The sequence below is a fragment of the Rhopalosiphum maidis genome, chromosome 1 (assembly GCF_003676215.2).
Source record: "Rhopalosiphum maidis isolate BTI-1 chromosome 1, ASM367621v3, whole genome shotgun sequence".
In the NCBI taxonomy this organism is placed as follows: domain Eukaryota; kingdom Metazoa; phylum Arthropoda; class Insecta; order Hemiptera; family Aphididae; genus Rhopalosiphum; species Rhopalosiphum maidis.
The window spans coordinates 87065276-87209454 of NC_040877.1; the positions used below are offsets into that span (position 1 = coordinate 87065276).

Sequence of the window (144179 nt, forward strand, 5' to 3'; positions counted from 1 at the left end):
GAGGTATTGTAATAATATTAGACCTACAGTAAATGTTGGATTTAATAATTAGATTTTATGAAAATATTCAATGGTTAATTTTTATTAGTTTATTACTTGTTATAAAAACAGAATATATAGAATACTAGTAAAGTAGTATTTAAAAATTAGTGCTGTAAATAGGTTGTGTATTTGTATTTATTTTTAATTTTACTCAGGGATGGTTCGTTGTATCTTAATTTCCAGGTGTATCTTAGGTGTATCAACCACTTATCATCATAAAGTTCCATTTTCCATTATTGTCCAATTGAATGATTTTTTTGAATTTCTTCATTAAAAATTCTTGACAAGGTGGTATAGGTACTCAATATTGTCACTAGAGTGCTTATTGTAAAATAATTATTAATAGATTATTTAATATGATAAAAGAAAACAAAATTTTAAGTGCTTTTTCGTGTTATTATTATTATAAATATATTAAATATCGATAATAAATCGTACGTTTGTCCTTTTTTTAGTGAGGAAAATATCAATTTGACGAGATATAACAATTATTTCGATTTTTCCTTTACTGTTTTTTGATATAACAAGAAAAGAAATATATGTTTTTTTATTGTTGACTTTTAATTGTTATTTTATTACGCCATATGAAATTACAATTATAAAATAAAATAGGTTATTGTTTACTTTATGATTATCCATTATTTTAATTGGTGTTATGCTGTTAATATGATTTGATTGATTTGAATTATGACTGTCAGGAATCAAACCGTTTTAATATTTTATTAAGTGTACTCAGTGTAGTAATACTATTTTTCCTGTGTACTGCTGTGGTTCGGTTCCGCTACCATCTGCTACTCTGCTAGTATGTTGACCGAAGGTGAATGAGATTGATAGATAATATTGTCTAAATGCACTTACTGGTATGTTATCTGAGTCGAGCTGTTGAGTTCCTGCTTTTAATTCCTTTCATAATGAAATATAATGTTCGTTTTATTTTTATCCTCCTTTAGTCCTTTTTCACTCCAAATATTTGCTTAGCCACTCCCATATGGCCATATCAAATTACGAAGTTGACCAATGAAGACATAACAATTATTACTCGGTACAGTTATGTACTTTGTTCCTATCTAACCTTTAGTTAATTATAATAGTATTAATGATTTTCCATCCCTGTGTTGAAATTATTAGATTGGTCTGTTCACTGTTGTCTATATTTCTAAATTAACAAACAATTAATAATTTAAATTACAATAAGTATTGTAACAAATAATAATATTATAAATGAGTTAATTAATTTCGCAGTCTGCTAGGTTATGAATTTCAGAGTTAAATACTTAATTAATGGTCTAGAAATTGGACATTTAACGTTTTTTTTTTTTAAATTTACATTTATAGTATAAACTATAACTTCATTATCAATTATCAAACTATTATATATCAAACTTCATATATGTTTTATTTGCGTTTATAGTGATGTAAATGGACAAATGGTAGATTCCTATCTACATAATAAAGTTAACATAGGTGTTAAAATTTTTAATTGTTTTCATGTAAAATTATCAACATCTATGAGGAAGAAAAAGTGTTTTTACAAAAAAATAAAATAATGTAAAATTGTATTAATTAATCTGTAATTGTAGATGTTATATAACCAAAATATAATTTGGTTAGTTCGCAGATTACGATAAAAATTTAATAGTTTTTTTTATACATTTTTGGCATATTTGCTATAAAATATAGATAATTATGATTTTACAGCTTAATATAGGGTGACCATATTTATGCATAAAAATCGGAACAAACAATTATGGCTATACTCAATATCCAAAAATTATAATGATTTTTAATTTTTATATTTTTAATGATATTTTTGAGATAATATTTTACTTTTATATGTGGTTAAGGTAATCCTTGTTGTGGTAGTTCGTGGTATTATACACTGAGCAATAAACCAAAAAAGAACTTGTCTCATGCTTATTACTGACAATTACCTACTGTTTATCATCATTCCGCATTTGTTATACAAACATTGCGCTGTTTATAAATACAGTGAAAACTCTTTATAACAAAATTCTTTACAACGAAAAACTCTATACAACGTAATTATTACATAATAATAGTTAGTTTGCTTAAATCTTTGTTTGTTTTTTTAAACTCTTTCTATGACTAAAATTTTCTATAACGAAACAAATCTCTTGGTCCCTTTAGATTCGTTTTTCACTGTATTATAGCTATTAATTTTGGTTCAAATATAATTTAATATAAAGCGAGAAAAATATTTTTTTTATTTTATGTACCAAAAGATTTTTTTTTATGCATATATCTAATAATAATAATGATAAAACGGAATTAAAACAGGATAAAAAGAACAGAGAGACAATTTCAATGTAAACGGGATATTAAGGTATGGTCACCCTAAGTCCTAAAAGAAACTGTACGTATATTATTTAAATCATTTAGGTCTTGGGCATACTTATATTAAATTAATTGATTTGTGGCAGTGTGGCGTACGAGACATAAATACATAACGATAAGTTAACTTCATATAAATAATAATTTATTATCGAATATTATAGATTGCATTAGCATTTGAACTTTTGATTTTATAATACAAACAATTATTTCAATAATCGAAACACTTTTTTTATAAACTATTATAATAAATTAATGTAAAAATTCAAAAAGAATTATTTTTTTATTTATGATTTACTTTAAAGTTTAAATCGTTAAATTGTCGATGATAATAATTTTTATTGTGGTGCACAGCAGAATACGAATATACATAGTGACGTAGTTTTATTTTGTTTTCATTTTAATAATTATTATTTATTATCTACTAACGAATTATTATCATATTTAAATTCATAAAAATATTATAATCATGTCTTAGTATTTTAGACCATAACAGTAGGTATCTATAATTATGCCGTTGTTTTCCTTTATTAAATTTATTAAGACATTACGTATTTGGTCAAATATTTTTTTTGTGAAACGGTCTCATGGTAAAGGCATTTAGGCATCTGGTATACCATAAACATTTTAATCTAGTCATAAGTAAATTATTTTTGTACTTAATTTCGTCTTTGTACCTAAATATTATCATAATATTGTAGTTCTAATTGTATAAACAATTGTAGTAATGCTGCTAATTTCATAAGTTGTAAATAGCACATTGTATATACATATAACATTATAACAAACTCATATACTTTTATAATAGGCAATCATTATTTAAAAAAGCCAAGTTAAAATAGCATTATTTATAGCATAATCACGGGTTCATATGACCTTGAATAATTAGAAATTGTTAACATTTAAACCAAATTATCGATTGAGAAAAAATATTATGAAATTTATTGATAATTAAAAAAAAAAACAATTAATTTATGCATAATTTCTTAAACATCCGCAATTCGTTATCAATTTATCATTATTGTTTTGACTTTAACCTTTCCAATAGAATTTTCCATATATTTACATATCTACATAAATATTTTGTTATTTTAAATTGGATCTTATAAAATAATTTTACTATCATATAATAATATAATTAATATTATAATAACTAATTATATAATTACACGCGGTCGTATCTACCGACTTGGAGACTTACACGAATGCACATTATTCGTACACACAATTGTCACATCAATCTCCTATAATGTAGAACCTAAACACTTATATATAAAATATGTATAGTATTGGAGGAGTGACGGTTGTTCAAGGCGTAAAGATTTTATATTTCTAAGTGTTCGAATTTACTTACAACGAATTGTTTTTATATTATATTGCGTATCGTGTCTGTTATAACACAGTGTTAAGTTTGTTCTCTAGATTATAGTTCAAAAAATATTTACCATTATTCTAGTATTCTCCAAAAATAACAAACGTCAGTACGTCACTTATTAATACTGAATGGTCAAATTTTAGTAAATTTTAAAATTATTATGTCAGTTTTTTTAAAAATTAACTTTACATTTTTACTCTAAAACCAAATAATTTAGTAAATAAAGAAATTTAACCATGTGGTATGCCAACTACGACAATAAAAATGTCAATCAAAAACATTCAACTTTTCTCATTTTGCATTTGATTCGACCCAGTGTCTACACCGATTTCTTTTAATTTAATTCATACATTATATAAAGTATTTAAACTTGACATTTAAATATAAGCGGTTACCCTTGTATTAATCAAATACTCATAGATTATGCAATCAATATAAATGTTTAAAACGTTATTATTTTTATACCTTAAAATAATGAAACTGTCCTCATAGACCAGCAGCGAAAACTAACTCAAATATAAAAGTATACTTAGGAAACATGGCTTCGATCAGAATTTTTCTTTCGCACGCCCAATTTATCCGGTGTCAATATCCTTTATGTCTAACTATATATGTAAAAAAAAACATCGATCAGCTTAAAAGCTTTACTATACTACTACCATCACTGTCCACTATATACAATTTACAAGGGCAGACCTCTTTGACGAGGAGTTCCCTGCATGACTCTCACGAGTCACGACTCGTATAATGTATAGTCGTATGCCGTCAAATTCGATCTGCAGACACTGCAGCCCATTTTAATATTTCAAATTCTCGCGCGTTTATTCAATCTATTCACACATCAGTTTGTCCTGCGGCGCCGGCAATACTGCGCATATTAAAAAAAAAAAAAAACGAACGGTAATTCGCATTCCAAACTCCCCCGATCGTTAATGCGTCAACTATATACCTACCTTGGGCTATAAATGATACATACCTATGTATCGTTTATGTACCACGAGCTTGTTCAACTAGTTCTACATAGACTATATTGATATGCATATAAATCGGTCGCTATATAAATAGTCAATAGACCATTGTCCCTTTCGTCGACGATCGTTTTATAGAGTTTTAAATCGAGAAAACGGTTTTTTCCTCGTCGAACATAATATAATAGGTAACGTAATAATAATTTTTAATAATAATAACAAAGCGTGTATAGGTACGTGAGTCATGCGGCGACGCGATGTTGCGAAAACCCCGTCGGTGCCGACGGGAGACGATTGTGGTCGGGCAAACGCGAGCGCCGCCGCCGCCCCACCATCGACATCAACCCCCCACCAAGGGTCCCGCTGGTTTGACTCGTTCCGCGCTCAAGGAACGATTCACCGACCGAGTCCGAAATCATTATCCACTATCCAGCCACCAGTTGTCGTGTGTCCCTCTGCGGTGGTCGTAGTCGCCAACATCAACAACAACCGTCGCACCAGCACTTGGGTGCGAACGTTTCGTTTATGAATTTATAGTCGATAACAATACACATAAAAAGGGGTATAAGTCGCGCGAGTGTTAAATACCGATCTCTAACTCGAACCGGTCCACGTCGATCCGATATTTTCACCATCGCCCGAGTCGTCAAACCGTTTTTTTTTTTTACTGGGGTAAGTCTATACTGTTGTACATGTGCACGCACGAAATTTACTATATATTATATTTTAATATTTATAACACCTAATGTATGATGTGCGGCCGTGCATACCTCTGTACATTATTACGTTGTAATGCCATCACCACAGATTACCGATATCACACGCGTGTCGAACAAACCTCTGTCGGTTCGGATAAGTCCGATTCACATTCGGACAACCGGTGTATACCCACTTGCTTGCGATCTGCGTCCGGAATAACTGCGGACCGGCCAGGTGTAGTGGCGTGCCGAACGGGCGCGGGACATGTACCCGCGGCATCGCGATAATCGCGCGAACGGCCACTGCACGGGAAAAACGAATAATCGATACACGTTTGAAAAGCCCTTGACACTTCTACGCACTCCCCTTCGTCGTGTTTGAACATATTCGGTGGCGCCGCGAGGTTTATGTTTTTCGAATCCGGCGGTCGGTCTCTTCTCCGGCGTTCGCTTAATACATTGTATTTGCCATCAACTGGCACCGTTTTAAATAGAATAATCATCACCGTTTATATACCCAAACGACGACTACTGACGTTATGTCGAGTGAGTCCGGCGCGCGTGGCGATCATTATATTCGAGACGATTTACTACCAGTCGTACGTATGACGACTACGGTGGTGATAATGATAATAACAATAATAATCGTGTGCGCGTGCGATGTCCTCCAGATCACGGGCGCCTAACACGTCTAATAATAATAATATGTGTAGTTTGTACGTGCGGTGCGACCTGGTACGATCTGTTATATTAATATTTTAAAGTAAAACGTATTATACGCGCCGCTGACGGAGCACACCCACCGCCGTAGTAGAGAAAGGTCAACCGCGTCGCGGGGCGAACGAACTAAAATCCAATAGTATATAATATATTATTTATCAATACGTATTCGGATGCACCCGAATGGGTTTCGGTTTGTTTATCGTGGTTTTTTATAATACGCACGTCATCCACGACGTATGTAATATATTTACGTCGTACGACAAACACGATTTTTTACGAGTTTATATAATGTTTTGCCGCAACCGCACGCGCGCCGTCCGCGTCGTGTACGAATACATCGAAACGTTATTATTATGTTTTGCTGTATGCACCTACTTACTATACCTAAACACATAACATATACGACGATCGCGATGCAAGTCGACGGTGGCAGCGGCGGCGGCGACCTCGTCCGATTTAATTAGCCATAAAACAAAAATAATAAGTACAAATGAAAAATAAAAAACAATTGTGTGCGTACGTGCCACGGCGATCCACGTGAAATCGAAAATGTTATTTTATGCACGCTGGTTTTCGGAATTCACGTATATAACCCACCTATTACTACCTATATCATATTGATATCTATATATATATATGTATATGCTGCCACCACCTCGCGGTTGACGTAACCCGCCGCCGCCATCACCTGCAGAACGCCGCTTATATGTCGTACCTACCTACCTACCTATAATACGACATAATAATATTATTACGTGTGCCTATATAGATAATATTATTATTATGGCTGTTATACATATAGTGACGGTCGAGATTGTTTTTTATTTTTTTTACCTCGGAAAAAATTGAACATCGCGATATACGACACGCACACACACACGCCCGCGAACGTGACGTCGTGTGTCGGGAAATTTATTCGCCAACTAGAAAATTTTTTTTATTATTATTATTATATAGGTATACGTATACGCGTACATGAGTTATATATACGTGTGCGTGCTTGTATGTGTGTGTTTATGTGTGCTTATATATACATAATATCGTGTATGTACATGTAGATATACTTGTTGCGCGAGTTTTTTTTTTTTATTATTATTATTATTTCAAACGGATGTAATTTAATTTCGCCAAGGTCCACGAGATCAGACTACAATAACAAGTTTAAAAATGTGTAGGTACATATTATTATATTTGCGGACCGCGGACTTGTAGGATGCGTTTTTCTATAATACGTACGTATATTAAATATCAAAACGACTGAAACGGACTGTTTTATTTCCGTAAATGAATTAAATGTATTATTAAAACGTGATGGTTAGAGGTACGCTCGCTATACCTGCAGATTTTCGACGTAATATAGTATACCACGTCCATAACGTGCGTGTAAGCATTACATCGGCATGGTATACTCATAATTCATAAATAATATAATATAAGTTTTATTCAAATATTCATCCTTAAACTCTGCTCCGACAACATTCGGGAGAATATTTTTCAACCAACCTTACCGTCATCCAACACATCATAAAATAAATCAGTATTTAATTTTATTCACACAATACTTACAAATACTCTACTACAGCTTATAAGTAAATATAGCAGCCACTAATCAATGATTGGTGACAGTAAATTATTGTAATCATATTTCCATTCCCCCGTACTAAGCCACTAGTAGAATAATAGTATAATACGACAAGGGGTATATAATATTATAATTTATAACTGGTCGATACATATATATATATATTTTAAATCGAACTTTAACAATTAGTATAGTAGACATACGTGACTTTTATTTTACGTATTAATACACCTTATATAAGTATATGCATAATATTATAACTATTAAATATCATTTTGTACGCCTGGAAAATAAATATTTACGAAATAGTCAACTGTGCCTACGTTTACGTTTATGACGATCGCATCTGAAACGAATTGCGCGTTTTATATAGTCGAAAAACAATGTCACTAAAATTATAACATTATTTATACCTATACGCATGAGATAATTGTGTTGGAATGTATTTTCGATTTAAGAATATATTGTAAACAAAAACTCGGAAAATTTAAACCTGAAATCCGTATAAAAATATTGTACTTTATTTTACTCGTCTACAATTCCTATCGTAATTGATTTTGTATGTATTCGACGCACGTCTTATTGTCTATTGACGGTAGACGAATGCACGCACGTCGAATCGTATAAGAATATTAACGAACTAATTAATGCGTGCGTAAATAAATTGTAACTTAAGGATGTTTAGGCATACTATAATTTAACTGGTTTAAAATTTGTCAGTCTAATCTTTTGCGTTTATTCGAGTTATTAGGTCGTAGGTAGAAGGTTTCATCGAAATCACACGTAAACTACATATATATAAAAAAAATACACTTACGGTTATTAATTTAAAATATTTTATCTTAATAAAATAAGATAAGTATTATTTTGGATAAAAAATATTGCACGCAGGTATTTATGACAAAGATCCAAGAACAAAAATCGTAGCTATATATAGACATGGCGCAGTGCATGTTTAAAAATTATAACTTTTGCAGCAAACGATTTTGACGGTGTAATAATAATATTTTCCGTACATCATAATCTCGTAAATTCTTTACCAAAATTTATTTAGATAATATTAAAATTTATCTTTTTAATACATTATATCTATATTAATATATAATATATGTTATGTTTTCATTTTAGTTGTCTTACCCATAACATTTCTTGATTGATTTTCTGAATGTCGAGAAGTTATGATGCTTATTATAATATTATACACGATGTCACGATAACACGATGTGGGTAAAAAGCTATGAAAGGATAGATAGACTCATTTGCAAAAATATTTAACTCCGAGTTTTTCTTTATGAATAATATAATTATTGGAGCGGTTTAATTGCAGATCATAAGTTGAGATTTTAAAGAATTATTGGCCCGAAGCGGGGTTTTGGGTCTGTTTACTCAAATAATATATTACCAAAATATTAGGCATCAAAAAAATTAACATGAACAATAGTTAGTAATATGTATAATTCGGTAAATATTAAATAATACAAAAAATATTTTTAGTTTAAATTATATAATTTTTTAGATGGAAATATATATATAATTTTTTTTGATATAAATTACTTAATCTTTTTTCATATAATATAGTGATAACGAATAATTAAATCTGTTTTTAGCCACGTACATTTATATTTTAGCTGTTTTCTTTAAACACCACAATTTTTTTTTATTTTCTACGGTTTTTGGTTGTATAATACTTTTTTTGACTATGGTCATGTATGATTGAATATTGATTTTAGACAGATTAATTTAGTCCTAAAAGTTAATTAAAATAAATATGTCACTTGATTTATATAAATATTTCAATACTGCAGTGATATGATATAATGATACCACTAAGAGGTTAATTTCACAGTATATGTAATTATAATGTCCACTATGTAAAAATATATATTTATTGAATGAGAATTTGAATTGTTTATATTATTCATAACTCAAACAAATAATTAAAATAATTCATACTATGAAAAAAAGGTTTTTTGTTACGCTTCAAGATCTTGGCAATTAATGTAGGTAAGATAAATATTTTTTACTGTGTGTAGTGGATAGTATCCAATAATTTTGTGCTCTAAGCCCTAAGCCCTCTAGAGCATCATTCGAACTCCTTTATGTTTAAGATATTTATTTTGGATATTTATATCATGGTGTATTAGAGTAATTTATTCATCACAATAGCGATAATATCATAGAATAATATTATAGTAGGATTATAACCTCTATAAAGATACATAATTTGCTATCAGCAAGTTGTAATTATTATAATACAAGAAAAGCTATAACTTTGTTTTTCATTTCAGTTTCGTATTAAATTCAATGACCACACCCTCTCAAATATTATATGAAACCGATTTACACTTCTGCCGTTACCAAAGTAATTTATATTAGAACTCAAATAATATTTGTATAATAATATAATGTTTATAGGTAAACTATACTGAGTAACTTAGTAGGTTCTGCCAGTACTGAGTATTGATGGTTTAATTTTAATTTGGCGAGACGTTATAATATGTTTTAAATGTTTTCTATAATCTGTCAGGGACTATATTACTTTCACTTCATTACTTCAGTGGCAATTGTCTTATATGCTCGATCATAATTCATAGGTATATTTTAATTTCTCTTGTAAATCATGCAATTTACTGTTGTACACATGTCGTTAATAATTAATCAATTAGAAACGTGAGATGGAAAGGGGGGTATATCAAGGACGTTAAAGTGACTGTTATGCGGACTCGTGTTCATGCATAGGTAGATATCCATACCATGTTACATCGATGACAATGTTTCGTCAAAGTTCAAAAACAAAATAAATATGCCATTCGTATTTTGATTTGGTCCATTTTATGATACTCCTATTGTTATTTTATGTTTAAAATACTTAACTAAAAAAAAAGTTATAATTAGGAAGGTTATCACTTTTACCACTTTTTTTTGTATAGTGATGATACATAATTCTTATAGTAATTTAATACTGTTGGATGACCAGATAGTGACTACAATAATAATAACACTTAAAAATCTGTATTTTCGATCTAGTCCATTATTTCACAAGCATATTATTTTAATACCTATAAACAATATTTATTGCTTTAAACAGTATAATAATGTCTTTTATTATTATAAATAGACATTCATAAAATGATAATCGTATAGTCATTATGATTTTAATATAAGAATCTATAGTATGAACATTATTTTCATTATATAGTAGACAATTATGTGTTCCATACGACTATACAATATATTAATCTAAACCGTATTATTATAATACTATCTAAAGATTTTAAAACTTAAATTTTAAATTCAGATAGTGTCGGACAACTGTTCAATGTTCACACGGGGCGTGCCAGATTTAATTAAATCAATACTAATATTGTCGTTCGTATGATAGGGCGTGCCTATAGGGCCATTCAATTGTTAGTAGAATGATGTTCTGTAAAAATTTGAAGAGCGTAATATGAATGATGAATTTTTACTTGTTTTGAGACCTGCGCCAAGTCCTTGCAGACAATGCCTTGACACCAAACAAAAACGTTTGACGAATCGATAACATCAACAAACTCCATAAACTATTTTTTATAATTTGATATGGTTATTTACAATAATTGGCAAAATTTACTAGATTAGGATTTCTAATATTACTTATATAGTTACATATTAATGTTTAATCAATTATTTAAATGTCAGGTTTTTAATTTAAACGATTAATTTTTCAGAGTTTGAATTGAGAAATCCGCCGCGACATGGCGACACGTATATCCATTATAGTGTTTGTAACACTATTGGCTTACGTATGCAATACAAGTGCCATTCTATCTGAACAACTTGACTGTCCAGAAGATTGCGATTGCCATTTCTTCAGAATTAACTGGGTGACAGACTGTTCGGAAAGTAACTTGACATCCATGCCATATGAAGGACTCGACAGCAATGTCTACGTACTTAATATGAACGGAAATCTCCTAAAAGAAATCGAACCGTTCCCAGCCGATATCAAACTTAGGACATTGCAGTTGTCCGAAAACTTTTTAACGAAAATTCAAAAAACAACGTTTGCTGGACTTCATTACCTACTGGATATAGACTTGTCGTCTAACTTGATCAATTATATTGATCCTGAAGCATTTGTGTAAGTTTATTTAGATATCTAGCCGTTTATTTAATACATATAGGTATCAAGTATTTCGTGTGTATACGTTTCTATAAAAGATATTTAGTCTATAAAACGACACGAGCTCCTCTTACTTCAACGTTTAACTTCAATCGTATTTAAATTAAACAAATTAAGTCACAGTTTCCATGTTTGCTTATTCAAGGTCGATTCTATTGTTGGGTGACGTATACTAACATTAAACGTACATTACATTTTTAAACGGATACACTAAACAAAAAAATATTATTATAAATGTTTTAATTATCTATTTAAATCAATCTTATCTTAAAATAGAATATTAAAAATATTTTAATCATTTCATTCTTAATGTTCATTGTATGATTATTTTTGTATTGTTTAATAGCTTTTAATTTATTTAAACAAAAAGTGAAATTATTATTACCAGCTGTACGAAAACTGTTGGTTTATTTTATAATTATACATTTAATCTTTCAATAAAGATATACTTGTATTTTTATTTTTATTGAAAGATTAAATAGGTTTATTCCGATGTATAAATAATAAAGAATTAAAACTATGTATACTTTACCTATTAAAACAGTTTTATTGTTTGTTTTAAAATGAGAATGTATTTAAATATTAAAATATAAATTTTAATTTAAAACTTATTCGATATTTGTTATATTTGTTACAGGGATAGCGCTGGATTAATTACGTTAGAATTACAAGGAAATCCATTGGAACAAGTCGAAGGTCCATTCTTATACTCCAAGTCTTTACTGTATCTATACCTGGCGAACAGTCATCTAACAAAATTATCACCGCAGTTTTTCGCCAATATCAGTGGTCTAGACAAACTTGATATTTCTGGAAACCCTCTTCATATCATTGAACCAGGCATATTTGATCCTCTTACAAGTTTAAAACATTTAATTCTAAATAACTGCAATCTTACACACATATCGAGCGTAGCTTTTAGTAGTCTCGGCCACCTGACTGTATTGGAACTGGCTGGAAACAGTCTCAAAAGTCATGTTGACTGGACCTTAATACTGGGTAATCTAGGCAGATTGGAACATCTCGACTTAAGGCAATCAGGTGTATCAAATTTACCAGAAAATGTATTTTTCAATAATACTTGGCTAAGAGGTTTAGTGTTGGCTGAAAATGAATTATCTGATCTTGACGTGGCTACTACTTTGGGTCACAATTTAGTTCATTTAGATTTTCTGGACCTCAGTTATTGTCATTTAAAAGGACCTTTATCTGAAGATGCATTCGCTAATGCAACGAAATTACGTACCCTCATATTATCTGGAAACCATTTATCTGCAGCAGATTTAGCAGTAGCTTTATCGCCTTTATTAAAACTAGTGAAACTTTCATTAAGAGACTGTGGATTGACAAGGTTGCCTGCTAACACTTTCCATAAATTTACTAGTTTACAAGAATTGGACATATCAAGAAATCCTTTAAACAATGCCTTTACAGCACTTTTATCTCCGTTGGAATCATTGGAACATTTAGATATGGGTTACAGTAATTTGCAAAGAATATCCAGAACGACTTTCTTAAAAATGTCTGCTCTAAAAACGCTTATTTTGTCTGGAAATAAACTTAAAAGCCTCGAATCAGGTTTATTCCAAAATCTTACGCGTTTGGAAGTATTAGAGTTGAATAATTGTGGTCTTAGTCGTCTAAATGATACAGTGTTCTACGATAACTTTACATATCCAGACTTGGAAGAGTTAAGACTTTCAGGAAATCCTCTCCAAGTTCCCGAAGAAGGACCAATACTGCCACCTCAATTATCAGGTTTAAAGAATTTGGACATGAGTAAATGTAATTTGAGTTATTTACCCGTTGACGCTTTCACTACAACGCCTAACATTAGTCAGTTGTTGTTGAACGATAATAAATTAAAGAGTGACGAAGAAGGGTCTATGAAGTTTTTGGAATCGCTGACTGGGCTGGAACAGTTGGACTTGAGTTTCAATAATATCACGGCAATCAAACCTGATAAATTCGGGTATAACCATCAACTTATGTCGTTACGACTGGTTGGTAACCCTTGGAAATGCGATTGTTATGTTGTGGATATGTGGGAATGGGCTGCGTCGTCCAAAGGAAACATAGGCGTGTTAGTGGGTTCTACGAAATCAATCGCTTCTAATGTAAACAATAAAAAGACCAAAGGATTGGTGTGCAATTTCGATCCCAAGAGCACGCCTATTAAGGAAGCCAAACTGAGAAGACCCGGAAGAGAACTCACAACTAGTGTACAACGTACGTGGGCCAGGTATGTGCGCGAGGCGAATTGTCCACACAGCCCAGTGGCAGCAAGACCAGCCAGGATCGTTACCAGAGAAGTTCACGAGTATCAGCCGATGTTGTCAGAAATCGAAACCGAAACGCAAAACAAATGGTTACCACTAATAAGTTTCTGCGCTGTTTTGTTATTGGTTTCAGTAGTGATGATGAGTGTATTAATAAAACGTAAAGAAAACCCAACAAAGAAAGACAAAGACATCTCGTGCGATTATTCGCAAGAAGACAATGATGTGGTGCAATTTAAAGGAACTAAAAATGTATCCCGTAGAACCATCAAATGACAAACTTGTATTAGATAAACTAAATTCCAGTTATTTCAGTTTGTAAGTCTTAAGCAAATATTTTCATTATTATTAAATATATTTATACATTTTTTTTTTTTTTTTTTTAGTAACCCATCACATTTTACCACTTTCTACATACCAAACAAACATTATAAAAATCAATAAATGTATACTTGGAATTTTGGAACTTTATCATTCTTTGTATTATGTTTAGATTATTATCCAATATTTGTTTTCCTAGCAGAAAAGTTCCTAATGGTAGTTGGTTGTCAGTGGTGTTGGATACAGTCAATCAAAAGCAATGTTTCTCACTTTTATATTTTCATTCCTAATGCAAGGTCATTCAGTGCAGGGTAATAGTTAACTTGCACATTTTTAAATGAACAATAGACTAGGTACTAGTCGAGTTTCACTGTTTATGTTATTTTTATTATTATTCGGATTGACTGATCAAATATGTATTGTATATTCTAGTTATTAAGCTTTTTATGTATTATTTATGCACGCTCTCTGTAAAGCAATGTCAGGTCATAGATTGTGATGTTAGTCTTCGACCGTATATTATTATAATCACGGCTTAGGATTATATATACACCTATATTACTGTTTATTAAATTTAATAATTATAATATAGATTACCAACCTAATATAATTGGCTAAGATTATTTAGATGTAGAAAAATAAATATTCTTTATTCTTGTTATGCTAAATGTATCTATTAAATGAAATGTATATCTTATTATAGTATAATAATTTTTAACTATATTTCATACCATGTTTTTTTGTCCTATTGTGATTTTCCTAATGATCTATATCATTTTAACAGAACAAATAAACATTTAAGTTTAAAAACAGTTAGATATTTACATTTTAATTATTGTTTACTATTATTATTTACTATACTTAATGAATATTGATCATATAAGAAGAATGTGCATCAGTTTTTAAATTTATTTTTGAACTCGTACAATTTTTTTCTAATTTTTATGATGAAATATTATTTTAAAGAAAAAACATATTTGACATACATATTACAATAATAGGAAATCATATACTTTTTTAAGTGGCATTATATGTATGACTAAAATAAACAGTATGTTAAATATATATAAAATGTAAACATCCATTCAAGGCTCAAGAATCTAAACAAAAGAAAAAATAAATTGTTTTTATGAAATATTAAACTGTACAATGGAAATGATGGAATCAAATTGTGTCACATAGGTAATTATTAATTTAGATATTTAATCAAAATATAAATCAACACAACATTTTATTATACTACAGTAATTAAAAAATAAAAAACAAGACTGTTATACTATAACATTAAACATTTAGTGTTTTTAAACGTTTTTTTATCTCTTCCACTATATTCATATTAAATTTTTCATTTAATAAGTTGCTTAAACATACATTACAGGTTGTAGCAACATTTTCAATAATACCATTTTTTACAGATAAAATAACAGATTGTTCATTACATTTAACAGTTATATTAAACTTTGGCGTTCGTCCATATCTCCATTCCCAGCTCTCCATTTCATTTTTTATTTCGTTGAAACCTGTTTCAAAAAATAAAAAAAAAAGGTGTCAACAAATATAATTCAAAGTATTTATGAGCATTTTATATAACTTGTTAGATATAAACACAGTGATATTATATTCTTTTATGTATTAATCTTTAATCAGTATAAAAAAAAAAAAATTACCAGGGAATGTTTGCTCATTTGGTGTTACATAATTAAATCCTTGATCTGTTGTAGTTTTATTGCCTACTGTTTTTAGGTATTGTAAACCAACAGCAGTCATTAATCTATTGATACACACTTTGTTATTAATTTGTGTCAAATTCAATACATCAGATGATACACTGACTGTGGCATTGGTTTCAATATTTTTCTAGAATACATTACAATGTTAGAAGTTACATAATATTTATTCATTTTTATTACGCAATTTACTTCACGTTTTCTCAATAGATTTGACATTAATTCTCGATTGCAATTAACTAATAAAGTACAATGGTGGTATGAATTAGGTCTTCCCAACTTTGAAGCTGTGCCAGATATCTATATATAAATTAAACACCTAAATACATTAAAGCTGTAAAACAATGATTTCATTACGAGGAAATCATATTAATTTAAATCCTTAACTTTGTACTTATTATCTATAACAATATCTTCTCGTTTATTAATTTCTGTTACAACATTCCATTCATTTTTTAATGTTTGGACGATTAATTCTAAATTTGTTCTCCTATTATAAATATCCCTGCTTGTGAAAAATGTCATATTGAGATTTTCATTATCGTGAAATACTGTTCCACCGCCACTATTCCTTCTTGCTATCCGTACATCAATAGCTGAATCAAAATTTACTTCTAACCAAGGATTCTGATGTCGACCAATCACAACACAATTACTGTTTACCCACAATAGCAACATAGATTTATTAGTAAAGTCTGAATGTCGGTAGAACCAGTGTTCCAGGGCAAGATTTTCAAATACATCTGTTGATTTGGAAATCATAACAGTCTTTTCAACAACTGATGTATAAAATCTTCGAAAAATTAAAGCCATAACAAACTTGAATCTGAAAGTATATTTAAGATTTAAGTTGTTGGTACATCATATAAAAATTAATTGATTGTTTTGATATTATTTGTTCAATATTATTTAATTAATAGCAAAATAATATACCTATCATGTGGGCATGATTTAATAATAATACAATTTTTAAGATAACAAATTGTTGGTAGATAATAATTTATTTATAGTATTTTTTAAATAGTTTTTAAATTTATTTAACATAGATACTGAAGCAACAAGCGATTTACGCGTTCAGCGTGAATTGACCCCAAATGGCGTCAATTAACATTTTTTGAATATGTTGAATGATGAATTGATGCCAATTGGCATATGTACTAGGTATGTAGTATGTACTTTGTTATTAAATACACTACTACAATTTGGTCAGTATAACAATTAAATATTGGGTTTTTTGTTAACCTTATATTGATATTATCATTTTAAGGATTTTTTTTTTTAAAACCACAATTTTCAGTGTCACAATAAATATATTCAAATATGAAACACAGCTAACATAATTTAATTTCAACTAAGATTACTTAATAAGTATTAATATTATTTTTATTGGTAAATAGTTAAAATTTAATATATGGAGAATTGAAAATTTCATATTAAATCACAAATAATTAAAATTATAGGTAACAATAACAATAAAATAATTTTTAGTACAAATTTCGTGAATAAGATAATGTTAACAAAAAAAAAAAAAAACTGAATTTAATAATTAGCTAATAAATTTTGAATTAAGCATTTAGATACAATATATGAACTATAAATCATAAAAAAAAGTCAAAAACCTTGAAATATAAAAAAATAAATACATTAAAATTGTGCAGTTCATTTATTTAATTGAGTTACTTATTTATTTATATTAACTAGCGTTAAATCTGATTCATTAAGATTTAAATAGAAAATGAAAATGCCTGTATTAATGACTAATTTTATGGTATTAATAAGAATAATCACCAACTACATTTAATTAAATGTTGAATGTCATAGGCTACAAAAATTCCATTCTAAAAAAAAATATATTGTTGATGTATACAATACATAATGAGTCATTTAATAATAATAATAATAATAAAAATAGGTATTTGATAGATTAATTATTGTATTTAAAATTTAAATACCCAAGTTAATAGGTACATAATATTTAAATCAGATATGTTCATTGATTTGCAAAAGAAAAATATACTATTATAGTAAATTGTATAAAACACAGTTAATATAATTGTTTACATTAATATATCATAATTTTACAGGAAACTATAAAAAATACTATAGGTATGATCTTTTTGCTATAAGTATGATAGTTACACCTCACACATACCTATGGTTTGACAATTGTAAGAATGGAATTTTATGATGCTATTTTACCAAATTTACAATAACATATAGATAATAAATAATAATCATTAAATGAAAGTAATTGACCTTTTTACTGAACAGTGAACATATAAAATTGTCCCAACAAAACTATAATTATAAAAAAGAATTGTATAGGTATAAAAATCTATAATCTTGAAATGATTAGTCGCAATAAAATTAAAAATAATAAAAATGGTCCAAGTTCATACAAATTATTTTGTACAATAATAACAGATACACGGCTAACAACTATAGATAATATTATGGCCAAGGTAAAAATAAAATATGTATATATAATTTAAATCAAATATAAGTATTATTGCTATACTAAAAAGTAAAAATTTTAGTCATAAGATTAGCCTTAATTGGATCAGTATAATGTAAAATATATTAAATATTTATTTTAATGATCATTGTTAGTAGACAAATTATTTACAAAACTTTAATCATATTTTAATAAAAACATAGAGACAAGCATAGATAGTATACAGACATTAAACATACCGGGTAAGCTGTGTAGTAGGTATTGAAATTTAAGTAATAGGAATTGTCGGTATCAATACTTTTGCCACGGTACTGTAAAATTTGAAAAATTTTAATCTATGCTTTTATCATGCTACAGTCGATTTTTGATAACCAATAATCACATAAAATATAAAAATATGTTTTTTATGTTTTTATCATCAACTTTTGTATACTTTCGTCCACAATGTAGATAAAATCTATATCATGATTTTGTCTAGACAATAAATTAAATTATACATTATTTTATAGAATTTAATCGTTATACATTTATAATTGACTACATTCACAAAAAATATCATAGATAATATCTGTATTTTCCTCTATCACATCTATAATCACGATATATATTTTATCAGTTGTCAAAGCTTATCAGATGATAATTATTTTACAGAATAGTATGTTATTTCAATAAATAATATTTGACTTTAAACAATAAAATTATTAGACATCAAAATGATTATTTCTTACAGAACAGAAAGTCAGCATGGGTCACATGCCAATAGGTTGTTATAATCTCTGACAGATGTTCGTCAGAGGTTAAGCATTTAAGTAAACAAGTGGTATCCAATGATCTGTGAATTGTGTTTATTTGAACTATTTATTTTAATGTTTAAAAATTTTTTTTAAATAAAACAGTCATACAACTGTTTTTTTTTTCAGATTTTCAATCATATACACCACAAGTATAGTATATCACTTGTAGCACAGATAGATAATAGCCAAATTACAAATTCTAATTAACAAAGTATTAAAGAATTGTACTATTTCTTTCTCAGGATTTTATTTTAAAGCTGTTTCCACTTATTGGATGGTACTAGCTTCGTGAAAACTTAACATTAAACATAATATTCTTCAATATATTCTAATAAAATAATTGTATCAGAAATATGGTATTAAATTATATTGATGATATTGTACATTATAATCAAACCAAATAATTAAAATTCATTATCTTGTTATTCACATGCTACCTTAGTTGACAAGTTTAACAAAATAAACTTTATAATAAAAACTAATAAAAAAAAACTCAAATTTAATTATTCAAAAATATATATTTTTTTTTATAATTATTTCAATAAAATTAAATGTTACTTATTCTAATCATCAGTTTTGTTGCAATACATTATATTCATTAAGAAAAACATGATGACTAGAATTTTCATTCAATACAATAGTCAGATCTGTGACAGCAATTTTGTGTCAAGGTTCTTAATTAGACAAAGGGTTAGATCATCGTTTTATATCAAAAAGAGTATACATTAAATAATAATAAAAAACAACAACTGTGAACTATACACAAATTAAAAAAAAAAAATTTTTAAAGTCAATACAGAATAGGAAATATAAAAATTTATTATAATCTTCTCAATAATTTGAAACTATTATCCATAAGTACTTAATAATTTTTTTAATGAATTTATCAATGGCCCATTAAGATGATATAAATTTAGTTTATACTTAAGATTTTATTGTAGACTACTTGTTTATGAATATTTTGAATTATAATGGGTTAATAATATTTGATATTTTGTGTTCTTAATGGAGATGACCCAATATTTGCGTTAGTTCTAAGGCGATGAGTATTTAAGTTGGCAACAGATGTTGATGATGTTGGTTGATTACGATTAATACGTTGGCTAACTATAGATATTGGAGAAGTGTGTTGTAAACGATTAACACGTGGACTAAATACAGATGTTGAAGAAGTAGACTGCAAACGATTAACATGTGAACTAAGCACATATGTCGAAGATGTTGGTTGAATGCGATTAGAACGTGGGCTAGCAACAGATGCTATGGATGATTGAGGAAAAGGTAATAATTGGACTGTGTTAGGATGAGGTGTATTAGGGCTAACTATTGGTTGTCTTGAATTCTCTCTAGATACAGGTGTTTGAGGAAAAGGTATTAAACGAACCATATTTGGATGTGACATTGTTGGAATAGTATCGTTTTGGCTAATAAATGTATCAACTTCAATCGACTGATCAATATTGAAATCATTAATTAGTTCATCAATTGTAACATCAACATTAGTTTCTTTATTATCATCTGAAATTAAATATATTATAATAAAATAAATAATAAATATATAATATTTATTTTATACCTATACGAGCATTCATTATTGATTCTCTGCGTTCCTTAGTAAAACCACCAAATAAATGACACAGGTTTGTGATAAAATTATCCACTGCTATAGAAGTTGAAGTATATTGAATTGGTGTACGGCAAACTGGACATGTTTTTTTTATTTTTAACCATTTTTTTATGCATGATTCACAAAATGTATGATTGCAATTTGCAGAAGTTGCCTACAAAATAATTATATTTTACTAATTTACCAAGAGTAAGTCACTATTTTTTTCTCTTTGATACATACAACAAAGCAAATTTGTATTTAGCAGAACCAACCTATATTGTTCACTTTAGAGTTAGAGTGAATTTGTCTATTATAAAAATTAAAATTAAGAATCTTAATTGTGTTCTTAAGATGGCTTTTTTACAATATTTTAATTTTAAAGCGAGATATAAGCATCTTTAAATAAAAAATTTGTAAACATTTTACATACCTATAATTTGTATAAAAATTTAAGTATCACAAAAAAGCCATCTGGAAAACACAGATAAAATTCTTGATTTTAAGTTTAATTTAAGCTCACTATACTTTAATAATATAAATAATACAAGATTCTGCTAAATATGACTTTACTATGTTGTACTTGGGCTTAAGAGAAAAAACAAATTGTATGCTGATATCCTCATAAAATTATTTTCTTTTTGAATTAAATTATATGGTTAAGCATTAAGTATTTAATATTCACAAAAATCTATATGACAGTTAGCTATTTCATAATTTTAAAATTAAATTTCAAATTTCACCAATATATTAAAAAATTGAGTTTTTAAATTATAATGAATAATCAAAACATAAAATTACTTTAAATAGCCATTCATTGCAAATTGGACATTGGAGATCACTATTCATCATCTTGATAACATCATTCTTTGGTAATAATTCTTGGTTTCCATTTTGTTGTTTTAAAGTTGGCTGAAAAATTATCTTGGTAAATTAAAATAGTTCAATATTAATTTATCATCATTTACATCACTTGGTTTAATAATGTTTTTTCCATCTGATAATGAATCAGGATGACATCGAGCAAGTAATGAGACAAATCTCATAAAACTGTCCATCAAACTTATTAGCAGATCATTATCAATAATATTACATATTGATAGAAGTGTTTGTCGTCCATTTGCTATTAATTCAGCACACCATTTAGCATGAATATTTTCATACTCTTCAAGTATGTTTAAATTATTAAAAAACTTTTGTGACATACTACCTAAAAAAATTAAATATAAGTTTGATAAATTAATGTTAACTATATTGTGTGATTATTTTATTAAACAACACTCATAATTCTAAAATCTACTAAGGTTTTTTAAAAAGATTATTTTTACATAATTTTTAGTTGGAATAAAACATTTAAAAAAGAATATATATTTTTTAAGTTTTTACATTTTTGAATGACAACATATATTTTTAAATTCATATTCTGAAAAGTATTTTGAGGTATAACTATTTAAAGTTTAGGTTAGCACAGTGGTGATATGAGGATCCCCACAAAATTATAGTCTACTATTCAACAACTATGCTCACCTAAACATTAAATGATTATACCTTAAAAGATTTTTATGTAACTATCAAAATAATCCATAAAATACTGTTTCAGAATATGAGAATAGGTAGTGAATGAAAATATAAAAACAATAAAATAGTCAAAATGGACACACTAAGAAATTAAATAAGTACTTTTAAAATTCCTACATTGAAATTTAACTAGAATATAATACATTAGGGTAGTGTTAATCTATTCTGTGGTGTTACTCAGCATATTGTGTTGTCGCTATCTTACAATATATACATAATTTTGTATTCATGTAAGATGGAAACAGTACATATGTGGGAGTAGTGTTTTCTTAATAGATAATTATATATTATTTAGTTACATTTTAATTACCTGTTAGTCAGAGTTGGATAATAATTTATAAGTTATAATAAAAAATGTGAAAACTGGTGCCTGCTTTGATTTATATCTGTAATTGTTGATAATTATTGATTAATAATTGAAGAAATATAAATAATAAGTAATGTATTTAAAGGAGAGGTAAGTATTGGTAAATGGTAGTCTTAAATTTAGTAATGTGGTTTTATTTTATTATTATTATTATTACGAAGTTTAAAATATAAAATATTACATTTATCTGTGTCAGTGTGCCTTATGAAAGTAATGCAAAATAATAAATTATGAATAAATTAAACGTTCATTCAACTATGTAACATTTCAAGAACTAAGAAAGTAAGAAAATAAGAAAAAGAAACTAAGAACACTAAAGAAGATTAGATATTCAGATGTACAATAAATTAATAACGGTCAAAAAATCAAAACATTCATAACCATATAAGTATACAACCAATAGGAATGTTTGATTTCGTTTCTTTATTCTTATCAGTTTTACTGTGAATCATAAACAGATAACAATTCACTAGATAAAATTCAAATTTCAGATAAGTCATGAGATCTCAGATATACCGTAAATCGTAATGTCCATAATCAAACCACATTTTCCGTCATTTCGTGTTTAAATTACGATTAAGATATAATAAAGTGAGTGAATAAAGAAAATACTGAAAATATAATGAGTAATAATAGTGACATAATAGATACTACTGGTTATATTATGATGGCAATCGTCAATCAAAATAGTAAAATAAAGGCACACAATACACTAACTATACACCTATTAACCTTGACAAAATATATTTTGTCGTGCTATTAACTATAATATAACTAATAGGAAAGTTAATAGGTCCGAGTGGTCCAACACAAACCGATAAACATAAAATACAATTATATTAAATTTATATAGTTTTAAAGTAAAATAAGTCATGACAAAAAATTGTTTTATAGTGTAAAAAATATAACATAAATAATCGAGTGATACAAACAAGTCATTTTTGGACATTTAAAATGTAAATATGATTACTTTCTCCTAGAAAAAGTTTGTCTTTATTAAACAAATAATTTTTAAATGTTGAATTAGATGGAGTCAATCACATGAAAGATTTAGTTATTTATTTTGACTCCTTTCTTTTATTCAATAACTATTAAATCTAAATTCAAAATAGAGCATCTTCAATGTTAGGCATTATAAATAAAGCTATAATAATTTTGGTAATCTACTAGCATTTAAATCACTCTACTAGTCTACTATGCCTTTGTTAGATCAACTTTAGATTTCAATTCAATAATTTATTCTTCTTACACTTCTGGTTCAATACATTTTCCTGGGACTATACAAAACTGCTTTATAAGACTTGTAAATGATAAATGTAATATTATTCAGCATTGGCCAAACTTTGTATACATTTTTACAATTATGTTTGAAACTTTTCACTACAAGGTAGAAGGATAAAACCTTTAATATCAAAATTATTGAATGGTAATATTTATTATTCAGATTTGTTATCAAATTTAACATTTATAGTGTTTGGTCTTATGAGTTAAGGCTAGACAGATCGATACTTTTTATGTGTCATTCCAATGTATTTTATAATTAATATGGTAAAACTTTATTTTAATTTATATTTTAATAATTTAATCAGTTAAAACATATTTGTACATCTTACAACATTTTATTCTGTATATTTTTATTATGTTCCTATATACCATTAAGATTGGGCTTGCCTGTTTAATCAGAATAAATACATAAATGGTTAAAGACATAATACTGCAGAAGAAAATTTAATAACAATTAGTGACAAAAGTAGATTTACTTACTGGAATAAAAAGAACGGACAAAGTTTTTATTCATGTATCTGTCATGAGTTTAATTTTAAAAATAATCTTCAAAACTATACACTGATATTAGTTAATGAATACTAGAATTTAGACAATGGTATTTATTTTTCATTTATAATTACTTAGTACTTAATTAATAATAATTAATTTATAAATAAATTTCAATATTCAACTGAGAAAAATACCTACATCTTGCATTTTATTCATAAAAAGTTTCTCTTATTTGTTGGATAGTAATGACTTCAGGTGGCATTTTAATGCTATTGGATTATGCAAGGTATTTTCTTTCTGGTTTACCTAGAAAAAACAAATTATTTAAAAAGGAATATTATTTTAATTATTTATACTAAAAATATTTTTCTTACTTTAATTACAAAAAAGTTTAACTTTGACTCAAGACGAAATTTGAGTTTCATCATACCATTTGGAATTGATGTATCATAAAGACAATTACTATTATCCAAAACTTCTAGATAAATGATATCACTGAAAAGCAAACATATATAAAAATTTATCATTCTAGATTTTGAGCAAAGCAAAAGATGTATCGACTTTATAATGTTTTTTTTCTTCATTTTTTGGGGCAGTAAAATTCTTTTGATTTTTAATTAAGGGGTGGTTTAGCAAATTGGATTTAATTTGTATTTTGGGAGGTCATAAGTAAAAAAGTCAAAGTATTTTTTCAAAATCACAGGAAAAAAAATTATAGAAAAACAAATTTTTAGGTAAAACTAGTATTTGGTTCTAAAACAAAAAAAACTTAGATACTTTAGACTTTCATCAAATATTTATACAAGCTTTGTCTATACATGATAAAATTTTTAATATTGTATAACTCATTTTTTGAGCTATAAATAAATAGCTCAATATTTTCAATTTTTTTTCTATAAACCTATGACAATTCTATTTGATAAAAATGAACTAAAAAAAATCAAAATACATAGTCATATTTTTTTTATTAGCCTTTGAAGTTCAAACTTTGAAAAAATTCACAAAAGTTTGTTAATTATTTTATTGTTAATTTTCTATAGCTAAGGCTTGAAATTTTAACAAACATATCATATATGTATACGTAAAAATTAAGGCTGATAGATTGTCTTCACTTGGAATTGTTTTCTTTTATGAAATGATTTATAATTGTATTCAGATTTACCACATACATTATAGTGACTTACTTTTCAAGGATAAGGTATACTCGACACCTAATGTACAGCAGAGCAATTACCTACTTTTTTCCTTTTATTATTTTATATATAAATTGTAAATAGTGTCAGTTTTTAATTTGTGTCTTTTTATAACATTTAATTTATGATATTTGTATTTGTAGATAAAAGTTGTTAAACATTTTAATATGACACATTAGTACAATTATAAAAGCAGTATTACTTGTTGAAAAAAAATATATTTAACAATTTTTCCATTCACGCAAATGTTCAAACATTGTAGATATTACTTATAAATAAAATATATATATATACATTAATTATAAATTATAGAGCATACAGTAACTATAATAACTTTAATAAATCTAAATAAAAAGTCATGATAAAATATTTGTCTACTTACCCATTTGTTCTAATAATTTTTATTCCTAATATTCTTAAGTGAGGTATACTGAAATTATATGCCACATTCATAATATTCAATTCATGAGATAGTTTCTGCAGGGATTGATATACCGTTACCAAGAATGGACGTTCCGCTAAATGTTTGTACGGATCAGGCATGGAGTTAGTAGTTTCGTCAATTAATTCATGACATCCCATTATTAAATCAGGTTGTTCAATATGAGCACATGTTAATAAAAGATTGAGTCTATTATCTTGTTTGTGAGCATTAGGCACTTTATAAAAAATAAATAAATTAACAACATTAAATCATAAAGATATATTTATATAGGTACTAGAATTATAATTTACTTCTTAATGCTGCAACAGGTACTTCAAAAAATAAAAACTGCATTAATTGTATTGGTTTATAATTCAACATCCACATTGATAAGCACATTCCTATTAATGGTTTGGACATTTTTTGGCATTTTTCTTTAGAGTTAAATACGACATTTAAGAAACCAATAATTATTTTACAGACATTAGGATTCTTTGGAGTTAAACCTAAGTAACTGGCTGAAAAAACATAATTAGAAACATCTTTAACTCGGTAATTTCTTAAACGATCATTAATCTGAAAACAAAAATAATTTCTAAGATGAGTATATAAAAGAAAATAATGCTTAAATAAGTCTAGTTTACCATAGTATCCCCAATAGAATCAATTAAATGTTGCAAAAAGTTTACATCACCACAATTTGCATCTGCAAAGTATGTAAGAAGATGAATGCTGCTAGTCACATCTTCTAAAACTTTGTTATTTTTATTACTATTTAATGTATTAATTAGATGAGCTAATAGTATAGGGTCATGATACTTTGCTCTTTTTAGTGGTTTAATCATAGATACAAAATTCAAAGGGTTTTGTAAAAGATTGTCTAAGTTTTTTTCTACCCTGTAGGCAAATATTCTCAGCATTTTATCATAAACTTTTGCACTACTTTTGTATGTTGCCACAGCTAAAACACTTAATTCTTCATCAGTTAATTTTTTCAAATAATTGAATTCATTCATTAATTTCTGTAATCCAAATTCGACCACTTGTTTCGACTTATTTTTGTGTATACTAACATAATAAATCAACTGTATTGTTTGCAAAGTAGTTAAGTCAGGTCTTCGAAACCATAATTCATCCATTAATTCAATGCATTTTTTAAATGATCTTGAGCTTTTGTGAAACTGAGTTTTTCCAGATAAACAGGCATCCATTAAGGCAAGTATCTGATTAATTGACATATCATTTACTCGATTTTCTAGTTCTTTATCAATTTCATAGCGGGAAACATTTGTCAATGAAAAATATTTTATAAGTAATTCGTCAGTAGAAGTTGTATTTAAATTTATAGGATTTATAGATTTGTTGTCTTCAGTTATAGGTTTTTTTAATACAAACTTATTGTACTGTGGTTGGTTTCTGAAATAGTCTAATGTCCATTTATGAAATGTCGAATGGTTTTTAACTTGTTTTAATATTTTAAAATAACAATTTGTGTTGACTGAACTTAATGACTTAATAAAAACATTGGTGAAAAAATATTTTCTAGAAAACATTTTTGATTGACTTCCTAATAAAACAAAGTAGATGCAAGATATTATTGATTGTAGATTTTGAAACTTGATACCTAATAAGTTAAGTTCTTGAAGGACATAATAACTAAACTAGCCCCTAGTATATTAATTTATAACTTCAGTTCAAATAACTAACAAGTAATAACTATTAAGGCCCGGTTTTTCAATGAATTATTATAATCAGTTGTTCCGTGGTTAATGGTTATATCACGGACTAAATTCTATGGTTATATCACTTTTAGCACTATGATAAGAAAATTGTAATCAGTTATGAATGAAATTACTCTTTCCACTAAATATTGTTCCAGATGTTGACAAATGTATTATGTATTGAGTAGTTGTAGGTAGAAACTTGTTATAGTGACTAGTGAGTACTTTAATAAAAATTTTCGTAAGAAAAATTACATACATTATACATTAGTTTCTTTGTTCAACAAAAAATGTGTGCATTTCGTTTTTAAATAGTTATTGCTGTGATTGTTGAAATATTTATTGTGATAATGGAAAACAATTACAATAACCTTCTTTAGTAGGTAATTGTATTTAAACTTATTATTGATTAAAATAGTGTAAAAATTATTTCTAACCTTTATATCGTATTAATAAACAATTTCAGAAGTACGTTATTAGGTTATTAGTTAAAATGCCAGATTCATGGGGAAGTTTCATGAATAAACCAGCTAGAGGTTGGTTACATCCAGACAATGTTATTACGAGAAGTAGCGTTTGTTACGAAGTTCGAGTAAGTTTTAATAATTATTGAGTTAATTTATTTATGATTGTTTATTGATTGGATTTATTATTAAAAAATATTGTCTTTTAAATTTTTAGTATATTGGCTGTTTGGAAGTACTGACATCTATGAAAAGTTTAGATTTTGATACACGATTTTTAGTAGCCAAGTAAGTTAAAATATTATTTAAATCTTAAAATAATTTATTTTTATTGATAATGCATTTTTCTTAGGGAATGTATAAATAAAGTTTGTGAAGCAGCTGGACTAAAAACTGCTGATAAAAAACGAAAAGTAAATCGAATTATTTTATTTCTTAGTATATGAAAGTACAGTCGAACTTGCTTATCTCAAGCTTTTTTAACTCAAAATCGTCAATACCTCAAACCTTTACTCCGGTCCCTTCAACTTTGAATTAACCAAGTTCGACTGTAATTAAAAATTGAAAAACATAATTCATTTTAATTAATAATACCTTTATTTTTACAAAAATTTTTATATTTTATAGGTGGATAAAAAAATTTTAAGACTTATTGGTGATCATTCAATTATGGATCATGCAGGATCCAATGTTACTTTGTCTATATCTAGCACATGTTTGACTTTAAAACTTAGGGATTCACATGCAGTAATTTCTACACATGATATGCCTAGGATATCTTTTGCATCTGGGGGCGATGCTGTAAGAACAATTGAATTTTAAATGATCTTCTATTTATTAAATATCTCTTTGGTATGGTTTATTTTAGGACACAATAGACTTTGTTGCATTTGTAGCAAAAGACATAAAAGACTGGCGTGCATGTTATGTGCTGGAGTGTGGAGAAGGCGAGTTAGCACAAGATGTTATTACAACTATTGGCCAAGCCTTTGATTTACGTTTTAAACAATTTTTAACAAAACCTGCACCAGTTTTAAGTTCAAGCACACGCGATGAGCGAGAATACTATAATGATTTACCAGGAAAATCTCCTCCAGAAACTGGTCCACCACCTGTACCACCTCTTCCCTCGTATCATGATCATCGTAATAGAGGTTAATAAATTAAATAAATTAATATTTTAAATTTTAAATTATTTTTTTATAGTAAGTAATGACACTGAATGAATTATAATTTTAGAAAGACTAGTTTCAAATAATCTAATAGATTTGAATTGTGAAGCACCTCCACCACCTGTACCACATCCTGCTCATAACTATGTTAATGATTTTGTAGTTGGAAATAAAAACCACAATTCACAACCTCGTGATGTATTTGATATGCGTATGTTATCATTATAATCTTTTAAAAACAATATAATATAATCAATGTACCAGTTTATATTTAAATAAAATATTTTAGAACCTTTTGTGGATCATGAACCTCTTCCAGTAATGACACCAAAATTACAAGATGAAATTTGGTTTCATGGTAGCATTACAAGACAGCATGCTGAAGCATTACTAAAACATGTAAGTGGAATATTATATAATAATCAGGGCTTGGAAGTATAATGTTAACAAATGTGTCATCAATAAATACTCCTTTAAAAAATGCTCTGGATATGATTTAATCACAGCTGAGCTAGATAGATGCTTACCTAAAAAAGCAATTGTTCACCTATCTCATTTTTTTTAATTCTATTTTAAGATTATCATATTTTCTTATTCTCTTGAAATTTTCTACCATTATCCTAGTCACCAAATCTAATGAATCATCTGATTTGATATCCTCCTTTTCAGTGGCGTAATTTGGTAAACAATTTTAGTGTTATAATTTTAATCCATTTAATATATCTAGCTGGTTTCTTGAAAACTTTGTTGAATTTCTCTAATTATAATATATAAGGTTGGATAGTAAATTTTGATACAATAATATTCTTTGAAATCCAAAGTTTGAGATCCCTTTCTTCCACCTCCTAGCCTACAAAGAACATTTTTTTTTCAAGGTATTTTGGGAGGATCAGTGTTATTTATATTAATCATCTCCATTGCTTCATTCCATTTATTATTACATTCAATTTCTGATTGCATCTCTTTTAGTATATTTATAGTACTATTAGACATATCAGTTACAGTAGCATGTATAATTAATATTCACAGATTATAAATATTTTGATAAAATATTTGTAAATTCCATAATATCCTTTAAAACAATTAAACATAATCAGTGGCGTAGACATGATTTCTGAAAGGGGGGATAAAAAAAAAGGTTAATGGGAGGGGGAAATTGAAAAATCCCCCGCCCTCCCAAAACTTTATAATTTGAATTTATTCAAAATTTACATTAAACACAATATGAAAGATTATTCACTCCAATACTCCATAAAGTCAAAATTTCTATATTATATGAATGACAAGGCCATTTTACTTATTCACATAGTTGACATAAAAAAAAAAAAAAATTAAAATAATAAAGATGACTTTTTACTTTTAATTTATTATTATACCATAATATAAAAATAAGAAACAGATGTAACTATTGGCTATCATAGATTGTATTGTAATTTATAAATATAAACCAAAAATTAATCACAGCTAAATATAATAATAATAATAATTATGTCTCATTGTCTCAATGATAAATATTATGTAAAAAAGCTAATTTTATGATGTAAAAATTATCATTTGCTCTTGTATATTAAAATAATTACTTCATAATAATTAATTTATTGTAATTATTGAAATGAAAACAAAACATAAATTTTTTTATATCTATATATTTTTAAGTTAAAATAAAAATAAAATATATAGGTACACGGACAGGGTGTTCCATGAAGATTTACCCATTGTGATATCTTCTGAAATAATAAAGATATCATAATTTTAGTTTTTTAATAAGATTCACAGAGACAAGAACTACAAATATTTCATGTTCTAATCTATTTTAATGTTTTGTTAAAAAAGTTCAACAATATTGACGTTTCAACATTTTAATTTCATTAATCTCTTTATTTTTAATATTTTTTCTAGTTTTGAAAAAAAGTGAAAATTATTTAATACGATGTGGTATTATTGTATCAAACATGGCCCGCATGTTTGTACGGCAAACACTTACAGTGTTTTTCTCGAAACTAGAAAAAATATTAAAATCAAGAGAATAATTAATTTAAAATGTTGAAACATTAATATTTTTATAAAAATGAACTCTACAAAATGGCTATCTTCAATTTTTTTGAAAATGATTAAATAAAAAAAATTTATTTTTAACTTTTTTACAAAAACATTGAAATAAATTAAAACATGAAATATTTGTAGTTCTTGTCCCTATGAATTTTAATTTTATTAAAAAACCAGAATTATGATATCTCCTATCTCCATCATTTAAAGAGATATTGCAATGGGTAAATTCTCACAGGATACCTGTATAGTTACAAATAGTTTATTTAGAGCCAAGAGGTATTAATTATTGAAAAGAGATAGATGCATGAAAAATATTTATAGAAAAAATGTATAAAATGTTTTTGTGTTTATAGGATGGTGATTTTCTAGTAAGAGAATCACAAGGATCTCCTGGACAATATGTATTAACAGGTCTTCAAGGGGATGTGAAGAAACACTTACTTTTAATTGATCCAGAAGGCGCAGTTCGAACTAAAGACCGTATGTTTGTAAGTGTCAGTCATTTGGTGAACTATCATAGTGAAAACAAATTGCCTATTATGTCAGCTGAAAGTGCTCTCATTTTAAGATATCCAGTGCCGCGAACTAGATTTTAATAGCTTTATTTTACCTAACCCATTCCAACTACCAAATATTTATTTATATATTTGGATGTTTAATTACTAAAATATATATATATTTATAAATTGATGTAGGCAATAGCGTTTGTTGTCATTAATTTGTATGCATTAACCAGTGGTGTTTTTCAGTTTTAATTTACTTATTTAAATTATTAATTATTAAATACCGTAAAATTCAGTCTTATAATAATATAATGTTCACCAATTCACACAGCTCCCATAAGCATATAAAATATAAATACTATATATTATATTAAGACATGTCTATGTTATAAAAATATGTATGATATGTCAATGGTATTATACATTTAGATTTTTTTACAAACCACTGGTATAATATATTCATTATTTTAATTTTTAATTAGACCTTAATATGTGTATTAATTTTTTCTCAATTGAATATATTTCTATGCATACAAATTTATAATTTATATAATTTTTAAGGAGTAATGGCTCAGGAATGATATTTATACATATACACCTTGCCTAATAAACCATTGTTAATATATTAGTCATACATTACAATGTTATTTTTGAAGATAGTGAGTTTAATCTTTTCTGTGGATATAAGTATATTTTAATACATTTATATGATTGTAGATTCATTCATTTAAATTGAATTAAGAAAAAATTAAATATTTTGTTTTGTTACCAATTAGTTATAATTTTATAGATGTAACTTTTTTTTTTGTATTTTAATATCTATAAATAGATAATTAGAAAAAAAATAAACAAATGAAAAGAGTTTATCTTTTTCATTTTTATAAACAGTTAGATAAACAAGAATAATAAATATTCTATTTGATTAGAAACAATACCTAATATAGCAGTAGGTATGAACTGTTACATAAATATAAAAATCAACCAGGTATGCAAATTTAACCCTACTTTTTTGTAACATTTTACAAAGTATAATAAAGTCGTACAAATGTAGATAAAAAATATTCTTATTCATATAAGAATAATTAAAACAATATTCAAAATTTGTTCAAACACAGTTAAAAAAATAATTTAATAATTTATACTGGACAGTAAATACTAAATACTTAAATTATTGTAATATTAAAAAAAAAATTATGAGTTTTATTACAAACGTGAGCTATGTATATTTATTTAAACTTATTCACTATCATTATTAATTTATTATATACTCATCATATATTTAACATTTTTGTGTTATTATATTATCATTTTGTGATTAACATATTATAGAAATTAATCGAAGGATGTACATTATTATTTATGAAAATATACAGGACAAATTCAATGAATAATACAATATATATTATGTTTGTTGTAAATAATATTATAATTTATACTCACATTAATTTTTGTATAAGGTACCAATATTTTGTTTGAAAAAATCAACAATTATTCCTGTTAATAATTTATTATTTGTTTTTTTTTTTTGTAGTTATAGTTTTCATAGTGTCATAATTTCTACTACACATTTTGTTATAATCATTTTGTAATTTTTCTTTAACCTAAACTATAATATACCTATATTATATTCATGCTACTTATTTTTAATTATTAAATGTCTTATAATTGTTTAATGTTGGCCACTAAATCTAAATACAAGGTGTTTACATATAACCTTAGAACCAATTTTAATATTTGTCAATGTTATTAAGTGGTATTAAATACATTTTATCTAAACAGATACTGTAAAAATGTAAAAATTTCCACGTTTAGGAATATTTAAAAAAATATTACCTATATTTTATACATGATCTGTGAATATTTATGTCAAATTAAAATTTGTATGAGCTTAACGCTTAGCCTAATATAATGGCCTTTGTAATTTATTAGAATGAAAACAATTGAGTTAACTTGACTACTATAACATATGGTATGTGTTGATACTTCTATAAAATAATTATTAATATATTATATTTGAATAAGAACTAAGAAACAGTTTACAGTTATATTGTATAATCTTAGAAGGGTAAATATCCTATAACTGGTAGTATCATGGAACAGTTCAACAAAATAGTTCAATAGAAGTATTTGAGTTATGGTTTTGCCGTTATTATGATAACCAGGGCTCGGGACTTGGTTTGACTTAAAATGTAGCAGAGTGCTATGAAAGTGTGTCATGTTAAAACATGTTCAATTAGTGCTTTTTTTAAAATTATTTAATATAAATACATTTTTTACATTTGTTTCTGTGCATATTTAACATTTTGACATGGATATTTTATCATTTTATAGTGCATATTTTGCCTTTTAAGCTTCTATAACTGTTGAGCTCAAGTGAACGCCTTCACAAAAGTTAGAATTTTAACATGTACATTTTATTTTTTAATAATAATAAATAAAAAAGGTAAGCAAGTGGATACCGCTCTGCTGTGCTTTAGGCGTTGAGTGAGTCACTGTTATGGATAGGTATGTTAAATTTGAATGCAATGATAGATATTATCATTGCATACAAAAAACGATTGTGAACAGAGATGACTTGTTGGACTAAGATATATTATATTACTTATATTTAAATTGTAATATAGGTATTATTTTTTTTGATACAATTAATTTATTTTTCAAGTAGGATTTAGGACAGGTTGCGTAATTTCATATGGCAAGGTTAAAAGAATTGAATATTTTAAATGTCTATAACTATCATAGACATTAGTGAAATATTTTATACAGAAAATGCTGGTTAGGTTTTTTGAATAACAAAAAATATCTTAAATCGTTTTAGGATATATCGTTATTTATTTAAAAATTTAAATTTCATACGCTCATAAAATTTTTTCTGAATTGACACAGCAGTTTTTTTTTTACAGTTGTTTGAAGGAAAACTGAAGAAGAACCTTGTATTGGGTTCTTAACATTAGGTATAAATCAACAATTTTATGAATTTTCAACTACAAAATTCCTTATAAATTTTCGCAATTTTGACATATTTTGAAAACATTTAAACTTTAAACGTCTATAAACAAAAATTGTGACTAATGATTATTGATTTTTTTTTTAGTACAATAAGTATAACTTATAATAAACCTTTAATTAAATTTTAAAGATATTTTGGAATGCCAAATTTTTTTTATTGGTATTTCAAAAAGTCATATTTTGAAAATTCAATTGTAAATATATAACGCTAATATAAACATTTGGTGAAAAGTTCAAGTAATTACAATGATTCGTTTTTGAATTACAGCATAAAATAAAAAAATCGATATTGTCGAAATGTGAGCAAAAAAAAAGATTAAAAGTTGGGAGATTTGGATGTTTTATAATGCTAAGAATGCGATTTTTGTAGTGAATGGTAGCAGGTGAGAGAATAAGATAATATGTTAATATGTTAACTTTAACTGATTGGAAGGATTGAACGAACACAGGTTTGAAACTAGTATATATCCAAATTTGGATACCATAACTCATCATACAATTAAAGGGTTATTTGCAGAGAAATATTTTATAGATGAATAAAATAGATATGTTTTAATACGAAATGTGTTATGAACTTTTCATTTTTAGCGATATTTTTTTCATCAAGATGAATGCCTATATATTTAATTGAGTTATTTATGAGGATTATTTTATTATTAAATGTTATCGGAGGACGGACTTTTGGACTTGCAGTAAAACTTAAGCGTGTAGATTTATTTTTATTCTCCATTATTTGGATTAAATTTATAAGTTAATTTAAATGATCATTAATATTATTAATAAGGCAATTTTAATATATAGACTAGAAAAACTCATACAGGCGTTATTTAAAAAAATTGCTATATTGGTAAGACTAGAATGGGGTATGTCAATAGTAAAACGATTTAGTGTTGGAGTGATAATGATATATTTTTAAGAACTTTTAAAATATATATAATATAAAACTTTAACCCTTTGATAAGTATTGATGTATATAACGTTATTCATAGGATGTGATAGTTCAATATATATTTGTGGTAATCTGTGAATTGAAGTCCTCCCTTTCAATTATAAAATAAATGTGACGTTATTGTTTTAAATAAATTAAAAACATATTATTTAATTTTTTTTAAATAAATTCACTCTGTGAAAGTTATAGTTAAAAATAATCAACTCATTAAAGAGTTAATAATACACATTAGACCAAAAACAATGTCCTAATAATTAAAAGTTTAATATCTTAAATTATACAATATTATAAACATATAAAATAAATTTGATGTGATTAAAAATATAAATTACTTAAGACTAGTAAAATAACACTACTTTGGAAAATTTAAATAAAGTCCACAAGTATTTCCAACTTGTTCAGCAATGTTCATGAAAGAGTTTCTCCTTTAGTAACCTAAAAGATAAAAAAATTTTTTTTAATAACTTGATACACATTAATACAAATATAAAATTTTTTACCCGTGCTTCTAAGTATTCAATTCTTCTTTCTAGTGTAGTTAATTTTTCATTTAAAATAGCTAATCTAGATCGACATGACATATCTGTAAAATAAAAAATTAATTAATCAATAGATTTCACAATAAAAACTTCCCAGTTAACATTTATGAAATAAGAATAATTTTACGAATCACTGATTTACAAACAAATTACAAATTGGGTAGGTAAACTAGGTATCTTAATACTTAATTATAATATTACTAATATTGTTATATTTATAAAAAAGATGTTTTAAGTTTAAATTAATTACATATTATTTATCTCACGCACTAATTAATTTTCCAATGTCTAGGTCTTTCGCTTTAATCTATCCTTTAGATCAATTTTATTTGAAGGTCCAGGTTTATCTTTTGCTGCTAACTCTTCATCAATTAATAGCTCAAAATTTCCCATTGCCTCTCGAGATGGACATTTATTCCAACGTACATCAGGAATTCCACTGGGTGGTAAAACTACACTTAACATATTGTCAATCAATTGATACTTTAATATACGGTCATTTGCTGTAGTAGATGTTAGTGAAGGAGATGCATTTACTTCGATTAACCAGGGTTTTAAATTATCATCAATTATAATATCATAACCATAACATTCAAAACAGTGTCTATCATTAGCCATTATATAACTCACTGACTTTAAAGAATGAACTATCAACCAAACAATATTATCAAAAAGTTCTTCAGTTACAGTTTTTCCTCTTGTGCTTTCTAAAAATAATCTCAAATTTTGAATGCTTAATTTACCGCCATGTATACCGTTGTATTCATCCCCTTGTTTTTGTATAGAGACATTAGTCAAATGGATTAATACATTTTCTATATCAGCAACACTTGTATTATATTTGACAGTACAGAATCGACAAAAGCCTGACTTAAATAAGTATGCTTTTAATGGACGAAAAGATGTGACTAAAACATATAAACGAAGATCAAACTTTTTACCACCAATAAGTAATGGATTATCAATATATTTAGAAATAACATATGATTCCTTTATGGTAGATGTATTGAAATTATTATTCTTGGCTTCTCTAGACCATTTCTTCAATTTTGATAATTTATTAATAAGGAATATTCCTGTTCCTTGAGATTTTCCGACTGGTTTCATAATCCATGTACTAGGGCCAACCTTGCGGTATTCTTCTACAAACAAATTATAATCTGCTGGTAGCACAAATGTTACTGGAATAAAATCTAAATATAAGTATTTTCCATCCAAACGCTTGGCTAATGGACTTCCTTCTCTTTCGAGTTCACGTCTATAACGTTTAATATTTTTTATCAACATATCTTTACGACTGAGTTCATAATGATTAGGAAAATGATTAATCATTTGGTTGTCATGCATTCTATAGCCACTGTCAATACTAAATAGACTACGACATGTTTGTATACCAGCCCAGTAAAAGTTCCAATCATCATCGGGGCCAACGTGTACCCAGCCTCTTTTCTCAAAATTACTTAATACAACTGACCTGTCCACATCTGTACAATATGTTATTTTCATTATAATGATAAAAAACTAGTGTTGAAGAAAGGGTTTAATTAAAAATTGTAAGACTACAGGTTAAAAACTTAAATGTAGATTGATCAAACAATGTTATAAATAGATGTGTCCATGGTAACAAAAATTATACTTAAGTATTTTAGAGCTTTACTCAATTATGATTAAAATATAAAATAAAGAGTGTACCTATGTTAAAATGGATACATAACACGATTTATCATGGGACTACAATCAAAATAATGTTATGTGCTTACCAAATGAATTGAGAAAATCTGTAATTTTTTTTATGCTGCCAGTGATCACTTCAATGTATTCGCGGTTAGCCCAGTCTTGTTGTATTTGTTTTTGAACGCCTTCTTTAGGTCCTCCCATGGCTATGGAAAATACGTGAACGACAAAATGTATCAGATAAACAGTAGTCGCTGGTCAGTCACTGACGAGTAATAACAGTAATAATATTTATTCACCGACTGTGGAGTCTAGTTCGAGAAAACTGGACTAGACACGAGTAACAACTGACGGCGATGATACTATTGTAGTTATTGTAGTGAACTAGACACTAATTAATAATATTGTCGAACTAATAAGGGTAACGCCAAATGGATCCGGAATGTGATCTAATCTCTAATCTATGATTTCGATTTCCGGTAGTTAGTAGTCAGTGACTGCTCAATGTTCATAGAATAAAGATAGCGTTGGCCGGTAAGTCCTGGTAATGAGTGGGCGGGTTTACTCGTAGTGCATAGATAAAGGATATTTTCTTTATCTATATGTGTATAGTGCAGTGTGCAATATGAAAAAACTCAGATATAGATATATCTGTGTGAAAAAATTACTGTAGTTGTTTATCACATTCCACAAACTAAGATATACATAGAGATATGTGATATTGTTCTGTGGTGTCACATTCTAAGATCTCAATGATCACATTATCATTTATCAACGACCAAGGCCATAGGATTATATGGCGTAGTGTAAATCACACATAGGATCTATAATCGTAGAGTAAATTATGACGTAATAGATTGATTCTATGAAATCTATTTTGTCACCGTTTTCTTGTGTAAATATATATTTGTTTCACATGAGTTGTATTTCAAATTGAATTTATTCTAACGCCCTTGTTTCCATTAAAACACCATCATTCTATTATTACTCGTTTTAAAAAAAATTTCTTTTATTAAACATTTTTACCACAAAGTACTTGGACGAAACTTTTTTGGTACAAATGTTATGTAGAATTATAGACCTATGTTACTGTACAGCTCCACGGATCGGTGTCCAAAGCCCAATGTGTTATCATTGAAAAATTGAGTCATTGTCGTCGGCGGGGGAGAAAAGTACGTTATCGGCGCAATAATATTATCTATTCTGTTTTGGTGTTATCACACGACGGAACGTCGTCGCCAGTCACCAGTGTGACACGAACGGCAATCAGGTACGATCGCAAACGTTTCTCACGGATTTTTGCTCGATCACCACCGCCCACTGGTACCCGTCGATTAATTTCCAATTTCCATTACATAGTGGCGAGTACCTACGATAATAATATCGTAAATTTAATTTATATTGTTAATAACATATAAATAAATATTACAAATTATAAGAAATATATATAAAACAAGTGACCACCGAGTATAGTCTCGGCCCGAACGGATAATAAGTAAATTGTAGAAACTATATTTCTATTTATGGGCTTGCAACTCGTGGTTGCAATATAGAATAAAAGTCACAGTGATTTTTTTTTCAAATTCGACGATTTCGATTTTCCGTAATGATATCACATCCATTCGAAAAATAACGGAATAAAACAATTTTAAACCTGAAAACGAACCGACTACACCTACAACTGCTGCGGCCTAACGGCTACCGGTGCTCACCTAACAGCGGATACCCATTGCGGTAGCACGACGATATTTTTTATAATATATTATTATTATGATTACGAGTTATGACATTACGTTATCAATGACGAAGACTACGAAGTGCGAGTAACGAGTTACGACGGACGACGACGACGACTGCGACGCGCGCGCCGAGGAACGTACATAGCGGACAGTTGGACAGGCTGCGTGCGCCGTACAAAAGATGGCTGTGCTGTAAACAAAAAATAAATAAATAAATGTCACGCCCCTTTTAGAGAATAATAATAAAAAAAAAAAGAAAAGAAAGAAGGAAAAAACCAAAACACCTTTTTTTCCGTCTTCGCTAATCGGTGCACATTACGGTCGGGGTGTGTTTCGCGTATTTTTTCCGCGATATTGTCGTTACCCGTGATTATTGTCATCGCCTCCGCGGTCCAAGTCGACGCCGTCGTCAAGCCGAACGCCGCCGACCGGTGTGTTGCACCGCACGGGACCAGTGACCACCGACCACAACGCCGTACAAGAGCGCCCTTTGTTTTGCTGTGCTGTTGACTGACCAGACGACGACGACGACGACAACACCGAACGCCGATTAAAAAATTAAATAATGACTGAATACAAACTGGTCGTCGTCGGTGGTAAGTAGTAGTTGTTGCACAACCCACGGACGTATAGCGATCGTGCGTGAGCACCTCCAAAGGCTATAAGCCACCGGCAATCGTCACAAATCCCGACAGAGTATAGATATCTTGTAAGGTCCGAGTGTTAGATCCCCGTACCCAGCATCCATCGAAATCGTATGATTTGCCCGTGTCGATGGCTATCGGCTAGCGTTTCGTTGACCCTCTACGAACGCGTTATTGGCTGTGGATCGGTTATACCTAGTACCTATGTGTGTTACTCGTGCTGATTTCTAGATATCAGAAAGCTTCCTCTCAACAAGTTTAGGTTTATTTCTCTATAAATTGGCAATTGCCCTGTACAATTTGATCAGCACACTCGTTCCATTTCACTCATACATTGCCCAAACTAGTTCATCATACACTCATATTGTATGATATTTGATGGACTATATCTGGGAATCATCTCTCTGAATCTTACTCTTGATGTTGGTTAGACAAAGATTTGAAAAATGTTCTTGATTCTCCTCAGGTCTATAAAGTTTATTTTTGCATGTATATTCTTCTGTCTTATCAATTTCACTTAATACATTTTCATTACATTCTATTAAGAGTTATTTTTTGATTTAGGTCAGTATTAATATATGATTATTCATTTAAAACTATTTCCATCCTTAAAGTTTCATCATCAAATTAATATTCAATTTTTACTTAGACCTACATTATTATTCATTGTAGACAGTTGATTTATTACTCTTTATTATCGTTTAAAGTGTATGAATATTTGTAAAATGTGAAATAATTTATAGTCACTATTTACGAATACATACTAAACAATTGAAACTTTGTAAAATATATTTTCATCAGTTTCATAACCTATGTCTAGTTCAGTTTTCCGTATGCCTATTTACTAGTTTTATATTTTACAAAACTATTAAATTGAATAATTATTGCTGCTATGTTGTCCTTAGCAGCTACTTAAATATTATGTTATATTATTCTTAATGCGTTTCTTGACATTATTTTCCAGCTGGCGGCGTCGGTAAAAGTGCCTTAACAATACAGTTAATACAGAACCAGTATGTTTTAATTTCTTCAATAACTAGTTTAAACATTTTACTATTACTTAAGTTTAAAGTTAGCTTATATGTATTATTATTTTTTTTTTACAGTTTTGTGGACGAGTATGATCCAACGATTGGTTAGTTTTATATTAGTTTTTATTTTATTTAATCAAACTTAAATAGGTAATTACCTATTTATTTTATTGATTTTTGGATGATACATTTTATATATTTAATGGAATCATGATTTATATTAATAATTTTGCTGTTTATTTTCAGAGGATTCTTATCGTAAACAAGTAGTAATTGATGGAGAAACGTGTTTACTCGATATTTTAGACACAGCGGGTCAAGAAGAATATAGGTGAGTTTTTATTTTATGTAACTTTTGAATGCAAAAAGTTAATGATATATATATTTTATATAGTGCTATGCGTGATCAATATATGAGAACCGGTGAAGGTTTTCTTCTTGTATTTGCTATTAATAATACCAAATCATTTGAAGATATCAGTAATTACAGGGAACAGATAAAACGAGTAAAAGATGCAGAAGATGTCCCTATGGTTTGTAAGTATCAAAGTTAATATTATATGAGTTTTTATTATAATAATAAATTAATAATTCTTTTGTAATCTTGTTTATTTGTCAAAATATTTAAACTTACTTTTTCAAGTACCATTACAATTATCCATTCAGTTATTTAAATTTTGATAAAATATAAATTGTTTGAAATATTGATTTATTAATTACTTACATTAAATTAAATTTACTTTTCAGTGGTAGGAAATAAGTGTGATCTACAAAGTAGAGCGATAGATGTTAAAGCAGCGTCTGATTTAGCTAAACAATATGGTGTACCATTTATTGAAACATCTGCTAAAACGAGACAAGGAGTCGATGAAGCATTTTACACTTTGGTCAGAGAAATTAGGAAAGATGTAAGTAGTCATTTAATAGTATGTATATATTAGTATTATAATTATTTATTAATCTTATAGAAAGAACAAAGGTTGCGAGAAAAACGTAAAGCAAAACCAAGAAGGAAACGCAAGCACTGTTACCTCTTTTGAATATAAGTGAAACAATTGGAATTTTTTTATTTAAATTAAATAAAGGACCTAACAAGAGTGTCCTCGTCATATTTTAATTAATGTAAACACACTTTAGGCTCAGGGAAGTGTGTTTTCATCATTTATAATATTGTTCAGTTAAAAGCATGTATTGAATATATTTATTTGAATGATAAACAAAAAACAAATAACTTTTGGAATCCCGATCAATAGAAATTTATGTTCAAAGAAAGAACATTATACAGAGGACCCCTTTAACAAGTTGACATCTTGTTTTGAGATCCGATTTTAATATTGCTATTTTTATCGTCTTATTATTAATAAAAATTTAAAAAATATATATTTATAGTGTTATTCGATTATCTAAAATATTTTCCTGCCCCATTTATTTTTCTCAAAATCGTGCTTCCAGTATTCATAGGAGCTATTGATTTGTGCATAGGCTTTACTACAATTTTTTTTTTCAATAGGTACATGATTTTATTGTTTAACATCAATAAACAATACTATTGATCATATCTTTTGAACAATTCACTGGTTCAACTACTTTTTTTCTTTTTTCATTTTACTTAAATCATAGTATAAAAGCAACGAAATGCAATACTTTAATTATTTCTAGTTAAAATGTACAACATTAATTTAAATTAATACGTTTGGTCAATATAAAACTATGTTATAATTCCTGTTCAAATTACTTTAACTTATTTTATTAGAAGATTTCTATTTCCACTCTGCCTTGTGATCAGATGTAGCATATGTATATTTTATTAATAATTGTTTTTTTTTTTTTATACATATATATATTTATGATAAAATATATGTTTGACCTGATCAGAAGGTGCAGATGACTTACAGGGATTATAAGTAGGACATCCGTGCCAAAACTATACTCACTATTCAAGTATTTATTTCTTAAGTCTTATTTTTTATACACGCCTAATATTAAATATTCATTATGATTGTAGTTGTTTCAATTTTATTATTTATTATTATTATTATTATTATTTTTTTTTTAATGATAATTTTTTTTAGTTAAATTGTTTAAAATACAGGACTAATACTTAGTGAAAGAGACCTTTGGCCTTTGGGGATAATTTTATTATTGCGAAAGAACAAAAAAAATATACTATAATTAAGTTTACTATTTCAACAAAGGCCTCATTGGACATTTATAATACTCATAATTTGACTACGTTATATATATTGTAATTTAACGAGCTTTTCATGTCGAAGTTCATGTTCGATCGAGATGTTAAGAAAATCATTTTTTATTAGTATTTTTATTTAATTTTTTTAATTTTTGTGATCATTATATTAGGATACAATCAGCATGTTATTACCAAAACTTATTATAATATAATGCTATCTGATAATATATTTAAAAAAATGTGAATTTTGATTCCTTTAAAATGTGTGATTAATGAATTAATATCTTATAACCTTGATTTCTAATTTATTACTGCATTTATATGAAGTTATTAAAATAGTATTAACACTAGGAAATGTTCACCATCAATATTAGTAAATAAGTTTAGTATATTTTAATTTTAATACTATATTTAGTTACATCGTTTCACTATCGATATATGGTTTAAAACTATATCAAAGTGAGTTTATGTTAATTGATGGTAAAAAGTAATACTATTAAAGCTCAACTATATTTTACTACATTTTAATGACTTCATGTAAATAAATCTAATGTATATTATGTCCCTTTCATTGATAATTTATTTGAAAAATGTTAGTTATTTTCAGGTTGCATTGGTGTAATGCATGTAAGTAACATTACAATTAAACACATTGTTTGAAATCAATAGACAACACTATAGACATAAATTGTTGCTTTAGAGTTCTTATAATTGAATACTAATTAATAATTATACATTGCACATAATAATATGAGCAATTGTTATAAAAACTGACATTTAGAAATAAATACTATGCAGACTACTGTTTATATGTCTTGTTTAAACTTTAACTACACATAACTTTTTATAATCAAGAGATATTCCAAGTACTTCGCTCAATAATACTGATTTTTTTTTAATATGAAATAAAGTTAGTCTATTTTATTAATGAGTAAAGGTTTAGGTGATTCTTAGTTATGTTGTACATTGGCTATATAAGCATAAAAATCAATGTATTTTAACGACCATAAGTAACTTCAGGAAACACTACTATGCCTCTTTGAATAGTTGCATTTTTGTCATTTTTTTTTTTCGTGAAAAAGCTTTATTCAATTATTCAGATAACATTGGATTTCAATTTTGAATAGTGATAAAAACGATAAGATTTTAAGTACTCAAAAATGTGTAAATACTTAGATGTTTGTTACAATTTCTGAAAAATACAACCATTTATAAAATCTTAGTCTTTGTGACAAGACATGTTACCTCGTTCTCCAACACCCTTAAAATATTTATAATTACTTTTTGAAGCTATTAATAATAGAATAACAATAGAGTTACATAAGAAAGGAATATAATTAACTCAATTAATTTAACTAATAATTTTATTTTATCAACAAAGGGGTAACATGGTTTGGTACAGTGGTGGCCAACATGAAAATGTTGCGGGCCACATAAATAAAAGATGTTTAGTATTCATTTTATATAATTCGATAATTTTTTATTAATGAATATTAAAATGTTTTTAATTCATAATAATAGGTAAACTTTGATTTTATAAATAAGATGTGAACCGCATCTGATAATGACTAGAGCTGCAAGCTGGCCACCCCTGGTGTAGTATATTTATGTATTTATAGTACTTATAATACTACCTATTATGTACATTATTTTTTTTACGTGTTTATAAATTTTATATTTATGAGGAATAAAAAAAAAACACTTGTTTGCCATACATTGTTAAACACAATGGTTTAAGTAAAGTATATAAATTGACAATTATAATTCTTCTCGTTCAGGTTTTCTTAAGTACTTAGTATCTTGTATCACACATACTGAGGGTAATTCAAATTCCATTTTGTATTCACATAGATTAAGCTCTAACACTGATGTGAATTTGGGTTTTAAGCCACAACTCAAGTGAACCTGTTTTTAAAATTACAATATGAGATCAATATCAATATCTCACTATTATAATAGTATAAATAATACTATCTGATGCAAAAAGTGTTGTAATATTTGTAGCTTGTACATGAAATACAATTATACAATAATCGTACATGTAACATCTGACAAAAACTTACATAAGTAAACCTTTGATAATGATTCAAACAGTATTGTCCTCTATCATATAGCATGGTGTGATATTGAGGTTCATCATCAATAAAGTTTGTCCAATCTTTCCAGACACCCAAGTTTACTTCTGATCCTCCCTTTATTGGCCTTTTTGTTATCTATAACAAATAAACTCAATAAAATCCATTTAATATACTACCTATTACATTAGATGCGATTCAAATGTATGTATAAAAATATTTTGTTTAACCTTTTCAAATAGACATAATGTATAGATGTATTCATCATTACTCAGTTCATAGCACTGTCCGTCCAAAGCAGCAAATTCATTTTCAGGACCAAAATTTTTACTTAATGATGTTTTTAAATCATTTACTTCATTTTGAAGATATTTTACTATTCTGTCAGCATCTTCAAATAGTTCATGAGCTTTTTTTGATTCTAAAATAAAAATTTGTGCAAAATGTATCACATAAATTACATATTCATTAACATTGGACAAATCAATTGCATCCTCAATTTTTTATTTGTGGTCTGTGGCCGCCAATGTCATTGGAAAATTAAGTGACAATAAATTTTTTTTTTTTTGTACTACTTGCATAATATTTTATTCAATATTTTTGGCCCGGTTGATACTTAATATTTGTCATGCTTGATCTACAGTTTACACTGATCACTATACTATAATTTTTGATTATACTTAATTTTCATGTAGAATAAATAAATTGTTTTATAATTGAATTTATATTATTTTATGATCTAAGATTCAAACTATTTTACTGTAGTCAATCTTGAACTATTTTAACCTAAGATTTTTCCAAATTATCCTCCTAATGAGTAACAAAGGAACAGAAATTGCTTGGATTAAATATTTTATACATTTAGTCTCTAAAATATTTTGTATTGATTAATTGTATGAAAATTTATTTAGAAATTGTATAGATAAAATAAATTACCATTAATTATGATTTTGGTTTTTTCTGTATATAATAATTTATTAATTCTTACAGCTTCGATATCTTCAATATTATATTTTTCAGTTTCATTCTCGGAATTATAATTAAAATCTTGATTTAGAAATTCCTTTTTGGTATTTTTTTTATCTAGATGTTGTTTTTCATCAAAAGATTTTATAAAAATTAACAGGCTTACACGATTCCAGCCATTTGACATAAAATCTTTTACTTCAAATTCCTTTTTATTTTCCATAAAATACTATATAAATATAATAAATATTTTAAATGAAGCAAAGACTATTTGATTCAATAGCTAAATAATTAAAGTACTAGATATATTTTAATTTTATTGATATGTTATTAATTATTAATTTATGTAGGTACTAAACTTACATTAATTTCATCTTGTGAAACTAAGCCATCTTTATTTTGATCAAAAATACTGTGAGCTATTACTTCTTCCACTTCAATTCTAAATAACATTTTTTTATCATGAATTTTCTTTATAATTTTCATATAATTTAGATTTTTAGTGTTAAAATAATTATACTTATTGTTTTTGTTAGTATCAATTTCATTAAATATTCTCATAGCTTTATTTTGTTGATTTGATTTTTCCTCCTCTATTGCTCTCTCTTCCTTTTCTTTAGCTATTTCTTTGTCATAAAATAAACTACTTCTATTAAACTGAGCATCTTTTATTTTGGCAAGGAGGTAAATAATTTTATTCTAAAGAATAAAACAAAATTGAAAATATTTATAAAATGTGATTTATATATATATTAGTAAATTATTAACTCTTAATTAGTCCCGTTGGGTCTTTATGATATTACACAAGTGAAATTAAAAAATGATATGAAGTTATTTTTTGTTGATGAATTTACTCCAAAATTTGGTAAATATCATAAAGTTAGGAATCTCAAGAAATTCAAATTACAAGTTAATATGACCCGACATCATTGACTATAACTATTTTCAGTAGACTAGTTAAATGTTAAATAAGTTTTCAAAAAGTAGTAGATTTATAACAATTTAGCACATCTATTTTGATTATTTTGTTATTATTGATAAAAATAAAAATTATCAACTTGATATGAAGACATATCATTTTAATATAAGATTATTTATATCTTGATGATTAATCTAACAATATTTTGACATTATTGCTCAATTTCTATCCTAATTGATGAATAATGTGGATTGAGACCAGGTTTATTTGCTGTCATGAACCTTATTACTTGTAATAATTTTATTTTAGAAGCCATAATGTAATTTTTACTTCTTTTACAAAGATTTCAATTAAGATTAATAATTGACTTCTTTCTCGAAGGAATAATTAATAAATCTAGTTTTGGGAAACCAAATTTGTCTTGATTCAAATCAATAATTGTTGGATAAAAAAAAAATGAGTGAAAATTTATGATTTTAAGTCTATGATTTTGACTATAACCTCTGGTAACATCAAAGATACTTTTCTACTTTCTGCTTGATTACCTCTATCTTTCGCAGTAATGTAATTATTACAATATAAATTCAATAACCTTGCCACAACTTTAACTCAATTGGACTATAACTTAATATAGATCAATGTTGCTAAGTTGCATCAATATTTTACTATTTTACTTGCTCTGTTTCTCCTACGTTGTCTCTTGACACATAGGGCCTGGCTTGTTATTATTTATCTAATAAAATAAAATTTAAAATGTCATAGTTTAAAAGTGTTAAAATATTTATTAAACCATTTTCAATCACAACACTCTTTGATACATAAATCATCATTTGATGAAAATGTAACTTTTTTAGTATACGTTCCTGGTTCAGTATAGTAATAATTGTATATAGTTTGATAATCTATTGGTTTTTTTGTTTGACAATTAAAACTAGTTTTTATAATTGAATTATTTGAATTATTGATCCAATATTTATAAGATAAATTATTTGTTGTCATTGTTTCCATTTTTCTTGTTGGGATAATGTAAGTACTTTTAGGTTTGAAAATGTCAACATTCCTTTTTTCTATTTTAGAATTGTTATATGATGTTTGATACGTTGTTGGATGAATTTCAGTTGGGGTATTTAATTTAAAAATATTACAAGATTTTTCATAGTGTCTACCTATATATTCAAATTGTTATATTTAAGATTATTATTGTCAATAAATTATAAGACTATATTATGGACTTTACTTTGTGGAGTAATATTCTTTCTTTGGAAGTCAATTTGTTTAGTAGTATTTAAATTTATTGGACCACGTCCAATTAAATCATAACAGTCTCTTGGTTTTTTAATAACCAACTTATCTGATAATATCCATTTTTTGTAACTGTATCGTTGAGTTGTTTCTGATGGAAAACCAAATTTTAAATTATCTCCAAAGCAGTTACTTTTTGAAGATGAATCAATCTTAATTAATTCATTAATAGGTTGGTTTTTATAAGACAACTTTTGTTCAGTTTTGTACTGCATAGGAATATCTGAACGAATATAAGTTCCATATTTTGCACAAGATTTACTTCTTAGGGGTTGTATATAAACATTAATGTGATTACAATTTTGATTTTTACAATCACAATTGTTCATAATGTATACAAATTTTCCAAGTTGTGATGAATTAAAAATTAAAAATCTGTTGCTAAGTTATTTCTACACTTAAATAATTATAGTTTGTGCTGTTTGTAGGTACCTATACCAACCTGTAACTGATAATCAATAAGGCTATTTGGTTATTATTTGTTGTATAATGTATAATAGGGGACTAAATATTATGTTTTAAATGGGATTGTCTCAAATTAAATATTAAAACTATAATTGTAAATAATTTTGAAATAGTAACATGTTATTTAATATTTTGATAGGTAGGTAACATATGAGTTATAAGAATCATGAGTTTGTAATTAATGTTTAATGTTTTAATTTTTAAATGAGGATGGGTAGAACTGTGAAATTAAAGGAAACTATGCATTTATATTCGTTCCAATGTGTATAATATAATACATAAAATATCTGACCTGTTTCTGTGATAGAAGGTATTTGCCTTTATTTATAAGTTGTGATCTTATTTTAAATCCAAGAGCATACAAATTATGTATTCTATTTTCTTCACTTCTAGACGCATGGCTAAGATCTTCACATGTATTTTTGCAAGCATTTGTATTAGCCCATTCATCAGACCCATCACAACAATCTATTTAAAATGTAACATACATTAAAATGATTATATTGTTCTTAAATGATAGGTGTTGTAGTAAATAAAAAGTAAATAAGATAAAACAAACTAATATATATTTATTTAAGTTCAAATAATAGATAGTTTACTCGGATTGTAATTGCCTGTAATAGGAAGTACCTGCATATACTTTAAAGTATCTAGTATGATTATATTCCTGGACTAGAGCTTTTATGAGTTAGGTTTTATTGATAAATAATATAATCTAAAAATAATTTTGAAATTTAAAAATTATTTTTCTACATTATATATTATAATGTAATTATGCTGATTAGATGTTTAATAATTATTTAGTTTAATTTAAAATATCATTAGATAACATTTGTATTTTTAAATACAATTTTCAAGAACAAAAGTTTAAACCAGTCATTATATTTATTTTATAGGTATTGATATTTTATACAATATTAATACTCTAAAGCAACTTAACTTTAAAAAAATAATTATTAAATTGATATTACAGAGTACTTATTACTTAAACATTATCATAAAAATAATGTATATTAAGCAAATAAAAAAATTTAAAAAATTTAAATTTGTTTTTCTATTTTTAGAATTAGAATCATTGAGATTATATAGATATATATTATGTATATAATATTATATTACATGCTTAAATATTATACCACAAATTCCATCATTCACGCGTGATGACGGCACAACAAGAGGAAAATGTCCTTTATTTGTACAGTAAAATGTGCCATTTGGACATGCCGAGGTACCTGGTTCATCACTTGCGTCAATACAATCACAATAATCATCATTAATATATGAGTAAGGAATAGTAAAATTGCCATCCAAACATGAGAAGTTCTTGCCATAAGCATATAGTTTGGCTTCTAAAAAACAATGTCAAAATGATCATGAGAAAATTATGATTAAATATGGTATATTATTACAATTTAAAATAATGAAATGAATTAATATTGATTTTATTTCAGTTTTTAAAATTACCTAGACATGTCATTTTGACGTATTAAAATAAAATTTAGTTTAGAAAAATCAATGTTAATTTTAAAATTTTGTTACAATAACAAGAATTGTTGTACTAAATTTCTATGATTTATAATAATATTTATTAGTTATTTGCAAAATTATTATTTTATTTTACTTATATTTAATATATATTATTTATTATGCAATATTTTGTTAGGTTAATTTGAAATAAATATATTTAATGATCAATACATCCAAACTTAGATTAAAACCATATTAATCATTAAATATTTTTCCATACATTAAAAAAGAATAAAATTAATTATCAAAAAATTGTTTGTTGCAACTTTAAATAATGAAACTTTTTATTTTAAGGAAAATGAAGACAAAGTCAGTGGTGGAATGAAATTTTTTTTTCTATGAAGCAATTACCTCAAATAAGTACCCACACACCAATTTTTCTCACATTTTAAATGATTTCTTAATAATATAACGTAGGGTGCCTAATATTTATTTAGGTATAGGTATGTCATAAGGTGTGATTATGGGAGTATAAATTATAGACTAATCTAGCTGTCTAGGTCCTGAAAACTGAAATCATTGGGATACGGACCCCCATTTTTACATGAAGCGGCCATCTCATAAAATAGCTAAGTATTCACGCCGCCACTGCACTGGACAGTGGACAAAGGTATCAAAGGTTGTAGTAAACATAAATTTCACACACATAAAAAATGCTACATTTTATAAATTATATAAAATATAGAATATATTTAAAATTCATTTTATTTGCTAAATAGGCACAAATCATAATTGATGTCTATTATACATTATTCAACATTGTATGGAATATCAACTGGTTAAACTTACTTTCTATTGGGATCCCTTTTATGATTTCAAAGTTCCCAACAGAACATTTCGTCAAAATTATTGAATGAAGTATAAGATTAATTATTAGAACAATGTCTACATAGTATATTTCCATTTTAATATGATTTGTTCATTAAGAAATTAAAAAATCAAAATAATCATAAATTATTTTCTAAATAGCAGGCAGCAGCTCCAATCTCCATAGATAGTAGATTTAGTACTTATCACATGCCTACAACAGACGTAATCAAAAACATTAAACACAGAGGAATGAGGAAGGACGCCGAACACAGACGCCGGAAGTATTGTTGTACGCCGGATTGCCGGAAGGTTGCCGATCGGAGTGAAAAATATATACAGTCAGAATTTATCGTATCCACCAGAATGCGCTCCAAAAAGTAGTGATAATTTTTAAACGTAGCTACATTTTGATCTCGCATTTGATTTCTTTTATAATTATCTAAATGGTTTAATGGTGAGACTAATCACTAATGAAGTAATGAATAGTTATGATAAGACGATAGATATTCCCAAAGGAAAATCGATGGAATGGTTGACTCTTTAAAATATACATGATATCTAGATTAGGATATATCATTAAAAATTATTTATTTGTAAGATTTATAATTTTTTTAGATTTTAAGCAGGACGATGAATGTTGTATTGATTTTACAATGATCAATGATAATATGTGATCTTTTCTATCTGTCATCTTTTGGGGGAATAAAAATGCTTCGATTTTTAACTTTGTGGGTGGTTTTTGGTAGCACATTGCAGAATATATAGTAAGTACTATTTGGATGGTCAAAAGTAAAGTTTGTTCGGAAAACAAAACAAAAAACTAAGGAAAAACGAGAATTATATTTAAGTTAATCTAGTTTTTGACTAATTTTATTTTTTTATTTTGTTATAATTTAAAAACAAATAACTATAGAAACTTGAAATTTTCGACAAGTAATTATATAATCATTTCTTATGTAAAAAGTAAAATTTAAGAAAACTCTTTTTGATTTTTTTATAGACAATTGAAATTTTTTTATTATTTTTTATAAATAATGAAACATTAATACAAATGGGCAAAAAATATTTAAAATTTAATACAAGATTCCTAATGAGAGGTTTATATTCTAATTAAAAAATATTAAAAAATGTATGGACATATTCTGATTATAGATAATAAGATTTGAAAATTTCAACCTATTAAAAAAGAAAATATTTTACCGGAAAGTCAAATAAGTTTTTTATGACTGTTTGAAGTTAAAATTTTTATGATAATGGATATTCATTATTCACTTGTATAACAACTATTTCTCTTTAAACGATTTTTGTTATTTACTTAAATTCAAAAACGAAGAAGCCGTAGAAACTTGAGATTTGCACTAATTGCTTATATTAGGTATTATTTTCTATACATGGTATAGTATTATTCAAAATATTTTGATTCTTTTTAAAGGTATCAGACATTTTTTGTTTTTTTTCTATTTTTTGTCTATGTTGATGAATAGTATTTGCTTGGTTAAAATTCTTGAAAGTTATAAATAATTTTTTATTTTGTTGTAGTTCTTGAGATGTTAAATATTTTTACAAGCAGTAGTATAATAAATAAAATGCAAAAAGTAATAAATTAGTATTTACTAATAAATAATATTATAGTAGGTACCTATAGTACCTATTAAATAATAAATAATAACCATTTAATTAAATATAATTTCATAAACTCATACCTTGAACAAATTAATTTGTGTTTGTATTTATGGTGGTTATTTAAACAAAAGCTAAAACATAAAAGATGTTTTCATATTATTTTTATTTTTTAAACAGTTAATAAAATAATTATTAAATTTAAAATTTTGAGCAGAGTAATAAGTGTATTGGTTTTATAATAAGTATTTATATCTTTTATTTTTAAATATTTTTTCTTATGTATCATTGATTATAATTATAATTTTTAAATAATAATAATATATAATCAATGATTATACTTATCTATTTTTAAGTCAATATATTATGTATCTTTATTTCTGGCCTTTTTTAAGGTGTTTATTTTTGAAAAATTATTCAAGGAAAAATAATATTGTAAATTAACTTATTTTATTGATACGTATGGTGGGCTGTACCGAAAATTATTTACATATTATATATTTATATTCTGATATAGCTAATTGGATTTCGTTGGTAATGTTTGGGGGGTTAAAACTAGTAATATCCAGAATTTTTCAAAATAATATTGAAATATGATAAATTGTATAGAAAATCATTACTAAATTAGTTTTTAACAAAATATAAATTATTTATGTAACTTGTGACTAAAAAATTAGTAATTGTAGCGATTTTAATTTTGACCTAATATTTATATTAACACTTACCATACACGATGTAATATTTATTTATTTAAACGCCCATGAAGGCTCAAGTACAAACGTACAATAGAGGAATACATAAAATAATATTATGGTTAGTAAGTAGTAAAAATAAAAGAATAAAATAGTATTAATTGACTTAATTACTTTATTTTTATTTTTTGTGGATATTTGAAATTTTTGACTCTTTTAGTTTATTTTTGATTGAAAGATGTAAGATTTAGGTTTGTTTGGGATTAAAAAAGCATGAATATTTATTAATATAAAAGGTATCTTGTGAGATTTTTAGAGCCATAATAAAATATGGATTTAATTTTTAATTTTTAAAATTAATAATTAAACTATTATTACTAGGTATATAAAATAATCAATAACTAATAAGTGTAGTACAGTGAAACTTCAATATAATGATTATAATGAAGTCGTACGGGGAAAAAAAATTCGTAATATAGAGGAATTCGTTAATTAGTATTAGGTACATATTTTTTTTTACATAATAGCATATTTTATATTCTATATTATATTAAAAAAAATTAAAAATTATTAAAAATAAACAGCAAGTACATATCATATTATAAATCTCATTATCTTATAACATATTTATCCATTAAATTTATTATTGAGAAATAATTAATGAATTTCGTTTCTTTATTATTTTTATAGATTGTACTTTTTTCGTAAAATGTTTCGATTTCGTTTACAAAAATGAGTTTGTTATCGAATAGCTTATTCATTGTATAGAAACATCAGTTTATTTATACATAGATAAATTTATGCGTGATTAATAATGAAGATCATGGTTTACAAAAGTAGTTTGTTAAACAGAAAATTTCGTTAAATGGAAGTTCGTTATTAGATGGAAGTTTTACTGTACAATTATATATTTTATTGTATTGTTATTTTTATGCAGCTAATTAATTAAAAAGCATGGGGATTTCTGTAAAATATTCAAATGTATAGTTGCTACGATTTAGCCTAAATTATGTCGGTGACAACTAGATTGCCCGGGAAAAATTTGAAGTATGATGTTATGTGCAAGCACCACGGGAAGTTCACGTTTTGCCCGAACAGTATAACGTATATTAGTTATGCAAGAAGAAATGTAAGTTATATTAAATTGTATATTTTATTTTATATTAATACATTTTATACAAATAAATTTTAATGTATCTATGTAAATGTCTATATAAAACGGTATTTATTGAGTATATTGGGTTATTTAAAAAAATGTAATTAGCCAAAAATGTTTTGTAATCTATTGTTATTAACTGGAGGACATGAGTTTCGGCGTGAGGGCATTATGTCTATATATACTATATAATACGGCCTGTCATCGTTTTCCAGCTAATTCATTTGTCTTATTCTCTCGTTTTCTCTCTATCTATCTCTTTCTCTCCGTCTATCTACCATTATATCTCTGACAGTATACACACACACACACACATATATATATATATGTGTGTGTGTGTGTGTGTGTGTGTGTGCGTGTTGAAAAGAAATTCATTATTCAGAATATTACGCGTGGAGAACATCAGCCGACAGACAAATCGTACTTTTCTGTCGGACGGGAGGGCGGCTGGCTGCAACGCGTTCTGCTGGTCCATTCAAGTGATCATCACACGCGCGTTCGCCCCTCGTTTAGACGTTCCCCGCTTTGGCTAGCTGTCGCCGACGCGATCCCGTTATAATATATTCTTTAGACGCGCTGCGGCGGCGGTGGCGGTTTGCGACGAATATATACACGTTGATGAAAGATTCGCACAAAAGGCACGGTGGTGCGATTAAAAACCAAAAAAAAAAGAAAAAGAAAAAAGAACCCGTTTTTGCAGGGTTAAAAATACGTTTGGTTGTCGAGTTTTAATCATGTTTCTATTTTTATTTTTTTTTTCGCATTCTTCGTTTGTGTATTTTCCGTATCGTTATAATTTTGTCCAATGTATACACAATATATATATATATATATATATATACAATATACATTCACAATATACAGTCACTCTGACTGTCTGAAGTCGGTGGCCGTGTCTACGACTTCGCTCTCGATGGCTGTCAACCGCGCGCTCGGCCGTGTATAGTAATAGTTATATACGTATATATACAGGAATTTTGTCGTACACGCAGAGTTCAATTTGTCGCGTTGCCGCCGTTCAGTCGCGTATACAGCCCGTCCCGGGGTGGCGACTGGGCGGGCATGTTAACTCCGGGAAGGGTACACGCGCACACACACACACACACACACACACACACACGCATACTTACAATTTATACACACACACACACATATATATGTATATGTGTGTGTGTGTGTGGCGTGTGTTTGGCGCGTGGGGAGGGGGTGCGCCCATCTGTCTGCAGAATCAATATAATAAAAGGAAATTTTCAGCCGGCGGCATGACGAGGGAGGGCGCACGCGCCGCTCACGCCTCCTCCGCCGCCGCCGCTTCCAACCCCGCGACGACGACGGTGCCGCCTCCACTCTCCGACTGCGCGACGCCGCCGCGGCACGCCGCCGGATTTCGCGTATAATAATACTTTTACTACTCATATACTCGAGCGTACACATCACGGACGTGCATCGAGCGTATACATACCGCACGGGCGCCGCACACACATCCGCCGCCGCCGCCGCAATGGACGACGACGCTGCCGCTGTCACCGCCGCCTGGTTGCGCACCGACGAGTGTCACTGCAACCGTCGCCGTTTCGCCCGCGATTAACCGTTACCGCGGTCAGCCGATTTGATTTTTTTGTTGTCCGTGTGCTGCACGTCTACCAGAACCGCGTCCGTTCGCAGTTCGTCCGTTTCGTTTTATCTCCCGTTCGATAGTTTTGCGCGCGTTTTACGCACCGTCTTCGTCGTTGACGTCGCCGCGGTTGTTGTGCGCCCGAGTAGCGTGCGTGCCGCCGTTAAATCGCCATGTTTTTCGCCGGCGGCGCGTGTTGTTGTTGTCCCGTCGTCGCCGCAGCGCACGTCTTCGTGTTGTTGATCGCCGTGGTCGTGTCACCGTTACCCGGCGTCGGGGCCCAGGCGGAGGACATACCGCACAACGAGTAAGTCATCTCTGTTTATTATCGTTATGACGGTATCCGAAAACAGTCGCAATACCGATATTGTAATAATCATACCTATATATACCTCCCATACACGGTATAAATATGCTACATTGTAATCTGACTTAATGGTATGATATATAATTACATATTTAGGTATAGTCTTATATTTCTCCAACCGATAGCTGTATAGATACGTGGTCAGCTTAGTGGCATATAAACGCTATTTCAACCCGATCAACAAATAATTTTCCGATTGTGGTACAAGATTTATTACAAGCATAAAACTGTCTAGTAATTAACGAATAAAAACAATTTTATTAAAAATTTATTTTATGAAATCTGTGATTTAAAAAAAAAACCGACAGTTTTCTTAAGGGACTGAAAGCTACAATTCTCTCTCCATTCGTGTCGACGTGTACACGTCATTTAGAACCGATCGCTGTTAATTAGTTTCATCACTGTCATGCGTGTAAATCACTCGCCTACTGGTTGTTTATATGTTTGTATTTTATCAATATAATATTAGGCATATAAGAGTATTGTGGTATAAAACGTGTTTGAGTGTTTCTAAACATTTCAGATACGTATTGTAAATACGCACGGATAGACTATTGCGATTTTCCGGTAAACACGTGGACGTTTACGTGTCATGTATTATGTATATACTGTAACTGTATAGGTGTGTGTGTATAACCTATTCGTGTTATGTGGTCATTATTTATAGGACCATTATGTCAAGCGGTTCGTGTCGAAATTGATCCATCGAAAGTTCTATTCAATTGTTGTTATAACCTTTTAGAAACTCGATGCCGTTGAATGCGCTCCGATTATTTATGTATTATCCACAGATAATAGCATGTTGGTATTCAATATAATATTATACACTCTTGATAATAATATACTATACAGTCCTCACAATAATAAATAGTGTAGGTACATTATTACGCGTTTATTTTACTTTTACTTATGATCTGTTAAAATAGGGTATAAATATATCACCTCATAAAAAGTAAATAAGTATCAAAACTGTCACCAGAAAAACAGCACTTACTAGTTAAGTTACTACATGTAATTTTTAAGACGGTTTAGAATGACTTGTCAAAAAAAAAAATACATACATTATTGTACAACGGTGATTTCACTTGTTTTACTTAGAAACTAAAATTAAAAGATATTTTATACTAGTTGTATAATGACTTGTGATCAATAAAAATATTAAATTAATATTTATTATTCACCAATTATTGGCTACAAAGAGAGAAAGTATTTAATGAAGAATTTGTCATTTTCTTTATTAGTAGTTCTATTGTATTAAAATGCATTGAATTAATAGTGGAGTTGATAAAAAAAAATCCAACATTTAATTTCGTTATTCCATTTTCAAACACATAAAATTATAATATTAAAATGAACAGAACACTTACTTGTATGAGAAATAAAATAGTAATTTTGGATTACCTCCTTTTAAAGTTATTTATTTTTATTGTGATTCATTTGACTTTGAAATGGCATTTATAACAAATTAATATACCTATAGTATGTACCTATAGTATTAGTTTATATTTAATATACCCTAGCTAAATTATTAAATTATTATGAAAATTAAATTGAAAAAAAAATAGTTACCCAGTTGTTGTAATAATATTAAATGGGTAGTTGGAACGTTATTGCCGTCGTAACGAAATATTTTCATATTTATTTTTTTTTTTTTTGATAACGATGGATGAGGGATACTGTTAAAAATAACCTACACAATAATACACTAAAGTTGCCTATACAACACGCCGGCTAATAAATATCATCAGGTAATAAAGTTATGATTAAAAACCTCTAGAATAACAATTGTTTACTATTATGCATCAAACTTTACACAAACTGATTTTGTATCCCAAAAATAGATTGAAAATTTGGACTTTTAATGAGCCCTAAATATTATATTCAATAATTTTAAGAGTATTTTTTTAGTGCATTTTTTAAAAACAAATTCTGTTATCAGTTTCCATATGCATATAAACGAGTGAATTGAATCGTATTTTTTAAAAGCATTTTCCTTGTTTTTAGAGCATTTAAATCCGTTCCCTAATCATAATGTAATAATCATGGGTGTATATTTCTCGACGGCGAATGCTCTTTACTTGGGCTATTGTCGATTACAACTAATTAGTAAATATTATAGGTACTTTATGAAAATTTCATAATTGGTTATTATACCCGCACAGACCACATATATACTGCCTGTATCAGTTGGCTTTTGTAGTCTACAAGCATTTATTTCACAATACATGTTCAATTTTATATTTATTTTTTTATCAAAAATAAAATATTGCTGTAAATGCTAAATAATATTATTAAATATACCTAAAACAAAATATTTTTATGTCAAAATATCTATATGACAAAGTTACTACGCCAATACGGCCACGCCAAGATACGTCAGAAAGTCTGGGTCCCATAATATAATAAAAATAATTTTATTTTTATACAATAAAGGATATTTATCAGACAACGACCCTTTGCATATTAAATATTATCTTAATTAGTGATGGTTAAGATTTATATAATATTCCAAAAACTCTAAAAGTGTAAAACCATACTTAAGCTTCAAACTCTTCGCAATGGGATTAAAAATACTAAATAAGTGAATATAAATAAACAATTCACTAATCTGATTCTAGTACTGAGACTCGAGGCTTTTTAACTTTATATAAACTAAAGGAAAGTTAAATATTCTTAGCTCTACGTTATATAAAAGCAAAATACAATTTAAACACCTTTAAGCTTTGGCTGGCTGTACAAATAATAATTATATCGAAATAATAATGCAGTCGGGCAGTTCACTAAGTATTTCACATAATTAATTTTAATTGATATATAAATATATAATTAATGATTTTAATTTGATAAATAATCACCGCATACTAAAATTTAAATATAACAGAAAATTCATGATTTTAAAATAAATGACTTATTTTTTTATTAATAAAATAGTAATGTACTAATAATAATGTGACTAGATTTGGTTTTGTTTATTTTTATTCTTCAAAGTTTGAATCAGTTTTTGAATCTTTAATAAAGATAAATAACTTAAAAATATTTTTTAAACTTTTAATAATTAATGTTAATAGAAACAACAAAGACATATTTTACTAGATACAATTAAAAAATTAAAATGAAGTTAATAAAAGTGCACTGGAAAAAAACTGATGTAATAATTACTTTATTTTAACTTTGTATTACCTTAAGTGTTACATTTTAGAAACAAAAAAATAGTATATACTTTTCATCTTCCGTTTATGGCTGAACGATTTTAGAATGAATAGAATATAGTACTAAATTATATTATTAGAGTGGGTAGGTATTTTTTTAAGAAAATCAAATTTAATCACAAATGGGTGAAAATTCAATTTAATAACTCATTGTAAGTAAAACAAAATGAATTATTTTATTATATAATATATATGAGTAAATATTAAATACCATATATAAATGTATATATTTATTTATGTATAGTACAGTACGTAATCTTGTATAATATATTTTTGAAAACTTGTTATCTAGTAGAAATTAATAATGTTTTTCGTGTGAGAAATGTGGTTGTAATACTGTTAGTAATTGCAGCGTGTGTTCATTGTGTATATATATTTTTTAATTATTGTCTTTTTCATTAGGATATTTTTCCTTCAAAGTTTCTTAAAATAAGATTAGATTTTAAATCTACGAAGGTTTATTGAAGACAACCTACTTAACCTACAATTACCTACTTAATTATCAATTAATAAAAAAATACATATTTTATCGTCTTAAAAGGTGTGTTGTATCTATATGACGTATACTTTATTTTAAAGTGTATTAACTGCAACAAATAATATTAATATATGTTAATGGATCTCGTATATACATATAATTTAATTATAAAGTAGCTAGCCCAAGTTAGTAGATTTACTGATCATGGTTGTTGGCTATTATAATGAATGACAAGTCATTATATTAATCCTAATCCTTATTGCATAGTTTAACGATTATAAGTCAAATTATAACTTAAAAATGGAATACTACGATATTAATGATATTATAACTATGGAACATTATTTAGGTAAATAAGTCTTATTCGTTATTATTCACGATGAAAGCTAAAATTAGTCACAAATTAGCATTTAATTAAAAATTGAATAATAACGTTACCTACGAATATTATAGCAATGATTCGTAAAGTTATTAATTGTTATGTTCTACATAAATACATAGTAATAGGTGTAACTATATTTTTTAAGGAAATATTGATATTGACTGGATATTAAATACAATATCAATAGTTGGACAGCTATGATAATTATTGAGGTAAGAGTAATTGATAATTTACATTTTGAAATAGTTATAGTTTAATTAACTCTTTTTGATAATTAACTTGAGTCGCCTGTTCTGTTATCAAGTAATAAGTACCCAATAAAAAAATATATTCTTTTATATTTTATACTTAAAAATTACCTATCATTATTATATTATAATATATTAACATACCTAAATTCCCATCTAGCTTTTGGTTGGTAAGATGCAACTCCGAAGACATTTTGTACTTTATAAACTGAGTTTGACACATTTGAAAGTGAAATTTTTGGAGTACATTTGCGTTCATAAGAAATATTCAATTAAATTAATTAATCAACAATTATTATAAAAAAACCGTATAATTTTTAGAAAATAATATTAGTCTAATGTCATACAAATAGATACTCGATACATGTATGAAGATGAGCATCCCTTCCTTAAGACTAATATATTTGAAAATAACTTGAAAATATTTAAAAATCATTTCCCAGTTCGTCTTAAAAAAATAAGGTAGGAGAGCCAAATTTACGCTTGTATATAGCTGACAACTTCAAAATGGTATCGAAATTTTACAAATTTAATTTTAGAATTTGTAAATCAATTTTCAGTACAAAATAGATAAGACGGGAATAGTAAAAGTTTCACACGATAAACCCTTTATTTGAGGTAGGGGCTTTAAAATGGTATCAACGCTTAGTGAATAATATTTTTAAAACTTTCACCAATATTTTGCAAATAATTGTGCAATGAAGTAAAGGTAGTAGCGCAAAGCTGTTTGTCGAAAAAATAAAGTCCAAAAAGATTTGGGAGTGCTCCAACAATATACAACAAATTAAGCTCACAATTTTTATAAAAGAAAGACAATAGTCACTACTCACAAGCTTTTATTTTATTAAGGTTAAACTTTTGTTATTTTATTATTTAAGTTATTATCAACTAGGAAATTCGATTTTCGAATTTTTTTTTTTTTGAATTATTATTGAAAATATTATGTAATATAAAATTATTTTGAATGAAAACAAACTAAAATGGATAACTAAAATTAATTTAGTATACAATTTGAAGATGATTTTTTTACACAATATTTGTATTATGTACCTAACTTATACTAAGCTATCATAATTTTTCACAAGTTTTTGAGTAATATTTTAATGTAGACGTTTTGACAAAATAATGCAAACAATAATGCTACATTTGGAATATTTTGATTTTTTTTTATGGTAATTGTAGATATTTTTGTATAAAAATACGTAAATATTACGTTTAAATACGTAAAAATATAATAATTTAATAATATAATGCATATAGTATATTATACATTCTACTTAAATATATTTTAATTAATGTATTTATTTGATGATAAAATAAAACAGTAATAAAATGACCCATTACAATTTATTGAAAAATTAGATATAAACTTAAGTAAAACTAAGATTTTGTTCCCTGAGAGAGCTAAATAATTTATATAAGTAATAAATACGATTAAATATATAAAATAATGGACTGACAAAAGGTAGATTTTGATAACGCGCGATAATTTTATTAAAGAAATTAAATTTAACATAATGAAGATCCAAATTTAACAAGAATAAAAAAAATAAAATGTTATATAATCCATGTGATAGTTTGAATTTTTAATAAATATGCCTAATTACGTTTTATGTTTTATTTCACTTTAGAAAATATATATTATGTATACAAATTATTTATACAACGATAATATTGTACACCGTACGAGTACACTGCATTTTAAACATATTTATTAAACCTAACAATAATTTTTTTTATTCATAAAATTAATTTTATTTTATGTTTTAAATATTATAACTTAACTTTACTGATGAATTTATATCGTAATTAAAATTCAGTATAGTAGGTTTTCATAAGTAATTACTAATTAGTATATAATTCTAACATGAAAATTGTGGTGTATTATGGCTGGAACAGCTTGACTTATGATTGAATCTTTTGTTAAATATTGGTGTTACATTTATTCTGTAAAACTTTTTATGTTTATTTTTAAATAATTTTTAATTTTTATATTTTAGTAATGAATAAAATAATTATACAGGAAATATTCAATTTTAAACTTTTTTTTCTAAGCCATGAAAATTATTTCTAGAATTGACATTAATAATATTCTGACTCAAAAGAAATGTATACATAGGTACCAACATGATAATAAAATGTGAATTTCAAAATAATTTTTTCTAAAAAAAAATATCGTATAAAATGTTCCTTATATGAATTTAATAATCCTAACATATATTTTCAATGTTAATTTATTTTTTATATAACTAGCTCCAGTGTACCATTTTACCTTTGACCAAGGTCTGTCTCGTTTTTAGCTTTGGATATAGTGCATACAATATGTTTCAATGCAAGAACTATTATTCCGAATTCACATCATTCACTGTATAATAAACATAAAAAATACAATTTGTTGATCATACATATTAGAAGGACAAATATGATATCATTTTTTAATTTTACACTTTAAATTTATGAAGTTTACCCAGTAGTGCAACCAAACATTTCGATGAAGGACTATAATAATTTTTTAGGTTGTTATTTTGGTATATTATTATTGAATATTATTACAATTTGTATAAGTATTGAATAAAATATATTACTTGAGTTTCAAACATGGCTTAAAGGGTAAGTCTAGATCTAGGGATTTCCTCATCTTCTTCAATCCCTTCAACGCCACTAGTTGAGTCACTGAAATGACCTGTCTTCAGTATACAGACATCTCAATTTAAAATCACTTTCCAAGTTTGAAATATGTGAAAGATTTGTTGAAGTTAATGTATTAAGAATTGTATAGGATAGGTACCTAGAGAAATAACGTATATTTAAGATTTAAAAAGTTACATCTTGTATTTTATTTTATCTGTAAATATATAAAATATAAAACTATAATATTTTTTAAATTCGTTGCTTTACTATGTATTATTAAAAACGATGTAATAATAAATTATATTTACGAGTTATAATTATTTAAATATTTTATTATTTATTTAATAGATAAATATTTAATATATTGTTTTAAAATACATTTAAAATTATATTAAATAAATGTATTATAATTCATTTTTATTTGGTTTAATAAATGTACTTTAACAAAAAAATTGTATGTTTAAGTATAATTTATAGTATAAGCTTCTCATAATTTTTGAATTGAATTAAAGCAGAACAAAAGTGTTTGATTATGTATTTTTGTAAGGAGTGAATAATTTACTGTAGGAAATGCATTATATTCATATTTATTACGTGTTATCTTTCTTCATAGTCGACAATTAATATTATAATTTACTTGAAAGTATTTTCGAAATGGGTTTTGAACCCCTAAAATCCCTGGTCGTGAACACTTATATACTTACCCTCGACCGTCGTATTTCTAAGTGCACTAATAAAACGAGCAAGTGTTAACACAATTTTTCACTACCCCCAACATTACACATTAAATACTGCATATGCATAAATATTCCAAATACAATGAACAATTTAGCGTAAAGCCTATTTGTTTGTTTTTAAATAAATCTTAATGTTATACATTAATATATTATAATACATAAAATCACAATATTGTTTTACTTTATTTATCTGTAATACCTAAATAATCTATGTAATAAATCATTATTTATTTATAATTTTATAAATAATAATAATTTTATAATAAACATTATTAAACGAACCGAAGACGGCAAATATTGCAATATATTAGTATATATTGGGTGTAATGCGACTATTATAATGACCATAACGACTATACATGAAATGATATATTATGTACAATGCACGTATACATTAATAATAATATATACTTTACGCGAACGAGAGGGGTGGTCACGATGCATATGCATATGGGAGAGACGCAGTATGGACGTATGATATATAAATAAGGTCGGAGGTGTATATAGGGTATAGGGGGTAGAAAATCTAAAGCTAGATACAGCAGGCTTATGGCCATCGTAGCGTAGTATGCCATTAATTTTATCTTGAATTTGATCCCCGGTGGTTTTCTAAAAGGGCATTTATTTGTGTACCGCGCATGTAACGTCCGTGTATAGTTGCCCGTATAATGAACGGAATCAGTGAAATATTGCACTGTAACCGCCCGGGGGCAACAGATGCCATTACGAAACCCGTAATAAAATTTTATCTCTTACGCGGTGGCGGTGGATGAGCAGTGGCGTTGTTGGATGGTGAACGCTGTGGTGCTCGTCGGTGGTTGAGGTAGCGGTAGAGGCGGCGGCGGCGCTATATAGTGGCGTCGTGGATATCATCCTTATTTTATATTGTTTTGCGACACACCGGACGGCCCGACACAACCTCTATGCCGATGTAGGACGAGGGATTATGTTGGTGGCAACACCGAACTTATATATAATAATATGATGTTTAATAAAATAACAGCTATAATAATTCAATGGATTTCTTTTTTTCGTTTTTCATTACCTAGTTTATGTCACACATTTGTGTAATTATTGTACAGTTATTTTTTTGAAATACTCGAGACTTTACCCTCTCTAATACAACAACATCATGACATTTATTTATTATTTGTTTTTCTTTTGTGATTATTATTAATGGTCGTTTTCACTGGAACTTAGTTAGGGTTAGGATTTATGGGTACTATAAAGTACAACTTACGTATATCATAAAACGTTTAATAACAATTTTAAGGAAAAAACTTACCTGTATAGTTCACAACGTGTACGTCGTTTACAATATATCTATATATAAATAAATGTATTACAAAGTGACACTTTATAAATATATTTTAAATTTAATATGCGTAAATCATTTTAAAAATAAAGTTATTTGTACGAGTTATATACTTATATACAGGAATCTTAAAATGATAAAAATCAATCAACCAAGTACATATATATACATGTATTTATTAAGAATAAGTTAATCTGAATCAACTTAATTATGAAAAGTTTTAAATCATTAATAAAAAGCAGAATTGTGTTTTGATAGAATATTTACAAATTTATTTTAGGTAATTTTATTATTTCTTTGGTGTAGTTATTATGTTTTTTTAATATAAAAATGTGCAAACATATTTAGTAGGTAAGTCATTTTTATTTAAAATTTACAATTTGATATAGGTACTTATCTATTTATATTATATATAAATTCTATTCATATATAAAACCATATCATCTACCATGTCCCAATTTGTATTTATTTCGATTTTACATGAATTATATAGAAATATAAATGCATTATTATATCAATTTATGATTAATTTTAAATTAATATAGAATCTATATAATGTGACTCGTGTCATTGGATAATGATATATACAAGAAAATTGGATTTATAATAATACAAGTAATATAGTCTGACTTTCAAAAATTACATCTTTGAAATTATTAACATTGTTCATTTTATGAATATAGGTGATAAATTAAAAATTATAATTATTGTTAAGTCTATCAAGTATAAAAGTATAAGAACGAAATGGACGCAAAAACTTCTGTAAAACAACTCAGAAAATTGATAAATTTTATAAAGTTTATTAATGGAATATTAATGTTCAAAGAAAAGTTTCTATATGTAGTCTATGTGGCCAAGTTTTTAAACTAATGAACAAATTAATTAATTTCTTATTATTCTATTACTTAATATTATTAATAAATTACTTGCTTATAATTTAATATTATAGAATACGGAATTAGATTAGGTAAAAATAAACGCTTTTATTACGTAAATTATAAAAATAAGCATATGAAATCAAGGCTTATTATATACTATATAATATTATATTGTTATTGTTTTATAATTAAGAAAATATAAAAATTATAAAAAACAATAAACCTTTCTGAAAAATGAACTTGATTTTATAACTAACTTAAACATTTGACGAAAAACATTAATTTTTTGTGTTTCTACTTTTATATTAAAAATTAAAATTATCACTATTATTTATTATTCTAAATATTTGTGTTACATATTTTTCTAACTAAAATATTGTATTAATTAATGTTTATTTATGTATAATTATAATAGCCATGAGAAACTATTGTTAAATAATTATATTTAAATGGATTAATGCAATACTGATTCTAAAACACGATACATACAAAATACTTATCTGTATAGAAAAATTTGTGAAGGATATATATATAATGTATATAGAAATTTGATACCATTGCGGTTATGGTAGGTACTCATAAAATAATATGCATTATAACCGTACGAAGAGATGAAACGCAATGTCGAAACTATATGTTTAGGAAAAAATATCAATAAAAATATAGATAAAAATTCTAAATGCGGAAATAAGTCATGACTTACAATATATGATATAAAGTATATCCATACTTGTATTATATACCTTATACATACGCTCGCGACGATATTATTCCTCTATAAGTCAGGAAAGAAATAATAAAATGTTTGTTAAGAAAAAACGTGGCTTGAACAGTTGGAATTTGGAGTATGAATAAGAGGAAAGCTGTATATCATAGAAATTGTATTAGTGTACAGTGTACATGTACATAATATTGGAAGTATATTAAAATTGAATTAGTATTATATTTCCGGTTTATTACTAGTACTTCATATACACATAATACATGTTTTAAGTTAAATATTAATATAAGTTTACTTACCTATTTTCTATAAGCTATTTTGCATGAAAAGCTCTATTCTAAGCACAATTAAATAATGTAGAAAACTTAAATGTAATGTAAATACACTTAAATTATAAATGAAAAGTGTTAATTTTAGACAAATCAATTTATAATTAATCAATAATCATAATGTATCTGTAATATAAATTATTTAGTCTTATAATCGTTTAAACTATCATTAAACTAAATTTAAATAAAATTCCCTATCACAAATTATGCTTGTCGAGGAATTCCAAATCTTTGTATTATAGATTCTGAGAGGAGAGATATAACGCTTTACAATAATGTGTGTTTTTCGCTGTATTCACCATTCAGGGTAGTAAAAATTCTTCACTTTTCTACTTTGGTGGTGTTTTTGATAAAAAATTATAAAATTGTATTGATAGTAAATTTCAAATAACCAGGAAAAATAAAAATAAAAGATAGGTTAATAGATATTTCTCTGCTATATATTTATAGGTATCGATCAGATCACTATTATAGGCATATTTAATTTAAATTCAATGATATACCATTGTATGCAAAAAATGATTTTGAGTGAATTAACTATTGTCTATTAGCGTATATCACCATATGATATAATTTGGATGATATTGAATTTTTAACTACAAAATAATTTATTAATATTCGTGGTTTTAGGAATTTTGTAAAAATTCTAAATATAGAAACTATAGATTTTCGATATTTTTTAACTAAGGAATAAATAACTTGAGAAAAGCTATGTATTTAATTTTCAAACATTTCTACCCAGTAAATAATTTTAAATTAAAATTTATAAAAAAATAAATAAAAAAATTAAATATTTCTTACGCCTTTAAATAGCTTATACAATAATATAAACATCTGATAAAAATTTCAAGTATTTACAGTTATTTGTTTTTAAATTAAATTACAAAAGCAAAATCGATTTTGTCGAAAATTGGAAATGTGTAAAAATGTCTTAATTTTTGGTTTGTTTTTTCTGAATATAAAAATAAGTACTGAGAATTTTTAAGTTTATCTCTTTAAAGAAAAAATTGGATATAATTTCATATTCAAAACCACTTCTAATTTTGAAAATTTAAGCATTTAATCGATTATTTACAGTTTACTTATCCACAAAAAAAACTAAATAATTATAAAATCAATACATTTATTGCTTTGCTCAGAATCTAAAAAAATAAGAAAAACATAGTAAGTTTTACACAAAAACTATAGGTACTAAAAAAAAAATCGATTTTTTTTGTAGTTATTCAATAACAAATAACCGTAGATACTTTAAATTTTCATCAAATAATTATGTTTTTAATACTCTATTTTTAAGCTAGTCTCAGTATGAGAAATTTTCAACTTTTTTTAAAATTATTGTTGATAAAAACATAGGTATATATTATGTTGATTCATAGATGCAACTTTTTTTATAAGCATTTTAAGTTCACATTTCAACAAAATTATATGTTTACAATCATATTTAAAAAATATTTAGATTAATTTAAAATAATACTTATTTAGACTCAGTTTTACGACGAGGTGGTTTTACTGATTCTAATTGATCGAATTAAAATGGTATGTGAACGAATAAGAAAGAATTTTTTCAAATGGAAATTGTCGGAAGATGACAGGTGTGAATGCGGAATTGTGAAAAAGATGTCAAGACGATAAACATATATGTATTTGAACGCTTTAACTTTGAAGAAATGTGTAGCAAAGAAAATGTAGACGATATTAATGACAAAGCTATCAAAGTGGCAACTTACCAAATGAATAAAATATAACAGAAAAATAACGACAATACGAAAAAAAAATATTAATTCGAAAGTTTATAATAATAATATAATATGGTATAAATATATACTATTACAATAATTAAATACTAATAAAAATGTAATGTTTTTTGCAAAAATTAAATCAACCTACTATAATACTAATAGTAAAATAAATTACTTTAATAGTAATATCAAAGTAAAACCATTGCATGAAAATATTAAGTATAATTAGTGATATAGGATGACAGACTGTTTCCGCTCAAAATTATTTTTCATGTAGAATGATATATCATTGAATTAAAATTTAACACGTAATACATTAAAATGACCCAGTCATCGCCTTATGTACAGTAAATTTACTATATTTTTAATTTTATTGTGTTTGATAAAAAAAAAATTATTATTATTATTATTTTAATTATTCAATAAAATCAAGCCATATATATATATATATTTTTTAAATAAATATTGTAGGTTTACGTGTTATTCTTTATTTAATTAACAATTTTCTGTATTCTATATAATTATATAAATCATAGAAAAAAACAAAACATTATCTTTTAGTTCAGTTAATGCTTATTGTGATTTTGTGTATATAGTATATAGAATATACGGTAATTAACAGATAATAAAAATATTGTTTATGTTCTGTTTGTAATTAAATTATATTATTGCATTTATATATATCATAGTTTTTTAATATTTTTTTATGCACAGTTAAATGTAAAAGATAGTACAATAAAATTTTATGCAGATATTATGTATTTAAATTCTATGAAATTAAAACTGCGATTGTCTTACAATATCACGTTCACGAAATTCCCAAATAAATATCCTGTAAACAATTCAATTTTTTAGTATTTATTAAAATATAAAATAACCAAAAATAATTTTCCTAAATAAAGAAGGTTTGTCTATTACAGTTTTTCTGTAAAATAAAAGAAGACTTTTCACAATTTTCTAGTGCACTATGTGGAAATTCAAAAAATGATCCTCATAAGATACCATCTGTGTCATATTTTCAATCAAGAGAGAAGGTTGCAATAAGGACATTTTGTAACACTACCTCATATATATATTATTATTGTTTAAGACCAAAATATGTAAACGGTATAATATGGTCGAACAAAATACACGTATCGCCTTTCCCGTCGAAGTCGATATACCTATACCTACCGATTACCGTAAAGGAGTCATTCTATAAATATTATTAAAATAAAAAAAAAACGTGCAAATTAACGCTTAACCGAATTGTTTCATTTATATATATTATACTGTATGTACGGTATATGTATTGTGCATTTTGTATTTTTATACCACGGTAAACACAACGTGGAGATCTGGATTTCGTGATTGTATTATTGTTTTCATGAAAATATATATTATACGTTGCGCGTATACATATTATCGTATTATAATATTTATATATTATTATTATTATACACCGCAGATGTGATCGGCTCGAAGACAAACTTGACGGTCGTGCAGAATAAATAAATAATAATAATAATAATAATAATAATAAAAATCGCTTATACGTAATATATATTATTATAATTTTATTATATCGACGGGACGACGGATGTAGTCGTGATCTGGTGGCGTGGAGGGAAATCTTTGCACGTGGCGGTGGAGGAGACGACTACGCGTCGACGACTAGCCATCGTGGGGAAAAGCTCGGAGTGCGGGGATTGTCCGGTGCAGGTCGCGCACGCGTACCACCTGCACCCGCACCGACTTACCCCCTCACACACACGCGCACGCGCCCGCGATCACCTTTTTCGGCGGGGCGACGGGAGGTCAATGCCGACCGAAATCCAGAGGGTTTCGGCGCGTACACGTCGAATGCGATCGATACTGCGCGGCGGCCGGAGACGCTAGCGCTCCATGCACGCCGTAACGTACTAATATACGTATAGCGAGAGCATAGTGGAAGTCGGATAAGAAGGAGGAAGGGTAGTAGTAGTAGTAGTAGTAGGAGTAGTAGTAGTAGTAGTAGTGGTAGTAGTAGTAGTAGTAGTAGTAGTAGTAGTAGTAGTAGTTGGAGTAGCAGTGGTCGTAGTAGCCGTAGTAGTCGTAGTATGGCCGTAGTAGAAGCGGTGTATGAGAAAACGCTCGAGATCGTATACGAAGGGGTCACGTCGGCAGGCGACCCCCATTCTACAACTATCCTCCTATCGCCATCGCCAAAACACTATACGCCGACCCACCCGTTCATATAGCTGCATTCGTCCCGCCGAAGCGTTTCTCGCCGTGTGTGATTAATGCCTCTTATAGCCGCGTGCTATATTGTGTTTAGATATATGTATTATATACCCTCTCGTGCCCCACACTGCGGTACTACCCACGCACCACGCGTGTACTTCCCCCCGTTCCACTACCACAGCGTTCGTCGTTTTTTTCACCGATAGTCCGCAAATAAAGCTTTCTTTTTCTTTCTCGATCTTCTATATAATATTATCTCTGTCCCTGTCTTTCGCTCTCCTCTCTCTCTCTCTTTCTCTCTCACCTCTCTCACTATTTCTCGTTATACTTCCCGTCTCGATCTGTTGGCTGCGGTCACTCAGTGTAATACGCGACATATATGTTACATGATTGCACAGTGGCGTAAAGAACACAGTAGTTGGTCAATAAATATTTTCCAGGGCACTGTGCTGCGAAAACGCGCTGTTTACTAACATTAATATAGATAGTTTAAAGTGTGAAATTCCTGAAAACAAACGGAATTCCACAGCGCCGTAGCCAAAATTTGTTCAGGGGGGAAGGCTTAATTTTTGATGGCCAATTATGACAACAAATTAAGTTCGCACTGTATTTCTGATAATATAATTCATATAATTATAGATTTTATAAAATCAATATCAAGTAAGTATGATAAGAATGGCGTTGCTTTATTTTTTTGTTTTTAGCTATTTCTCTCGGGGAAGCGAGTTATCACGGCATGATGTATATAAAATTGTATTTTCAATTAAATTAATTAAGTTATTGTCGTCTAAAATTTCGGGGGGGGGGGGGGGAGCCCAGAAGTCCCCCGGGCTATGGAACTGGAATGCTAAAGGATTTTTTGGCTTCCATAGTTGTTCGTAACAGTTACTTCCCCACGTCCACGTGGCAAACTAGATTTTATTATTCTACAAGGCACTGGTTTCAGGTTGGACTGTGGTGGCAGGGGTGGTGCTAAAGCCAAAAATACTGAAAACTCGTAGAGATGGCGTTAATATTTATCATCGATCCCTTCAGAACGTTTTTGTGGATTGGCAATAGACTTTTTTTTGACGCTATTAACTTGGCAAAAAGAAAATACGACGCTTTCCTACACAGTTATTAACTATTACAACCTAAACTCATGAATATAATATTATGATGCTCACTAATCACAATACCGCATATAATAACAATAATGGGATCTAAATCAAGTCCTGTGTATTATACGTTTAAACAACAACAACAACAACAACGGCGTGGCTTGCGGAAATGTTTTTAAAAGCCAATTAAAAGTACCACTATTATACGAGTAGTGTTCTCACTACGCACATTGATATTTGGTTCATTCTGTAAACACACGATAAATAATATTTTTACTATATTATTCACGAGATTTATAAATTATATTCTATTGTACATTTGCCCCACCTGCAGCTGTGATCATTTAATAATTAATGAAAAAGCATAGACCATAAGTACAGATAATTACCGTGCGAATTTTGTACGGTGATAATAAAATATAAAACATAATAAAGTTGATAAACCACTATTGTAGATACGTGTAGTGATTAAATTATAACAATTTAATTAAATTTTTATTATTTTATGTCGAATCTAAATTTTAATTACAATGATATTTCGATTTGTGTTGCTTTTCATTTTGTTTCAGACAACTACGTTTATTATATTTTTTTTTTGAGTAGTAAAAATAAAAAAACACCTAAACTTTAATACAGCATTTCTATTGATTGGAAAGCGGACACAGATGGTACTTTAGATTTGTAAGACAAGAAAATTCCCAGTAGTTTTTAGAAAACTGCCAAAAAAAAGTAAAGTTTTTCGTAGTATTAAAATCTTTAATTTTTCACGTTTTAAAATATATTTTTTTTAAATCGAAAGGCGAAAAAGCTGTATTCACTAAATAAGTACGGTTAATATTATCATATAGACAAAACGATTTTTTTTATTGGTCTGAAAATACCTATAGACGTGAATAGTAAATATTATAATCTAAAAATTGTACTACAATTTATAAAAATGTTACTATGTTACCATAAAATGTCAAACTGAATATTGAGTAGGTATTGATTGTACAATTATAATATGATTTAACTATTTAATGACTCTTGTTCTGTTTATTGTATTTTCACCGTATTATTCTAACTAAAATAAAGTTTTAACCTTCACTTTTTTATTGGATAATTGTATGTTATTACTTATTAATTTATGTGAATTGAACTACTAGAGAAATTTATCTAATGAAATAATTTTTAAACTAAACACAATAACGAATACATTATTGTATAGCTTAAAACGTGTTTAACATTTTAGTAATGTTAAGCATACTATTGGAAACTACAAAAGGAGCTTAGCATATTTACGCGTACTATAATTTTCTTAAATTGTTTTTATTTCTGTTTTGGTTAAAACCTATATTATTATATGTATTACACTAAATATACTTCTGTTTGAAATACGTCTTACACTATTCATACTTATAAGATATCGAATTATTGCATTTATCATACAGAAATTGGTGTTTACTATACGCCACAGTTCAGCAACCCGTGGGGCATCACATTGGTGCTCCATTTTTGGCCTTTTTACAAGTAGGTCAGAATACAACACACGTTCATTGTGACCATATTCCATTAACAAGCGTCACGTACGAATTACGTGTGACCCACAAATACACGCTCATCAACAATAAATGATAATACATGGTCTGGCGAGTGGCCAGACATATTATCTATTACCCTTTATTAGGTGCCCCAAGTTTAAAAGTCTAGTCTTACATTTATTTTAAACTTGATGTAAATTTATGTGTTTTGTTTCAGAGTAAAAAATTGGGCGCTGAAATTTGGTGTAGATTTGTGGGAGTTTGGCAGACAAATAACCAACATGAACGAAATCCAAAGAGTAAGTTTTAACTTTACATAAGTATTAATATTAAACAGTTTCATTAAATAAAATTCTTAAAATAAATATGTAAATATTTAAAAAAAATTAAAACATCAATGAATTTACTTATTTTAGAATTAAGTGCAAATGTATATATAATGGCCACTGAAGTCTAACTTAAAAAATATCAACAATAAATACAATTAGGAATTTTAAAACTAAGTATATTCTGATCGTATTAACTGTACACAAATTAAAATTTTATTTCGTTTTAAATAGTTATATATTTTCTATCAATTAATCCATTTATTTTTCCCACTATAGTATATTTTTAAAAAGCTGTCATTTTAAAGTCTAAAAATCCATATAAAAAATTTAACCATGAATAAACATCAATTACTACTTAATACTTTTGTTTTTAGAATTCTAATATTCTACTTTATTGTAGTTTATAGATAAAATAAATTGAATACTATTCTATATAAATAAACAATAGATTTTATTTTTAATTTATATTTATTTTGAATATATTTAAAAAAAACAATTACATATTTACTTTTGTATTTTATAAAAGAAATATAGAGAGCGAGAATCTAAAGTACGAAGAAAAGACGGACTTTTACTCATTCGCGATTTGGCAGCAGAAGTTAAAAATATGATGGATATCAAAATGAATTCTGTTTTGGTGAGTAAATTAATTTTATATTATTTTTTTAGTTTTATTTGTAAATCATATTTAGAAACGACTTACATCTAAAAACTGCATTTAAACATATTTTTTCAGTTCAACTTACCTAAATTTTTAATTTAATTAATTTTTGTATTACGTATGTAGCGGTTCTCAAATTATAAACGCTTACATTATTTTGTTAATGGCAATACGATTATATGCCTACAATCCTTTTTTAATTCTTTCAACTTGTATACAATCAACTACCGTTATTGTAAACATCGACCTTTCCTTTAGTGGCTTGTCATCGTTAAACAATTCATACTGTAGGTATTCTTATATATCGACTACGTTAACGCTATTTAAACGCAACATATATGATGAGTTTCCAAACCAATTAAAACATTATTGCACATCTCAATATGGCGTCTATATTACATCAATAAACGTTAATTAACTTAACGTTGGCCGGGTGTAAGGTAGGGTGTAATTAGAGAGCTTCAATGGGTGTGTTGGTTGGGGTCGTAACAATAAGCTTTATATTCCTCTCTCACTCTTTGTCTCATTAACTGTGTGTTCCTCTCCCGCTTGCGTGTAGATTTTTGGAACCGATTGCTCTGTCGAATGGTTTTGGCACCAAGAGATAGTCAGGAAGAGAGAGTCAGAAACACTGAGGCAGAAAGAGATAGAAATAGTCGTGGAAGAGACACTCGCACACACGCACATACAAACACAGACACAGTGCACAACTCGTCGAGGAATTTAATTAACAGGATTCGAGGTTGAAAAGGAGAACCACACCATTTTAACACCCTTAATGACTCCACACTTCCCATGCCATCTGACGAATGATATTATAAAGCACTTTGCACAGACCTGAAATCTCTCGTTTCTTTGCCATTTAATTTGCATAAGTCGTTACCAGTGCCTAACCATTATGATTTGCACGCTATGCTCGTTTTATTAACTTAATATCCTGTCAAAACAGTCTCCTAATAATAATAATAATAATAATAATAATAAGAAGAAGAATAATCGCAATTAAAATGGTGTCGTCACTGAAGTAATCGTATCGTTATGAAATTGTGTAGTATATACATGACATTATGTATACTTCTTTCTAAGTAACCCTAGTGTTTAACCAAATCAAAACAATTTATATGTGCTTCAAACGTGTATAATCGATCTTATGTTTCTGGTAATAAACATCTAAAAATAATTTTGTAATCAAATTTTGGAACATAATATTTAAAGCAACAAAATAACCTAACCTAAGGTTACCTAGGTTTACCTAACCTAAAATTGTTATACATTTGTAGAAAAACTAAAGAAAACAAGAAACAATAATAAAAAAAATTCGGTTTATATAATTACGATAACGTATAATCCATTTATTTAAGACATCCACTAAAAAATAATATTAGGTTTAGAGAAAAATATCCTGTAAAATATTGAAGTTTAATTTTATGGAACTATTCTAAATAAAAACGCTTTGCAACAATGAATTCAAAAAATAATATTCTGAAATTAATAAATAGTTAATATAATATAGGTATTTAATATAAACAATAACAATATTATCCCCTATAATTTATGTATAATAAAATATGATTAACATTTTGTCGTACATACATAAAAACATTCCATTATTACTTAAAATATATTTTTTTTATAAAAAATGACTAAATTTAAGCTTTTTTTTATAGGTATTTGAAATTTTCCAACATTTTAAAAGTTTTTTTAGCATGTTAATGAAAAAAATTAGGGGCAGCTAAAAAGTTTAAAAACTGAATATAAGATTCCATTTATGATTGTTTTATAAAAATTTATAATATAAAAAATACATAAATACAATTTATTTTTATAGATTTCAAGTTCCACATTTCAACAGAATTGGATATTTAAATGAATAATTTTTAGTTATTTAGTTATTTTACTAACAAATAATATTATATTTAAAAAAAGTTTTAACGTAGAAACTCAAAATATATTATTATTATTAATTACCTATGCACAATAAAATTTTCAAAATATTTATATTCATTTTAAACTACTTATTCCAATTAAAACTGTTTTACAGTATGACAATATTTATTATTTACTTTTAAGCAATTAATAACACATAGGAAATAATATTATTTAACATATTATGGGTTTTGTTTTCGGTAAAAATTAGTTCAAATTTTTTTTATTACTAATAAAAAAAAATTAACAATATGCAAAAATATAAATATAATCAATACATTATATTAAGTAATGCCTTATAAGCATAAAAAAGTTTTTATATGTAATGACTTATTAGTAATTGAACTCAAATTTAACACATTCTTTACATTTTACTCAATAAAAACGTAAATTTGACGCTTAGTATACAGTAGAGTGAAAATTCTGTGGTTTTTTTTTTATTATATGGAGATTGATATATATATATGTATATATATCAATTGTATTATATTATATATATGAGCTGGACAGGATATAGACACATGGATTTTGTCTTGCTTCTAGTAAAATATAACATAGTTAAATTTGGTTTATTAAAGTACATTTAGGACTATTTTTAAGTTATTTATAAAAATAATTAATGATCAAAGGTTTTAAATATTTATTGAATATAGTAATTAGTAAATGAGTTATCTTGCATTAAAATGTCAATCCCTAAAGCTACAAATCTAATTAAAAATAATGTAAAGAAAACATCGTTATTTAATTAAATAAATTATCCATTATTTAAACTTTAAACCCCTTAAAAATTGTAAATTTCAACATAATTAGAAAAAAGAAAGAAACCTATTTAATAAAAAACTTTTATCCTTTCAGTTTTTATTATTATATACTTCCTATATAAAAGGTCTTATTGTCTAAATTTTATTAATCGTCCATTACTAATTAATAGTATTGTTATAAAATTTTTTATCTTATTAAATTATTTTTTATTTTAATAATTGTAAATAAATAGATTATGTTGATATTTCATATTTATGTAGTTATCAATGTTTTTACTGCTTTTTAATTATTATTATACATATAATATGCTTTTTCATTTGGTTTTCTTCAAGGTAGATATATTAATGATGCTCATTTTTTTTTAAATTAATTAATTAATGCAAATTTAGATCTTAATAATAAAGTTATAGGTATTTTTCTTGATGTAAAAAAGCCTTTGATAGTATTAAACATGACTTACTATTTAAAAAATTAAAATTTGTTGGAATACGTGGGAAAGAAAATATTTTATTAGATCTTACCTCAGTGATCGGTTACAAATTGTCAAAATTGATGTTACCCTCTAAAAATAAACCATGGTGTCCTATAAAGGACCGTTCTCGGACCTGTATTTTTTTATTATATATATATAATAAATGGTTTACTATATATTATTGTTAATTCAAAAATAATTTGATTTGCGGATGATACTGTTTGTTTCATTCACGAAAAAAATATTGAAAAATTATACCATAAATAAAGCTAAAAAAAATATTTAAAATTATGAAGTCATGGTTCAATAATAATTATTTAGAACTAAATTTAAATAAAACTAAATATATAATCTTTAATATTCAAAATATAAATCATTATATACAATGGAAATTAAGCTTCAAAAATAGTTCTCATCTAAATAATATTCCAATTTATTGTTCTCACAATAATATCGAAAGAGTTTATTCTACCAAATATCTAGGAATATATATTGATTCTCAATTAAAATGTAATGTACATAGATTATATTATAAGCATGAGTCGTAAATTCTTTTATGTTTTTAAAGATCTGCGATGTATTCTCGACAGACAACAACTTAGAGCTATATATATTTCCTTAGTTCAATCAATAATTTCATTTGGTGTTGAGATTTGGGATGCTGCCTATGAAATTCACTCGAACAAATTAAAATCGACTATGAATAAAATTATAAAATTTATCTTAAAAGTTCCTAAAAGAATAGGCTATTCTGAATAATACTAAATTTTTATATAAAAAATTAAATGCCTAATTTTAAGCATAAAATATACTTACCATATTGTAACCATAATTATAACACTAAATTTAAAAAAAATATAAATACGATTGTTCCAAATTGTAAAAATCAATTTGGTGACAAAAGTTTCTTAAATCGTGCAATTTCACTTTGTAGACAAATGAAAATAAATATTCATTAATTTGATAATTATAACCATTTTAAACATACTATATTAAAGAAGATTAATTTATAACGAATATATAAATGTATAACGTATATATAATATAATATTAATTAAGTATTTATAGAAATCTATTATATACCAAACTATTTAATGAACTCACACTTTCAACACAAGCATTAGCTTAAAGAAGGTGTACAAATAATTAAAATTAATGTTATATATATTAAAGTATTGTATTATCTGTTTGTTTGTAAAATATATATTCTATTCTATTCTATAATTGTTAAGAAATAGATGAACTCAATCAAGATAGATCTTTTAATATTTCATGAATAAAAAAATGTATTTTAATTTTACAATAAAATTTTACATTTAATGTACATATTATTATCTTATTTTTTTAGGTCAAACACGACATGATTTAATATATTTAATCTGTGTTAAAATGCGATCTTTTAAAAATTAAATTAAAACTTGGTAAATAACTGTCAACATTTGTGGTATTATAAATTTAGAAAAATCACACTAACTGTCGTAAATGTAAAACGTGATTTGGCCCTTCAAAACCTTCACAAAAACTTTACTGGACGATGCCTGTCAGCATTATCCAGAAACGATGATGGTTAGTGTAAATATTTTCATTTAATTTAAATCATCTCAAAAATTCATTGGTAGTTGTGGTAGTTTTAAATGCGTTAATTCTTTTTTTTTTTTTTTAATAAAAACATTTATATTATGACCTTAATATTTTTGATTTTGTTGTATTTCAATAAGAAATTTCAAATTATTTGATTCTTCTAAAAATATTTAAAAAAAAAACCACTAAATAAATAATTCATATAAATATACATACCTATAAATTATAATATATTTAAGGCTTAATTAAAACGATAATGTTACAACTTTATATTTTAATGATATAAATATTATTATTACTATAGTAAATCAGTAGTAAGACTATAAAATACAGTGTATACAGCTATGAAAATATGATATGTAGAAAAACTATCATAAATAAATTATAGAACAATGTGATAAATGTGTAGGTACTTACATATATTATGTGTTACGTATAAGTAAAATATATAGGTAGTTTTTTTTTCTACATTTATTCAGGTCACCAAAGAAAGTTCAACGCACTTTTTACAAATCTAATAAACCGTTGTTGCCGAATAAAGTTTTAAAAATTACCAACCATCAACTTTGACTATTGTTTTACAGGTTTTTTCGATTTATTTCTGTCTCGAAAGTTTTGTACCCGTTTAGCAACTTTTTTCATTCTCCTTCCTTTCAGAATATTTTCACACACCACAAAAGTATAATGCCTTGAGTGCGTCCAAGACTCAAGTCTGCAATATTTTAACTTTGGAATAATAGTTTATAGTTTATGAATTTTATTGAAAACAACAGCATACATATAATATTTAAAACTTAAATTCTTAATTGGATTATTCTTGAACTAATTTAATAATATGTAAATATATTTTCTTAACTAAAAATATTTTTTTCTATAAATTAAATTTGTATTTGTATTCATATCTTTTTAGAGGCTAATGGAAGCTGGTGAACAATCTGCTTTAGCAAATCAAGAAGCTGCTGTAAAGAGTGAGCGCTATGTAAACGATGTATTTGGGGATTACAAGAGTCTCGAATCAATAGACCGATATGACCAATGTGCATTTAACACTACTGTAAATTGCGTGCTGTTACAGAGCACATATGTAGATCCAGGTAATGTCTATTATATATATATATATAAAAAAATATTCACAATATGTATATAGATTACTGTAGATAACAGAAATATATTATTTAAGAGTGTATTATATTTTAATTAAAAAATATAAGTATATATTATAATATTATTTAAATTTTAAATTGTGTCCATAAATATTGTTAATATTATATAATCCAGTTAGAAATTAAAAAATTATTTTCAATTATATTATCACATTTAAAGATTCAGTTGACGAAACCATAGTTCGAGATATGCAGTGGACTGATCATTTAGATCCAATATTCGTAAGCAATTATGAAATGGATCCTGTATTATCATGGCAATATTTTGGTAGCACAAAAGGGACACTCAGAAGATTTCCAAGTAAGTGTTTACTATATACCTACTGATGTTCCAGGTAGGCAATTCCACTACGTTACTGTTATAGTGTAATAGTGTCACGACTCACGAGTACAAGAGTACAAAATCAAATTACATTACATTTGATCATGAATATCGAATACTGTAGTTTTTTTATTGGTCGTCAATATATTATATCGAATTTTATCATGTGAATTTCATGCACGAATAGTATTCAAGTTATTCGTACTAAACCAATAACATGGTTTTATAATACTAAATCAAATAATGTATTATATAAAAATAGTTTATTTTTATTTTATAAACATGACATAAATATTTTATAGACATAACGAATAATTATAATTCAATTACGATCTTTCATTTTTGTGATCAATCTATAACCAGAAAATAATGTAGTTATTTAACAGAACTTAATTAAATATGATCGAAATAAAATTGAACTAGTGCTTGTTGATACTAAATTGAATTATCCAAGACTATAATATAATATAATATAATATAAGGATTCTTATTGAAGAAATATTTGCTAAATTAAATAGTGCCTATTTATTAGCATTTAAGTCTGGGTCTTTGGTTGATTGTGATCAAGCAACATAAATTTACTTACATTTTATAAGAATATTGATAAATGATCAAATTTTACTTCCGTGGTATTCTTATTTTCAAAGTTGTCCTTTTAAAGTTTACTTTAATCCCGCCCAGCTACTTTTTCTACTAATTAGATATGGTTAAAATTAATCTCTCATCATTCATGTTGAGATTTATCATAAGATGTATTAATAATATATTTTTAAGTATATTATATTTTAACAGCAAAATTTTTAAGGGTTTTAATAGAAATATTTAGTTATTAATTAGTGTAAAAAAATATTATTATTAATTACATGATTTATATTTTTTATTGTAGCATTGAGATGGCCTTCATATTCAGGATTATCACCATCTGCATTGTTTGACTATCGGCTTAATCCATGGTTTGTAGAAGCTGCAACCAGTGCCAAAGATATAGTTATAATAGCTGATTTTTCAATTGCATTATCTGACTATAAACTTAGTCTTGTAAGAGCTACTACTTTAGCGGCACTTGATACACTGGGTGCTAACGATTTCGTCAATGTTTTATCTCTCGAGTCATCAAACTATGAAATTGTGCCATGTTTCAAAGAAATTATTGTTCAGGTATACCTATACTATATACGTTACTATTTTAAACAATGGCTAATTCTTTTAAATTCTAGGCTAACGAGAAGAACTTAAGAGATTTGAGATCCGCTGTGGCACAATCAAAGTTTGCTGGCAGTTCTAACTTCACTGGAGCTCTAGCTCGTGCATTCGACATACTGCATAAAGTACCTTTGAATTAATTAATTTAGAAACTTATAGTTTGATAGGGAGGAGTTAATTAGTTAATTTGTTAGGCAAAGATAGTTAGGGCGGATATTATTACAATGAGTGAAATTCTATTCGTATTTGCTACCAATATAATCTAAATAATGCCTTTTATGTTATAATACAGTTTAATCGCACTGGTCAAGGAAGTCAATGCAATCAAGCTATATTGATAATTACTGACGGTCCATTTGGACCATATAAAGAAATTTTACAACATAATAAACCACACATGCCGGTTCGAGTTTTTACGTATTTAATTGGCAAAGATGACTCAAATGCTGCTGATATGAACTGGATTGCTTGCAACAATAAAGGTTAACTTTTAAATTTCACGTGTTACGTATGCATACTTTTAATAGGACAAAGTTTACATTAATTGCTTCGTTCCATAAAAATATTGAAAAAATACATAATTATACCTTGGACATAGGACTGATTAAAAAACCAATTATTTACATTATTGACAAAAAAATATTTTAAAATTTGTTGTGATTTTGACTACCCGGTTTGTTAAAATTTTAACTTTTAGTGCTTATATTAATAATTTTAAGGAAAACGAAAACATACGAGAAAGCCCGAAAAAAATTCGAATTCATATAAATATCTTAAGATTATTCTAAATATTTTTAAAAAATAATTATACACGAAAAGTAATAATAGATTATTTTAAGTTATCAATGACAATATTATTTTTTAAATTAAATAAAATAAGATATTATTAAGAATAAATTATTTTTTAATTTTTGTAACAAAAATGTATGGCGATTCTTATACTTAATTATTCAAGATTTTTGACCAAGTATAACAGAGTATAACAATTTTATCAATGTATTTTATAGAAAAAACTATATAAATAATATGTGATGCAAATTTCAAATATCTACGTTTATTTTAATCATAAAAAAAAGTCATAGTAAATTTTGTGGAAAACTGGTATTACGAAAGTATTTCTATATTTTTTTTCTTTAAAATTTGACTGATTAAGGAAAACTATAAAAATATTATTTTTATTTTTGACCATGAAAGTACAGACTAAATACAATTTTTCTATCAGAAACTAACCTTAACGTCTTAAGAACACATTCGAAAAAATTATCATAAAAATTACCAATGTAAAACTAATGCTTTCATCGCTCAGCTATGAAACAAAGAGTCGAAAAATTAAAATTCTTAAATTATTTTAGTCGAGATGATTATCGCCATTAATATAATATAATTTATGAATAATATACATTATAATTTATAGTTTATTCGTTTAATATATTTCAGGTTATTTCGAACATATCGAAGACCAAAGAAATCTTCGAGAAAAAGTATTAAACTATGTTTTAGTTATGGCTAGGCCATTAATCATGTATCAAACCGATCATCCGGTTTATTGGTCACCAGTGTATCTTGCAAGCAAAGTATTTATCATTGAGAAGGAACACGTCGAAAAAATTTATATTTTGTATTCTATTTTCAATTTTTACCATTTCAGGTTGACAATTTAAAAGCTACTGACACTATAGATGGCAGACTTATGACAACAGTATCTGCGCCCGTTTTTGACAGGAGAAATCATTCGGTAAATATACTGAGTACTTTTGTATGATATCTTATATATTAATATTAAACTTCATTTTGACAGGAACGAGCCGCCAATTTATTGGGTGTGGTTGGTATGGACGTCTATATTGACGACCTAAAGAAACTTGTTCCAGCCTATAAGGTAAATTAAAGTTTGTGTACGAGCATTGAAGATATTTTTGATTTTTAAAATTGTTTTTAAAATTAATTTATTAATTTTTTATTTCCTAAGCTCGGTGCCAATGGTTACTCCTTTATATTGGACAATAATGGACATGTCCTTTATCACCCTGACTTCCGTCCAACGGTAATAATTCGTATAATTTTATCATTGATATAACTGTGATAATTTAATAACTTTATGTCTATAAACAATATTTTACAGCAATCTGATTCGGTCAGACCTCAATATAAGACGGTAGACCTGAGTGAGATTGAGTTACCTGACGTGGACACTAATAATAACACTCTATTGCTCGAAGTGAGTATTTATAATATTTTTATTTTTATATTTTCTAATTGGTTAAAATGTTTTATAAATATACTTTAGTTGAGGAGAGAAATGATTGAGCAACGGGAAGGCGAAACTACTCTAAAAGTCAAAAATCACTTGGATAATATGGTAACCGATATACAACATTTAAAAAAACAAATTTAAATCTAAAAATTTTAAACACGATATACGATATACGTAACTCAATTACTTTTCAATTTTGAAAAATTATTATATATTATTCAATTTGTGACGTTGTATTGTAAAACAAGAAAAATAAGTTGTAGCTTTGTAGAATATAAATTATTTTTTACAAAAATATTTCTTTTATTAAACAATATTTAAAACTTCACAAATAAAATTTGTAGTGAGTTTATAGCGGAATTATAATTAAAATAAAACTTTATAGAAGTTTTAAACTTAAAAGTTAAACTCACCCAAAATAATCTTCTATTAAATAAATTAAATTTTAAAAGTATTTAATTTTAAGTTTTATTTAATTTTCAGAGACGAGTGTCTACTAGAAAATATAAATACTTTTATCATTCAATCGAAGATACACCTTATAGTTTAGGTATTGCTCTTCCAGAAAGTTATGGAATGTATGAATTACTTGGAGAAGAAGAAATCAAGTTGACTCAATTCAATAGTTAGTGGTTAAAATATACATATATATATTATATATTTATATATAGATATTTTAAATTTATTTGTATTTGTTTTTCAGTTACGGAGTATTTCAAAGGAAAAAATTGGAAAGTCCATCCCGACTGGTGAGTTTATACCTTTTCAACATTAAATTAAAACGCTATTTTACTTATATATTAATCCATGTCTCATTATTGAAACCAAATTTTACAGGGTTTATTGTGAATATAATTATGGAAATGAACATAACTTTAAAACTCCTGAGGATAGAGTGTTACATTTTTTGTCCAGAACCAAACGTCCTGGTTGGAAATGGATGTCATTAAGGTCTAGAATGCCACAAAGAGAACCTGGTAATTATTTTGTGAATTGATAAACATTAAAAATATTAATTCTTGTGAGTATTTTCAGGCACAAGTCAGGTTTATAACACGTGGAGAAAAGAAAAAGACTCTCATTACTGTAAGTGTTTTGTTAATGATACCTATATAATAATTTTAAGTATCTATATAAATTTACTAACAAGACTTTTTTTTTAATTACAGGTGATAAAAGTCTTTTACAATCCTTAGTATTCGATGCATTAGTCACCGATAGTCTTGAAAAACAAACAAGTCAAATATCTAAGGTTGATAAACAGTAAGTACATGGTACATTAATTATATCTTATAAACTAATCTAAACAATTATAAAAATAGTTTATTTTGGTCTCAAGTTTTCCTGATTTTCAAATATTCAAATATTATTTATTTTTACTACCTATTTTAAATGATTCACTGAAAGTTTAAATAGTATTCAATAAAAATATATATATATATAATATATATATATTTATTTATAGTTTCTCAAACATTTTATTTTCAGTAAATCTACAAACGCGTTACTCAGAATGCAAAATTTAAAAAATAGGTAAAAAAAAAATAAGAAGAAACTTTTTGGCTGTAATTTTTAAACACGCATTCTAACGCACTGAAATCACAAATGACGACTGATGTCTTAATTTATTATGTACTCACAAAATGTATTATTATATAAGTTAAATTAAAACACATTAAGTATACACATATGCACCAAAATTAATAATGATTGATAAGCATGATTATACTTATTTTAATTTTATTTGAATAAATCATAAAATGAAATATCTGAATATTTTAAGTATGTATATTATTAAAATATGTATATATTTACAATAATATAATTTTTCAACTTTAATTATACCGATAATTTTATTTATTCTGTAACTTTCAATACAGTTTTATTTACAGATATTTTATTTTATCGATAAAATGTTTAATAATACTTTTTATTAATACTATCGTATATTATAGTTACCTAATATTGTTTTTTGTATAATTTTTGATTTATTATATATTTGCACCTTATTTAAAAATTGCACTAACCTTGTCTACATTTTAAAGCCCAATAGCCACACTAATGGCACTTCTGCACAGGTAAAGTAGATGAAACACGTGGTGCATTCAAACTATTAATTTGCATTGAACTATGTAGATTTTATATATTTTATTAGCTCAGTATGTGACATTACCTAACGTAATTTAGGATTAATTTTCGGAAAATATGAACTTCAATCGATTTTGAAATACATATTTTTTAAATTATAATTAAGAATTCCACCACCCTAGAAAATATTTTGAATTATTATTGCAGCGGAGTTGGTAAGAGGTTTCACTTCCACATAGCATTTATGTAAAAACTTCTGAAGAAGTAACTGCAATATTATCATCAATATATTTTGTGTTACATTAATTTTATCAATTTTTTTTTAATCAATTTCAAAATTTAAAATTGTAATAGATGCATTGACTTTTGTAAATATTTAAAATTACGTGACTGTGGCTTCTTCAGAGTAGTTTTTGATATTATAAAGTTGAATAAAATATGTATAAAACATCACTGTTTCGTCTTGTATTAATTTGGAATTTTGTATACTATGTTGCACGCGTTCATAGCCAAGGACATCATATGTTCGGTGTAACACTTACGTTCATTGCGACGAGGAGTGGATTATTGAGATGGCGAGATCACGGAACAGCTAACAACAGAGGACCTGAACCGTAAGTTTGATAATTTAAAATATTATATCATTAATATAATAATTAATTTTACACATATCATTTTAGACATTTTAGCGAAACTAATAAAAAAGCCATAGACGAAGTGTGGTATAAAAGAGCGATTGATCAACACAACATAGAGCCTGAAAGTTTTGTGTTTTCAGTGCCATTTAATTCAGGTGAATTTAATTTTTTTTTCGTATTAAAAAATATTCCATTTGTGATTTTCATACTTTCTATTGATGAAATTGTAAGCGGTAAAAATAATTATTGAAGTATTAATTTAAACGTAAACAATATTATTATTTATACAATTACTTTTTATGTCGCTGGACTTGCTTTATAAATTTTAAATAGTATTTGGTTTTCCATTTACCCCAAAATACAACAACTATATTTGGAAAATTACAATTGAATATGTTGTTAATGTAAAAGGATAAACATAAATCAAAGTTATTTGACTTCTTTAGGCGCTGGACTCGATCGACCACTCATTACAGCTACCCACGCAATGTTCGTTGAAAATAAAGGTCATCGAGCGGCAGCTGCGGTTGTCGGCATACAATTTCAACATTCGTCGATCGCTTCGCACTTCATCAATATTACTTCGGCTGTACGTATTAAATTTACAGGATAATGATTACAAAATAGTTATTTCATTTTTTATATTTTCCCCAAGTGTACCGGAATGACTGGATGCAAGAAGACGTGTGCTTCCGACGATCTCGATTGCTATGTGTTGGATAACAACGGTTTCATCATAATATCTGAACAATCTCATCATACCGGTCAATTTTTCGGCCAAACAGATGGGACTATTATGGACTCGTTGGTACAGGACGGTATTTATAAGAAGATAACTATAGTGGACAACCAAGGTGCATGCCATAGCGGTATTGAACCTGGAACCGATTCAGCGTCTTCTCTACGAGTAATCATATAAAACAGAATAATAATAACAAATATCATTGTCTACCAATAAACACACAGCTCGACTAATTTACGACGCTTTTTGTTTGTTTTGCAGCCTTTTCAGCCGGTTGTCTGGTTAATAAAATGGTTATTAGGTCGTTTGGCTTGGTTAGCAATCGAAACTAACATCTATCACGTTATATTCCCGGAGTGGATTCAAGCTCAAGACGAAGGTATATATTTTATTACACTATTTATTTTATAGTTAACAAACGAAAATCTCTTGCATCAACCCAATTTTTTATTCTAGCATTCATGTATTAAACACAGTTTGTCATTTTTCCATAGATCCAATGTATTCGGAATACGACCTGGGTCCAGACGAATTCGTGCCAGATCAAGGTGAGAAGACCACAGATCAGAGCGACAAACCAATGACGGATGGTGACGGTGGTGATCGGGGGAGCTCTGGTAATGACTACAAAGACATGCCTCCGCATCCACCATTATATGTGCCAAGCATGAAAAACGCTGAATACTTCAGCCCAGTGTACAATCGAACCCAACCGGGGATTACTAGAACGTGTCGCAAATCAGTCGATTTGTACGTCTTGCAACCCAACAGATTGAACATGAGTGGGTCGTTTAATCCACTCAAAGGAAAATTGACCAATTGCCACGCTACTGGATGCGAAAGGTATTATAATTTATAGTATCATTACTTATATTGATATTTGTATAACCTACTTAAACTTGTCCATGTCAAAATCATTGACCATTGTTATATTATGTGTAGGTATATTTTGCAACGTCTAACATAATATGAAATAACCATTATTACTTCCTAAATAATTTGGTGTCAGCTTATTATTTGTCCTGGTTATACATTCTATATATGATATCTGAGTCAATTTAAAAGTATTTCTAAGTTCTAGAAAGCATTATATACTGTATAATATTGTAATAAAATATGTTTTCTGTTAAACTGTGCACTGTCTATCACCATATATCGCAGAAAAAGCTAAACTAAATGAAACGGTTATTATTTCATATTTATCCATCGTATATTCAATAATTTTGTCGAGTTAAAATATTTATATCATCTTAAATATCAAGTTATCCATACAATTTTCTTTTAAACTCATCGCAATAATTACCAACCTATTTCTAACATTCTTCAGCGCGACCATTTAGACGATAGATATTTTCGGCGCTGCCGTTTCGGCGATAAAGACAAAATATAAACTAAAGTGAAAATTAAGTGTATAAGTTTAAGTTAGTTTAATAACATATTAAACAAAATAAAAGCATACATTTATTTAGATAAAAAAAATTGCTTAAAAAATAATAATCGTAAAATAAACCAATACCTATAGATTAAAAAAAAAAAACACCAGTTTATGTAAAATTAATATAGTCAAGTATGAAGTATGTTACAATGAAAACTGTTACAATTTTTCAATATTTTATTTTAATGGTATATTATTACATTTTTTTTTAAACTTTTTCCATAGATTTTACCCGTTACTAAATGTTCGTATTGTGTATCCATTTCTGCTTGTAATTTATTAATTATTATTTTTTAGAAATTTTTTTTATCTAAATAAATTTATCCATTTATTTTGTTTAAAATGTTATTAAACTAACTTAATCTTCGATATTTAATTTTAACTTTAGCTTGTATTTTTTTTTTATCACCAAAATTTCAGCAACGAAATGGTTGCGCTAAAAAGTCCCATTTCCCAATCTACCTTAATATAGGCAGAAAAAACTGTACATAAATTTCACGACTTGATAAATATCAATTTCTTTTCATATTTACAGGCCATTCAGTGTGCAAAAAATCCCCCATAGTAACCTAATACTATTAGTTGTGGATACTTTGTGCCCTTGTGGAAGCAAACAACTGAGTATTGAACCACAAGAGGTTCGAATGGCAACAGATGAATCTGGACAACCGGTGTTTAATTGTCAAGATCAAAATATGTTCCGGAGACGCACAGGAAAGTGCATTAACTATCATCCGGAAGTGAGTTTAATAATATTGTAGTATTAGTTTTTTATAATCCTTTTAAAATTGAACACTATTTGTCCATATTAAGTATAATACCTAAACTAGAAATTTATTTTTTTTAATGTTAAGTATTTAGAAATTTTTTTTTATTATTTCACCTAATAATTATGATAATTAGGGAACGAATTTAAATGCTTTAAAAACAAGAAAATGTCTTTAAAAAAATACTATTTAAAAAAACGTATTAAAAAAATGCTCTTAAATATATTTTTAATAATAAAAAAATGTGTTTCATTATATAAATTTTTATTCTTAGGTATTAATTATTCCATAAAATGAATATACAATTTAGATAAATACAATCGTTATATTTTTACCTTACTGTATAATCAGATGCTGCTTAATTATTATCGAAATTTATCGATTATTATTTTTAATTGACTTAAATGTATGAAATAAACTTTGTGCTTGGAAAGCAATGTTTTTAAACATCCAGAAAAAAATACAATTTGCATTTAAATCTGTCTCCTAATGGCTAATAATAATTATTCTCATAATAAGGTACATTAGTACCGAATATTGTCTAATGGAGTCTCAAATTTCGGGTTTGTACGTAGCATTTTTGATAAAATAAATCTAATATAAAATATTAAAATATTTAACTATGAAGTTTTACGAACATTGTTCGTTTAATTAAAAAACAACGTAATATTATTTTTCAATATTATTAGTTGAACATTGTACACGAGTATAGGTGCAATAAATTTTTTTACACAATATCGATAAGCTGCTCTACTTTCCCGCTTCCTTGTATTTTTAGAGAGATAAATATATAAACTTTTAAATATTATTTTCAGTTTATTTTGTTTTACTCGTGTTTTAGCCGTTGTTTTTGTGGATAGGTGTAATATTACTCATCATGAAGTCTCTATAAAAACCAATAATTTTAAACTAACAATTAATGTTACCGTTTTATAAATTAATATTTCTGTACGGCGTATACAATAATCATAAATACGAGTATATGATACGTGGATATGATGTATTTAAGCATTTAATGTCGACTTTAAACGACGATGTTACATAAAACATCAATGTACTCAAAATTAAGTATCCTATTTGAGGTGTACCGGTTGCATCATATCAAAATTGAATTTAATAATCGAAATAAAAAATGTAATGGTTATTAAAGTTAAAGTTAGGTTAGTAGGTTACCATTCAGTTGTTGACTTAATATTATTATTTCCAATTTCATATTTAAAAATATAACACTAACTATTATTAGTGGCGTATTTAGGATTTCTTTAAGGGAGGAGATGTCATTAAAATTGTCGATGTCAAACGGCTCTAAGTTGTATTACCTACTGATAAAGTGATGAATAGAAAAAAAAACACAACTATAACCATACAAAAATAACTAAAAAAAAAAGTGGGTCAAGGGGGAGATGTATCTCCCTAATCTCCCATCTTAAATATGTTTCTGACAAATATTGTGCATTAACGAAGAATTATTTTTATAATAGCCAATAAAAAAAACGATATTAGAATAATGAAAATTGATTTTATTTGATCACAAAATTTTTAAAATTATTTAAACTAATAATACATCAGGTACACTACTTACTGGTACACCAGCAGTAGTCGAATTATCGACTCCACATTCATTTGTGCCTCGTTGAATTTTGAAAAGTCCATTGTCACCCCAATCTTCGTTCCATGAGTTAACCATTAACCAATATGGCACTCCGTATTCTTCACCCCATCCAATCAATTTCACGGCATGCCCTCCTAAATATGAAGCATTTTCTGATCGAATGTAGACTCCTAAAAATATTAAAATTTATGTTAACGATTTTAGTAACTGCAATAAGCTATTTAAATAAGAATATAATTTATAATTAATATAAACTTACCTGACTTGTAACTGGGGAAATCGTCATAAACATCGAAAGATGCTTCAATGGGACCATATGTCATAACGTCTTTTTGGATACTTCCATATGTAAGGTAATACGAGTCTTTTGCTGAAATTATAATTGTATTGGTTTAAAAACATTATATTATATTACTGTTAATAGAATAATATAATATCAGAAAAAATCGTACTGTATCTGTGATCTTCATCAAAATCAAGTTCTTGATCTCCGTAACACATTCTCGTGCATCTATGATTTTGTTCCATTGGTTTTCCAGCACAAGTATTATTTCCTTGTTTGTCATTGGGACAAGGAGGGACTCTATATGGTTCACAGCCCTAAAAATACACGAGTTAAAAATAAATTAACGTATACTATGCATTTTCCTATTGACTATCAGCTTACCTCTTCTGATTTATAATCTCCTCCAGTGACAAGACCGTGTTTCTTAAAACGTTCCCATGCTTTTATTGGGTATCCTCCATTACAGCCATATCCACACTTATGACAGCAGAAAGTTAATTCTTCCGCAGATAATAATTGATTGAAATCTCCATTTGTAGCTACACATAGACGGTCAGCAAACGCTGAACTTGTAGATAATGCCTTCAAGAAAGATATTAAGTTAATAATAACAATATAAAATAATAATATTAATAATTTTATTAATCTTGTACTTTCGTCTCAAATTAACTTATAATGTGTTTTGTGTAATATAAATAGATATACCCAACACGATCCACAATTTCCTTGGTCTCGGACTCTTCCAATAGTAGTACAATGTTTCCACTTTTTCCTCGCGTCAAATTTCCTTGGAATTCTGCCGAACAGATTATCATATTCCTTGTCTTCTGATTTGTACATGTTGTAGTTAAGTTTGCTTGGAATTTGTACACCTTTGGATCCCAAAAGTTTTAAAATGTGTTCTTTCGGTGTAGATGGATCAAAGTTGATACCAGCCTAATTAAAGTAGGTAAATAAAAACGACATAATTCAATACTTATATAAATATTATTATAATGAGTTAAACATTTTTAAATTTAAATATATTGGGTGTAAGAAAAGCAAAATAATATAATAATATATTATTATTAACACTTTTAGTGACTACATTATTCAATCACTGTATATGTAATATATAATGAATACATATTGTTTAGAATGACACTTAAATTATATTATTTGTATTTGGAATGACTTATTGTGGTAGTCTATTATAACTTAAATTTTTTATAACGTAGGACCTATTTGATATTATTGAGTAGTGGTTAGTCTATTTATGATGTACAATGAACACAGCTTAATAAAATAAATATTTTCATTTATATATTAGTAATCTTTCAATCTCATGAAATTATTAAAAAAAAAAAAAAACGTAAATCTTAGAATATTAAAGTTAAGTACCTATGTAAAATATAGTTAGTATTAATTAGGTTTATTATAATATATCGTAAATATTCATCAATTCATAATGATAAATACGTATTTATACGTTTTATTTTATTATAAATTGGCAAATACCTTATTATAAATTTTTAATTTAAGCTAAATTAGTTTTTAGATATTCAATTTACTAATCAAGAATAAAAAGTGATAAATATGTAATCTAAAAAAATAATTGACTTAGGCAGAATATAACCTTAATGCATAATGTTTAATATAGGTACCAAATCTAAATATGTCTAAAAATATAAAATATATATACTTGCCTTCCACGTTGTTGCTTTTTCGTTGATTTTGTTGATATAGTCTTTTTCCAAAAAGTATGCTTGTTCTGTCATATAGACACTGAACAAGATGACAGACAATAAAATTAATACTCTAGCCATTATTGAAATTGTTTTTTTAAAATATATCAAAAAACAAAATGAATTTTAACGTTACCAGTCAGTGGCAACTTGCTAGTACAACCGTATAATGAGTTTAATATTTCAAATATCCACCATCTATATACTATCCTACGCGTCTCGGAATACTCGAATGAAATACTTAATATTTTATTCATAATTTTTTCTCGGAAGACTATTGAATATTTTCAAGTGTTATTATTGTATAAATTATACAAATACATTGTTTTATTTAAATAATTACCTTTGATACACTCAGAGCTATATCAAACAACTTTATGAATTTTGGTACCTAACCTATAAGTTATTGCCAAATAAATATACATTCATAGATATATCTGAAATTAACATTAAACTGTTAGAAACAAGTTACAAATAATAACCACTTTGCAAAATATTATAGTTAACATGTTCAATACGTGCTATAGTATATTATGTTATTAGATATATCTATACATTAATATAGGTAATATCTTAAAACAATACGTTCGCATATTGTTTCATTATTTCACTTATATTTAAAATTTAAATTGATATTAAATTGCCCTCCTCCGTCTCATTCATTTAAAAAACCTAAATTAAATATTGTTAATATATTTTTTATTTTTATTTTAATAAAAAAAAAAAAAACTCAAAAATTACGGTACTATTATCGGCATACAATTTCAGAAATCTTTTCTATTTTTTTTTTTTTGACAGAGAAATAATTATTAAAATACTTTTTATACGGTTTTATAGTGGCATCGTGGTATTGCGCCAATTACACTTTAACCACAAAAATTATGAGGAACTTTGTATTAAAATGTTCAGGATTTTTATTTAAAAGAAAAATAAATGTAACAAAGTAAATCAAAAATACTTAAAATGTCTAGAAATAGCTCACTAAAAACCAATGCAATTAAATCATGTCTAGAAAATGCTAATAAAATATAATCAGTCGAATGAGATAACATACAAATTCTGCGCATAGTTCTACTATTACTATTAACATAAGTAGTTATTACTTTTTTTATATGGCAGGAAATCGTGTATAGATGCGCAGAAAAATCAATTTTCATTAACACGTGGCATGTTCTCTCGCTTGACAGAATATTGTAACAAACATTTTCAAATTATTTTTAATATTATGGACATTTTAGTACCCTCTCTTTACGAGTACCAAAACAAACAATTTTCTACCAAAAATCGAAATATTTTAGACCACACATGGGCACGTGTTTCTATAAGATATACAATTTTGCTCTTAAAGAAAATCATTTTATGAGTACGACAGTTACCTCGACTGCGGTATAAATTATCAGCAATCACGGTTATCATTCTAAATGGAAATACAGTACACCAAGTACTAGCACATCATATCAACTTTATTATTCACGGGTTTCTTGTAACTTAAAATATTTAGTAGAGATTTAGTCATAAGTTTCAACTGCATATCGTATATATGTATAATTTTATATAATATATAAGTAGTAGGTAATATATATGTAATATTTAATTGGATAATATTATATTAATAATTGTTCATGTTTATCAATTATCATTAATTTATTTTGAATGTTTTGCTAAACCAAAATAGCATTCTCGATTGCGATGTTATTGTTAAGTGCTCCATAATAAAGTGAAACTGTTAACATTTTGTGTTATATGAATGATTTCTAGTATAAGTTTGTCTTGTTGCAGTAAGTTTGCATATTATATTATTTATGTCGATATTTTAAATTTCAATGAGCCTCTTGCCGCATAATCTCACTGGTGGCGTGAAAAGTGTTCTGAAATATAATATAATATAATATAATATAATTGAAAATAAATTATTATAATAATAACAACTTATCGTTAACATTGTATATGATTTAAATATAACACTTTTTGAGTTAGAAGTAGAATCTAAATTAACAGCCAATTAAAATAAAATTATAAATAAAATGCTTACTAATATTCGATAATAGTATAATAATCATGTACCTACTCGTGTTCCCAATAAGTGAGTCACAACAACGTTTATTTATTATTGCTGTATTTATTGATGTTATAACTGATTGTCGATATAGGTGAAGTGTTGGCGTCAGTACTACAAGGACCTAAATTTTTTTTATAACGTTATATATTTTATTTTATGCATATTTTTAATTTATATTACATTGCATATATTTTAACTATAGAATAAAATATATTTAGTAATATTTAAGTATGGAGTTTTGGTAAAGTTTTGCATCTATACTTATTAAAAAAAAATAATAATAATGATTCTATAATATTATTACTAAATATTATGAGTAATAACTAAAAAGTACATATTTCTATAACATTAGAAAAAAATCTAATAATTCATAACAGAATACAGAAGAATATAATAATAAATAAATAATATTATAACATTTATAATACTTTACTAGGTCACAAACTCACAAATAAAAAATAAATGTTATATAATAAATTATATCTGCGTTACACAGTTAATTTTTGTTGAACATTGAAAGATATTTAATATTTAAATAGGTAACTATATTAACTTAAAAGTTTATTTGTGTTTTTATTTGCTTATAATTTTATCTACTTAATTTATGGGCACGGGAATAAATAAAAAATTGTTGACTATTTAAATCAACTAGGTAATCATTTGGAGAAAGGCTAATTGTCAACTAAGGACCTGCAATTGTTAAAATACGCCTTATTTGCGCCAATATGGCAATATAATATTGTCGCTGTGATACATTCATGTGTTTTTAATCACATTTCTTTTTACTTTATAGGAAATTGAAATCAAGCAGTGCGGTTCGAGTTCGGCGCTACTGGTCACCTCGTACCTAATACTACTAAGCATGGTAACTGCCATATGGATAACGTGATCATCGTACTTCGGCTGAACGATAAATTCCTCAGCGCCTACGGTTTTACGAAAAACTTATAAGTGTATGATAATTGTTATAATTTTTTCTTCTTTTTTTTGTATAAGATCTTTTAAACGGTTTTTAATTTATATTATTATATAATTCATTTAATGGCCAGCGCTCGAATTTATATAAGTGCCCCGCTAAATTGTTGTAATAATAATATTTGGCCTACATAATCATACATTTCACATATTCACAACATCGTGTGTGAATTGTATATATTTTATTTATATATATAATATAATTTATATGTGTGTGTGTATAATGGACATTCCGTTATATATGCATATATAAATTATTATATATGTATATAACATAACTATACCAAAATATTTTTGTACGTCAAAAATTATTATATACCTACTAACTTGGGAATGAATTTAATATGATAATTGATAATGATATAGAAAAAAATAGACAATAATTTGTTGGTTATGTGCAATCGTATTGACTATGATAATAATAATATATAATATATTTATATACAACACATATTATAGATAACATTATTATAAATTATGATAATCATATTTCAACCGGCGCGGTTCAATGTTCAGTATGATAATATATAATAATATATTATACGGTCAAGTGGGTTCCAAGTGGTTTCAAGTGTATTTTCAATAAAAAAAATTTAACAGAAAATTAATTGGTTTCGATTACAATATATTATGTGATAAAATTATATTATTTAAGTCGAACCGCAGTAGAGTTACCCCCTGGCCCCTCCATCTAGGTCTCGTTACGTTCTTAATTTCTAAGAATTTTCCGATGACTCTTGTTCAGACGTTTCGCTCCCACAATAATATTCGAGTGTCGTAACGATATTTTTTTTCTAAAAACACGACAAATCAATTGGTTACGTAAACGAAAAGAAAAACAAATAAACTGTAGTGTCATCTGGGCAATAAATTAACCGAAATAAGATATTAGATTTAAATAATTTAATATCTTGTTTTCAAATTGTTAACGATTTCATCAAATCTTACGAATTTTTTCGAAGTCTGCTACTATTGTTATTTATACTTAAATATATTATTATACGCCCATTTCGTGTGCAAATGTTTAACAATTTATAAATAAATAAAAATAAAAAATACATTTTACCCGTGGAACTCCCTGTATTCTATACTTTATTAACATATTATCTACTAGTGAATTTATGTAGTTCGGAATTATTAAAATATATACGCTATTGTGTTTTTTATCGTTAAAAAAATGTGTCGTTTGTTTTTGTGCATTATACAATACTATAATTATCATTATTATTATTATATAGGTACGTGTATATAAATAATAGTATATATTTAACTATTTAATTATTGTTAGAGTCGTTTAAGTATATATATATATTTAATTATATGTGTGTATTTAATTCGGTTCACACAAATGCAATTGTTTTTTTTTTTTATTGTTGAATTCTCAGTATTGTATTCTTCTTTTCATCGTGAATTTTATATTTATTTTTGAAATCGTATATTATTACAAATTAATGTAATTCATTTTTTTTATTAGCAAAAATTTTGTATAAAGTAAACAAATTGTATCTCATCAGATCTATATCGTTCTAAAATTTCGAATCGTGCAATAGTATAAAAGTGACTTTTATACGAGTACGATAATATTAATAAGCCATTGTTTAAACACATATTGCTTCTTTTCGCGAGTCGATTTTAAATCTTTACTGCACAATAAAAAAACGCGCTAATATTATGGTTTCCTTGTTAATTGAAGTATAATTTAATTACATCATCATACTATCATAAAATTAAAATAAATTATTAATTCGTGTAAAATAAAATATTATACCACGTGATATTCTTTACATATTATATAAAACGCACATATAGCAAATGCTACACTTTAATTGCACCGCCAATCTTCTTTTCGGTTTTATGTATCATGTTTAATATTTAATATTATTATTATGACAATATCTATACGAGGTTAGGTACTATACTACGGTTTAAGGATTTTCAAATGGGTTAGCGATGTTGGCAGTTTATTGTTGCACCAATGTCGCATACTTACACCAAGCATAATGTCCGTGTAAAATGATTTGAATTTGATTTTAATTCTAAAACAGATTTAACGTTTTATTTGTTTGATATTTTAAACAGTAGTTTATAGTCTAAATCTAAATCATTATCGGCAATTGTTGTTAAAAAAAAAAAAAAAACAAAAAAAATTCAAAAAGGGTAGGTATAGGTATGTTTTGACCTAGTATTAGACAATTAGAAAAATTTTTATTAGAGTTTATCGCTATTCAAACATTATTATCGTTTACAAAACACGTTTTGTATTAGTTTGATAGGAAAATATTTGGTTTCCTATCCCAGGTAATAGATATTTTTTTGTTAAATTTAAAATGTTAACTTGATTTATAAATAAAACTGAAAAATATGGGGTGAGGATTTTTTTTTTTTTGGTAGATTGACCTGTCAGTCGTAATTTTTTTTTTTTAATTTAAATAATTGTTAATTTCTAGGCTTAATAATTTAGAATAATTATTATTATAGAACTTAATGTTTTAATAACTCAACATGGAATGTTCATTATTGTACGAACGTTTACTATTTTTAAGCATATACGTACATACATGCATTCAAACATATGCATAACTCATGTCTTCCAGTAACATATTATGTTAATGTAAAAATTTTACAAAAAGAACATAAAATCGCTGTCAGTTCTTTCAGTTTTTTTGTAACAAAATTATTTATTATAATCATATAATCATTATTATATCGTCTTTGTTTGTTATACCTATCTTACACACACACACACACATAACACAAACAAACAACGGGACACTAGCTAACGCAAAAAAAAATGTTGGGCTACCTATTATATGGGTACGCCTGATAGTAATTAGTAATTACTAATTGTGTCGATGTACTCAGTACTCATTACCTTATAGCTTTTAGACTTTTTATTAAAAATAACTATAATGTCGCTCTAATGTATAATACGGGGTGATTCTTTTATCATGAACCAGTCATTATTTCAAAAAGTATTCATGTTTTTGAAAACATTTTTTTACATAGTTTCAAGTTGTTAAAAAAACAAGATTTTTATTAGAAAATTATATTTTTAGATATTTTTCATCCCTATATTTTTTTAAGTTTTTACTTTTTTGAATGACAACATAGAGTTTTAATTTCATATTCCAAAGCAAAATAATTTCATGAGTATTTTGATACATAAAATTCAAATTTAGGGCGAGTACTGAGTAGTTTATGAGTTATTCTTATTTAAAGTTTAGACAAGCGGAGTAGTAGACAAACATTTTGAGGGGTAACTCCGTACCACTCCACTCCGTGCATCTAAACTTTAAATACTTATAACTCATAAACTACTCAACCTAAATTTGATTTTTATGTATCAAAATACTCAGGAAATTAATCTGCTTTGGAATATGAAATTAAAACTCTATGTTGTCATTCAAAAAAGGAAAAAATTAAAAATAATTAAGGATAAAAAATATTTAAAGATATAATTTTTTTTAAAAAACGTTGATTTTTTAACAACTTGAAACAATGTAACAAAATATTTTCAAAAACATGAATACTTTTTAAAATAATGAGTGGTTCATGATAAAAGAATCACCCTGTATATTTTATGTGTATAAACATCGAATGTACTTCGTCATTGCAGAGCATCTACTTACTTCTAAGTCAGTGCGTAACGGATTCTTTAAGCTATTAAATTTGAATTAAATGAAAAATTACTGCATTAAGTACATAGGTAATATCATATGTATTGTATTAATGAATGTAACAGTGTGTCATCCGCTATTAATTATTTAAAAGGATATTTATTTGTTATTTGATATTTTGTTATCATTTGTTCATATTATTAATTAATAATAAGTAAAATATTGTAAGCTAATTATTGACAAAAACGTCAGTCGTATCATGCTGTGGTGCAGTTAATTGTTTATGGCAACCTTGTGTACAAATTGTGACTTTTGTTATGTTTTAAAACATTTAAATTTGCTAAGTTGCTTCATAATAATTCCCTTTATTTTTAGACATCTCATTTGTGTAAGGTGCTAAGGTCAGCTATGGCTTCTATATTATATTATGTGTTTATAAAAGTTTTAAAGTCATGGTCTTGTATTTTTGTTAGTAATAATATTCGAATTAAAAATGATGTTACATGTTTATGACACATATACCTATTAATATACTTATATTAATTGTGTAATACATTAATTCATGCCATTCATGGTTTACAATTACAATAATGTTAATAAATTGTTGTATCTATACCGCAGTTATTAACATTTCAACAAGTTAAATTTTACTTATTTAAATAATGGTGCATTGTTTTAGTAGGCTAATTGAAACTATTTTAAAAAAGAGGGGTGCAACCACACACTCTGGCAATAGCCTCTTACAAAAAAATTACATACTTATATTTTCATGCAAAAAACCATTTTGAGCGCAGATGGTTTTTTCGTGATTCGATAATATTATGCTCCGCTGAGATGTTTAAATGTAGTTTTTGTGAAAGGGTTTTCATTATAAAGTTGAGGTGAAATATATTAAGAAATATTAAAACTCATGAAGAGATCGAAATTTTTTGTTTCCATTGCAGCTATAATACAGGTCATGCTCATCGAGATCATCTGACTATAAGCACATTCAAAAAGAGCACCCGTTTATGCTTATTAGAAAATAATAATAATAAAATGAAAAACATTTTTAAGTATTAATATTAAATTTATTTAATTTCCAGTTGAACTATTCTTCGTCAAATGAGTGTCGGTGAAGCGAACAGCGGACGAGTGATATCAAATGCTTCGTTACCACTCATATTTAAGCATTGTAAATTATCTTCATCAGAAATAGCTCGTGTCCCTATATATCATCTACACGAAAATATAATAGATTATACTATATTTTATATGATAACTTATTCGTAATCTGTTATTAATATAATATTGTAATTGTATTAATACTTTAGTATGAATATTATACACGAAGTGTATGTTTCAAATAATTTTTAACTCAACGGCAACGTATGCTAAATACTGATGACTTTACCCATTGCAACAGGTTATTAAATACAATTATTTATTATATTATCTGAATACGTCTCATAGCTTTCTAACAGATAAAATTTAGAAAATTTATTATACTCAAAATGAAATCGCGGGTGGTAAGTTTTCACTGTGGATGATTTAGATGACGAACTCGTGCCATAGCCAATCAAAAATAAACGTGCTTCGCTCCGGAAGCGCACCAAACGGTTTTGTAGGCAAATAATTATCTGCGTTTGATAAAGTATACTTGTCTTCTATTAATATAATAGCTACTAAAAACTATGTATGTTTTATGTGAATAAACGTTTTTTGTTATATTTTTTTAAATTGGTTATTATTTTATGCGTTATATACATTAGTTAACGTCAAAATGAATTTGTAAAATAATAATTTATACAGAAATTATGTGAAAATTATGACTATATTATCATATAGGTACTTTTGGTTTTTTTGTAACTGGTGTAAAAAATTCATAATAAACTTTATATTTAATATTCAAACTTTTCTACAAAGGAAAAAAAATTTAAATACTGCGATATCCTACGAAATATGATGTATGTAATAATGTCCACTGCGTATTTGGTTTCGTGCATTGTAATTGCTCAGAGTTTATCAATGCAAAATGTTTATATTTTTATCAAGTTTGTTGTATTCTATAAAAAAGGGTTCAGTCATATTAAATTGTCATCAAAATATTGCCATTTTAAGAAAATAATCGAGATTGAACGTATGTCTAAGTGGCTTTTAGGAGTAGCTAGGACGAGTAGGTACTTACGTTTAAAACAAACATAATACAGACACACTTCACCTACAACAAGAAATCTATTTTGTTATTTAATCACTTGAAAATAAAAGAAAGTTGAGTAATGTGCTTTGGCTCTACGTGTTACTTCATTCTTAAAACGGCTGTCTTGAGGTATTGCCTTATTGGGTTAAATACCCTCGAAGTCTCTCGCGTTGTTAATACACTCGTGATGTGTCACAAAACATTCAAAATTATATATAATAAATAGTCACTTTGCTCCGATTAGTCTGTTAACTAGAATGTTAACTACAGGTATTTCAAAAGAACATTTTGATTTTTTTCAATGATGAATCAACCATGTTAAAATTTTTAAATCACGAATAAATAATAATTATTTAAATTCTATAACTATAATAATATTAACGAATAAGCGTATGTTGTATGTCCCTACTGTATTGTACACTTGTACCCATTATATGGTGTATAATATTAATAAAAATAAAATATTATTATTTTAACAATTGAAAATTAAATACTAATTGCATTTTTACATGATTCGTGCTTCACGGGGAGCGTTCCGTTATAGCGGCAATATAATACATAAATAAATAGGTAATAAATACAAAACAATATTTATTTCATCAAATAATAATTAACTATGAAAAAGCATAAAATAAGTGTACATGATATCCCTCTAATAAGAATAGAAAAGAATTACAGAGGTTTGTTTTAGGTACCTCAAAAATAATTATAATAATATATAAGTTAACGTCATTATTTATACTAAAATATTATCAGTTTAATTTTTTTTAAATAATTTGTTAGTATTTTTAATTTTTTTCAAATTAATATTTAATTTTTTACAAAGATCTATTCCTGTATAATATTGTATTGTGTTCATTTTTCCAAATAGTTTATTAACTTTTATAATATTTAAATTACCTACTATTATTTACATTATAGGAAAAAAATTACATACGACAACGCTATCTAGTGGGTGAATTATTAAATGTCATAAGCTATGACATAAGAATAGTTCAAATGTTCAAAACTACATTAGACGAATCTGCAACATTATATTGAATATTGATGGTTACCCATGAGCCAAGATGTATTATGCATCAGTTAGTTTAAATTTTAATCAAATTATTTTTACCGTAACCAAATACTAAGGTATAATTTTGGATAACATAAAATTCTGTTGGTATGTACAATTAATTCATATTTTTTAATATAACATGTCTACACTACTTCATAATTGTTTTCAAAAAGATTTAAATTTTAATATATTTGAATACTGAATACCTAAAAGCTAAGACGTAGATAAAAATTTATGTCAGTCTTTGTTGAAGTTTTTCACACAGTAAATAATATGATGACTGTTTATCATGTTATATATTAATCAAAAAATATATAAAGTGTGCTAAAAGTCCTGTATTACTATCTAATAGTACTTGAAGAAACTATCTGTAAGTTCACTTTCTAATCTTTGTTTGAAATTATTTCATTTCTTAAATAGTAACAATATCCTGTCAATAATGGACCCACAAGTTGTTTTAAATTTCTCTTCTAAGCCTATTTTTATTAACATATAAATGTTTTTTGAATTCGCTGGATTTTTATTTGATTTTAATGTGATTCTATTTTCAGTGAAATTTGTATATACTATATATTATTTGTAACAACTGTTCATTTTTTATTTATACACATATTATATAGTTGTAATCGTTGAGCTGTATTTATTTAAATATTAGATGCTATTAAATTCAACAAAAAAATTACTCTTATGGCAAATTAATATATCAATATTGTGATTTTTCAACAGTTAAATTAGAACTTTTTTATTATAGGTTATTGATGAAAAATTACATTTAAATAAATTGATATCACAGTCTCACATAGATAGGTACTCTGTTAGGTACTTAGAGTAATAAAATACTTTTGGGACAGGTTGTATATTTAACTATCAAAGTTTAGTAAGTTATAAATGTCAATGATAATAGTTTCAACAAAATTATTTTGTATGATATTTACTTGAAAATGAATTTATTAATATTAATCTTAAGCTTAACATTCGGACTGGTTATGGTATCCACTTTTCCAGCCCTATTAGTTCATGCTGATTGCTGACTGATATACATAATACTGAAAATGGACTTACTAAACTTTTGGTCACTTGGGTAACTGACAATGCAGTGTTGTATTTGATTTACATTTTATTTCATTTTTCATCCAATATGGTAGTTATTTTGAACTATTCATAGCATCTGAGATTCGAGAATAAACGATAGTAAGTTTATGGACTAGTAATACTTAACCCACTAGATGGCGTTATCGTATATGATTTTTCTTATGATGCAAAAATGTACAATTTTATTTTTACCTTTATCAGTACAAATAATTATTAACATTTTATTATTATGGTCACACAATGAATAATTTTCAATGTTTAATTTTTAATTTTTTTTCGTTGCCAAAAAAAAAAAAAATATTACATATTATTAATTTTTGAGTCAATATCACTTTGTTGTAAAACAATTCTCATTGTTCATGATATAAAATATAAATAAGTAAATATTATCAATGAATTAATATTAATCAACATATTTTAAAAATATCATTGATTTTATGATTTATAATATATTATAAAAATCAATGCTTATAGTAAAAGTTTTAAGTCCCTAAAATTAATGTTTATTGATTTTTGAATTATAATAAAATAATGAATGTCATATTATTAATGGTTTGTTATATAATTTTGTTAAAAAATGGAAATTTAAATGTCCATAAAAAAAATTACTTTTATATATTTTTTGGTTTCACTATTAACTATTTTTTAATAATATAACCTATACGATATTACGATTCGAAATAAGAGTTGTTGCCCGATTGTCGTCCAAAGTGGCCTTATCTTTTCCTTTTTTTGTTGTAAAATGTAAAATGATTTCGGGTTGTAAAAAGTAGTTAGGTATAGAAAATACCTACTGGTTTTTGTGATTATTAAAACTAAATAAATATTTCTATTGCATCTAACGTATTTTAAATACTAACTAATAATTTTTAAATAAAATACTATAGCACAGTAGCACAATACAGTTCTTCATACGAGTCAATAATATTTGTCACGAATAGCTGCAAGATCGCAAACAAAAAAGTATTTAGTTTTAAGTTCATAAAAATCAACCTGTCTATAACAATTACTATAATTTTTTTCTTTTATTGTGTTTATGTCTTTTATTATTCGACTTTATGTATACTCGTACGTATATCATAAATGTGTATACTGTTTGGTCTGTATGTGCATCTTACTTGTAATTTTACTTTATATAATATGTATACCATTAAGGCATTTAAATGCAATTTTAATTTTTATTTTGAAATATGCTAATTAAATTATTATAATATGAGTTAATTGACTATATATATATATAGTATTCTGAACCATCTGGTTGATATTTGTGTAATGATGTATAACAAAGTTAAATTATAATTTTATAAAATTTTTATTTTTTTTTAAAGCGTTATTTTGGGAACCAATGATCTGTATTTGGTCGCGATCGGGATATTTATAATAATCAGGACGCAACGGTGCTACCTGATTTCGGCCATCACCGTTCGAATAAAGACGTTTGTTTTGTACGGCACTAACTGGCACAACCCGAAGGTGACAAATTTCGTATTTTGCGAATGTGCAATCGCAGTTTAGTAATTGATAATTATCGACGATGCCGTGAAATTAAACGAACCAATAATTGAATATAAATATAAAATTTAATTTACCTATTATATCTAATGTTTTGCAGATGATAGGTTTTCGATGTTTTATTTTTTGTTCGGCTAAAATATAATGTACATTATACTATTTTATAGTATAGGCAGAGAAGGACGAAATGTGAGTTTATTCTTCTACGTCGAATTTATAGTATTACACTTGAGTATTAGATATTAAATAATCATTAACACACAAAAAGGAATGCTGTTGCATTCGTTACTGATAGAAATTTTTTTTTGATTTTATTACATAAATGAAATATATATTATTGAATCTGTCAATGTAAATATTAATATATTATTATGTTCATTTGGAATGCCCTTTATGACAAACAGTTATATTATTATTTATTTAAACATTGTTATATACAATAAAAAGGTATTGGAAATGTCTACAAATATTTCAAATATTGAAAAGATGATGGTTTTGTATGGAAACAATTTTATTGCAAAATTTAAAGCATATAATACCCAGACAAAAGATGGTTCGTTTTAATACTTCAACATGAATGCGGCTTTCAGGTAAGACAATACGAATTAAAAAATTAGTACTATTTAGTTATTATGATACATAAAAGAAGGCAATTATACACAGGTGCTTTTTATTAGTAAAACCCAGTTTCATATAATGTTACTTAGTTACCAGATTTCAAGGGCGGATACAGGGAGGGGGCAATTGCCCTACCCCCGTCCACAAAAAAAATATCATATATTCCAACAAATTTTTGTTTAAATAGATGATGACCTTTTTTTTAGTTGATAACTAACAAATTGTTCCCCCCCCCCTCTGTTTAGGACCACTGTACTCGCCCTTGTCAGATTTTCAACTATACAATTGCATACATAGTCTCAAACCTAATTTCCGATTTTATTTTTAATTAGGTACTTATACGGTACAATTAATAAATTTGACAACGTTCCATACAATTTCATATTTAATCGTGTTAATATTTTTTCTTAAAGGTACTCGTATTTTTTAAATCCATCTATAAACCATATCGCAAAAAAGGACAGACGTGCGCAATTGTGTTCTATCCGGTACAGTCGCATAACCAAGGATCTAAAGTTTCTCCATAGTGATGGTCCATGAAAATATTCCTAATAGAAATTGAGATATATACCTATAATGATAGGTTTTTAGTAAGTGAATATTGATAACTATATATACCAATTACTAGCTGAATATCGATGTGTTTATACTTTTTTTTCTGGTAGATTAGGTACTTAATAAGACAAATATAAAACAATAGAAACCATTGTGATATATATATATATATATATATATATTATATAATTTAAGCATATTATACGATAAGGTTTCTTAGAAATGTGTTTGTACTGCCACCTCGATTAATCTACTCCGATTTGATTGAACTGACAAGATATAATCAGTAAGTTTATTGCTTCGATAAAGTATAATATTATATTGCAATTCATTGTTTATAACTTTAAAAATGTATTTGGTTGGTATAAAGTTCCACGCGTCCTATATGCTGAACGTATAATATACTAAAAAGTAAAAAGTGAAATTACGATCAGAGATCTTAAATTGCAGTTTTCTGTTTTGTGTTAATACCTATAGTGTGTATAATAATATTATTCTAAAGTTTTGACTTTAACGCATTAACTGCTTAAACGTTAAAATAACAAGAGTTAGGTTAGGTGAACTAACGCAATACAAACTCAAGAATAATTAAACGTACACATTTTCAGACAACAAAATTGCGTCTACTGCTACGACATATAATACGCAAACTTCTAATTGTTTTGAGTTGGTTGTACTATTAGTATCATTTTTAATTGGTTGTGAGCACGACGATTTTGTTTGGCTGAAAATGTGTAATTGTATAGAATGATTACACGAAGAAAACAGTGAGCGCAATCTATTGAAAAATTTTATTTTAATGCTTTGAAAAATCGTAAATACTAGATTGCCCGTTGTTGAACTAGTAGGATACTATAAATTATAATATAAACATTATTAGGTCCTACAGTAATTAATTTAACCAATATAAAGTATATTGAGAATATATTTTACCAGAAACATTTTAAAATTTAGATAGGTAGGTAGTATACACTTATGACTTATCTCAAAGTTTGGAGATACGATGGGGAACGTTAGATTTAAAACACAATGAAAATGAAACTTTCTTGAGATGATCAACTCGTTAGTTAGAATTTTAAAAGTTTTTGTGAAGACCAAGTGTTTTGTTTTTAAAAAACCATAATTACGCATGTTCTTACGTTAAAATGTATTTTTCACGTAGAATATCTTATTCTATTATTAAAAAAAATCGTGCCATATGATTAGTATATGTGAATGCGTTCAAAGAGTTGTATGTTGATTACATTAAACCCGATGGATTGGTTGAAAAAACAACATTTTACATCGAACCACAATATATTAATAAAACATTTGTTTGGGAAGCATACAAAAATAGAATAGACAAGTTGATCAGTACTGAGACAAAATGTACTCTTGTAGAAACTGGAACAATAAAATATTCAGCGGGGGTGATTATTTTAAAGTACCATTTTATGAATATTTAAAAAAAAATGTTTATGATTACATTTTTATAAAAAAGTCGTATTGAGATTTTTCTATTCTTAAAGAGATAGAACGGTTGATTATTTGAATATCGATTCAATGGCAGGTTTAAAAATTAATTAAAACGATTTTATTAATACGTATAACGTACAATGTATTAGTTCGTATGTTCTATTGACTACAACGATTAATAGCTTAATAGTAAATTGCATAGGTTATAGGTATAGTATAATAATTATTATGATAATTAAGTATTTATACGTTTACCAATAATAATTAATGTTTTATGCACGTCACACGATATTTTTTATTCGTATTATAAGATATGTGGTTATGTTTTTAGATTTATAGACAGTGGCGTATCCAGGGGAGTTATACTCATTACTCCCCTCATACTTTCGAAAATTGTTAAATAATACAAAAAATTACTATTTGAATTACCTACGATTATTATTATCGAATATGTACAAATAAAACACAATAACTTAAAAATATTACAAATAATAATAACTAATAACTAATGTCAACTATATATCATTGACTGTGAGCATTGATTAAGTATATTTATTTAATCAATGCTATAAATATATAAATAATAATAATGTAAAGTTATCGTATAGTGTACATGAGGTACATACAACTGATTCGCAGTACAACATTATACGCCACCACTTATCTGCATGATTCATATAATATAAAATATAATAATACCGATGGCCAGATTGATAGTTTGCAGTTTTAGAATTATCGAATTTCGATACCATTTTTTATAATAATATTTAATTGTCTGTGTTGAATTCTTAATACAGTAGTCAGTCGGTAATCACTTTAGTCTGCATCTATAGTGATTATCAGAGCTGTTCCGTTAAGATTTGGCGCCCAGGGCAAAATTAAAAATATTCGCCCCCTATTTTATTTATCATTATGCATTTCAATTTTTTTTGGCGCCCCTTTAAACCATTTGCCCGGGGCGCTTGCCCCCTAAGCCCTCCCCCCGCGGCACGGCTCTGGTGATTATAATAGACTGTTGTTGTGTTGTGATTTGTATTAGTATTTTATTATTTATTTAATACCATATGTGAAATGAGCAAAGAATTTTAGAACATTTTAGATGAACTTAGTATAGCTATATTATAGCGATTAGATGTCGCCTATAGTTACTTATAGTTCGGGCTAGTTAGCAATACTCTGACGATGTGTGTAGACCCCCAACCGCTAGTTCTGCGTTTTTTTTAAAATAATTTTTATAATAGTGAAACAATGTTTTTATATACTTGTACATATAACACAAGTAACCCAGATGGTTCCGAGTGGCAGGATACTGGTCCTAGTAGAATTTATAGCGTTTCTGTTTATTGTGCGTTAAATAATAATTACGAATTATATAACTGATTGGCGTGGTTCTTATTTAATAGTATAATTTTTTTTTTTTTGCTTCCAATATGCGCGTTCTGAAGTCGTCGAGCAACGACAAAACTAGACTTAGACTTAATGTATAATCTCGCGATTGTGGTTTGATCTATTTCAATGATTACTTTTTGTATATTTTTTGTATAAGATGGAAGCATACGTTATTTCGTTGATCGCATTATTCTTGGTTATCTGTTTATATTTTTGGAATTTTTTCAACTATTTCTCAACATTATGGCATGTGTAACAAACAGATTAAATACGTATTAGGTGAGGTTTAGAGATATAAACGAATATTATTTGACGCATAAGCGCCTAAAGAGTTTGTAGTTGTTTAATAATTAAGACGAAAACCCACTGTAAACTTTAATAATATTCTTGTTGTGCATAAAGTTTCTTGTATCCGTCCGTTTCACGTTTTCATAAATTGTTTTATAGAAATGACTACGGAATACGGTGTATGGGTGTCTACTACCTGCAGTAATTCACGTCGACGAGATTCGCACATAAACGCACCGTCTTTTCGAGTGTATACCTATGGTGCGTAGTGCGTGTACGTCAATCCTGAATCCATATGATTACAACACTATTATGTTATACACTTATTGTACCTACTATTATGATATTTTACATTTAACACTATAGGTGTTGCTGTATGATACTACGTGTGTTTATTGTTTATATTATTCTCACGACGACATACGCCCTTATGATGTTACCATTTCAACGAAAGTGCATTTAAATAATGAACTTCCATACCGTGTTAAATGTATTTTTTTTTTTTTTTTTTTTTAGTGATAACAATTAAAACAATATCTATTATCTCTTACGGGCTCAAAAAAAAAAAAAAAACACGTTTGAAAAAGATTGTATTAATCGCGTAAAGTAATTAAAAGGTATTGATATTAGACATTTTGATTTTTCATTGAATAAACAAATTTAATAAGCATTCCGTCACCGTCGTGCTATTTGTATAATTGCATTTCTTTTCAAATCTTATACAGATGAATCTTATTACTTTATTAACATAAGTTTTAAGTTTGTTTAATATTATTTAAAAATTAAATTTTAAAAGTTACTTGTATGTTATTTTTAAAAACTTTAATATGTCTTTCTGAGATAAAATATTTAGAGGTTTAATGCATCCATGACAATATCTACCTACCTATTAAAAACTAATATTGATAGGTATTCTTATAAAATCCTATAAAATCTATATTAGTTCCGAAAGATTACTTGTGAGTCCTAATAGTCCTACCAAATTTTTATAAATAGTTTGGTTTTATGAAGATTTTGTCAAAAAATATGACCTGAATATATTGCCGGATTCTTAGACTGTCTCCAGTTATGTTTATCCATTGGGTTTGAAATCAATGTTTCTGCATTGTGTACATCTGTTACAACTAATTACTCATGTTTAAACATTAAACATATTATAGAGAATTGTCTAATTTTAAGAAGTGTGAAAACAAAACTAAATGTTCGTTTTTATAATTTGACAGTACCTAATAATTAAATTTGACTGTTATAAATCATGAGCGAATAATTTTACCGTAAAATTTTATTACAATTATTTCTAAGTATATAATATATGTTCATTAGAATATTTTTTTCATTTTATAATTTTTAGTATAAATTAAAGTGTTATGGACTTAAAATATTTAGAAACTTCAAAAAGGTCTGAAATGGGTTTCTTTGTGTAATATTATTATGATGTAATTATTTGTTTTATTTTGTTTTATTACTAGCACATAATTATTATACTATCGCCATAAATAGGTATTTGCAATCATCGATTTATATTGCTTAGGTGTATGGAATTCGTATCGTTTATATAAATTCATCACGTTTACGAGTGTAAGTTAATTAATGTACAATATTAATATATTCGTTTGACATTGAGATATTAATTTTTAAAATATATATTTAATATTTATACCTACTCAATATTATTTATTTTTCTTGCTATTCTACAATATACAGGATTTAACGACGTAAAGCAGGATTAAGGGCTTAAATTTTAAAATGAAAATTTCGGTATTGATACTTGACTTATAATGATAAATTGTTTTTATTTTATCAGCATGATTTATAGCATCGACAATATAATCTTAGCATGCGGGCCACATTGTTCGGGCAAAAGTTTCAATATTACGGGCTGGAATCGCAAAATATGTCATTTGATCTATAACCGCAGAGACTATAACAATAAAGGGATTTAAGTTCCCTACACACTATACCACTATACTTATCGTTGTGTTTTATTACAATTAAATTTTTTTGCTCCAGACCATCATTATAAATGCCTGATATAGTTGGGAACATTTTTATTCAGACATTTATTCAAATAAAATATGACGTGTAATCGAATAATTTGTCAAGATGAAAATATCACTATAATACCAATAAAATTCTAAATTTGTAATATTTCGAAAAATTATATTCTATAAGGGATTGCACCGAGACTGAACCGCGAGATGTTGGGCATAGTGAGATAGCCACTATGGATGTGTATTTGCGATTATCAGTTAATAGTTGTTATGAGTGTTTTTCATCTGTTGGACGACGACGATGACTCGTAGCAGTGGTTGTGCTCAAAGAAGGCGTGCCATAAAATGGTTTTTAGAAAAGTGACTAAAACCAGTACTGATAATAATGACATGACGTGGTCATCGGAAAGCGCGAAACAGAATATATGGCGGGTCGACGCCTGCAAAAGGACCTCTCCTCCAATCCAAGGAAGACGTACTTTTTTGCCGTTTACAATATTTTATGTATTTCACCAATACCCATCACGATCCCCATTGAAAGGAGATGTGGCCAAACCGAAATGCGCAAAGGCGGTCGGAGTTATCGTTACAATAAAAACGCTGGTCACGACTAATGACTGTATAATATGCGTGTTGTAGCCGTGTGCGTGTTAACGTATATGGCACGTCGATAAAAACTCACTTCTCTTCGGTAATCGATTTGCACAGTATTTAGTTTTTTCCAACACATTTATTTTGTTTTATTATTCTGTATTGGTGCTTGATGACTGAAGCCGGTACGTGACTTTTCGTCAATTCCGTTTTATAACTAAATGTGCTATCGATATGACTTATACATTATAATGTTAATTTTGGTGTTAGACACTGCGACAATTAAACGTTTACCATTAAACAATATAATATGACTGGGCGTTTTCATTATTATACTCTGTATTAAGTGTGCCGCGAGTACCCACTAAGTGTGCCGCGGTTTTTCCATAAATTACCGATTGCATTGAATTGTGATACAAGAAAATGCGGGTATGTGTCAACTATTCGACCAAGAATTAAAAATATTTATTAGCCCATCAATCACACATTTCTTATTAAATGTATATATAATTATAAACAATTTTGTTCATCTAAAAAAAAAGGTCAGTGTGCCGTGAACATTTTTTTGTAGTGTACGGTGTGCCGTGTATAAAAAAAGTTTGAAAATCACTGCTCTACAATATATGTATTACGGTTACTGGTAAGCAACTATAATATAGACATTTTATAATTTTCATACCGAAAGTTGGAAAAACTCTCATGCTTAACAAATTGACAATAAAATAAAAATGAATATTACCCAATGTTAATAAAAATACGAAAAGTTGATTAATGTGGGGCGTCGATTATGAGAGTCCTTCGTATCAAGTGTTGTGTCGAACAGTTCAAATGACTCCCTTTCCACCTTTGGCCGAGCTTCAAATACTCCACTGCCCCCGCATATAATATGAGCGAATTCTATTTTATCATCGTATTTAATATTATCGAAAATCTTCTCCCCATTATTTTATTCCGTCGACATCGGACCATTGTTTAGTTTACGGCAAAAATATTTTGCTCGTATTTCGTGTTAGGTTCAAACTGTATAGTGCTGGCTGGCATAGGAGAGCGAGTTCTTCGATGCCACTAAAACATCAGCTCCAAGCGAATCGGACCGTGTTGGAATTAAGCCAATTCTTAGACCGTGTCTCGAATGCGAACATCAAAGACAATCGCGAGTCGATAAAAAAACGTAAAAATTCAACAACATCGATGGTGGTGAAATAATGTCTAGAATCATTTTTGAAGCAGGTCACTACATTAAAAGCGAGATAAAAACATGATTTAATTTGTTCTACGTTAAAAAATCTATTTTTGTGATTTGAGTTTTCAAAATTATTAATAAATTTGCATATCCGTAAAAAAATAAAAAAATAAATATTGCAGTACATTTAAAAACTCGGTGATAGTTTAATTGTTTTCTCCTTTTAATTTTAAACGGTTGCTAGTAAAAATTCCTGCAAGTTAAAACTTTGCTCACAATTTATTATAAAGTTGTATTTTAACAGATGCTGATATGATTTTCAATGGTTTTATTTTAAGAAAGTGTTATTTAGAGTTTTTCGGATGAAACATCAAACTATATTCTATCACGGGGCGACTACTAAGAATGGTAATATTTATAAGACAACTTATAAAGGCGAAAGATAATAATATATTTTGTGGTTAAATTGTTTTATCAAAGAATGATTATTTAAATTAAATATGAAAAATCATTTATTTATTTTGACTATACAAAAAAATTAGATAAATAATATATACTTATGTATTATATTATATACAAACGTTAATTAATTGAGGCACATTTAAAAATATTTTCAGAAATATTTCATATTTTTTAATGAGTTTTATTTTGGCATGTAAACATACGTAATGTCGTTTTAAAATTAAAATATATATATAAATATTTAAAAACTTTTTCATCATACACTATTTATTATAATCGGTAATATAATATTATTGTTGAAATAGCATAATACTATCTAATAGTATATATATATTTTTTTTTTGTACAAATAGTTTTTTCTACCTAAAAATAATTTGTATTTTGTCATTTTTAATTTTAGGTACTTTTATTTCAAGTGATAAACGTCAATATTATACTGCAACACGTCACAGAAACATATTGATCAAACTAGACCAATTTTTAGTTAATTAAGATATGGGAAAGTATTTTCACTTTTAAGTGCTTATTATGCATTGGTTAAGTTTCGTAATGTACGGAATAGTTATAGACTGTCATCATTAATTCATTTTATTCAGCGTAAGTAAAATCCAAACTTTATAACGAAGGATTAGTTTATGTAACAAGACAACTTTGTTTCCCTTACTATGGAAATCTTTATCTCTACAACTCTTTATCTTAAGTATGTACAATTTTTAAAACTCGGGATAAACTTAATGTACCATTTTTTTGTGTAGAATGTTTCAAAAAGTTTTATTCGTAATTTCATAAAATATTCTAGAATACGAATCGAATAAATAGTATATGTATATTATTTTTCTCCAGACTACGAGTTTACAAGGTTTATCGAATCAGTAAATACTTTGGAGTTAAAAAATAACCTTTTGATTTCATACCCATATAATTAAAAAAAAATTACAATACAGCAGTAATAAGTGATAAAAATATAACGCCACATTTACTGATTTTTTAGCTCTATAAGTCTGTTTAAAAAAAAAAAAAAATTAAACTTTAAAATTATAACACTAGTATTTTATCCTTTATAGACATAACATAAAAGGATATAAACGAATAAATCATATCATATTCAGCTTCACTTTTTCACAAGTAGCTAGCATATACGATTTGTGTAAGAAACATGCACTACGTGCATAAGTAATTAGTTTAGTGAATTGTTTATGTTATTGTTTGTTCAACTTGAATACTTGAATATTGTCACCTTGACATGATTATTATTATTATTATTATTATTATTATTATGAATTCTTTGTCCAGAGACGATGTGTGTATACTTGAACCGTTTTTAAACCCAACTTTTTTAAATTTGAAGGCGCTTAACCATGAAATCAACATGACAAAAATCTTTTCACTGTACATTGATAACGTTCACGGTATTCGAGATTTGATAAATTGGTTGTTAAAAAAAAAAAAAAAATCAACAAATCTAACAAATACTACGGATAACTCAAATTCAGAGATCGTCCACTTCTCGTGCCACTTGAATGTTTATTACACTGTACACTTTGTTTATTTATCAGTACGAATGCAATACCATACATAACCGTTAGAAAGTGTGCACGTAAATTACAAGCTCGTGGTCATTATATATATATATATATAATATATAGGTACACTTAGACCACGAATGCTTCAAGTACGATTTATTTTTAAACTATACAAAATTACACGGTATTGTACTTAATAATAATTGTAGATGTTTTGAATTTACGCATTCAATTTGGACGTAGAGTGTTGGTACGGATCTTTGAAGGTTCGATTACAGTACTATTACATAATGTTATAGTTGTAGTTTATTGTAGTTACTGTGTTCCGTGTAGGTGCGTGTGTAAATAGATATTTAAATGTACGTAGTAGTTATAAATTGAATTTGTAGCAAGAAAAAAAAGGACGTATTTTTGACAAAATATTTCGAAAGCGAAGATTTGTGTATTATATCGTAAGCAATGAGAATAAAAACAATTATACTGGTTTGTAATGATTTATGAATTTTGACTCATTCGGAAAATCATTTGATCATGTACATTTTATTATCGTAAAAATTCAGAGAATTCGTTTATAAATAAAATGACGATCGCTCCGCGATTAAGTTATTTCTTGGCTTATGTTTTTTTAAGTAGGTACAATATGTATATATGTACAAGATTGTATAACATTGTAGTGTACACAACTTTCCAGCGCCTTTCCCTTTGAACACTTTGCTGGTCGACAAAAACGTAGTCAAATAAACGGTAAATATAGTTTTAGACGGGATATGTTATTCAACTCGTTATTATCGTAAGTGTTATGTGATCATCAAACAGAAATTATCCGGGAGCCAGTGAACAAAGTAAGTGTCATTCGATGATAAAAAATTCATAACCAAAAAGAGAATAACCAAGATAAGTAGTAACGTAGTTCTTAGTGGAAAACAGGCCGTCATTTAATCTAAAGGAAAAAAGTGGTTGCCGAAATTCGTGACGAGCATAAGTTAATGTTGTTTTTGGTTATAATTAAAAGGAGGAAAAGAATATCATACTCGAGAAGCGATACAGGTATATACCGTCGTAAACTATTGGAATATAGCGGTATAGCCAAATCTGCAGCTACGGTCTTACCGTTTCAAAAACTTAGTCGCATCGAAAGTTTTTCAATTTGTGAAATTGATTCCCAGTGGGGCATATACAATATGATAATTATCAACTTAAACAAAAACTGCTCATTGTTTTCAACTTTTATACATTACATTCCAATCACGTTTCTATTTCGGGGACACTTGTTTTAAAGAAAAAAAATTTATAAATTTAAGTTTTTTATGCACTGGTATTGCCGTATAATATACACTTTACCGAAAACATGTATGAGATGATATTTTAGCCTTTAGGCCGACACTTGTCTTGTACACGACGCGGTGACATAAGGTGATAAGACACAACACGTGTGGCAGACGGACGAGAGCTTACAATTTACACGATATCACGTAGTTATTATTATAATGTATATATAATATAATAACAACATATCTTTAAATTGTATGTGTTCAATTTCTCATTTATTATCAAACAAGTAATATTACTTGCGGGGTATGAGGAAAACCACGAGAGATGGATTTAATCGGCATTATTCAAAAATCTATTATTATATCACGCATGGCCGTCGGCCGTTGTATAGCAATTTAATTTTCATAAATATTATTCAACGACGTTACGTAATTATCAAGAGAATTATCATACGGAATAACTTCTTAAGCTATTATTATATTAACGGTACCTACCTACCGTTTATTGAGTTGAGATTGAATAAATACAAATGAATGCATAAATTCTAGTCAATGCATACCGTGCATTTCATTTTCGATAGTGAACCATCAGATAATATAATATTTTAACCTGCCCATATATGACTTATCGAGACTAAAATTAAAAAAAAAAATTCTCTCTCACTTTTACAATGTATAAACAGTCGTAATAAGGCAGAATGTTTAATGAAAAATCGTTTTGTACCCTTTTGAACTGTAAATTATAAGGAATATAATGTATAATATACCTATAGTGGTAATACGGTATTAATTTATAACAATACGTAATGCAGATCGTTTGGAAATGATTTGGGAAAAATAATGAGCGTCCAAGGACATGGATAAACTTCGAAGTATAATTTCATGCTTTGTAAGGTTTAAAACTAATTATCAACTATTGTAACCCCTTAGGGAAATACCATCTTGGCTGGGACGAACAATACGATGAAAATATGTGTATGTAATTGTCCCAGCTGAGAAGAAGCGTGTGTTTAAAAATATAAAAACAATTGATATGAAAGTGACTGAAGCTGAAAATAATTTCATTAGGACGCAAACAATAATTAAATCATCGTACTGTGTTCAAGTGTATCAAATAAAATTAAACAATAAAAAGTATGAAGACGTTTAATTATTTGTATTATTTATCCGTTCTAGTAAATATAATAATGTTATATTGTACATAACGCATTATATGCATACTTCTTTGCACAAAGTCGTCTATAAATCATACATGACACGGCAGATGGCGATCGGTTTAATGTTTTTCTCTCACTTTCTCTATCAACTTTGAGTTTTTAATTTTTAGTTCATAATTTAGGTATGATAAACAGTAACTATTATGGTGTTGTAGAATATTATTACTATAACTTATAACTAATAAAACTAATAGGTACTAAATTATAACATTTGACTTATATTAAACTTAATAAATTCAATAAAATCAAAACTATCACACTTACATAATATTATGATGAGTATTTTTTTTTTTTATCGTAGGTATCCAATGCTATTTTTTGATCCTTTACTATTTGTTAATTGACAAATATATAAAACTAATTATGTGTTGTACTTAGTTGTTGTATCGATTTTTAAAAGAGTTAATAAATAATAAAAACTCAAAAACCGAAAAATCTGAGAACACTTTGTTAAAAGCCAGTGACTTTAAATTGAAAACCAAACTGAAGACACAAATATTAAAAAAAAAAATGATTTAGCTATTAATAATTTCGTCTAATATAGTTTTGAAAAAATTGTAATTTCTTTCTGATAAAACACTCACAATAGAAAATATTTTCTATAACAATAATACACAATATCATAATAGTTAATATTTTACTTACTATTTATGGAGCAAGCTCGTTTGCAATAGCCTGGAACGATATTTGCACTGATAAATTTTACTTTAATTTCTATTTTAGAAACTCAACATTTTAGAATTTTTTCATTTTTATCATCAATATGTTTGGATTTGTTAATTATATAGGTATTATATCAAAATAATAAAAAAATCTCTACTCTGAACTCAATTTTATTAGAAATATTTCATTGCTCTTACATATAATATGATTATATATTATGTAACCTTACCTGTCCTAATTTTAGTGGTATTAGATGCTCGTGCATGACTAATCCGTATTGGTGGCATATTCAATTTTGTTTCCGTAAGCGAATTTTTTACGAAACTTTTGTATTCCTTTATCTCCTGTTATATTCGTATAATATGAATATGTTTTTGATAAATTTTTTCAGGACAAAAACCGACTTTCTTTGTTCAATGCCAATAAGTAAATTCTCATACTTATATTCGTGTAACGAGTTAATATATATATATGTCTGCTAAATTAATAACTAATTTGCAATTTTAGCTCTGAATAGTTATAACGAATGTTTGAATAATTATATATCTAAAATCTAATAAACCACTTCCGTGTGTTTTAAGTTTTGTCAATTGAAGTAATGCGAATTACGATAAATGTATTACGACAAAATAAAATAATTTATATAATATGTGAAAACTTTCTCTTGCAATATTTATAGATCATTTAGAGAAAAATACATTCTTAATATTTATATTTTATATTTTTATAATGTAATAATTTAATAATTCTATAATTGTAATTTATTTGTAGCTATTCTATTAGTAAAATATATTAATTGTACTACATGAAACAAAAGACATTTTGAAACAACACTTTACCACTTTAGCAGTTTATAATTTATACTATATAACTATGATACATTTTAAAATGTACTTGCACATTTTTCATTTAAACTTAATGATAACGTACAAAGAATATTCGAAACTTTAATTATGTTCAAACAAATTAAAATCACATACATTTGCTTTTGTTCAATCATACTTTATCGTGTATTACAAGAAACAAGGAAATAAGTGGAAATGTTAGTTGACAAAGTAAACTGTAATTTGTACTATTATCAATGACTGTGTTTGGTATTCAATCGATTTAATTCCCCCAAAAATATTTAATTTATAATAAGTTTAAAAGATGGACTTATTAAAATTAAAATATATTATTTTTCAAACGCAGAAAACCATTTTATTTAATAGTTTTCGATCTCGTTATCTCTAGTAATGTGTTTATTGTTTACACAAATCGGTGCATTCAAATTACTATTATTCATGTTATGAATCATATTATTTACTAGAAAATACATATTTTGTTATACTCATAGATACTATTGTAGTATTATACCATTTTTGTTATCTTCTACCGAATACGAATAAGTGTTATTTTCAAGTGTCCTCGAGAGAAAATTTATTTTTAAATACCTGTCGTTTTATAATGTATTTGATGTGAATAAGTCAATTATACAACACTTACATACTATGATAAACTAAACAAAATACGATTGGAAAAATATTAAATATAGCGGAAAATAATTCAGATAAACTTATATAATTTAATTGTTACGTTATTTCGTATATACAATAATTTATTAAACAATGACATTTGTATAAATATAAATATATTATATAACTTAAATTGTTGTACAATCAATTAAAGAAAAACTGAATAATTTTCTTAATGTACCTTATTATTAGTATGAGGTACACTTTGGATTAGTTGCACATTATTATTTAAACATAGTCAAAAATAATAAACTTGTTTAATAATATGAATAACTATGTATTTAGAGGTAGGTACTCTTGAGCAATTTAAATTATCTGTTGAATAATTATATTATATGTTCATTGTCCAGGGTGTATATTATTAATTTCACATACATTAATTAAAACTTTTCAAGTCAGTTGGCCCAAAAAAAAAATTAGATAACTTGACCAATTTTATTAAAGCAGCCGGTCTAGACAAATAAATATAATCATATTTTAATAACACATTTGTATTTAAAAAGTTATTTACCAATCATGTTCTTCCTTTTTATTAATTTGTATATGCATTTATTCAAACTATGATTTGCGAATTATTAAGTATACCTAAGGACCACATTTTCAAATTCTTAGATTTTTTATACCACTTAAAAAGCGGATGTTTTTTTTTAAACGAGAACCCCCTTTTTTCTATAAATTGTTTTATCCAAATGTACCTATATAACTACAAATTAAAACTAATTGGTAACTGTTGCATTATTATGTAATGTATGTAATAAGAATAATAGTTTTTATTATTCCTTAATTATGATTTTAAATAGAATATAAAGCAGATGTAAGCAGTCTACTGTTTAATATACATTTTATACTCAAATGGTTTTTGCAAATTTAAATTGTTGATAAATTATCATAATTTTCAAATAATCATTGTCTCCATATCTTTCAAACATTTTATTATGAACTAAGTATTAATTTATTAATGTTTATTACATATTCCTTAGTACAAAAAGTGAAATATCTCACATTTGACTTCAAATTTTGTTTTAGATAAATAAAGAATTAAAAAAAAATATTTGCATAATGATATATAATAAAATAGAATAGTTCTCATTAAAAACAAAATTGTATCCATCAGTATAATTAGGACACTCCTGTAATGGTATAAAAAATATGGTATACCTACTTGAAAATATTCTAAAAATTAGAATTTAAATAAATACACTATTGAATGGAATATAATATAGAATATAGATGCCAGAATAATTGGTTACAAGAAATAAGAAAAAATATATTTATCTACGTGTTAGGTAATAATCTAAATTTAATTAATCACTGATGTTGCCAAAGTTCCTTTTAATACAAAATAATATTTAAAACTTGAATAATGCGTTGTATTTATGCGCATACAAATTAAATATAAAATTAAAAAAGAATTATGTGCTATTTGTCCCAAGAATTAGTGATATCTATTTAAACAAAAACTTTATGTCTAACATGTAAAATATCCATATAGGTACCTACCTGAAATATAATATGGTAATAGTTTGTAAGGATTGCTTTAAAAAAAAATAATAAAAATATATGTCAAGTAGAAGTTTCATGAAGTATTATCTTAATTATTTTTAAAAAATTCTGTTTTAGTAGGAACAGAATTTAATTAATTGTATACATTTTGTAATACATTGTCTAAATAAAATTTCTAAAGTAAAATATTTTCTTTGGCAAGTACTACATGAAATGTTGATAGTTATTGATTTTTCATTTTATATTATGTAATATATTACCACAAATAATAACACAGTATTTGTTTAAATCGGTTTTTTTTTGTTATTCAATGTTAATTCATATTTACATACGTATAATGCAGTAACTTTATACTTTCGAATTAAAAAAAAGTGAGTTTTTTAATGATACGTTGATGTTTTCAGAAATGGGATCTAATAGACCCACGCAACTATGAATGTTTGAAAAGAAGAACGCGAGTGCTTAATAATGCGAGACGTTTCACGTTGCCCGCTCGCCGGCCACAGCACATAGTTTTATGTACCTACTTTTCTGTTTTATTTGTTTGCACTTTACATGGGTTGTATACAATTTAAACATTGCAATATGACTAGGAATTGAATTCAATACGGAACACTTATAAAGTTATAACTGTATCGATCTGTTGAATGAAGTAAGTACATATTGATATTATATATATTATAGGAATCTAATTCAATTAATTCATAATTCTTGAACCGCTTATCCAGCAGCGATTGCAGCCTTAGGGATGGAACTGTGTTTTTTTTTTTAAATGCTCTCCATACATTATTATTTAAATGACTCGAAAGAACCTATAAATATGTTTAACAAATACACACACACACACACACACACACACACACAGATATAAATAATATATTATATAATACTAGTTGATGAAGTGTCATCTGCTCTTAATCTAAATTCTTAAATAAATAAGTCATATGGTTTCAGACACTTGAGACGTATGATTTACCGGTGAAAATGTGTTGAATTTTTTTTTAATCTAATATTGACGACATTGCAGACGATAAAACAAGCACGTAAAGCATATATATATATATATATAACGGGAGATTCCATTAAACATATTAATCAGTACCGAATACAATAGATCTGATGAATATAACAAAATACAATAGAATATTATTGTTATTTTGAAATCGGATTGTAGAATACATTTTGTGGGTATCAAGGACGAATAAAATGAAAACAATTACGAGGGTTTTGATCCTCAGTAAAATTAATAACAAAAAGTTGTCCAAGATTAATACATTGAGGTTGATTTAGGGAAAAATAATGTGTTAATAGGAGCGCATAAATCGTACACGAAAAAAAATATTTCTAAATTCATTAAAATTATGACCTCTATATAATATGTAAAGATAATTACATTTTTCTATAAGCAACCATTATTATAGCTAATAATAAAATAAATTATTCACGAGAAAAGCATTTATAATTTAGGATATCAATTATATATTATTTAAAGTACACTAAAAATATTTTAAAAAATGTACACACACAGAACAACACTTTTTGAGTATTTTTAAATTCATTATGTCAGATTAACATCCGTAATTTACTCATACCGTTTTAATATTTTACCTATTGTTGTAGCCGTGGGTTGAATATTAGTCATACCGACACAGAATTAATACATTGATAACCCGTCGTGTTCCAATTCATATAATTTTTATCAAAAAACTTTTATTCCGGAAGTATATTTTTGAAAGATATTAGGTACAACAATAATACAGCAACTACATATTTTATAATACAGGTATAAAATGTTTTGATAAATAATATAAAGCATTTGAATAATTTTTAGTGTCTGGCACTGATAAAGTCATATTTTAATTATTTTTACACGCAAGAATATAAATCTCAATGGCATATTTAAATTTTTTTTTTTTAATGAAGAAAGGATATGTTTTTATACAGAGCTTACTAACTGAAGGGAAATTCTGCCTCTCCTTCATCATCTATATTAAAGTTGCGATGATTTAATAACACTATAAACACAAAATACGTTGCTAAAATGATATATAACCCGTTACCCGAGAGATTAAATATTTTTCGCTAAAATATCATATTAAGCAAATCATAATTAATAGAATTTACACTTATAATCATAGTCATAAACATATTTAAAACACAAAATTCAAATTTCTATTTTTTTTTTTTTTTTTTGACTCAATTCATCAACGACTTCATATTATGTCATAGTTTTGATATTTTGGTGACACGCAGATATGGACAAATCCATATAGTTTATTCTCAACTGTGCGTGGTCGTTAGAGTCGTTAGACTATAAATATTTTAATTACCTATTGTATCGATGACGAGTTAGGTATATTTTTAGTGTTTATATTCAGAATGTCCCATATTTTTTTTCTTGGAATCAACATTGCGCATTTGAGCAATTGATTATTATTATTGTTATTTATAAATTGTCGTCACCAGTGGTCAAAACATTTAAACGCCAACTACTTCGGACGTCTGTTTTTTTCTGTACAATAAAAATATCTATGTACGAATAATTAATACCGTCTTGGAATGTTGCAAAAAACTATTTGAAACAAAATAATAATAAGGAGGTCTCGATCCATTAGTAATACACCCCGTGTAAATACGTTACTGATGGATTTAGATTCTTTGTTCGTGTGTATAGTGTATGCACGCAACTTAACGAATAACATAACAATTACCCACCAGGTAGATGAAAACTTTTAAACATTTTGTAATCTTTACAAACGTACACTGCTACAAATTTTAAGTTCTATTTACGCGATGTTTGTGGAATAAGTTTATACTAAAAAGTACATTTTTCTTTTATTAAAATGTTCAAGATAGTTGCGTGTGTGACATGTAGCATGCAGCAGTACAGGAATATAATATTATTTAAATACACATTGCTAGTGCTGTGTGTATGTAGCACTCGGGTTAAATGGAATTAGTTATCTTTTAAATTAGAAAACATCTCTGTTGGCGAATAGTACCTACTTGTATGTAATAATATGTTTCTTAGAGTTATTTCGATCTAATGATGTTGTACTTACAGTTTAAAGTTAAAAAGTAAATTTACCGAATACTAAAGTCTCGTTTCTTAATAACATGGAATTAAACTTTTCAACTTGGTAAATAATTTTTAAAATTTAAACTTTTATAATCTATATGAATAAAAGAATGCAATGAAAAGGAAAAAAAAATAATTAAAAACATTTTTAATAAATAATTTATTTGGTTTAAAACTTTCTTTTTTTAAGAATTATTAGACCTTTTTTAACGATATGATCGAAATCAATAACATCCATCGTTCAAATCACTGATCGGTACCCAAGTAAAAGTAATCATAACATAATAAACATTGCGCTTTGGGTCGCATAACATTTTAGCGAACAAAATATTAATGACATAAAACGCTACACTATTCACACATATACGATAATATAATAATCGTAATAACACATTTTACGACATGATATATTAATATGATGGCAGTTAAAACGGTGCACTTCATTGCCGCGGTATTCGTACGTAAAATAGTAACGTAAACGACTTTGACTTACGCGACTTATGAAACGGCGGTATTTACCTACGAGTATTACGTACAATAACACGTAGACGAAAAAATGAATTCGACCGAATTTCGTGCAATACAATCGAATTGTATTGTTTTGTTTTGCGGTATAAAACCGCATGCGAGTGACGTTGAGCAGCGCTAGGGGATGCTGAGGGGTCGATCATTAGTGAGTTTATGCCTAGCTGTGTATTATATCATTAATAATACGATGAATAATATTGAAGCGACGCATTACCGCGCTAAATGCAAAATACACACGCTATACAGCGAGTGTCCTCGTTCATAGCTATCAACTACGTCCTGCCTTTAATTTGAAACTATGACACGGTTGTTGAAATTTGAATATTCGAATCAAAAACGATCTATACAAATGTTGGTTATCTCTGCAAACTACCTATATTTAAAGACAAATACAATTTAATGGTTAAAATTATTATAGGTAATATAAACAGAGCTCTCGAATACTTATAGCAATAATTTTCAAAAATACCAATAAATTGTCTTAAGTTATTGGTGTTACAGAAATATTTATTCAGATAATTTTCATTTATGTGACCTAATAATATGTATAAAATTCATAGTCAAGATAAAGTACATATATAATATTTAGTTATATTAATAAGTTTCCTACGTGCCTTATCGATGTCGGAGATGTATTTTCGTACTTTTTTTTTATTACTGCGGTAATGACGACGAAGAAACAGCGTGTTATCTATAAGCCATTTTTTTGTCTTTTGTATAGCATTTTTATTTGCATTAAATCGTATTATAATATATTATACAGGGTGCTTAGTGATTCACTAAGCACGATCGCTCAGTATATATATATATATATGGCAACTTAAATTTATTCTTATAATTATTTAAATAAATTCTATAAATTAAAATATTTTACCCATTTGCATAATATTGTATTCTATATCAGTGACACGGATAGCTTATACGAATTTCCAAATTATTATTACTTTTAAAAACAACGCACGATAAACATTTACCAAGCTTGTTCGTTTTCTTTTAGTGTCTAAAAGTTAATATCCTTTAATAATGGTTTCAGTGTCTTACATGATATATAAAATATATGTTTTATTTAGTCTATTATACTTATTATGACGAAGTACCTCCATTGGGAGGTCTTTAACTCTATATTTTCAGTCATTATTGTGTCTAGTATTATCTACCAACTAAGCTCATTGTTCAACACGTGTAACAGATAGCCTAACTGAAAATATTATTCAATATACTAGGATGATTTTTTAAAACGTAAAACGCCAATGTTTTAAAATTACTTAATATACCTAATATTACTATGGTATCGTCAAATCATCATAACCCCCATATCATTGAACATATATTTTATTATTATCAAGAAATAATGTTATTTTTAGTATATCGTAAATAAAATTTAATAATTCGAAAACTTTACTCGTTAGAATTTCGATATACCTATAATACCTATAATATTCACCTATATTTTTGAAAAAGTAATTAGATTAATCATTATTACAATAAAATATAGTGGTTTTTGTATCAACAGTATAATTTTTGATCAATATAAGACGATTATTATATATCATAAAAAAAAAAAACGGATATTTGAAACAAAATGGTGTTAAAATATATAAACTTGAAAATTCTAATTATGTAAATGCATTATTAAACGGACAAATGGGGGTGAGTATGCTCGATGAATCACTATATCTGTATAATGTGTGTTATTTGGGAAATCCGTCACCGTCGATTAATTGTACGTTAGTTTCAGTCATTTAGGTGATTTAATGTCAACAAAAAAGAAATATTATATATATATATCAAAAACACATCGCAGACACATGATTCATTACCAGCGGACGTCGAGTCGTACGTGCGTGTTGTACAGTCCTTGCATCCCGAGAGGTAGGGAAAGTCTATAAGAACCCGGTCATCGCGTCCACCTTCACCAGTGTTATTACTACCGATAACCGTGATACATTGTATTAACATATAATATTACATTATCTGTCGGAGTAATTATTGTCGCCAGTCGAACACACAAACTATGGCTCGATCATCGTCAAGTGTCACCATGAAAGTGAGTACTTACCTGATAAGTTTCAGTACAAATCCGTCGTTATTATAATATATTGTTATCTACCACAAAATAGTCAAATATTGTTTTAATCATTACAATATTATTAAAAATTTGAAGTTGTTCGTACATTTCTTATTTTTTATGTATAAAAAATAAAATTCAACAGTCTCTTCAGCGATTGTTATTCTGTGTAGGATATTATAATTTTACATTTTTTTTTCCGACGATTTGTCATTGCATAATATTATATATTGTCTGCTAATAATATTATAGTTATACAAAAGATTTACATAAGCTATTGTACGAAATTCAAAATGCTAGTGCGAGAATGGTCAATACGATTTGTTTACTATACCATTGACGATTTAACTATAATGCTTCCGCCCGCACGAGGGCAATGAATCGACATGTATGTCAAAAATAATAATACGTTTATCGATGGGCAATGATATAATAAGCTTATCAAGGTCGCGTGCGTTTTATAATTCACCTCCGTGCGTAAATCTTAATGTTTAGGAGTTTGTCGATATTACACAGGGTCATGCAGTCCCATAAAGACGGCAGAAACGGTATTTTACATATTTTTAAACAGTTGATTGCTGTTATTTTAAGTTATCGAAAAACGTCTTTCAACGAAATAAGTATCGATCGTTTTATAATTCGTTAGCTTTTGACGTACAGTAGCTAACGAGAAAACGATTTTTTTAAACACCCACTAAATTTACCTTTATTTCACGATTGAACCGCGATGCTAGCATAATAACAAAATGCAGTGCTATTCTTTGAATACAAACCACTTATTTTTCTTGTTTCCTTAAAAAATATATAGATATATTTTTAAATAATTTGAAACACTTAAAACATCAGTGATGATTGGAGTAAACTGTGACAATAAGGAATATCTTACTGAAACATAAAGTAGTGACTTTGCTCATACACAACTTAAAGGCTATATATTATTATTATTATTATTAATAAGAAAAAAAACATCAGTTGAATACTTTTAGATAGCACATCAATATTGTCTTTTATAAAAATTATTATGGAATAGTCATTAGTTTGTTGTGTTAGGTAAACTAATATAATATAATAACTTATAAGTACATGGTTTTACAATTATTTTCAAATTACAATTATTTATTAAATAGTATAATAAGTGTTTCGCGTTAAAAAAATTACCGTATATCATAATACCGGTTACGTTCATATTATGTCAGTTCGTAATATTTTCTTGACCAAATATAAAATGCATCGTAAATAATATATCTCGAAAATATTATACTAATAAATTTTAAAGAAGAATTTTTATTTTTATCTGTACTAATAATTATTATAATTTAAACATTTATTGGATTTTTCATTGAGCCTTAGAATTTACTATAGTTTAATGGGCTTGGAATTGTTTGGAAGTATATCAAAAAACTTACTGTATTTAAGTTTTCATTAATGTGTTTATTTATTTATTATTAATCGAGCTTTCAAGAATAAGCTAATAATTTAGGGTATTAAAATACATACCTATAAGTAGTGATCATAAGTTACGTTTTAAATGAATGCCTCGATAACAATTTTTCTACCATTAAATTTTTTAACAATTGTAAATACGCTCAATGTAAATTTAATAGTTTTTCTATGATTTTCTAAGATAATGTGTAGGCTTTAAAGTGACATGTTCTTAAAATTATAATTTTACATACAACATAAATTATGTCAATATATTCATGATTATGTATATATCTATTATATTATGTACCTGTGTATTTATTGTATTAATAATTATCTATCTGTCTGAGACCTATTGCTATTTTATAATACGTGTTTATTATTTTATTAAATACATAACTTATATACTTAAATTTTATATAAGTCACCTTTTCAACTATGATTTTGTCATATGTTTATCTGAATTTAAATACGCTTAATATAATATATTTATTTTTTGATGAACGTGATAAATTCTTAATGTGATTAAATTTAACTACCATTAAGATACCTCTATCTGAAATACAAAAAAAAAAAAATATCACATTCCCTCAGTTTATTTAGATCAAAATGCCTAACTAGTTTATAAATCCTTTTGTTTGATCCATCAAAGAATAAGTATGTACCCGTATTGACATCGCGCTAGCCGGAGATTACTATGTATTACAGTTTAGGAGCAAAAAAATTACCTCTTTCCGTAATGTAAAATTAAGAAAAAAAAAAGGTTTTTATCTTAAATAATATTATACTCGTAAGGGGGAGGACAAAGCTGAACAATACTTGGATGAATTTATTTTTCGAAAGCTTAAAAGAGAAACATTTTTAACTATAATTATTTAGCCTGCCTGCAATTTTAATAACAAACATAATATTTAAAAATTTATAATTATTATTATCAGTTACACGTATCTTATGACTATTAGTGTGGGTCGATAAATAAAATAATAACAATTACGATTTTCGGAATAGTGTTTTTATGTCTCAGCTGAAGCTTATGTTGTTGTCGCTAAAACATATTATTTAATTTGCATGTTGCTTGAGTGGTATTCGTAGGTACTCGTACAGTCAATAATAATGTTGTCGTACAGTATAGTTTTGAGTAGGGTGAATTTTCAATTAAAATTGTCGCTGTCATCATAAAATTTTCTAAGTACCTACAGATGGTGAATTCCAAATGTGTATTTCAAAGTAAACTCTCAATTTTGTAGAAATATGATAATATGACGATAACAGAAGGATAACTTGAAGAGTATTGGGTTCGAAAACAGCTGCTCAAAGTTGTAAGAGCCAATCGCCTTTATATAAATACTTGAGTATTCCCTTTTGCCAATTAATAACTATTTTAGTGTTAGAATTAAACTGATCTTTGATCAACAGCATCTTTATTATTATTTTAGATGTATTGAATTTGTGGTAAAGTGAATTAATGAATTAATAACTTTCTATAAACCGTCTGAATCTAAAGGTATCCAAAAAAATATCCAGTACTGCTGTTTAATTATCATTTCTTAATACTCGTATTATTATTACCATTCGTTTTATAATGCTTTAATCATACATGCTATATTATTAAAACAATATCGAAAAAACTTATTTTTCGTATCCATTACATATAAAAACATAGTGTTTCAGTAAATATTCAAATTCTCAAAAAGTATTAACTATTCTATTTTTTTTTTTTGCGTATTTACTTTTATAAACAATATAACATGCATTTTTAATTCAATTTATTTTTTTTAATGATTTTTGTTGAAGAAAATTTCAATATATAAAAATAGATTTTTAACGAGCTAGTTAGTGAATTATTTTGGAATGGAGTATTACAATTTTGCGGGATAATCATGTGCTACTCTATTCTCTTCATTCAAAAATTTTACTCTATTTAACCATCAACCAAATCAGTTATTAAATCAAAATCACTAAAAACTTTTTTTAATAACGTTTTCTATCTTACATAATGATGTTTATTATATATTTTTTTAAACTTTTGAATCAGTTGACTTTTTGTGCTATCGAACTTCGGTTACCGTAGATTCTACATATATATATCATTGTAATTGTGTTATGAATAATAATAATAGTTTTAGGTAAGAAATAACATATATTTTAGGAAAATTGCAGTTTTAAAAATTATACGTTTAATACTTTATATACATATTATTTTATACGTTACTTGGACTTGAAAAAATTGATAAATTTAACATGAACAAAATATTTCATATACTATAGTATAATTTTATTAAAGTAATTAAATTTAAATATATGTTTAATAAGTTGAAATTCAGTAATGCATTGAAAATTACTTCAAAATTTTTAGTTTTTAATCAAAGTTAGCTATTACAAAAATAGTTCCGCTATCAGTCTACCGACAATCTGACGTGTTAATAAGTATGTAATGTAGTCATGTAAGTAGCAAAATTTCATTAGGATTTATCTCTAGTTTATCGTTTATTTTAAAACGAAACAGGAAGTGTAATCGTAAAACACACGTGCATTTTCTTGGGTTATTATCTAAAACATGAGTAATAGTGAATAGTTGAAATGAAATTAGAAATTATTGAACCCAACGACTTTTTGATATGTGTTTAACTGTGGGTTGGCTTTTATCAATACAAATATAATAGGTACGTATTACAAAGTATTCGTAAAAAATAAACACTATTCATATATTTTATTTTATTTAAAGTTAATAATGTGATCCTATTAATTGTACATTGTACAGTATATAATACATATTTGATAATAAAAAAAAAAAAAACGTGAATGGAATTAATTATACGATATTTATTTACTGAGCTCGTTGAACTTGATTTTTAAAAATCTGAATACAATTTTAAAATGTCCATAGTTATTTTTTTTTTTATCAAAAATCTTTTAGCCAATAATAGGGGAATGTTTATAATTTTAAAATGAAATATTAATAATGTTTTATATTTATTTTCATGTTTTATTCATTCCGAATAAACTGATGTCACATTATCGACGTATTTATTATAAATATAATTTTATTAATAATTTTGTTATAACAATGCATTGTTTTTATATTTTGTATAGAGTGAAAATCTTTCCAAATCTTGCCGATCGTTAAGTATTCAAATTCGAATTATTCGCAATAGATCATAAATATTTATCGGTGAAAATAAGATAATTTATTTCGGGGAAACAACTTTGGGTTATGCGTGATTTCTTTTAAACTCTGTCTTGACAATTTCTGTTAATGTTTAAAGATCGGCAGTGCCTCACTCATAAACGTGCTCACGTACACACTTATATAGGGTTCTAGAGGTTATAAAAACTTACCCGGACCGGGCGAAGACACTTTTGCTGTTATTTTAAATTGAATTCCAATAAAAACACGTCAAAAAAGGGGGAAAGAAAGTTCTCCCTTGATTTCACTCTTACTTGGTGGAATTATAAGCGGAAAAACTGTATTACCTACCTTATACCGATTTTATTTCTGACTGGGCAGGTGGTTGAAGGTCTCGTCAATTTTACGGGTTGCGTCACCAAACAGGACCGATTTCATCTGCTCGGCTGTCACTGGGCAATTTTCATATCATAAATATTTTTTTCAACCTAATATTTTTGCACCATAAATTGACTATATACCACTCCAGAGGGGTTGAAACTGCCACCCACTAAATAAAGTTATTATGGCAGTTGTATATGTAGGTGTGTGATCTACGGCCGTGAATTAACATGGGCGCTATCGTTGGAGTGTCCGTGACGTTTTTACATAAACGTACTCGAAAATTCGCTGCCTGGTGAATGAGCCGAATAAAGTAGAGATAAATACGACCGATGAGTATACGCGTACATTTTTACGAATTATATAAACTGCAGTAGCCGTAAACGATTAAATTGTAAACTTTTTCTTTTTTTTTTTTATCGCCAATTTACTGTGTTCAATGTCCATCAGCCACGGTATGAGCTAGTATATTATATTATATAAAGTGATTATTTTTAAACACAACGAGAACGAAAATTTCGTTTTTTTTTTTTTTTATTTTAGTTTTTTAGGTCATTCTGAAATCAAATATAACACGTTGCTACTAGCCATAGTATATAATCGTATTACCATTATGTAGCAGGTAGACAGCACCGGCAAGAGCATTTGCGATTTATTTATTTTTATTGTAGACGTTTGATATTAATAAAATATTACAGCGAAGGGTTAATAAAATAAAAAGTTTATAAAAATTAAATTTATTTTTCTGTCATACAAATAGCATGCAGCACGCGGGAGGTAAAAAAAAAAAATGTTAACAAAATTCTGTGAACATATCATATATTGAGATTACATTACTATTATTATGTATTATACATTTTACTATGAAAACGGTTATAAAATAATACAATACTTGGTCAACGGTACAAAGATGAATTGTTACAGTACAAATCATAACAATTTTTAAATTTATTTGGATGACTTCCAAAGCCCATTGGCTGTATGTCGGGAAATATTCGTCCTTTTTATTCCGAAAAATAGTTTCGAATGTCAACATGCCGTTTTTGAGACTTCAGTAAGGAATTATAATTCTAAGAATGGTTAAGACATTTATCCCCGGAGTAGACGTTTTAATGCGTTAGTACAATAATGTAATTTATAAGACGATACACAATAATCCGCGGGACAATCACAATAAAAATGAAAACATTTCGCTTGCCGTTTACTCGACGCGCGTTTGTTTGATACAACAATATTTTCACGGACTAAAACTGCACATATTACCAGTCTATAATAACATATTAAGTATCGATCATTATTACAGTAATTAAAAATGTTTTTCTCTCAATAGGTATTCGTATTGGCCGTATGCGTGTGCGCCGCCCTCGCACGCCCGGAAGACGCGAAAATGGAAAACAAACCGGCTGCGCTCAAATCCGAAACCTTGGCCGCACCACTTCCGACGAACATTGTAAAACGAGCTGCTGACACGACTCAGCTGGACTCGTCGCTCCCGAACGTCAGCGAAGACGTACTCGATAAAGCTCTTAGCGACAGGAGATTCGTGCAAAGGCAGCTCAAGTGCGCCACGGGCGAGGGACCGTGCGACCCCATCGGACGAAAAATTAAAGGTCAGTGTAAACAACAATAATCATCCAAGAGATTAGTTATGTTATTATTGCGCTATGTACACACGGGTCGGGTAAGAGTGTTTGGTTAGGTCGGGCGATTTCGATAGAATATCGTTGTCAGTATTTCCGGTATTTTGTAAGAAAATAAAAATAATAATACCTACAATGATATATTGTTTAACACTATTTATGGTAATGTCGTTTAAAATATTTGAAACGATTCTAATCTGACACCATTGATTTGTGCCGTACACTGACGACGATAGATTATTTACCGGAATGTTGTTTAAGGTCAAGTGAGTTCTCAGTTTACTCATTTACTCACAGCGGCTTTTATTTTTATCTCAAATAAGTACCTATTGCTCAGTGCACGGGTATATCTGCGTTCGAGTAGTAAATTAATTATTGCACTGTACTTATGACGAGCACTTATATATAACTGCAGTTAGCCTATTCGCATCGAATTTAAATACCACTTAACTCGAACATAATATTATGATATGTCTCGTGTGTTAAACCAAAGTGTATATACAGTGGATTCCGCTTAACGTGGGCACCGGTTAATATGGGCATCCGCTTAATACGGGCAAAATGGTCTGGTCCCAATATAAATGTATATTAACAAGGTTAAAAAAAGCCGCGCAATATAGGCACTCGATACGGTTAATGTGGGCAATATTATTTTACCACAGTGTTAGAATATACACATAGGTATTTAAAAAAGACTAATTTAATCGGGTTTCGTCATATCTATGAGATTGTGTTTGTCGAAAGTAATAAAAAGCACTAGGTACCATTTAAATCTGAAAAAACCCTTTTCTGCATATTGTACGAAAATGGCACTAATTAGTTTTTCGTAGTTTCTATTGTTGAAAATAAAGTAACAACATTACGGTCAGCCACTTACATCTACCTAGCAGTGAAATTTTGAACTTTAGATGAAAAATAAACGACTGAAAATATTATTGTTGTGCAAAGTAAAAAACTACCCACTTTATGTTACAACAATAACAATATGATACTATAATGATACTACCGATCTTTGGTAAAAAAAAAATCTGTCTTGTAGTACTTTTTGTCCAAAATATTTTAAAAATAAAATAGATTTTTAAGTATAATACTTATTGAAATATTCAAATATATCATAACTTAATTATGTGCCAAAAATTAATTCTTAATCAACTTTTAAGGGTTGTTTCACTTGAATATTTTTTAAATATTTTTCCCATCCTCCTGGGGTTTTTTACAATAAATACATTTTTATCGGAAAAAATAAAAATTCATGCAGAAAAGGATTTTGTTGACTTTTTTTGATATTTTATACATATATTTTTTTTTTTGCCAATTTCGATTTTTATGGGCAACCTCTTAATGTGGGCAAACAGGGTTGGTCCCAACGTGCCCACATTAAGCGGAATCCACTGTATATATATTTACCTATTGGTTAAATGAATAAAGTTACCTAAAAATATAATCACAAAAAACAAAAATAACAATGCACAAAATATTAATTAAATAATTCGGCAATAGGTACATTTGTCCATTCAGAAATATTTTATTCTGACACGTGCACGCGGTAAAAAATCATATTATATTTCGTTGGCGGTCCTAACAATATAAATTGACGAACAACGAACATTTGGAAAGTTTTATTCGTCTTTGTAGTTTAATGACCGGTCTTCAATTTGTTACTCGTTGCACGGTGCAAGGTAACTTGCATCTCGCCGTTGATGCATTGTATTAATTATATGCATTGTGTATATCGATGCATTGATTTCGCCGTCGTTCTGTCCAGTCGTATTTAATATCATCTGCCCAGACGAATTACATAATAATATTACGACCACGCGTAACATATAAACATATAATCAATGACGATACATGATAATAATAATTATTATTGTATTCATCTTGATTATTATCATAACGTGCATAATGCTTTTCTGTTTCTGTCATCGCGATTTCGTGGGCGCTTTATTTCAATCGAATTGTCTTTTCTCGTTTTCAGCTCACGCGCCCCTGGTGTTGAGAGGAATGTGCGTCAAGTGCTCGCAGACGGAAATCAAACAGATTCAACGCGTCATGTCACACATACAGAAGAATTATCCCAAGGAGTACACCAAGATGCTGAAACAGTACCAGAGCGGATTCTAATCACGCGGCGGCGTCCATGCACAGCACTCCTGTCCGTCACCACCGTTTTCGGCGTAATATTTATATTGAAAAATCATAAATAATAATAATAATAATAATATATTATACACAAGTACAACAATCGAATATCAAATCTTTTAAGTGTCACTCGTCACGACTTACTACGAGCCGGCTGTAATGCGCGTACCACATGTACGGTCGTTGTTCTGATCATTATTTTTTAGCATTATTCTAGTTTTATCGTTTTATTTTATTTTATTTTTTTTTTTTTATGTAAATAAATGACTGATCGTAGTTTTAATCACGTGAATTTATTGTGTTGTTATCCTCCGCACCTATTGTTGTCGACGCCGTTTCGCTCTGAAACTTAAAATACCCGCAGAAATCTATAATAATAAACGTATTACTAGTTCCGCACACACTTCACATTCACCCTCTTCGCGATCGGATCAACCGAAAACCTTCGTCAAGCAGTAGTAGTTGTATATTATTATTAAAATTCAATGCCGCCCAATACGATTTGTTCACCCGCGATTTCAATACACGCCAATACAGATCCAATTATATCAACGCGTATTATTCATATTATTTTTTTCTCACTCCAATATTATTGTGCGCCGTTCGATTTTCTCGTCGCGCGCCTTTCTAACCGCATAATAAATCATAATATATTGCTTACGCGTGTACTGTTGCGTATAATAAGTGTTGTGGCGGTGGTGTACAGTATGTGTTTTGTTCGTTGTCCTGTTGTACACATTACACTGTACAGGTTACAATAATATTATGTACCTGACGATATCAGAATTGTATACATAAGGGTAAATTGGATTGAACCCGTCCGCCTACCTATACACATAATATTATTAAAACTCGCCTAGCTGTGTTTGACTTTTTTTTCAGTTATTTTAAAATACGTATTAATATTGTATAATCAAATAATTCAATGCGACCTTTAACATCATCCAATAACAAGTACCATCCCAGTCGATCGATATAATAATATCATCTCTTCAGTTCCGCTAGTACAGCATGCGTTTTATTACTCGCGACGCGTAGAGGGTACACCGGTAAAATAAACCAATTGTAAAACGCTATTACGCTGAATTTCGAATCGAAATGCTGTATTACTTATTCAATAACGGCGGTTAAAACACTTTTAGACCCTAAAAAAAGCAACTAACTCGCCTCAAATCGTTTTGGGGCGATCGCCCCGAAAAAATAACTCATTCTTGATGTCATTGTGTAGGTACTGCCGGCTACTGGTAATTGCTACGCATAATAATATCACGCGCTCCGTTCACGATAATCTCTATACCGTGGCGGTGGCGATGTTTCACCCAAAGCGAATAGTCGAATTACGTTACGATGACGTTGCGCGTTCGTCTGTTTACATTCGGTTTGAATGCGTAACGACAATAATATTATAATGGATCAGAGCCGCCGGGAAACTCGAACGACGGTCTAATCATGTTATAATATTATCGTTAGTATAATAAGCGCGCTAGTCATCCCGAGACGGTTATGCAACAGAAATGACCGTTAGCTGCTGCTACTGCACTGCTACACGCTTTCTCTTGACCTTATACGACGAGTATGATATTTTATTTATATACTGTATATTATAATCAATGGTATTATATAGAACAAACTATACAATATCACAATACACGAAACGGACGAAACGTGATGTGAAACATAATCGCGGACGTCCGTTAGTTTACTCAATATTATTGTCGTGTTATAATTAGGGACCAGATTTCAATGCAAAGTGGATTATTATTTGGACGCTCTAGTACAATCGGCCCCTCCGAGTACATAATTCATTTCACGTAACAGATACTTTAAAGGACAAACTTTTATTTTTTTACATGTTTTTTCTATTTTAAGAGCATTTTTTAAAAACATTTTTAGGTCAAATGTGTGTTAATAAATTGCAAGAAATCGCAGTATATTATATTATAAGGAAATTAAAAATATCGTATTAAGAAATATTGTTTTTGTAGTAATTGCTCTAATATAGTTTTTAGGTTTTAGTCTCGAAGTATTTTTTATCCGTATCAAACGGCAACCGTTCTATACAATATGAGTATGATAACGTCTTTATTTTACGACAGCGGTTATCGGATGTACCTAATCACATACCGGGACTTAACAAAAAGAAACGGCTAATTAGTCAGTTGGAGATATAATAATATGGCGATCGCATTTATTTCCAGTACTCGTGATATTTACTTACTCTGAATGTCGTGAGTTTGATTTTTACATTACTATTGGTTTAGTTAAGAAGAATTAAAAAACTAAAAGGTTAACTGTCATTTTCCTATCGTTTGCATAGTTCCTGTTAAAAACAGTTTTAGTAATTTTTCATGGGTATTATCGCGTTTAAAATGTATTTGATTTAAGGCATTTTGGTTATTTTCGGGCCTTTTAAATCCGGACTCTAGTTATAATAATATAAAAGCTAATATACCTATAATACACTTTAGTGATAATGATACTGTGTGTGTTCGCGTTTAATGTTTAACTACCTATATAATATATGATTCCTCTCGACTCTCGTCACCCGGCCGACCGGCGAAACGAAAGTGAACATTTTAATCCACCCCCGGTTTTCTATTTTTTTTTTTTTTTTTTTTTTTTTAATAACGAGACGACAACGTGTGCGTTTAATAATGTTACGTTTTACAAACACTGGTTTACTATAATATACGAGTATAGTGTATACATAACATTAAACCGTCACACGTGGTATAATATTCGCATGATGTATGGCGCGTTGGGTAATAAATATTAAATAGAAAAAAAAAAACCAAATCTTCTATCGTTTAAACTTGTCCTATTTACTTATAGTATTTCACAGAGTAATACGCTCTACTTCCATCTCCTACTCCTCCGCAGTTAGTTTTTAGCTCTTGCGCTTATATTGTATAATACGAGTAATTAGGTTTTTAGTATTATACGCGCTAAAATGACAGTTGAACACCAGTTGTAAGCGTTAGATAAAAAGTATACGCGTATTCTATTTTCCCATTACAATTTAATACGCGTAAATATATGATAAGGTAAAAAAAAGGTTTTGATATAATATATTATATAGTACAGCGGTTCTCAACCGGGAGAGGGGGAATTTCCCCTCAGGAGGAATTTAGATTCTGTTCGGGGGGAATATGCTATATAGTGATGATGGGATTACAAAAATAATTATGTTATTTTACAATGTGAAAAATTGAAATCACTTTATAAGTTTTAGAAAAAGGTAAAAAAAAAAACAGTCTCAAATTACTCATTTAATTTACTTATATTATTTATATTCCATACTAATATTTTTGTTTTCATATTCAATAACTTTTTAAAATTATGAAAATAATAAAAGTAAATAGTTGTATAATTTATAATATATAGTTATTTTGTATGATTTATTTGTACTACTCAAAAAAAAAAAAATTCGGCTAAATTCTAATTTAAGGAGGGGGGAATAAAATTTTAGTAAACGTACAAGGGGGGCGTAGAATGAAAAAAGTTGGGAACCACTGAATTATAGTATAATTGAACTGATTGAGAATAACGAATAATATTTAAATTTACCACTCACAATGCTTTTTTACTTCGGTCGTTATTTAAATAGATATTAGGTGTTTAACTGTGTCTAACCTAAATGAATTTCTATTGGTTTATTTGAGTTGATAAATTTAAATGTATTATGGTATGTTTATTAAACGTTTGTTATGTAGCTACGATTTTTTATTCACTCATTCGTTAGTACAAATCAATATAAATAAATATATGTACATCAAAAATATGATAAGTACTCATTCATTATTTGATTCACAAAAAAAAAAAATAATGTTTTTTTCATACCGATTGCCAATTAATTAATATTGCAAAAATTAATTTCGCTCATATTTTGTAATAATGCTCTGCAATAACATAAATCACAATACATTTTTTTTTTGCTACTAAACGTTTAATTAAAGTTGAACGCCAACTACGAAAAAAAAATTTATAATAATATTATATTGTCTATTATGAGACCCCAAGAGCTCTTGACACAACACGACGATATGTCGAATTCAATTTTTTTTTTATTCACGTAGGTACATTTTTTTTCTTCGGTCCATATAACAAATCACAGTGAGGTGATGACACACACACAGAAAAAAAAATATTCATCGTTATAAAAATATATTTTTTTAAATTTATTATCGGTTCTCAAAACTTGTCGAAAATTATTTTCGTTACCTGAAACATTTTTGACGAAATTATGTTATATCGTTATGTGTTATAAACAAAGTAACGTCATTACAGTTATTAGTTGCTCCAATAATAGTCACCCAACACTGCCGGTTTAAATTATCGAAAAATTACTAAAAATAACTAAAAAAATCGGAAGTATCTTGGTATGCGATATACTAACTAGGTAACATTTGGTATCAGAAATCTCCTTCGGTGTGAAGGAAGATGGCTGAAGGAAATTTTCTGCTGATGTCAAGATTTTCATTCGATGACAACAACAACAAGAAAAAAAAAAAAATTACATTATTGTAAAACCAATAGTTACATTCCTCGTCTTGTTCATAATCTAGAATACCAAATTTACCCGACACTACTAGGAATGTGTCGCCGTCCCACCACGGCACGTTCGTCGTCGCCGATAGGTCACGTCAATATTAATATATTTAGTACTTACCATACAAAAACAACTGATGCAGTCGCAAGAGCGGCTAGTAACACGAATGCACTGCACGAGATGACTATAATAAATAGCAAACAACGATATGTTATATTATAACCGCATGTCACACAGGACGCATTATTTGCGCCACAGACGTCATGGTCTTTGCACGTTTTGAAACGAAATTTTAAATTTTCTTACAATTCCTATTTTTAAAAACGTTTCAGTGAACTAGTGATACCTAACCTACCGATGTACGATAATATTATTTAGATAATCTTTAAAAATCGTTGATTTTTTTGTGCTTACACGATAATTAGTCGAAAAACGAGTGGTTTTAAATAGAAAATTGGTTGTAATTTTTGTGCTTAAAACTGGTCAGAATTAAAATTCTCAGAATTTAAAAATAGGTTACCAGGCAAATAAAAAAAAGTACCCAAGTGCGTACCGCTCTACTGTATATCAGGTGTCAAGTGGGTCACTATATGATATATTATCACTGCACGAAAAGTTAACGAAAAATGATTTTGAGCATATATCACTAAACATGTTTTGTAATATATTTTTTCGTTATAGTTATTAAAGCTATTTATTTTACTTCTAGTATTATGGAAGATCGATATCCTTTTTTCTCGGATAATGTGTATAGTATTTAAGTATTATATTTATATCGATTATACCATCATATATAGCAAAAATGATTAATAGTATAAATATATTATATTTTAATAAAGTAGGTCAAAAATATTATTGCGTCAGTAAAATTCATAATAATAAATAATAAGTACATAGAAATTTAAGTTCCCACGAAAAATGTTTTTAAATTTTAACAAAATATTTAACTAATCGTTATTTATCGATTCAATAAGTATTTGAGCTTAAAATATTTATAAAAAATAATCACCTTCAAATATTTTTTTAATTTTTACGGTTTTCCTACATGAAATACTGACAATACTAAGAATTTTGTAATGGATTTTCAAAACATAAGACATTTTGGTTTAGATTTACAACAATTAAATCGATCTACTGCATCACTATAATTGTAAAATAGACTATTTTACTCAATAAAAAATTCAAAAAAAACATAACACCAGATATATATACTCATAAATGTTACACGTGGGCTAATAAGTAATATACCAACACTGCTCACAATCGTTTTTCGTATACAATAATGTTACATTATTACATAAACCCATCCATCACGGCATCACGTAGTGACCCATTCGATACTTGCTGTACAGTAGAGCGGTACCCACTGCACGATTTTATTTTAGTGTTGACGTATGATAGAGATAATTTTTTTTAAATTTTGAGTAAATTGAGATTCCAAATAGTTTTTACTTATC

General features: G+C 27.1%; 13 protein-coding genes across 19 annotated transcripts; 5 read left to right on the top strand and 8 right to left on the bottom strand.

The window, feature by feature from the left end:
- Nucleotides 1–5145: 5145 nt before the first annotated feature.
- LOC113556721 (toll-like receptor 3) lies at nucleotides 5146–14640 on the top strand. Its single transcript, XM_026961841.2, has 4 exons — nucleotides 5146–5409; nucleotides 11448–11860; nucleotides 12540–14499; nucleotides 14568–14640. The coding sequence occupies exons 2-3, from the start codon at nucleotides 11475–11477 to the stop codon at nucleotides 14455–14457; spliced, it is 2304 nt and encodes a 767-aa protein (XP_026817642.1). The 5' UTR covers nucleotides 5146–5409; nucleotides 11448–11474; the 3' UTR covers nucleotides 14458–14499; nucleotides 14568–14640.
- A 1086-nt stretch (nucleotides 14641–15726) lies between these two features.
- LOC113555966 (lipoyltransferase 1, mitochondrial) lies at nucleotides 15727–19161 on the bottom strand. Its single transcript, XM_026960622.2, has 5 exons — nucleotides 18924–19161; nucleotides 16617–17055; nucleotides 16422–16529; nucleotides 16170–16359; nucleotides 15727–16022 (listed from the first exon to the last, which is right to left on the bottom strand). The coding sequence occupies exons 2-5, from the start codon at nucleotides 17040–17042 to the stop codon at nucleotides 15787–15789; spliced, it is 960 nt and encodes a 319-aa protein (XP_026816423.1). The 5' UTR covers nucleotides 17043–17055; nucleotides 18924–19161; the 3' UTR covers nucleotides 15727–15786.
- Nucleotides 19162–20008: 847 nt separating this feature from the next.
- On the bottom strand, nucleotides 20009–23357 carry LOC113555964 (uncharacterized RING finger protein C2A9.04c-like). Of its 2 annotated transcripts, XM_026960620.2 has the most exons (6): nucleotides 23211–23357; nucleotides 22973–23048; nucleotides 22053–22294; nucleotides 21886–21996; nucleotides 21055–21259; nucleotides 20009–20996 (listed from the first exon to the last, which is right to left on the bottom strand). In XM_026960620.2, exons 3-6 carry the CDS (start codon nucleotides 22287–22289, stop codon nucleotides 20455–20457), a joined length of 1095 nt encoding a protein of 364 aa, XP_026816421.1. In that variant the 5' UTR covers nucleotides 22290–22294; nucleotides 22973–23048; nucleotides 23211–23357; the 3' UTR covers nucleotides 20009–20454. The 2 variants fall into 2 exon arrangements, with proteins under 2 accessions (XP_026816421.1, XP_026816422.1); XM_026960621.2 differs by lacking the exon at nucleotides 22973–23048 and having other exon boundaries at nucleotides 23211–23343.
- Nucleotides 23358–24859: 1502 nt separating this feature from the next.
- Nucleotides 24860–28153, bottom strand: LOC113557258. Of its 2 annotated transcripts, XM_026962675.1 has the most exons (6): nucleotides 27067–28153; nucleotides 26734–26998; nucleotides 26381–26657; nucleotides 25180–25300; nucleotides 25004–25111; nucleotides 24860–24894 (listed from the first exon to the last, which is right to left on the bottom strand). In XM_026962675.1, exons 1-5 carry the CDS (start codon nucleotides 27973–27975, stop codon nucleotides 25034–25036), a joined length of 1650 nt encoding a protein of 549 aa, XP_026818476.1. In that variant the 5' UTR covers nucleotides 27976–28153; the 3' UTR covers nucleotides 24860–24894; nucleotides 25004–25033. The 2 variants fall into 2 exon arrangements, with proteins under 2 accessions (XP_026818476.1, XP_026818475.1); XM_026962674.1 differs by lacking the exon at nucleotides 24860–24894 and having other exon boundaries at nucleotides 24911–25111.
- Nucleotides 28154–28320: 167 nt separating this feature from the next.
- LOC113556928 (SHC-transforming protein 1) lies at nucleotides 28321–32724 on the top strand. 2 transcript variants are annotated; one of them, XM_026962162.2, is made up of 9 exons: nucleotides 28321–28522; nucleotides 28610–28735; nucleotides 28825–28895; nucleotides 28960–29020; nucleotides 29235–29408; nucleotides 29476–29761; nucleotides 29847–29990; nucleotides 30069–30178; nucleotides 32182–32724. In XM_026962162.2, the coding sequence occupies exons 2-9, from the start codon at nucleotides 28637–28639 to the stop codon at nucleotides 32422–32424; spliced, it is 1188 nt and encodes a 395-aa protein (XP_026817963.1). In that variant the 5' UTR covers nucleotides 28321–28522; nucleotides 28610–28636; the 3' UTR covers nucleotides 32425–32724. The 2 variants fall into 2 exon arrangements, with proteins under 2 accessions (XP_026817963.1, XP_026817962.1); XM_026962161.2 differs by having other exon boundaries at nucleotides 28321–28526; nucleotides 32182–32721.
- Nucleotides 32725–36534: 3810 nt separating this feature from the next.
- Nucleotides 36535–40407, bottom strand: LOC113559086 (protein BRICK1). 2 transcript variants are annotated; one of them, XM_026964677.2, is made up of 5 exons: nucleotides 40296–40407; nucleotides 39584–39871; nucleotides 38589–38708; nucleotides 36790–36872; nucleotides 36535–36724 (listed from the first exon to the last, which is right to left on the bottom strand). In XM_026964677.2, the coding sequence occupies exons 2-5, from the start codon at nucleotides 39651–39653 to the stop codon at nucleotides 36698–36700; spliced, it is 300 nt and encodes a 99-aa protein (XP_026820478.1). In that variant the 5' UTR covers nucleotides 39654–39871; nucleotides 40296–40407; the 3' UTR covers nucleotides 36535–36697. The 2 variants fall into 2 exon arrangements, with proteins under 2 accessions (XP_026820478.1, XP_026820479.1); XM_026964678.1 differs by lacking the exons at nucleotides 39584–39871; nucleotides 40296–40407 and adding an exon at nucleotides 38802–39466.
- On the bottom strand, nucleotides 36976–38581 carry LOC113559084 (probable tubulin polyglutamylase TTLL1). Its single transcript, XM_026964675.1, has one exon. The coding sequence runs from the start codon at nucleotides 38332–38334 to the stop codon at nucleotides 37117–37119; it is 1218 nt and encodes a 405-aa protein (XP_026820476.1). The 5' UTR covers nucleotides 38335–38581; the 3' UTR covers nucleotides 36976–37116.
- LOC113559085 (GTPase HRas) lies at nucleotides 40398–43296 on the top strand. Its single transcript, XM_026964676.1, has 7 exons — nucleotides 40398–40837; nucleotides 41850–41898; nucleotides 41992–42020; nucleotides 42163–42247; nucleotides 42311–42453; nucleotides 42664–42824; nucleotides 42885–43296. The coding sequence occupies exons 1-7, from the start codon at nucleotides 40807–40809 to the stop codon at nucleotides 42954–42956; spliced, it is 570 nt and encodes a 189-aa protein (XP_026820477.1). The 5' UTR covers nucleotides 40398–40806; the 3' UTR covers nucleotides 42957–43296.
- A 2175-nt stretch (nucleotides 43297–45471) lies between these two features.
- LOC113558768 (glucosidase 2 subunit beta-like) lies at nucleotides 45472–52438 on the bottom strand. Its single transcript, XM_026964301.2, has 9 exons — nucleotides 52148–52438; nucleotides 50968–51180; nucleotides 50124–50299; nucleotides 47666–47844; nucleotides 47509–47587; nucleotides 47116–47374; nucleotides 46410–46600; nucleotides 46168–46317; nucleotides 45472–46009 (listed from the first exon to the last, which is right to left on the bottom strand). Exons 1-9 carry the CDS (start codon nucleotides 52260–52262, stop codon nucleotides 45863–45865), a joined length of 1509 nt encoding a protein of 502 aa, XP_026820102.1. The 5' UTR covers nucleotides 52263–52438; the 3' UTR covers nucleotides 45472–45862.
- Nucleotides 48288–49992, bottom strand: LOC113558769. Its single transcript, XM_026964302.1, has 2 exons — nucleotides 49302–49992; nucleotides 48288–49230 (listed from the first exon to the last, which is right to left on the bottom strand). The coding sequence occupies exons 1-2, from the start codon at nucleotides 49693–49695 to the stop codon at nucleotides 48860–48862; spliced, it is 765 nt and encodes a 254-aa protein (XP_026820103.1). The 5' UTR covers nucleotides 49696–49992; the 3' UTR covers nucleotides 48288–48859.
- A 4625-nt stretch (nucleotides 52439–57063) lies between the features above and the next one.
- LOC113558909 (voltage-dependent calcium channel subunit alpha-2/delta-3) lies at nucleotides 57064–99297 on the top strand. Of its 3 annotated transcripts, none has more exons than XM_026964491.1 (28): nucleotides 57064–57558; nucleotides 75325–75406; nucleotides 75963–76073; nucleotides 81749–81932; nucleotides 82162–82302; nucleotides 83210–83481; nucleotides 83541–83651; nucleotides 83819–84008; nucleotides 84964–85100; nucleotides 85175–85261; nucleotides 85325–85405; nucleotides 85496–85570; nucleotides 85649–85744; nucleotides 85814–85885; nucleotides 86264–86405; nucleotides 86484–86529; nucleotides 86618–86757; nucleotides 86816–86866; nucleotides 86950–87043; nucleotides 87826–87858; nucleotides 88378–88482; nucleotides 88549–88661; nucleotides 88953–89095; nucleotides 89162–89413; nucleotides 89510–89627; nucleotides 89743–90091; nucleotides 91219–91423; nucleotides 97925–99297. In XM_026964491.1, exons 1-28 carry the CDS (start codon nucleotides 57425–57427, stop codon nucleotides 98018–98020), a joined length of 3660 nt encoding a protein of 1219 aa, XP_026820292.1. In that variant the 5' UTR covers nucleotides 57064–57424; the 3' UTR covers nucleotides 98021–99297. The 3 variants fall into 3 exon arrangements, with proteins under 3 accessions (XP_026820292.1, XP_026820293.1, XP_026820291.1); XM_026964490.1 differs by lacking the exon at nucleotides 87826–87858 and adding an exon at nucleotides 87269–87313 and having other exon boundaries at nucleotides 57425–57558; XM_026964492.1 differs by lacking the exon at nucleotides 87826–87858.
- Nucleotides 92950–95259, bottom strand: LOC113558910 (cathepsin B-like). Its single transcript, XM_026964493.2, has 6 exons — nucleotides 95034–95259; nucleotides 94054–94284; nucleotides 93730–93930; nucleotides 93515–93662; nucleotides 93322–93432; nucleotides 92950–93232 (listed from the first exon to the last, which is right to left on the bottom strand). Exons 1-6 carry the CDS (start codon nucleotides 95151–95153, stop codon nucleotides 93000–93002), a joined length of 1044 nt encoding a protein of 347 aa, XP_026820294.1. The 5' UTR covers nucleotides 95154–95259; the 3' UTR covers nucleotides 92950–92999.
- Nucleotides 99298–129311: 30014 nt separating the features above from the next.
- LOC113555587 (ejaculatory bulb-specific protein 3-like) lies at nucleotides 129312–138462 on the top strand. The gene is made up of 3 exons (XM_026960031.1): nucleotides 129312–129440; nucleotides 135722–136001; nucleotides 138010–138462. The coding sequence occupies exons 1-3, from the start codon at nucleotides 129408–129410 to the stop codon at nucleotides 138153–138155; spliced, it is 459 nt and encodes a 152-aa protein (XP_026815832.1). The 5' UTR covers nucleotides 129312–129407; the 3' UTR covers nucleotides 138156–138462.
- Nucleotides 138463–144179: the final 5717 nt, after the last annotated feature.

Coding starts and splice junctions, on each gene's coding strand:
- LOC113555587 (XM_026960031.1), top strand. CDS start 129,408: ATGGCTCGATCATCGTCAAGTGTCACCATGAAA. Junction 129,441..135,721: donor CGTCAAGTGTCACCATGAAA/GTGAGTACTTAC, acceptor TTCTCTCAATAG/GTATTCGTATTGGCCGTATG. Junction 136,002..138,009: donor CATCGGACGAAAAATTAAAG/GTCAGTGTAAAC, acceptor TCTCGTTTTCAG/CTCACGCGCCCCTGGTGTTG.
- LOC113559086 (XM_026964677.2), bottom strand. CDS start 39,653: ATGACTCAATTTTTCAATGATAACACATTGGGCTTTGGACACCGATCC. Junction 36,873..38,588: donor AGATTTTCTCAATTCATTTG/GTAAGCACATAA, acceptor TTTATTTTACAG/ATATGTCATGTCGATCTAGA. Junction 36,725..36,789: donor TTGAATACTTAGAAGCACGG/GTAAAAAATTTT, acceptor TTTATCTTTTAG/GTTACTAAAGGAGAAACTCT.
- LOC113555964 (XM_026960620.2), bottom strand. CDS start 22,289: ATGTCACAAAAGTTTTTTAATAATTTAAACATACTTGAAGAGTATGAA. Junction 21,997..22,052: donor ACATTATTAAACCAAGTGAT/GTAAATGATGAT, acceptor ATAATTTTTCAG/CCAACTTTAAAACAACAAAA. Junction 21,260..21,885: donor GCAATGAATGGCTATTTAAA/GTAATTTTATGT, acceptor ATTATTTTGTAG/GCAACTTCTGCAAATTGCAA.
- LOC113558769 (XM_026964302.1), bottom strand. CDS start 49,695: ATGAACAATTGTGATTGTAAAAATCAAAATTGTAATCACATTAATGTT. Junction 49,231..49,301: donor AAAGAATATTACTCCACAAA/GTAAAGTCCATA, acceptor TTGAATATATAG/GTAGACACTATGAAAAATCT.
- LOC113559085 (XM_026964676.1), top strand. CDS start 40,807: ATGACTGAATACAAACTGGTCGTCGTCGGTG. Junction 41,899..41,991: donor ATACAGTTAATACAGAACCA/GTATGTTTTAAT, acceptor TTTTTTTTACAG/TTTTGTGGACGAGTATGATC. Junction 42,454..42,663: donor AGAAGATGTCCCTATGGTTT/GTAAGTATCAAA, acceptor TTTACTTTTCAG/TGGTAGGAAATAAGTGTGAT.
- LOC113557258 (XM_026962675.1), bottom strand. CDS start 27,975: ATGTTTTCTAGAAAATATTTTTTCACCAATGTTTTTATTAAGTCATTA. Junction 26,999..27,066: donor ATTCTATTGGGGATACTATG/GTAAACTAGACT, acceptor TTTTGTTTTCAG/ATTAATGATCGTTTAAGAAA. Junction 26,658..26,733: donor ACCTGTTGCAGCATTAAGAA/GTAAATTATAAT, acceptor TTTTTTATAAAG/TGCCTAATGCTCACAAACAA.
- LOC113558910 (XM_026964493.2), bottom strand. CDS start 95,153: ATGGCTAGAGTATTAATTTTATTGTCTGTCATCTTGTTCAGTGTCTAT. Junction 94,285..95,033: donor AAAAAGCAACAACGTGGAAG/GCAAGTATATAT, acceptor TACTTTAATTAG/GCTGGTATCAACTTTGATCC. Junction 93,433..93,514: donor TGATGAAGATCACAGATACA/GTACGATTTTTT, acceptor TTATAATTTCAG/CAAAAGACTCGTATTACCTT.
- LOC113558768 (XM_026964301.2), bottom strand. CDS start 52,262: ATGGAAATATACTATGTAGACATTGTTCTAATAATTAATCTTATACTT. Junction 47,845..50,123: donor ACCTTCTATCACAGAAACAG/GTCAGATATTTT, acceptor TTTATTCTTTAG/AATAAAATTATTTACCTCCT. Junction 47,375..47,508: donor TTTCACAAGATGAAATTAAT/GTAAGTTTAGTA, acceptor ATATTTATATAG/TATTTTATGGAAAATAAAAA.
- LOC113556928 (XM_026962162.2), top strand. CDS start 28,637: ATGCCAGATTCATGGGGAAGTTTCATGAATAAACCAGCTAGAGGTTGG. Junction 29,021..29,234: donor CTGCTGATAAAAAACGAAAA/GTAAATCGAATT, acceptor TATATTTTATAG/GTGGATAAAAAAATTTTAAG. Junction 29,409..29,475: donor TTGCATCTGGGGGCGATGCT/GTAAGAACAATT, acceptor GGTTTATTTTAG/GACACAATAGACTTTGTTGC.
- LOC113555966 (XM_026960622.2), bottom strand. CDS start 17,042: ATGGCTTTAATTTTTCGAAGATTTTATACATCAGTTGTTGAAAAGACT. Junction 16,530..16,616: donor TTATAGATAATAAGTACAAA/GTTAAGGATTTA, acceptor ATTTATATATAG/ATATCTGGCACAGCTTCAAA. Junction 16,023..16,169: donor AAATGAGCAAACATTCCCTG/GTAATTTTTTTT, acceptor TTTTTGAAACAG/GTTTCAACGAAATAAAAAAT.
- LOC113559084 (XM_026964675.1), bottom strand. CDS start 38,334: ATGAAAATAACATATTGTACAGATGTGGACAGGTCAGTTGTATTAAGT.
- LOC113556721 (XM_026961841.2), top strand. CDS start 11,475: ATGGCGACACGTATATCCATTATAGTGTTTGTAACACTATTGGCTTAC. Junction 11,861..12,539: donor ATTGATCCTGAAGCATTTGT/GTAAGTTTATTT, acceptor TATTTGTTACAG/GGATAGCGCTGGATTAATTA.
- LOC113558909 (XM_026964490.1), top strand. CDS start 57,425: ATGTTTTTCGCCGGCGGCGCGTGTTGTTGTTGTCCCGTCGTCGCCGCA. Junction 83,482..83,540: donor TCAAAGAAATTATTGTTCAG/GTATACCTATAC, acceptor TTTAAATTCTAG/GCTAACGAGAAGAACTTAAG. Junction 88,662..88,952: donor TTCAGTGCCATTTAATTCAG/GTGAATTTAATT, acceptor TGACTTCTTTAG/GCGCTGGACTCGATCGACCA.